Here is a 143,270-nt window from a genome sequence, read left to right as displayed (position 1 = left end):
GTTGTATTAAATTATCCTATTTATTCAACTTTAACATCAAAATAATTTGAAGACGTAATGTGGATGCATCCTATGTAATTCACTAAGGCCACTAACAATTTAAAAATTATCGCTTTTTGCACAAATTGAAGCTCTGGGGCCGGGAAAATAATTTAAAATGTATAATATTTGGAAATAAATAATAATGTAATTAGCCAGATGATGAAGTAGATAAGTTACAACTTACGAGGTCAGTCTAAAATCAAAATTATTGGGTAAAAAATTAGTAATTGCCCTTACACATTACACAGTATACACTACACACTCTAAAGTATTATAATTTATTTCCGTTACAACCTGTATACATAGATAAAACCAAAGATGACCTATATTATGACATACATTGGAATAAACTTATCAACGTTAGAAGTGATATAAGATGGATATAAGAGACAGTGTTACCACAAAGTCAAAGTCGAGCAGGAAACAAATAATTGACACCTATATAAAAATCTTATATTATAAAGCCGAAGAGTTTGTTTGTTTGTTTGTTTGAACGCGCTAATCTCAAGAACTACTCGTCCGATTTTTAGATACCCCATTTATCGAGGAAGGCTCTAGGCTATATTTTATCGTGCTAAAACTAATAGGAGCGAAGAAATAGAGGAAAATGTGGAAAAAGCGGGGAAAATTATTTGAAAGGGTTTATCTCACGAACTACTGGAGCAATTTTTCTGTTATTTGGCACAGATAAGAAATATACCACGTGATCGTAGGCTATTTTTTGTGGACTAATTTGTCTGTGAAATATCTAATTTACGCGGGCGAAGCCGCGCGGAACGTCTAGTGAAGATTGTAATATTATATTTCCTTAACCCAAAAATTATCGATTTTATAATTCATTTTTATAAAGTTCTATCATTGAGAAAATCGCCTAGCAGATTTTTTAAATGTTGTATATCACCTTCACTGCGGCAAGTTAAATCTTAAACCTTCGTCTGGTGCGGCGGCGGGCCAAAGTGTGCCCCCAATGATTTTTCCGCCAATGCGTGGTAGGCCTTTCTCGACCCACCAGCACAAAGTTAGATTAAATTACTATAACTTTGCGAAAACATAATGTAGGTGTACAGTTTTTGGACTGTTGGAATAACCTTGAACCCAACTTCCTTAGGTTTGATTCACCCCGGGATTTGCCAAACAGGAAAGGAGAAATAAACCAGGGAAAGTGATCGTTATCGACCTCAACCGCACTAGAAAGTATATTAAGTAGTGATGGGAAAGACAAAAATAAGAGGATATCGAAAATATATTTTTTATTTATATATTTAAATGCCTGTCTTTAAAACACAAAGTTTGTTTGCACATTCTAAAGTATGTTTTAATTTTTTTTTTCTTTTTTGTTTCGACACTCCTCATGGTTTCCCGCAGTTTTTCATAGCACAATTTCACCGTTTAACGCTCATCTCAAGGACATGATCTTTTGTTTCCTGCTATCGTCCGTTGTTAATTTTAAGAAATGATAATTGTATTTTAAAAAGATAAAACAGACTTCAAAATTATACGTGTTAGTCTTATTGGCTTAGACTGTGAGGTCGTAGATAGATTAAATAAAAGAAAATCACTTTTATATTGCGCCTTATTGAGGTTAAGCGCATTCGGTAAGGCACGTCTCTATTCCAAAGAAGAAAGGAGAGAAGTGTAAAATATTTAACAGTAAAATAAACTGTGAAAAAGGGTCAACAAAAAAACGTTCCCATGTCAAAATATGTGAACCTGACCATTTAAACATAATAAATTATAGGCTTTGATAACATTGTGTACCCTTGCTTTAAGAATTATTAGTCGTTTATTATACTTCACACAATTTCTTGACAGCAAGGTTAACATGTGGCATGTGCGACTCAAATGGTAAGTTAACTTTCTCAGAACCTAAATCTTTTCATACGATGTCAAAAGACAGGAATTTTTGTATTCGAATTTAAGTAAATTCGACAGTACGTAATTGAGAAACAAAATTCCCTATCTTAAACACTACAGAACCGATTTTGATGAAACTTGCAGTATTCCCTAAGTTAAACAATACTCAGTACAATAAAAATATTTACTTTAATCGGACTAGTAGTTCCGGAGAAAACATACATACACTTTAGAAACTTGACACATATTTTGTTCAGACGCTGATATAGACTAAAACATACTAAAACTGGACAGTTCTGGAAATAATACATACATACAGGTTGAATCGATAACCTAATTTTTTTAAGTCGGTTAAAAACGCGACGTAAGTCAGTTAAGATAGATTGCACAACACTAACTGGCGAGGCAGGCGCTCGGTGCGGTATCGGGTCGCCAACCGCCTGCTTGGGCGGCGGGACGCAATAGGCCCACTACCGCACCGAGTTGATTTTTGTCACCGTCAGTGCGTGGTAGGCCGATAAAGACCTGCCGTGATGTTTTATGGGGAAAACCTATAATTTTAAACACAATCTCAAATATACAATCTATTTGTCTCTGTCGTACCTTTACAAACACCTGAGATAATCGTTCCGCACCGAATGAAAGAACATAGTTTTCTTCGTTCGCACCAGGTGAAATTCCGCGGCAGGCCGATTTGGGCCTGATCCGCAGTGAACGTGATATTTATTGTGTTCATAAGAAAAAACTTGGCGATGATTCCGCGTCGTCCTTTTTCACCTGGCATATGATAGACGGGCGTGAGTATGTAGAGAAAAGGATGATATTTAATATTTTGGGTTAGTCACCCCCTTAATACGTGTAAATTCCTACATTAAATGCCAAAAAAATCCACAAGGCTACCTTTAATGTAATCGGTTAAACGCTCAAAATAAATTATTACGCTTAATTTTTTTCCTAAAGTATATAATATTACGAAGTCAGCATTGTCTCGAATGAGTTTGCATAACTTGAGGTTATTATTTGGTTATTTTTTCAACAACCGTTTGGCAAACTTATAAATAGGGTAAGGTCACCACATCTTCACTCGCAATTTAAGGTTCGTCTGTAACTCTGAATTCAGTCAAAATAACTTGAACTTGAAACAGAAGAGCACAAAAGGCCAATTATAACAGAACGTGAGTAAAATCTATAAATTAAGATTATATTATGTAATACCAAAACCACTCAATGGAAAAACGGCAAACATAGTCATGAGTCTTGAATTTAAAAAATCTGCAACAACGTGTATGATACAGGAGCATTTACTTACTTGCTTATTGCACTAGGGAACACGCTTACGTGTTTGATAAGGAACCTATGTTATGTTATAATATATAATGTATTAATATCTATAATAAACATAGTATTTGGTCGGTTTAAACATTAGGAAACACTTAAGACAAAATTTGTTTATTAAGAATGCACCTGACCCTAACTTGACTACATGTTAAGTAACTAGATCTCAAAATCTGTAAGGCCTAGAAAACTGATTTTTACACAAGTAACTTCAGTTCATGAAGATTAAATGCTCAAGACGAAAACACGGTTACTGAAAAAATGTTCGATAGTTTCATTTTACAAAAAAACCTTGTTTTGGACACATTGCTTGGATCCTCGAAGTTTGCTGTCTTTTCTTTAATATTTTTTAATATCTAAAAAGGCATTGATAAAACCTAAATTTGCTCAAAATACTTTTTTTCATAATCATTATAGTTCCTCTTTTATTCAAGTAAAAATAACTTGGCGATGAATCCGCGTCGTCCTTTTTCACCTGGCATATGAAAGACGGGCGTGAGTGTGTGGAAGAGAGAAGGACGATGTTTGATTTTTTTGGTCAGTAGCCCTCTTAAGTAAGAATGAAATCTAGGATACAGGGTGTAACAAAACATAGTGATAATACTTAATAGCGTGTGTACGAGTCCCTCGTATAGAGTTCACATAGGATTTCAACTAGCACACTGGGTTTCCGGAGTTGTTGTGAAAAAGTCGAAAGCAGTCAAAAGATTTGAACTACAATTCCAGTGTGCAGTGCCGGTATGGAGGCCGCCGGGGTGATAGCGCAGTTCCGCGGCGTGCAGGCCGCCTTCGCGACCGTCGCCGCTCTGCTGCTGACCTCACACCTGTTCCCGCCGCAGGCGCACGTCGAAGGTGACACAGACCACATCTAACAGTGTATGTCAGTGCCGGGATGGAGGCCGCCGAGGTGATAGCGCAGGGCTCCCATACAAAAAACACATTTTTTGGTCTATTTTTGCTCTATAACGGTACGGAACCCATCGTGCGGGAGTCCAACTCGCACTTGGCCGATTTTTTTTAAAGTTGTTATATTTATAGTTTTCGGATACGTAAGTTATCTGCACATATCAAGCTGAAATTTTGTACATCAATATACTCTTTTTTACCGATATATCTCTATATTTTTTTAATCAGCCAAATTCTGGACTAGACTATCCCTATTCTCATTTTGATGACCGCCCATGACTATTAACAATGTCGGATGTGAAAAACGACAACTTTACAGGAGAGCGATTCAAAGTCTAAATTGTGCATAACTTTTTACTTATTTCAAGTAGGATCATGAAATTTCAGGGTAATACTATAAAAGTTATTTACGTTTGATATGTTATTATGAGTATCTCGTATTTTATGCCTAAATATGAGAAAAGTCGCTTCTGACCTTTTTAACGGGGAACGAGTAATGCTGATTTGTCGGAAGTGCCAGAACCGACATTGTTGCTTGTAGAAAATCGACGATTGCTTGTCGGAAGTGGCATTTACGTCATTGTTAAGTGATAACTGTTAATTTAAAAATATGTCGCATGTAGAAATTACCAACGAAAACGACAACAATTTAAAGAAAAAAATATAGTTTTATGGACTTCTGTCAAATAAAACGTAAAAACAATGTACGTATGAAAATACAAAACATTTCTTATGATTTAAATAATTCGGAAAATCAAATTTTCATCCGAAATGAAAACTTACTTAAAATATTGAAATTAACAATTATTTCCAACACTATTTTGTTGACTTTTTGATAGCATAACATAAATTAACTAAGTAAAATAAAAAATTAAAAAATATATATTAATTATAAAGAGAAAAGGTTTGTTTTATTCGTATGTTTGTTTGTATTGAATGGGCTCAATAACTACTGAAGTAATTTTAAAAATTCTTTTACTTTTGGAAAGCTACATCATTTGCAAAGAACACAGGCTATGTATTATTCTGAAAAATATTAGGGATCCTACCGAAAATAGCAAAAATATAACCCAAAGTGGTAAAAGTTTGCCAAAAATTTGAGTAAATCTTTATGTTTGTTGCCTACCTGCTTAATAGCAAAATGCCAAGAAAGTCTGGCTTTATTGCGGCTACTAGTCACTAAATCGCAAAACCACGAAAAATACGATTAATAAATTAAAAAATATATTAATTCATTATGTATGACATGTGCCAACAAAAACCTAATTTTCGCACAAAAATTACCCATAAAAAGGCTTTAACCTTCTGAAATTTCTTAAAAGTCAGTAAGCAACGACAGATATGGTACAAACTACAAGCGCCATATAATCAATAAGAAAAGTAAATAAAATGATTATGATAAATCATAATCATTATTTCGGTAGTACTAAATGTACTACCGACATTTTACCAATTTATAAATCCACATAATAATGTCAGAAAAATAATAGTGCCACACTACCGACAATTCAACCATTTATAAACCGATTAAAAATGTCGTATGTGGTACCACCGATATTTTACACATATTTTGAAAAACCGGTTAAGAACGTTGGGTGTGGTACATCCTACAATTTTAAATTACCTACGATAAATTAATGTTGATGAAGTTAAGAATTCATCTCATAATCAAATCTAAAGCAATAAAACATAAACTATACTGTTAAAAATATTTAAAAAGATTATAAAGAATAGTAAATACCATTTTCCGCACTAGCGTTAGCTTTGGACATAACATTACCATCAGCATTTTTTGCCTTTTACTATATTTTTCTTAATTTCGTTGAGTACCAAGTTTTAATTCGCCGTGCTGATTTTTTTCTTTTCGACGCCATTTTCAATGTCTACAACATTGAAAATGGCGTCGAAAACAAAAAAAATATATAACTACGGTTGCAAAAAATCAAGTGACAGCGCGGCGTCCATTCCCTCCGTTAACATAGTCGGATGAGGCACATTATTTCGCTCTTACTCGCTTCCGCGTTCCGTTAATAACGTAAGTAGTGACTGTCCGACATTGTTAGCGGGCTATCTTAGTAATATACGACATTTTTAATGAGGCTATTTCAGAAACTACGCATAATATAGATTTTTTCTTTTCAGCTCACGATAGCCTTGGTTATAAGGACATATTTTATGAAATAAAACAAAAATGACGATTTTGCACATCCGATATTGTTAATAGTTATGGGCGACCTAATGGCACTTTAACAATTTCTAGTGAATTCCCATTTATATTAAAATATAAATGGGAATTCACTAGAAATTGTTAAAGTGCCATCAGGTCGCCCATGACTATTTTATTTCAATGATTCAGACAACGAGGAGTTTGACTTCATCGTGGTGGGGGCGGGCAGCGCGGGCGCCGTCGTGGCGGACCGGCTGTCGGAGCTGCCGCACTACAACGTCCTCGTGATAGAGGCCGGCGGGGACCCACCGTTAGAGTCCCTGGTGAGTCCTCCTCGCTATGTTGCGTCTTCACCTGTCCCTTTCTTAGCGACGACCATCTGCAACAATAAACTTATGTTTTCAGACCCCGTCGCTATACACGTACCTGGCGCGCACGGCCTACGACTGGAACCTGACGTCGGAGGAGGAGGGCAGCGCGCACTGCGCCGCCAGCGCGCGCTTCCCGCTCACCAGCGGGCGCGTGCTGGGCGGCGGCAGCAGCCTCAACTACCTGTTCTACGTGCGCGGCGCGCCCGCCGACTACGACGCCTGGGCCGCCGCCGCCGGCGACCGCGCTTGGGCCTGGCCCGCACTGCTGCCCTACTTCCTGCGCAGTGAGAGCCTCCGCAGCGAGGCGCTGCTGTGCTCCCCGGCGGCCCGCTACCATGGCACGGCCGGTTTCCATGGCGTCACGAGGGAGGCGCGGCCCGAGGCGGTCCGCTACCTGCGGGCGTTTGGCGAGCTGCACGACGTGCTGCCGGACATCAACGGCGACCGCAGCCTGGGCTACACGCTACAGCTGTACAGCATCGCCAACGGCGTCCGGCAGACCACCGCCTACACGAACCTGGCTAGGTGCAAGGGCAGGACGAACCTGCACGTCCTCAAGCACACCGTCGTCACCGAGATCCTGTTCGACGAGCTAAACAACGCCGTCGGAGTGAAGACCGTCGTGGGCGGCGACCGCGTCGTCACTCTCCGGGCGCGGCGGGAGGTCGTCGTGTCGGCCGGCGCCCTCAACACGCCCAAGCTCCTGATGCTCTCCGGCGTCGGGCCCAGGGACCACCTGGAGTCCCTCAACATTACGGTTCGGAGCGATCTGCCCGTCGGGCACAATTACAACGACCACATATTAACTTACGTAGGTATCACATTAGACGATTTCAACGCGACCGCGCATCCCATAGACCCCACCGCTCAACCCTTTCCGACTTTCGCCGGCTACGTGGCGCTAAACTCGAGCCAAAAATATCCCGATTACCAAACCTTCAACCACGTTATTCCGAGTAATTCGACGGGCGCCTACCACTCGTGCGCGGTCAGCTTGTCGCAGGATCCGGAAATCTGCGAAAACTTCCTGAGAGCCGGGAAAGAAAAAACTACTATTTTCACCGCCATAGCCCTCCTGCACCCGAAGTCCCGCGGCAGGGTGAGCCTGCGCAGCGCGGACCCCGCGGATCCACCGCGCGTATGCACGGGCACGTTCGCGCACGAAGACGACGCGGAGACGCTTGCACGCGCGGCGCAGGACCACCTGCGCGTGCTGGACACGGCGGAGTTCCGGCGGCTGAACGCGTCGCTGGTGGACCTGCGGCTGCGCGGCTGCGGCGCGGCGGACGCGCGCAGCCGCGAGTACTGGCGCTGCCATGTGCGGCGCGCGCGATCCACCATGTTCCACTACAGCGGCACGTGCGCGCTGGGCGCGGCGCAGGACCACCTGCGCGTGCTGGACACGGCGGAGTTCCGGCGGCTGAACGCGTCGCTGGTGGACCTGCGGCTGCGCGGCTGCGGCGCGGCGGACGCGCGCAGCCGCGAGTACTGGCGCTGCCATGTGCGGCGCGCGCGATCCACCATGTTCCACTACAGCGGCACGTGCGCGCGCGCGGCGCAGGACCACCTGCGCGTGCTGGACACGGCGGAGTTCCGGCGGCTGAACGCGTCGCTGGTGGACCTGCGGCTGCGCGGCTGCGGCGCGGCGGACGCGCGCAGCCGCGAGTACTGGCGCTGCCATGTGCGGCGCGCGCGATCCACCATGTTCCACTACAGCGGCACGTGCGCGCTGGGCGCGGTGCTGGACGCGCGACTGCGCGTGCGCGGCGTGGGGAGGCTGCGCGTGGCGGACGCCAGTGCCATGCCCGCGCTGGTAGGCGGCAACATCAACGCGCCCGTTATCGCGCTCGCTGAGAAGGCTGCCGACATCATCAAGGAGGATCATTGCGCCCTGCCGCGTTCCGCCCCGCCCTCCGGCCCGCTGGCCCCTCTGGAGTCCGCTTACAGTTACTCCTATATTAATAACATTATTTCTTGGGCAACGTGGCATGTATTATAAATGAATAACAACATTTATATTTTTATCAGAGTAATTTTTACGGGCAATCGATTCTTACGTAGAGCAGTGTTCCGCGAAACGCACACTGATGTACCGTAGCGGCCACGGCGCGGCCACGAGTTGGTACTTGATGTGCCTAAAAAAATGACATTCTACCTACATATTCCTAGATTATAATAACGAAAAAAGGCAACATCTCAGGACGATCGACAAAAAGAATGGAAATCGGGAGCAGAGCACCCCCGTACACGCTGATTAATTTGTGGTGTACCTCCAAAAACTGACATTTTTTAAAATGTACCTAAGTATATACCATGAACACAAAAAGTTTGCGGAACACTGCTGCAGCCTGCCTTACACCAATATTATATTAAAAGATGTATGATAAAGATAAATGATAATTAAGGGAGAACGATTGAGGATGATAAAATAAAACCGCTCCATTTGATCGATAAATGATTACTAACTTTATTTTACGTAAATCGTAATACAAATGAATATGATCCGCGACATTACTGAATCTTAAAGTGTAGGCATTATTATGTACGGTTGGTAACAACCCGTACATCCTGCACCCCCCGAAAGATGGCGAGGTCGATATGAATTAAAAACTTAATCCATAGGTCGCTGGTTCTTATCCGGCTCGATACGATAACGAACACGAACGAACAACGTCTGCAAATCTTAAAATGTTACTAAAGAAATTCGGAGTCGGTGGCCGCTACTTTAAGAGCGTTAACTCGGATTGTCGATCGTAATTCTCGCCCTAGCAGACAGACAAGTTGGCCATGATTATGGATTATTTTGGCCCGAATTAGAAGATATGGACTTGGACAGCGTGAGGTTCCAATAGGACGGTACCACAAGCCACACATCACAAATTACAATCGACTTATTGAAGAGCAAGTATGATGAGCGTATTAGCTCAAAATATGGACCAGTCGATTAACCGCCTCTTTCGTGCGATTTAACGCCTCTAGATTTTTTTCTTAGGGGCTGCGATAAGTCGTTGGATAAGCCGACGCCGTTGGAGGAGCTCAGAGCCAAAATTAAATGTGAAATAGCCGAAATATGTGGCAAAGTCATACAAAATTGGGTTGAAAGAATCATCGCTGCAAACAGGCCTGCGGTGACCATAATATGAGCGAAGTCGAGTTCCATTAAAAAAATGTTAAAATATATCTCAAATGGTTTTACCATTTGAGATATATTTTAACATTTCTTTAATGGTTTTAATTTCATTTTGAAAAAAAATTGTCAAGTCCTTATTGGAAACCCCCTTATTATTATTATCTCGTAGCATGGGTATGAATGTACTATATAATGCACCGTAGGTAGGTGTATAATAGTTTGTCTCAAGGACAATCTCAACTTGGAAAAAAATTAAGACTTGTGTTATGTAGACTAGTTACGTAAGTACTTATGAAACTTATAATTAGATACTCCTCTTAAAATTATTTAATAACGTTTGTTCTGTAAAAATGTATGAGTAATTTCATAAGTAGATAATAAATTATTTATGTATACCGTTCTTTATATTCGGAGTGATCATGTGTAATTAGCGTTAATTTTAATTACGTTCGTTTGGACTTCGGAGCAACTGGCCAGCGGACCGTAAAGGTTGCCGACGAGGACTCTAGAACACCAGCACCATTTAAAACACCAGCTTCCTCTTGACTCTAAAGTCGTGGAAACGGGAAAAAAGATAGGATAGTTTTTTAGGGTTCCATAGTCAACAAGGAACCCTTATAGTTTCGGTCTGTCCGTCCGTCTGTCCGTCTATCTGTCTGTCTGTCTATCTGTCTGTACGTGGTTTTGCTCAGAGACTACGGGACCTACAAAGCTGTAATTAATGATGCCGACAAAACGGTACATGCAATCTTAAAAAAAAATATTTTTATGGTACCTTACCTACACACTTACAACAAGTGACAATATACACATCAAGGGATGATTTTTTTTTCGCGTCCACCCCATCGTGTGGGGTGTCGTTGGATAGGTTTTTTTTTTAATATTATGAGTAGTCATAGATCATTTTCCGATTTAGGGATCCGTTTGTGAAATATTAAGTTTTAAAGTGGAAAAAATCGTTAGAGTCCATTTTACCAGCTAAACGGTTGCTTCTGGAAATTTGAAAAAATTCACGGAAATAGGAAATATGCAGAATTTAAAAGAAAAGTTATCACGGCTGAGAAGACTTCATAAGTTATTGAGTAATTGTCGATCAACTAATATAAATGTATTCGGCGAAGTATAAAGGAACTTTTCGTTCAAATTCATTTGAAAGTAACTGAGATGATGTTGTTAGTGCAAAACACGTTATAAAATATGTACATGTACTACGGAACCTTATATTGCGCGTGGCCCGACACGCACTTCTTTTATTATATACCAAATAATCGGCCAAGTGCGAGTCAAACTCGCGCACGAAGAGGTCCGTACCATTATAGAGCAAAATTAGGCCAAAAGTTGTGTTTTTTGTATAGGAGCCCCCTTAATTTTTTATTTTATTTTATTTTAGTATTAATATTAAAGACTAAAGTACACATAATTATAACTAAGGACTTTGAGAAAAAATCAAATACTACCTACCTGTTGCCATTTTTAATATAGACCAAAAAAGGCCAAAAAAATCACAAGCCCCCCTTAAATAATAATTTTATTTTGTTTTTAGTATTTGCTGTTATAGCGGCAATAGATATACACAATCTGTGAAAATTTCAACTCTCTAGCTATTACCGTTCTTGAGTTACAGCCTGGAGACAGACAGACAGACGGACAGACATCGAAGAATAGGGTCCCGTTTTCACCTTTTGGGTACAGAACCCTAAAAATGACCAGTTTTTAGTGCGACGAATTTTGGCATTATTTTCACTTTCATAAAGTTTGTGTGCTGCAAGAAAATTACGAGCACACATCGGTCCGAGTGTGTTACCACTTACTAGAGCTGAACAGTTTGTGGCGGTACCCACAATTAGCCTAACATTCCTGCATCGCGCTATCGAAGTTTTCTGAGCGCGTCGGTATATATACGACAGCTGATATGTATCACGTGGGCTGCGGCCTGACCGAGCATAACACCTCGCTCGGTAGGAAGATCTTCCTATGTGGCGGTCACGCATTATTCCTTAGTATTAGCTCCGTGCATTATTCCCACAAGTTTAATGCAGTCGGGTGCAGTCGCCGCTAGGACGTGCCGATGCATAATGACCGGTCCCCGAACACTGCCCAGCTCGCCGGGTGCCGGCTAAGGGAGTATCCACTTTAAGTCTTAAGGCACAAGCGCGGCTTTAGCCCGACGACGTCCAAAATATTAGTCGTCCAAGAGATTAGTCGGACTAGCGCCCGTCTCTATATTATATGCGATATAACACGAGTACGTATACTGTACGATAATGGCGGTGTTTCCAGCGACTGATGAACACTATAAGCAACTTACAACCGCCTACATTTGCATGACTTAAGTGTTATCGCCATGCTTCGAAATAAAACAACGAAATTAGTGATCTTAGATGAAGAGAATTGCGGTTGCCTCGTGGGCCGTGGCACTAGGATGGATGACAATGATCTGTATACAATATACAATATACATACTAATACTAATATTATAAATGCGAAGTGTATCTGTCTGTCTATGTGTCTGTCACCTCTTCACGCTTAAATCGCTGAACCGATTCTAGTGAAATTTGGTATGAAGATAGTCTCGACTCTCGGGATAAACGGATTTTGGCGCAACGAAGTTGCGGACGTGATAAATAGTAAGTCATAACAAGCCGGCGTTACATAAATATAAAAACAGATCTATCAGAGATTCTAATCAGAGATCAAACAGATAAACAGAAAACACCACCACTACACTCCAGATGTGTCAGTCGGTTTGGCGAGCGGCCAGCGACACAACTAATTGCAGCATTTATAATCGTGCTCCCATCTCATTAAGGTCCTAATTTTGAAATATACGACTAAACTAAGGGTCAATTCCGACGGCAACGCGACGAGGCGAGGCGAGGCGCATAAATTTGTATGGATTTGACAGATTTCAATTCAATGAATTCAAGATGTTTTTACTTACAATTTTAAAATAATACTAGCTATTTGACCGAGCTTTGCTCGGTATTCGATAAAACACGAATAAAATGATATAGATCGATTCATCGATTTATCGCCCCCGAAACCTCCTATATTATATAATTGGAATCTCGGAATCGGCTCCAACGATTTTCATGAAATTTAGTAAATAATAGGTTATATACTAAATTTCATGAAAATCGTTGGAGCCGATTCCGAGATTCCAATTATATAATATATACATGTAACATATTATACAAGAATTGCTCGTTTAAAGATTTAAGATATTGCATGCTCTGGCGGAATTTAGAGGAACTCAATTATTGAAAGTAATTCATTAACATCTTTGTAGTATGTAACCTAAATTCGCAATAGGTAAATAAATGATTATGAATTTATGATTATGATTAATTTTAGTTGGACATACAACACTGCTGGACATAGGCCTCTCTTAATGAACGCCAAGATGACCGATCTCCTGCTACTCGCATCCAACATGGGCCTGCAACTAAGCGGAGATCGTCGTCCCACCTAGTTGGAGGTCGACCTAATTTTAGTTATAATATGTAATTTAATATTTTAGGGTTCATTATTAATAGGGTAATTTTAGGGTAAAAACAGGCCCCTTCGTAGGTATAGTAGTATAAGACTTCGTTGTCTATCCGTCCGTATGTCTATCTCCAGACTTCTCAAGAACCGCTATAGATAGACCATAGACTTCTGAAATTTTCACATAAGTATTGTGTATTTTTGTCGTCTCGACAACACAAATACTAAGAACAAAATAAAATTATTAATATTTATGGGGGGAGGCTCTCATACAACAAACGTGAATTTTTTGGCCTTTTTTGCTCGATATCAAAAAATTGAAAATTGCAAGTGCCTGTTGTCAGCACTTGCAATTTTCAATTTTAAACAGCGCAAAGCGCGAGTTTATATGTATAATAGCTCCTAGCTCTTCTAATGTTATAAGTATAGTATGTCAAGAAAGTAAAGAAATTAAAAAGTGGCAGCATCGTAGCGCCCTTTCAAATCAATCTAAGAAAAAGGGATGATTTTTAATTTCTTTACTTTTTTGACGGACTATACATATGGGCGCCATGGGGCTACGCAAGGGCGGATCCAGGGGGGATCATGGGGGTCATGACCCCCATGTGGGCTGGGTCCAGGTCCTAGGTGAACCAGTTAAACATACTGATTTTATAGATTTTTTTTAGATTTTTTATTTAAGTACTTTCAATATTTAATTAATTTATCTTATATCTTTAAACGAGCAATTCTTGTATATATATAATTGGAATCTCGGAATCGGCTCCAACGATTTTCATGAAGTTTAGTATATAGGGGGTTTCGGGGGCGATAAATCGATCTAACTAGGCATCATTTCTAGAAAATATCATTTTCATCGGATACCGAGCAAAGCTCGGTCAAACAGCTAGTATATTATAAATACAGAATTGCCTACAGACACAAGAATTTAAATTATAAGTTCTTGTGTCTTGACCACGACCATATGACCACCCCCCCCCCCCCCCCTGGCGCCAAATGTGGATCCGCCCTTGGGGCTACTGTGGCTACCTATTAGGGTTGTTGAGGAAGTGATTATGAGGAAGAGGAGGAGGAAGAGGAATTTTCACGCGCAAATTTAGAGGATGCGGATGAGGAAGAGGATATTTTTTGAGGAAGAGGATGCGGATGAGGAAGCGGAAGAGGAAGCGGATGAGGAAGAGGATGATAGGAAATTATAAATACTAGCGGACTGCGGACCCAACCCAAAAGTCTTTGTCCTGTTTGTACATAACTAGGTACATACATTACACAAAAATTTATTAAAAGGGCATTTTCCAGTGGACCAAACTATGAATCTAAACCATTCTCAAAACACACAATAAAGAATCATCAAAATCGGTCCAGCAATTTAGCAGGAGTTCAGTAACACACAATGGCTTTATACAGCCGTAGTGAGACCGATTACCACATATGGCTGCGTAGTGTGGCAAAAAAGGCTGAACAAGTAAACTGTCGCAAAAATCTGAACAGCGTCCTGAGACTGGCATGCCTAATAATCACGGGTGCGCTTTCGTCAACACCCACCGCTTCCCTTGATGCCCTGATCAACCTAACTCCGCTTCCTCTGCTTGTTCAGATGGTGGCCAGAAAGGCGGCTCTCAGGGCCAGGACGGCGGGCAGGACGAATTGGGCCTCCACCCCATTTGGCAGCTGGAACAGTCTCTTCGTGAATCACCCATCATGGACATGTCATCAGATGCCATGATCAAGGTGCATAGCTTTTCGAAGCAATATCAGGTTCTTATACCTGCCAGGGAGGACTGGGAAGGAAAAATCTTAATTGATGTTCGCTCTAGCGATATAGTTTGGTTCACGGATGGATCAAGGAAAGAACCGTGCGGGAGCCGGATTCTACGGGGACAAGCCACCAAGAGGCAAACATGCCAGTTTGGGGGAGTTTGCGACCGTGTTTCAGGCTGAGGTCTTCGCAATCATCGGTTGCTTACTAGAAAGCCTACAGATGGCACTAGTTAACAAAAATATTTTTATCCTTTCTGATAGTCAAGCTGCGCTTAAAGCACTGACTGCTGCAGAAGTTTCGTCGAAATTGGTTCTGGAATGCATTGAGACGTTTAACATGCTAGGAATGGACAACAAAATACGCCTAGTATGGGTCCCGGGCCACAGTAACGTCCCCGGCAACGAAACCGCAGACGAACTGGCTAGGCTTGGGGCCGAGAGTCTCATATATGGCCCAGAACCGGTCTGCGGAATATCTCCCAGTACTACAAAGCAAGTGCTCGAGGAATGGGCTCGCGAACTAGGCAGAAAGCAATGGGGTGAGACCCCTGCGTTGCTTTGCCACTTGTCTACAGGCCCTGGCCTTGAACACTCCAAGGCACAAATTCCTGGCTTTAACAAGAAACTGTCAGAAATAGTGCTTACCATGGGTAGGAATCAATTAAGAATCCTTACCAGAAGCCTAATTGGGTACTGCAAGCTCAATAAGCACCTTAACATAGGTGTTAGTAGCTTAACGACTTGCAGATTCTGCGAGAAGGAGGATGAGACACCTATACACCTTCTCCTTGACTGTCCTGCTCTACTACAGAGCAGGAGCAGGTCAACCTTGGTCGCTACGAATACTCATCCGCAGAGAAAATTCGTGGCACCAACCCTAACCACATCGTTCAATTTATGAGCAGCATTGGGTTGGGGACGGTACTCTAATGCGAAGGAGTCACAATAGATGACCTGCCTTCAGCAATAAAAAAAAACATACACAACACACGCACACAAAAAAAGGATGAGTGAATGATACAATTATTCTCTGGCTCTGGCGTGTGCATTGCCATGATTGGATACGCGACGCGCATGCGCAGTGAAATTCCTCATAAATTCCTCTTAAATTTTGAGGAAGCGATAGCGGAAGAGGATTTTTTTATTTTTATTTATGAGGATGCGGTAACGGTTGAGGAACCCAAAATATTGCGGAACTTCCTCATTATGAGGAAGCGGAAGAGGAATCCTCAGCAACCCTGCTACCTATGCTGTGGCTGTGGGTGCGGACTACGGATGTACATAGAATAGCTTAGATGTCGATATTAAATCGACGACATACGTGTGTTATAGAACTTGTGGAATAAATATACCTAAGCTCCTATTAAATAAAGTATAAACCACGGACTTTGTTTTAGCTCCGTGGTATAAACCCAGAAACAAAAGTATTAAACAAAAGAGACCAACACAAAGTGGCAGTTAAAAGTTAGTACACATGGTGTTAGATGGCGAAGACGCAATCTAAGTTGGCCGGAGGAGACTGCAGTATCGCTCCATATTTGTGGAACATCACTGTCTACAGTTGCTCACTTGCTATACAGGGTGTTAGGTTTAACACCGTTATCCTTAAAACCATCAAATGAGCCCGTCAAAATGAACAACTTTTCTAAGAGAACAATTATGCTGGGAACTCAAAAAAATCGTCTTCATACCCATATAAATTGCCCGGATCGGCAATTTGTAACGGTGTTGAACCTAACAACCTGTATTTTCACTATTTATTGGCTGTCCTCAGTCCTGTGAACTTTACGTATTGAGAAGTTGAGCTGAGGACGCTATTAAATGTTGACGTAGTTTTATTGATTCCGACCTGAAGATTCCAAAACTCTCATATATATATATGAGAGTTTTATATATATACCTCTTCACGCCCAAACCGGACATAGGATAATATTTTATCCCGGAAAATGTACGATGTCCACGCGATAAAAGAATTTTGCCGCAACGGAGTTGCAGGCGTCATCTAGTTTGATTATACAAACGAAAATATTGCAGAGCGGTACCAAAAAGCAATTCCCACCTTAACGCCTGACGCCGTGACGCCTTCATAATTTGGCTGCAGCTATTTAGATTTTTCTCAACAATGACTAAAGCTAAAAAAAATTAAAGTTCATTGTCAGTATTCATCATGTCTTTATCTTTGAATTACCCATAGCATAACACGATTGATCAGCTTTTATAACACAGAATAATTAATCAAAAAGACCTGTATAAAAACAGGGATTCTAATTTTGCCAACAGAAGAAAGTGATTTAAGCTTCCAAAATTTGTACATAGATTAGTTCAAGCATACACTATAATTTACCCATAGCTTATATGAAATAGATTTATGATTTTTAAATTACGCGACAAAAACCATATTTTTCCTGCCTACCTGCGCTATTATCGCTTACGCCCTTTCCATTTCTTGTTTTCTATGAGAGGCCGGGCCGGCCTCTCATAGAAAACAAGCGATCTAAAACATATCCAAAACAATTTTTTACTTTAACGCGGCGACACCTTAGCCAAAATAGACTGAACTGAAATATTATGAACGTTCGAAACGCATCTGGCGTCCAACAGCCGGACACATCACAATGGTGACAAAAAGGTGACAAACGAGTGTGCCGCGATAAATACCGGACACGCCCGCTCGCGCCGCCCTACACAAAGAGGATATAAACTACGTAACAGCCCAACAAATAACTAGATCTTCATCAGCAGGCTTTCCCCCAATAGAAATGCGATAGAGAATTGACAGAATGCATGGTCGTGAGCTCATCTACCAAAGTGAGTACGAGTACGCGACGGTCTCAGATAGGCACCTAGGTACATTGAAAGCGCAGCAATCAGCATGGTTATTACTCATTAGTTATATCGCTAGCCGACGGGTTTTCCACCCTCATATTAACGACTGACGGTGCTCTTTATTATCAAAAACCGGCCAAGTGCGTGTCGAGCCACGCGCAATATAGGGTTCCGTAGTACCATAAATTTTTGTATGGATGATGAATATACATTTATAACGTGTTTTACACTTCTAACAACATCATCTCAGTTACTTTAAAAATTTAAAGGAATTTGAACGAAAAGTTATTTTATACTTCGCCGAATACATTTTTTTAGTTAATCTACTATAATTACTCAATAACTTATGAAGTCTTCTTAGCCGTGATAGTTTTCTTTTTAAATTCAGCATATTTCTTCCTCCGTGAATTTTTTCACATTTCCAGAAGTAACCGTTTAGCTGGTAGAAGGGGGGGACACTGGAATCTAACAATTTTTTCCACTTTAAAACTTAATATTTCACAAACGGATGCCTAAATCTGAAAATGATCTATGAATACTTATAATATTTTAAAAAACCTATCCAACGACACCTCACAAGATGGGGTGGACGCGAAAAAAAATTTCATCCCCGCTTGATGTGTAGGGGATGTACCATAAAAAATATTTTTTTAAGATTTCATGTAAGTACCATTTTGTCGGCATCATTAAAATGTGCATCCATGCCAAATAGGTCCTATAGTCTCTGAGCAAAACCGGGGACTGTCTGTCCCCGTCTGACAGACGGACAGACAGACGGACGGACAGATCGAAACTATAAAGGTTGCTTGTTGACTACGGAACCCTAAAAAGGTATAAACATTAACCTGTATAAATTTTGTACGGTATTTCTGGAATTCGTCTCGCCATATAAAAAGAGCCGCAGGCAGGCCCGGCAAGTCAGTTCAATCTGAGCGATCTTCAAGGCGATTTCGGAGTGAACACAAGTGATCAATAGTGAGTGAACCAGTGAAACCTGCGACTTGGCTACGACCTAGGACAGTGATAGTGCTTAGTGATTGGACCTAGTGATTAGTGTTTGGACTTAGTGCTAAGTGTTGTGACCTAGTGTTTAGTGCAGTGTTAATAAAGTCTTCAAGAGAGTCACCAGGTCTTTCTCTCCAAATCCCCGAACCCTAGCACGTAACAATATTAACGAATTGGAATATATTCCAAGTATTTATTTAAATTAGATAATAAGACAATGGAGGATGTCTCTTGCAGTAATGAATTAAGTTTAAATGTCCAAATTCCTACCAACAATTTAAAAAATCCAAAAAATTGTAATTTAATTAATCTGGTGCATCAGAATTTACAAGGTATGGTAGGTAAAGAACTTCAAATTGAGTTATTTTTAAAGGAATTTAACATTGACATTATGTGTTTATCAGAACATTGGTTCAGATCACACGAACTCATTTTCAATTTCCATGATCACCAGATAGCAAGTTCGTTCAGCAGAGAAAATGCCATTAGAGGCGGCTCTTTAATTTTAATTAGAAACGACCTTAAATTTAAGGAACGTAAAGATATTGTGAGTCTCTTTACTGAACGAATAATAGAGGTGGCCTGCATAGAGCTGAATCATCTTATAATTGTGGGCGTATATAGGCATCCATCAGGGTTATATGATTCTTTTGAGCAAACAATGGAACAAATTTTAACAAACATTTGTGCATCTAACAAAAAAGTTATTACATGTGGTGATTTTAACATTGATTTATTAGATTTAAACTCCACTACTGTTAGATTCACATCTTTATTCAAATCATATAACCTTTTTAGTTTGTTTCATGAACCTACAAGAGTCTGTGAGACTACTGCTACTTGTATTGACAATATATTTACAAATCTTGCTCCAGATAAAAAAGAAATAATTAATTATTTAAGTTCTGATCACTGTGGACAAATAGCTTCCTTTAATATCAAATGTGATAGTAATGCAAAGAAAAATCTTGTGTATAATCCTGTGACCACAAAACGTATTGAGCAATTTAGAAGTAAATTAAAATTAAATATTGAGTTATTGCATAGGTCACATAGCTCTGATGAAACTTTCAATAAATTGTTTAAGGTAATAAGAACTCAATTTAATACAATATTTACTTCTAAAACAGTTAGAAACGGCATTAAAAATAGTAAATTTATTGAATGGGCAACTAGAGGAATTAAGATAAGTAGGCAAAAATTATATGAATTGTATGATGAAAGGTCTTGCAACAGTAGTGAAGCATTTAAAATATATGTTATAAACTATTCTAAAACCTTCAGAAAAGTTTGTAAAGCAGCTAAGGCTCTATATATAAAAAATAAAATTAAAAATGCCAAAAATAAAATCAAAACTACATGGAAGGTTATATCTGATGAGACTGGAAACGTCACCTGTCATGACACAGATTTTGAACTATATTTTGATAATAAAAAGATTTCTAATAATCTAGAAGTTGCGACGGTCTTTGAAAAATTCTTTGCTGACATTCCGGTCTCAACTACCTAAATTCTAAATCTAAATTCCTCACCTGCAGTTGCTGAAAAGCTACTCAGAGACAATGTAAAGGAATGTGATGTCAATTTTAAGTTTCGGGAAATTAACCCCAGGGCCCAGAGACATTGTTGATACTTACATTTAAATTTCTGAATGTCAAAAATACTACTGATCTCTGGGGAATGTCTACAAAAATTATTAAATCTGTAATTGACATCATAGCTCCTCATCTTGCAATGATTTTCAATGACTGCTTAAAGAGTGGTGTTTTTCCTGACTTAATGAAGCACAGTAAGATTGTACCATTATTTAAAGCGGGAATTAAATCTGATCCAACAAATTATAGGCCTATATTGATTTTACCAACTCTTAGTAAAATTTTTGAAAAAATAATTTTTAAACAATTATTGGTACATTTTAATTCAAACAATTTATTACATGACAATCAATACGGATTTACTAAGGGTCGATCCACAACGGATGCTGGTATAGGTCTTCTTTGTAGTATATTTCAAGCTTGGGAGGAGTCGCAGGACGCTCTAGGTGTCTTTTGCGACCTCTCCAAAGCCTTCGATTGTGTGGATCATGCTACATTGCCCAATGTTAGGCAAGTCCAAACCAATGTACTATTGAATGACGAGAAGATGAATTTGGTGGACACCACTGTATTCTTAGGTATAACACTTGATAGTAAATTACAGTGGGGTCCTCATATTGTTAATCTTGCAGGTAGGCTCAGTTCTGCGGCATATGCAGTCAGAAAAATCAGAGAAATTTCTGATAAAGACACGGCACGATTAGTATATTTTAGTTATTTTCATAGTAGAATGGCATATGGAATCCTTTTATGGGGAAACGCTGCCGACATTAATACAATATTTGTGCTGCAGAAGCGAGCCATACGCTCTATTTATAAAATGTCTTCTTTTGAATCTATAACAGATAAATTTAAAGAAATTGGTATTCTAACTGTTGCTTCTCAATACATTTTGGATAATGTAATATATGTTAGAAAAAATATAAGTAAATTTAAAGCTAAAAGTGACATTCATTGTAGGAACACCAGAAATAAGCACAAGCTGGATTTGCCGATGATCAGACTTAGTAAAGTTAGTAAATTATTTAAAGGTCAACGCCTGTACAATAAAATTCCAGAAAACATTCAAAATTTTTCGATTAATAAATTTAAAAAAGTAGTCAAAGAACGTTTGTGTGCCAAAGCCTTTTTTACAAGGTCAATGATTTCATAAACGATGGCACATCTTGGGAGTAGGATGGCTCCTTACAAGGCTACTTCTACATTATTATATTATTATGACTTACAATTATGTATGGATGTTGACATTGTATAATTTTAAGTTACAATTGTAAATTTTATTTTAAAAAGATTTATTTTTTTAACTTTTTTGGTAAAAAGTGGGACCCCGTGCGAGTTTCTTACGCCGGTTCTTCTCGCCAGGATAGTTCCCGAACCGATGGTAGGCACCATTAGCATCAACGTTCTGAAAGTATTTGTTACAAATCTATTCGGAAATAAAACAATTTTTATTATTTATTTTATTTACTTAATGAAAAATTCGTGAAAATTAGCTGCATCTTTGTGATTTTTTCTATCGAGAAAATTTTAAGATATCGTGTTTTTGCTCAGATCTAATTCTCGGAAATATAATGTAGTAAGTATCTAATTTTAGAAAATTTAACAATTCGGGGCTTATTTTCAAGTATAAAAATGAATTATAAAATCGACACTTTAGGGTTAGTCGCCCCTTTAAGCATGACCTCATTTATAAACATCCATTAAATTTTCATTCGGTATAAAATTACTTCTCGCAATTTACAAATCTTGAGTATTTTGATATTATAGGTTCGTGTCTTTATGCTAAGTGTTATCCTGCACTTAGCCACAGAATAGAATTCATTATAGCCCATTATATCTAGAGTACGCTGTACGGTACTAAAAGCTCTATCTAGTGATCAGAAGATGAAACTTTTTCAAAATCCTGAATAAAGTCAAGTTTTGTTTACTATCTAGGTAGTTAATGAAAACATAAAATTATATTAATTTATGAATTCAATGCAACTTGAATAACAATTTTAAGTCATTGTTTAGTAATTGTAATAACTAATAATAATTTCTGTTGAAATTTATTCTAAGTCAGTGTCGATGTCAGTGACATCTCTTGCAAGTTTTATGCGAGACGAAATAAGTACCTAAGTTTATGGAATATCTAGTCAAGGGCCAAAGTTGAAATTTTATTGATTACTTTTTATGGTGATTTTGTTACCTACATTACATTATTAGGTAGGTAATTACTTAATTAGGTACCTAGGTATTAGGTATAGTCTGTCAAGAAAGTGAAGAAATTAAAAAGTGGCAACATCGTAGTGTCATCCCTTTGAAATCACTCAGCGTAGGTACTTGCTTTGAAATGAATCGAAAAAAGGGATGACACTACGATGTTGCCACTTTTTAACCCCCGACAAAAAAGAGGGGTGTTATAAGTTTGACGTGTCGGTCTGTCTGTCTGTCGGTCTGTTTGTCTGTGTGTGTATCTGCCGTGGCATCGTAGCATCCAAACGGGTGGACTGATTTTGATCTTGTTTTTTTCGTTTGAAAGCTGACATGATCAAGAGTGTTCTTAGTTATTACTAACCAAAATATTACTTTACACAAGTTAGGAATTATTTGAACTTAAAGGTAGTAAATATTATTTCTTTTGGCGGGGGTTTATTTAAATTTCTTAATTTTATATTATTAATTTCTTCACTTTCTTGACAGACAGTAATTACTTCGAAAACGCCGTAAAGCAAACCGAACGCCTCAATAAAAATGTATTTATTTTTTGAGGCAGCAACACTAGATTTCGTTCGAAAATGTTAGTTAAAATAACATTAGATAATATATTAACAACATTTCACAAAATATCATTATTTTTATTGTTTTTTTATTTTATTTAAAAAAAACCACAACTGTGCACAAAAATGTACACAAGATGTTTTTTTTCTTTCTACAGTGTACTGCATGTGTACTGATATCTGTCAGCTGTAGAGGGAGGGCTAGCGAACTGTCAGATGTCAGATGTTGAATAGCAAAGCGGAGCGGTAGTGAAAATAATTCTAACAAATATGTGTTTTTATTTCCTATTTCATACACATAGGTAATCGCCGCGCCTAGCATTTAGTTTTAAGTCACCTAGAGAGGGACACCGCGATCGCGGGACCGCGCAATGGGCTCCCGAGACAGGGACACAAAGTCCTTTCAAGACAAATTAAAAGTGTTTTTCAAGAAGGGTCCATCGGGTACGTATGATCGGCGGGAGGCGGTCGCAGCTAGGTGCGGTCCGGGGCATACTGTGCGCTAACGAGTGTATTTTGTTCGCCGGCGCAGCTCCGCTCTTGCAGAACGAGCTGGTGATCACCCCGGAGCTGCAGAAGGAGCTGGGCTGTGACACGCCGCTCGGCCGCCGCCTGCGGGTCATCCGCGAGGTCGCCGAGAAGGTGCTGCACGTCCGCGTCCACGAAGTGAGTGACACATATTATATTAGTGTACCCTCCACTAAGATTTCACACCCACTCCTATACTATACTGTAGGTGTACCTGCACTCATATTATAGTGTGTCTCTTTTTTTTTCTCTTCTGTTTATCTGTGACTTGTAATTGGCCTTTCTGTGTGTGTCACTTGTGTTTAGGCGTAAGTTTTCCAAATTTCATAAAATAAAAATAAAATAAAACTCTTATCTATTGACGTGTATTCTTTATCCACTTCAAAAGGTATGTTTTGTTTGTGTGGAGAAACAAAATTCTTGTTACTTTTTCATATTTAGTAGGTGCTAACTGCTAAGTAACAATAAGTACTCTATAGCACTCTTATGAGCGCTATAGAGTACTTACTGTTACTACTGTTGTTGACTCTTGAGGTTCAGATATTTTCACAATGTATTCACTGTTATAAGCTTAAATCTGCAATATCATTCTGCTATATCTTCTAAGTCTGTATATTTTGAAGTCTGATGCAAATGTCACATTCCAAGGTACGAGAATCTCAATATTCTAGTGCCAGTGACTTTTTTGGAACCAATAGAAAAGAAGAAGTCAATAATTAACTAAGTTTCCTTTCTCAATAACATGTAGCTCATATTGTCCTTGAATTGTTCAAGTGTGTTAAATATTCAGGAGTCCTGTAGCTGTAGGTATAATCTAGTATAACCTTGTAGTTTGTACACTTGATTCTCTCCCAATTGTAATGCAATATATTTTGTTGATTGCTAGTGAATCCTTTAAATGATTTGGTGTTCAACTCTAGTATGTGGTATACCTATGTCCTAAGTTTTATATTATATATTCGTTATTGTTCTAAACTTTATAGTTTAATCCGTCCATCATGGGTATCGCAGACACAATATATTTTCAATTGTTATGCTGGCAGCCGACTGCCGCTTGGGGCTTGATAGGTTAATAATATCCTTTGATACCTCAATTGTGGAAAAGACACAATAGCTTATTTATTGTTATTGCGGCTGCATGTGGCCACTTGGGAGTTGAAGCATTAATTAAATGATGAAAGAATTTACAATTGTTGGTATTGATCAAATGTATGAGCTCCACATATTAAGTTTTATGACATGACATCTAAATTGCATGAATTATTTTGCAATTTTCATAATAACACTGTACTAAACTTTTAAAAATAAAAAACATATGTTTTATGACAGCTAAGCATTTTACTTACAATTAGTTAAGTATATTGTGTGGATTAGTTAATATGTCTTATAGATAATCTATTTCCTGACCTGTCATAATTATTAGGGTTACTAATAATAATATTATATGTAAATTTTTACTGTATCATGGCTTGATACACATAATTATTGTATTTGCAAGATGTCTTTTATAACAGGAGCCAAAAACTTTTGTAAAATTACAAGTTTTATTAAAGTACTCTCCATTTAGTAATGTCCACCCAAGTCCCAAGCCCAACTCAACATGATACCTCAACAATTTTACTCTTATATCCTTATATATTTATTTATTTCCATACTTATTTCTACCACCTTTTGTACTAATATGTATTAAAATGTATAAATTTATTTTGATAATATTTTATAATGGTGCTGATAGGAATAAGACCATTGAACATCACTGACCAATTAATTTTTATGACCTAAATATAATAATTACATAGTTTTATTCTGGTGCCATATTCTTTTCTTTCTTTTCAATTCACAATATACAACTTTACAATCTGGTAAGTACAAGTTTTATTTTATTTATTACTATTTTTTTTTATATGGTAACCTTAGAGCTACTTAAAAATAACTATGTATAACAAAGATTACTATAAAGCTAAGAGCCAATTACAAGTTTCCACTAATAGAACTAACGAACACTATATTAATTGTATAATGTAGATGGGTGCCAGTCGCCAGAGAGTAGATCCCAGTTTAATAATAATAAAACATTAATTCAACACGTTTGAGGTTGTCATAGTGTGTGTATGACTGTGGTATTTTATATCTGGGTGTGTTACTGGACACTCTCTAGCTCCTCAACTTATGTAGAGAACTCAATCACTTGCTCATCAACTTAAAACAGTGTTCATAAAAACAATTTCATTAATAAAAATAATATTAAAGTGTGAATAGCAAATAAATAACCATTAAAAGGTATAATTTTTACAGAGGTGCTAGTAAAGTATTATGGGACATTCAACATTGGGGTGCTGGAATGTGGACAACAATCAACCTTGACCGTGCCACAATATGTCACAGCTCACAGCTCACACACTATATGTTATTTTGCTCTCACAATTTCCATTTCAATAGCTTTGTTCACCATCAAACTATTTTTGGATTTAATAACATGTTGAATGGAGTTACTAAGATTTGCTACAACAAGATGATTATAAAATAGTTCATTCAGTTGGGAAATAATAAATTTAAACCTAAAATATAATATTTTTTAATCTTTTAAGACTTAAAATTTAAGTTGATGCTTTGCTAATAATTTATAACATGTTTTTAACATTTTAAATCAAATATAACTGTTGCATATCTTAATCATTTACTTACATTAGATATGTTACGCCCAAAGACCGAAAACTGAATGAGAATATGGCTTGTTTTTTGTTATTTCAGCAAGATTATCCAAGTATATAATTAGAAAAATAATAACATTACATTATTTGAAACATATTAATGAACAAGAAATTAAAAACTCTTTTTTATATTAAATAACTGGCAACACCTATTTCTATGACCGTATTGGATCCAATCTCTCAGCAAATGTCAAAAATCTATGATCAAGGAAAAAATGAATCATATGTCTATATTACATTATCCAATATCATTGACTCAATGATCTCGGATCCAATATATATGATATAATCTAATATCAGAGTAGACAGAATTAATATTCCCCTTAGAGCCACAACGCGAATTTCGTGTCATGGATGTTTCACTGTGACCACAACGCGTTGTGAGCTATTTTTTCGCTCACTGAGCGTTTTCGGTCTTTAAGCGTAACAGATCTAATGTAAGTTTTACATTAATACAAGTTTTTTTCATTACACTAAATGAAAAAAAAAAGTATTATGGGATACTTAATGAAAAAGCCTAAAATAAAATATCTTAATCATTATTATTTATGTGTGATTACATAATGTTTTGTTGAGCTTAATATTCTTAAAACAGGTTTACTTTTTAGAATGAGGAAAATGAAAAGAAAATAGTTTTAAAGTTAGGTTGGTGATATAACGACATTACAAAACATTATTATAATAAGCATAGCAATAAGAATTTATTATATTAGATCTTTTATTGTATTTCCCCTGGGGGGAACCCGATTTATTCAAAGCGGGGTCTGGTGGCTTCGTATTTTTGTCTCCACATCGCGTTTGTGTTTCAACATGGAAGGGGTCAAAATTCTTAAACAGTTTTCGTCACTTTCCACGTGCCACCGGATAGAGATCAATGTTAACTTCATCTTCGGCCGTCGTCAGGCGTGTCAAACATAAAATCAAACTTAAAAACCTTTAAATAATAATATAACATATTAAATCAGGGTGGGGTAGACAAGATATGGGCGAACACGAAGGACTTGCTGGAGGACGGCAACGCGGAGGCGCGGCACGCAGTGCTGGCGCTGCTGCGGAGCATCGCGGACGGCCAGCAGGACCTGCTAATCATGCGCACCATCCTGTTCCGCTACCTACACGACACGCCCCCCGCGCGCCTGCCCGACGACTACCCGCTGCGCTTCAAGCTGCTCTACAGCCTCACCAACTCCGGCAAGGACATCAAGTGCTTAGAGGATCAGGTGCGACTCCTTTTCTTATTGATATCACATGATGTTTTGCAGAGATGAAAGAATCTTTTTGTACGTGGGAAAGCCATGCTTCGGCACTCTCAGAAAACCGGCGTGAAACAGCGCTTGCGCTGTGTTTCGCCGAGTGAGTGAGTTTACCGGAGGCCCAATCCCCTACCCTTTTCTCTTCCCTACCCTCCCCTATTTCCTTCCTCACCCTCCCCTGTAATTCCCTTCCCTACCCTCCCCTGTTACCCCTTAAAAGGCCGGCAACGCACCTGCAGCTCTTCTGATGCTGCGAGTGTCCTTGGGCGATGGAAGTTGCTTTCCATCAGGTGACCCGTTTGCTTGTATGTCCCCTTATATCATAAAAAAAAATCATCATCGTCTAGTGCCCTCTCTATACAGAAGTTCGGCGGTACCTCTATGATCAACTACATAATAATATATAAATTCGTATTGGGATCCTCATTGTAGGTGACCGAAAAAAGCAACCTTTTTTTGGATGATGATAGTCATTAGTTGGCGTTCACAATCCGCGATTTTCGTAGAGTCCACATTTTCCATCCATTTTCACCTTACAGGCATCAGAAGGACGGATTTCTTTGATGAGACTTTGTTTAGGCAATCAAAAAGTTAAAGGCATCACTGGTCATTCTACGAAAATGTTCGGTCGCCGCTATATGCGCGGAATATTTTCGACTTGATCTACATTGAATTTCACTTTCCAAACGCAATTTATTAGAAAAGGTTTTACAGAATTTCAAAAGTTATAGTTTAATAAAGTCAGTACAGAAAGTTGTGTAACTTCAGATCGGCTCGTTCCTGCTGGAGTGGTTCCCCGAGATCCAGGCGGGCACGCACATGGTGGACTTCGTGCGCCTCGTCACCAACGTCGTCAAGTTCAACGCCGTCTACCTCGACGAAGAGATCGTGCACGGCATCGTTAAGTGAGTTCCCGTCGTGTCGTCTTTCGGCCCCGCGACCCGAGTCACGACGATTATATGTAACGACCCGTTTGTGTGTGCCAGCCACGCGTGCCACCAGTGCGTGTACAGCGGCGAGGCGGCGGTGGTGCTCGCGAGCCTCGCGCTGCTGGAGGCCGTCGTGTCGTACTCGCTGCTGCCGCTGGGCGCGCTGCCCGCCTTCGTCGCCGCGCTGTGCCGCACCGTCAACGTGGAGCACTACTGCCAGCCCAGCTGGAAGCTCATGCGACTCGTGCTGGCCGCCGACCTCGGCCACGCTGCGCTGCGCCGCCTCGTGCACGCCCTGCGCGCGCCGCCCGCCGCCGACGCCGACGCCGGCCTCGCGCGCGGCGCCGTCTTCCACGTCAACATGGCGCTGTGGGGGCCCAACCGCGTGCCCTCGCTGCACGCCTCGCACCTGGCCGTGCTGCCCGCCTTCCGGCGCGCGCTCGACCTGCGCCGCCCCGTCGTCACGTACGAGGTGGTGATGGCGCTGCAGTCGCTGGTGGCGCGCGCGCCGCTCGAGCTGCACGAGCCGGCGTGGGACACGCTGCTGGACATCGCGGACGCGGCACTGGAGCAGGCGCGTGCGGGTGCCGGGTGGGAGCTGACGGCGGCGCGCGCGCACGCGCTGCTGTCGCACGTGGAGCAGCTGCAGGAGGCGGGGCAGTACCTGGGCGACGGCGCGCGGCTGCTGGCGCTGCTGGACGCGCACGCGGCGGGCCGGCCGGAGGCGTCGGCGGCGCGCGTGGTGGGAGAGCGGGCGGCGGCGCTGCGCGGGCCAGACGTGGCGGGTGCACTGGCGCTCGTCGACCGTTACGTGCGCCGCGAGACGCGCCTGCCCGTGCGCCTGCACGCGCTCGCCGCGCTGCTCGACTTCATCAAACGCAACAGGTGAACAAACTTACTTATAATCATTGTTAATTTATTAGTTCGAACATCGTAGGCCCATAAAAAAGCTTTTTTTAGACGAGTACCTACATATTGCAGTAAAAACTTACACCGAAAATGCTACAAAATAAAAAATTTACTCCAAACAAAATATTACTTACTAGTTTCTGATCCCGCGACTTTGTCGTAGGGCTAATTTCACGCGTAAATCTAACAGTTTCATAATGCGAGCATCGGCTTCGCGACACGGATCAATTTTGTGTCATGCGCATATTTTTGTAAAACGAACGTAACGCAACTACCTTCGTGATGAAAACGTGACACCATACTAGTGTCGCGACTCGCGAAAGCATCCGCAAATGGCAGATATCTTGGAGTTATAAACACGCCAAAGTGGTTAACCAACGTTGGTCGAAACGAGTAAAACGAGTGTTCAAAACTCCCCCCAATATAAAAAAAGATGCTAGGGAGGCAGCCTACAACGCGACGTTATTATGGAACCATGGAAATGGACACTGAAATAACTTGTTAGCAAAATACGGATACTCGAATTTCGACGTCATGTCACACGTGACGCTGGCTCAATAAACCCGGGTTCGAAACTCGGGCCAGATGATATTTTCCGCTTTTTTAAAATCCCGTTTTCAACTCTTAGTTTTCCGGTCAGATCGGTCATCCAGATATTTATTTATAACCTGGTAAATATATAAATCTCATACTATTTCAACAAATTCCATCTTTAAAGTATACAGATGCTTAAAACGTCAAAGTAATGACCGAGTTCGATAATTTTAAATACAGTGGAGTGGTTTAATAAATGTTCGACGTGATGCATATCAGGATCGGTCACGGGTCGGAGCTGGCCGAGCGCGTGGGCGGGGCGCTGGCGGCGGCGTGCGCGACCGCGCCCGAGGCGGCGCTGCGGGCGGCCGCGGCGCGCGCGCTGCCGCAGCTGGCGCGGCTGGCCACCACAGACGCCTGCATCGACCTCATCGACCACCTGGAGCGGATCCTCAACCGGCCGTTCGAGGTGTCGGAGGGCGGCGCGGGGGCGGGGTCGGGGGAGGGGGACGGCGCCGAGCTGCGCGCCGCCGCCGCCGGCCTCGTCGACCTGTTCCAGTACAAGGTGCTGCGGGCGCCGGCCGCGCACGCCGCGCGCGTGTTCGTCGTGCTGCTCGACCACCTCGACCTACACTACCGCCGCCCCGCCGTCTTCAGCCGCTACCCCGACATTCGCCTGCAGGTACGCCGCTAGTTAAACATTACATTACATTTTGTATCACTTACGCTGGACAAAGTAGCAATGCTGATAGTGTTAACTTCTTTTTAAACTGTTGTGTAAATAAATTTATGACGTCGGGAAACAAAGAAGTCAAACGTAATGCTTTCAATGCTACTACTTTTTTTACACCACGTCAATCTAGCCCCGTTGTGGTGGATTCTAAGGAGTTTTATTATGTTTTTGAATTATTGTTTTTTCTCTATTACATTTTTAGACATTTTACTTTTGCTGTAGAATTTTTCCTATGTATTCCGTACAACTGCAATAAAATATTTAATTACAAAACCGTGGATATTTTAATACATTAATAATTTGAAGAATATCCATAACACCCGTGCTAAGTACCTGAAGGACTCGTGTTACCAGACAACGGAAATATATTTAATACTTTTATACGATATGTATATCGGTCGAGGTCGGACAGAGGTCGTTATCAATGAAGTTTAGAATAAGAGATGCAAACAAAACTCAACATTTTTCGACCTCGCAAACGCACTCGACCATGGCACTAGACATCGGTGCTACCGAATGTAATAAAATTGTATAAAAATATAAATAGATCCTGGACATGATCTTCGGGCTGCGCGCCAACGCGTCGAACTGCGTGGGGTTCGTGTACGACGCGGCGGGCGCGGCGGTGCTGGGCGCGGGCGGCGGCGGCGGAGGCGGGGCTGCAGGGCGGGCGCCGCTGTGCTCGGCGCTGCTGCTGGCCGAGCCGCCCGCCCCGCGCGCCGCCCGCCCGGCCGCAGCGCGCGAGCCGCCGCCCGGCGCATGCGTGCTGCCGGTGGGGCGCGCGGCGCGCACGCTGGTGGCGGCGCTGACGCGCGAGGCCGACTGGGCGGTGCTGGCGCACGTGCTGCGCGCGCTGCCGCCGCTGCTGACGGCGCGCGCGCTGGCGCCCGGTCGCCGCGCCATGGACCTGGACCTGCTGGCGGCGACGCTGTGCTCGATGGTGGCGGACCGCTCCATGTGCGTGCCCGAGCGGCTGGCGGGCGTGCGGCTGCCGGTGTCGCAGTTCCACGCGGCCGTCCTGCCGGCGCTGGCGGCGCTGGCCGGCCACCACGCCTACCTGGAGCCGCAGACGCAGCAGCGCGTCGTGCGCTGCCTGCTCAAGTACGGCATGGTGCTGCGTACGCCGCAGCCGTACATCGTGGCGCTGACGCTGTTCACGCTAGAGGCGCGCGACACGATGGTGAAGCTGCTGCCGGAGGTGCTGCTGGACCTGTCCAAGATCTCCGACACGACGGCCATCGCCGGGCCCATGCTGGAGTTCCTGTCGAGTGAGTACCGTCGGGCGTGTGGCGCTGTGTGTGTACTGTGTGTGTACCGGGGCGGGCGCTGACGAGGCGTGTTGTTGCAGCGCTGACGCGGCTGCCGCGCGCGTTCGCGTCGTTCGTGGAGGACCAGTACATGTCGGTGTTCGCGATCGTGCTGCCGTACACGAACCACGCGCGCTACAACCACTACGTGGTGTCGCTGGCGCACCACGTGATCGCCGCCTGGTTCCTCAAGTGCCGCCTCTCCTACCGCCGCAACTTCGTCAAGTTCATCATACATGTGAGTTTATCCGAGTTGGGTAGTTGGGTTGATGATCTGGACCTCGATCTTCAATTTCTTTTAATTTTTAGGGTTCCGTACCCAAAGGGTAAAACGGGACCCTATTACTAAGACTTCGTTGTCTGTCCGTCTGTCTGTCTGTCTCCAGGCTGTAACTCGAGAACGGTAACAGCTAGAGAGTTGAAATTTGCACAGATTATGTATATCTGTTGGCGCTATAACAACAAATAGAAAAACAAAATTAAATTATTATTTAAGAGGGGCTCCCACACAACAAACGTCTTTTCTTTTATCTTTTTTGCTCTATATCAATAACGACAACAGGTAGGTACTTAAATTTTTCACAAATTCCTTACTAATATGTGTACTTTAATATTTAATAATAAAATAAAAAATGAAGGGGGGCTCCCATACAAAAACACAATTTTTGGCCTAATTTTGCTTTATAATGGTACGGAACCCTTCGTGCGCGACTCCGACTCGAACTTGGCTGTTTTTTTTTTTTAGGAAACAAACGGTTTACTTTTCAATAAAATTAACATAAAACTTATAGTTTTTCATTAGGTACTCACATTAATACATATTAAATATGAAACAAATATAATTAGACAAGATAATATAGATAGGTCGTCGGTCGTGTAACTTTGACTTATGAATGAGCAAGCAATGAGTAGCATAAACTGATTTACTGTATTTTACAATCTAATATGTTTGAGGCGCCAATGTTGTTATTTACTACGAAGACTGAGTGAGAATGTCGGGGCAGGGCCTGCACAACTACATCATCATGCCATTCGAGGAGCAGCTGCAGGTGCGCGCGCGGCCGCCGCCCCCAGTCAACGAGGACTCCTCCAACCGCCAGCGCAGCTCCAGCCTCGTGAGTATCGACGCGCCCGGACCTGCACCCCTATAATTATTTTATTTTATTTTATTTTATTTTATTTTATTTTATTTTAAAGGAAAACTTACAGCTAGTACAAAGGTAGAATTCAAGTGTAACAATACAAATGCCAATTAAAAGTTTTCGCGACTAGGTATTTATGTACATTTAACGAACGTGGACTTCGTCGCTTATGACCACAATTTTGACGTTTGAACTTTTTAAAACACAATTTAAAAAGTTATAATGTATATTTTGACGTTTATACTTTTTAAATTGACTACTGACATGAGCGAACGTGCCGCAGGGCTCTCGGGCGGTGTCGCGGCCGCTGGGCGCGCGCGGCGCGGGGCGGGGCGAGGGCGGCGCGGCGGGAGGGGCGGGGGCGGGGGGCGCGCCGGCCGCCTTCCACGTGGAGCTGACGGAGACGTGCGTGGACCTGCTCGCCCGGTACACCTTCACGCCGTGCAGCGCCAAGCCACAGAGGTGAGACATTTCTTCTAACGTTACGTCAAAAAAGAGTGACTTGTAACCTTAACGATGCCCACAGAACTTTACTAATGTTTGTTGCACCATGATTTTTGTTATCGGTTAATCCTAATAATATACATAATTTCAATTACATTGTCATAAAATATCACCTACTACAGACATTTTTTTAACTTAATTAAGATAAAATATTGGGAGTGCCTCCGCTGCCGGCGGCATTATATATATACAGGGTGTCAAAAGACCGCTTCCGATAACTTCGTGGGGTTATTATAGGGCATGAGATATATCCATTGGTGCAAGAAATTTTCATGTAATCGCCAGTTTTTAAAATAGTCAAAATTTTCAACACGCAATGTATAATGCGTACAGTTAATGCGCGATAATATCGCCCGCCGCCGATGAATAAAACCCCGGGCCGAGCCGGCCCCCCCGCGCCGCCCGCGCCGAATACCGCGCGCGCGGCTCTGCGCTAGTCATGAGTTAAGACAAAACAGCTGATCGTGGTGTGCCCTATACCCTAGCCCGTAGGTAGTGAATAAACCACCAATATTGTAATGATAAATTACAATAGTTTACACGATTTAACAAAATGTTACAATTTATTAATTACCGTTTCTCAGGTTTTTACTCAAAAATACTCAGTTTTTACTTCCGGCCAAAAAGGAAAAGAAATCATAATTCACATCCGATCATCATCCGATTTACACATCTGTAAAAATACATACACAGTTACCTACTACACCTATCAATACCTATCAATGGAAAACATACGTGATAACATGTTCACTGACCTGTGATCAGCTGTCTGCTTTTATGAAATGCAGTTCGAACTGTGCTCCATGATCCATCTAACTCGATGTAGATTGCAGAGTTATTCAACACTTAACAAAAGTAATTACAGGAGACATTCCAATTCTTTAAACACTTTTTATTCCACTGTTTAAACCGCACTATCGTCTATCGACGACGATGTTCACCTGTTCCTTAAAGCATCGCACATTCATCGGACGTATCTTGTCACGGCCCGTTATTAATTACAAACATAAAAAAAATAGTTAACAATACACAAAACAAGCAATAATATGACATCATCTAAACGTAAAATTACAAAACTTTAACAAAAACGTCACAGTACCTACACCAGCACGGCGCGTGTTAGACAGCCGACTGAACAAAATTGAAGAAAAAACTTTGTAAAATAATAGGGATGTATCCCTGTGCAATGTGAATATTTTGAGTAATCGATAATTTTTTTATCGATAAATCGTATTAATTGTTTTACATACGAGTACGTATTGATTACTGTCAAACTAAAAATAAACAAATACCTACTCAATATTAAGAAAAGCGACAATAATTAAAAGTTATTTAATTAATTAGGTATTAAAGTATTTTAGACGCGCATAACGCGTACCACGGTATAACAATCACTTTATCACGGTAATGTAGGTATCGAATTTAAAAAAATGAGATGAGATCTACTAAATAATAGTTATAATTTTTATTATTTAATGGTAATTTAAATATCGACTAAATAGTATTGAATTTATAGGGTACAACACTTAGATTGTCCTTGAAATGGATTAGCGACACGTGCGTCGGGCACCTGCACAGCGGCGCGCTTTGTCGGCGCCGCGATCAAAGCAAGCCGCCGCGTTCGGTGTCCTTTGACTACTTCCGAAAGTCGATACACGACGAACATTATTTCAAAAATTAAAATAGATTTTTTAATTTAGTAGCCATTTGAGCATTGAGGTAATAGGTTGTTAGAGTTGTTAGGAGATAAGTTTGATTCTTGGTGGTGACTGGTCTTATTGCTTGGTGTTAAGGACTATTTTCAAAATGCATAAAGAAGTAAGAACACTTGAACTCAACATTTTTCACGTAAGTTAATTGCCAGTTTTATGTATGAGGTTTTTTCGTGTATCATCTGTTATTTCGATTGATAAGTGACGATTGCGGATAAACAGTTCATCCGCATAGGTTTCGTTACTTACGATGAACTTTTTAACTAGTCTAATAATCTTAGAAGTTTGCCATACTGTCGTAAGTTGTTACACATGCACAGACAGTTACTTACAGTTTTCTACATGAGCTACCATTAAACTCTTAACACTGCAAGTAGCTTAGATGAGAGGTCAGAGGTCAGAGTTCTAAGTTCCACGTCATGGTGACCTTCATGGGTTTGAAATTGAAAAGACATACATTAGGGTTTCTGTGTGTTCTGTCGTAAGTCGTAACTCGTAGTGTATCGTCATTCGTCGCATACGACCTTTCGACTTAGCGTGCGTAGGGCGGAGCTAACAGCTGATTAACGCGGTCAACGTTCTCTTGTATGTACTCGGAACACGAGAACGTTGACCGCGCGCTTGCAAATGCTTATGGGGGTAAAAATAATAAAATTTAAAAAAATATTTTAAAATATTTTTCTATGTGGTTTATTATCATGTTTAAAGGGTTTTAATTATAAAAAAATAAAGAATAAAAAATTAAAAAAAAAAAAAAAAAAAATACATATTCGTAATCAGAAAATGTAGTATAATCATACCCCAAAGTTATCGGAAGTGGTCTTATTACACCCTGTATATACAGGGTGTAACAAAAATAAGTGATAATACTTTAGGGTGTGTACATGTTCCTTGTAAAGAGTTCACTGTGAAAGTAGCAGCGCTGAAAGACAAATTTTTTTTTTCACTTTTGTATGGGGAAACTCGTGACGCTCGGGCCCTTGCCCATACAAAATTGATAAAAAAATTTCGTCTTTCAGCGCTGCTACTTTCACAGTAAATTTTCTGTAAGGAACACGTTCTCACCCTAAAGTATTATCACTTATTTTTGTTACACACTGTATATATATATATATATATATATATATATATATATATATATATATATATATCTCGAATCTCGGAATCGGCTTCAACGATTTTCATGAAATTTAGTATATAGGGGGTTTCGGGGGCGATAAATCGATCCACAGGAATCATTTCTAGAAAATGTCATTTTCATCGGATACCAAGCAAAGCTCGGTCAAAGTCATAATGTGAGGATGCATTTTTTGATAGTGATGATGATAACCTTTGTGTCTTTAAACAACGCTGAAACTCTCAAACATGTTGTTGAGGAGTCCGAAGTTCTGTTCAGCACTTTCGGAACCGTGGTATATTGTGTTGCAAAATCTTACTTTTTGGTAGCATTTGATCAAAATGCATCACAAAAAACTAAAATATCCACAGCCGAACATAATATAACCTCCACCTTGGAAGTCGGTTAAAAAGTCGAATATTTGAGGTTATATGTATTTCTTTTTAAAATTTCTTTACCGGCACTGGAACCTAGCGTTTTACGCATTTTCACCGGTTCCCATTTTGAGTGCCAGCGCCGGCAGCCGTTGTTTTATATCTCGGCTGCCGGCAGTCCGCAGTATACTTACCGCCGCTTCCCATTACTGATATTTTTGGGAGCCGGCGCCGGCAGCGGAGGCATTACTTTGACATTAATTATTAACGATAATTGGACAAAGTTGACTTGTCGTTAAATATGACGTCATTTTAACATTGGTTGAAATGTTGTAATTCATTATTGACTAAAACCAGAGATTTTACTTTTTTAGCTAACTTTAAGTATTGTTTTTACAAAAAAAAAAACTTTTTTTTCATGACTGTTGGCACTACTTTAACACTTTACACATGTGTGTGTGCCAGGAGCGACACGGCGGAGTTCCTGTTCAGCGGCGGTCAGTCGACGACGTGGCTGGTGGGCCACAAGCTCGTCACCGTCACCACCTCCGGCTGCCTGCAGAACTCCATGAAGCAGGGCCTGTGCGAGAGGTACACCCGAGGACATTGATTTCTAGGCAGTTGACCTATATTGTTTGATCGGCTTATGGCAATTCAATGTAAGCTGTGATCGGTCGGATGAGTTTGACATAACGCGACCAAATTACTTAGGTCTGCTATCTGCCTAGGAATCAACTTCTCTGATAGTACATACATGACCAATCACTTTAACATCATCCAAGTAATGGGAAAAGTAACTTTTGACCGGACATAAAAAGAGGTTCAAGCATACTCGGTAGCACTATTTGTTTAATGTGAACATGTCAAATAAAAACTCACGATTATAATGCTTACATAAAGACGTTTAGTTAACAAAATATCAATACGATATTTTTGCGTACATGCAAAGTAATAATATTATTAATATTATTGTATATAAAACTGTCAACACTACGTTACCAGATGCGCGACGCTGTGCCGACAGCACGCGGAGAGCGTGGCAAGCCCGCTGCCGTCCGCCACGCCCCCCGCCGCGCCCGCCCCGCCCGCCGCCGCGCCGCCGCAGCTGCACGTCGACGGCCCGGACGCTGAACCCGCGCCGGAGATCAAACGGTACGGGCGGTCACTCGGCTATGTCGGTAATTGATGGGGATTCACTGCTGCACTCAGAAAGGAAGGTTGATTACTTAAATTGTAATTAAATGAAAACAGACAAGAGCCCCATACATGATCTCAAAACTCTTCTTTAAATTAAAGTTTAATCATCACTTAGTGTCTCCGAGTGCGGGAGTAAGACCTGATAAGTGATAACTAGGCATTAAAGGATACGACCGAAATTTAGTAAAAACACCAATCAGTATTAACATGTCGTCATATGTCTGCGATCCCCATCTGTATGTAGTATGGCGTGTGCGGCTGCCGCCCCCCTGTACTGGGGCGGACCAAATTGTTGCGTGTGAATTGGCGTACCGGGCCGCATGTCGCTTGCCGCTACCTTCTCGATGGAGACCGAGGTGTTGCAACGTCGCAATGATAACGAAGTTACATACAAACTGTACGTTCGTGTAATAACAGTAAATGTCATGTGTAAATTAAAGCCCTATTTGACTTGTAATAATCATACTCGGCACGGCGAACCTTGATCCCTATGACACTGACAGTTAATCTCACCACATAACATTGTAGTGTCGTCACCATTAAATTAGGATCATATTGGAGGCGTCTAAAAATGCCCTTTATAAATTTTACGTATCTTTATGCAACCTGAATTTACGTTAACGTCCTACAAAACTTACTTCGTCGTTAAAATATGTCACACGACGTACAGTGCTCCCAAAGTGATAATGCGCATAGAAATTTTCATCATCGTTCGGCACGTTCGGATTTTCCCGAGCGTCGGAAGACGATGCCACAAAACCTTTAATTGCGCATGTCCAAATCATGTTATGCCATGGCAACGCTAACTGTTTACGACTTGACCGTAACCAAATATAAGCCACTTGTTGGTGGCGTTGCCATGGCATGACATGATTTGGGCATGCGCAATAAAAAGTTTTGTGGCATCGTCAAAAATAGAGACAATAGGGGTGTAGACAGTAATCGAAATTTAATACAAATTATTGTTTTTTTTTGTGACTTTGTATTATAGAATTACCGAAAATGACATATTTTTACTCATTAACTTTATAAGATTTTTTATTTCATTTAACCCTCTATTGCATGAATTATGATAGAATGAAGAAAAAAAATGTTTTGCTGATTAATATTGCTTCATTAGGGGTAATTAAGAAAATTATTACGAAAAAAAAATTTTAGTACCTTATTTTAGAAAATAATTTTAGGAGCCATTAATGGCTTCGTATACATAACAAGTACAGAATTTAGCTTTGTAAAAGTCTTTGAAGCAGTTTTTTTTTTCTCGTTTAGGCATAAGAAAACGTAACAATTTTCACATTTTATATGTGATCGAAACATAATTATTAATTTAAAGAAGTAGGAGTATTTTTGTCGAGGGTTACTAATGTGGTCATATGGCGGAAGCCACAAAGGAAGACCTTCCGACAGGTCAAGGGTGTTTTTTCGGTCAGGGCGAAGTGGTGCATTTATGAATTATGTAAGAATATATTATCCGCCACGTTTAGAAAACTTCGATAGTGCGATGCAGAATTGTAGTACTAGTTGGACCTCAGACCACATATCGCCACAATAACCATGCTTTTATTGTATTTGAATAAAGTTAGAAAACGGTAATTTATCCTCATTCGAGTCAGATCCTAACTTATCACTAATGAAATCATCACTAGGTATAGTTCTTGTGAACTTATTGGTACCATAAAAGCGTGCAAGTAAGATCGGTGAATGTATACGAAGCCAGAAGTGGCTCTCGCGGAAAATTCAGAAAATATAGCAGAAAAACCAAATCTATAGTAAAATAAATATTACGGAAAGTAAAAAGAACCTTTGAACATTATAATCAGATTTTTTAACACACGAATATCGTACTTTTTTTCAATATTATACATCGTCAAAGTCGCATAAAATTTTACTTCGTCTGTTTTATGCGCCTGCGTCGCTAAAAAGTGAAATTGCATTCGCAGATGACATTTTAACATCAGCAAAAAATACGTTTCGATCCACGGAGAAGTAGTTGATATAGGAGTGAAAATATATAATCCATGCTCATTATAATAAAGGCAGAAAAAAATGTTTAATCTGAAGAGCCAGAAATGGCTTCATATGCAATAAAGGGTTAATAGAAAGTAAATATTTAATCCGTAAGATCACGTGATCACAACAGCCATCACAGAGTGTGACGTCACGATCTCCAAAACATTAAGTGTGACAGTGACATTTCGATGTCAAACCCATACAAAGATTTTTGTTGTTTGGTGGACCAAGGTTCGAACAAGGTGCAAAATGCAAAAGCATTGAATGGGGCTTACGTTTCATAGATTCGGGTGTTTCCATGATTACGCCAATTAGCGAAGAATTTCATGCGCATTTAATAATTTGGGAGTACTGTTAGTTTTGCAGGACGTAAACGTAAATTCAGATTGAGATAATTTCTTGTAAATGTTAAAAATTGTTAAAATTGGTGATGACACTACAATGTTATGTGGTGAGATTAACTGTCAGTGTCATACGGATCAAGATTCGCCGCGCCGAGTATAATTTGTGTGTGACGTTATTTTTTATTATTATTAATAGTAATAGGTATGGTGTCGAGAGAAGCACGTGATTACTAGAAACCTAATATCTAACTTCGTTATCTCTTATATTGTAGACTGTAGTACAACAGCTGCGCTTGTTCCTTCTGTACAAGTCGGTTCACTGTTGAGTAAGCTTAAGTGTTGTGGACGTGCTATACTTGCAATCTTCTCGTTACTAGCTCTAGCTCAAATCTCTCCTAAATACTGATTCGTCAAAATACACTGCTACAATACCTGGATATAGTAGATATGACGATGCCGAGTATCACTTCGATATTTTTTGTATTTATTAAAGTCATCTACACGACTACACAAGCTTACAAATATTTAGAGTCATATCGACAAATATCGCTTGGAAAAAAGTAGGACTTTATATGAAATAAATATTATAGTAAATGTATGAGCTGTATATTATTAGCGGTATGCGGTATATATAATATGGCTAGCAATTTTCACATATTGGGATCTATGCCGAGCCTTATTTTATTGTTTCCTCATAGTCGTCTATATACAATGTGGCCACGGTGTAATGTGTGTGTGTGTGTGTGTGCGGGGGCGTGTGCAGCTACAGCCGCGTGTCGCTGCAGCACAGCCGCTCCACCGACACGTCGTGCTCGTCGCTGTCGGAACCCGACGCGCGCCGCGACGTATCCAGGTCCGCCGAACTCCACCTCCAACATCCAACACAATTACATACATCCGCAACGCTTCCAACCTCCAATAATACCTCAAACGACGCGTCCATCCTCCAACAACGCTTCCAACTTCTAACAACACTTCCAACAACGCTTCCAACTTCCAACAACGCTCCCACAGATATAGATCAAGATAGATACCGCATGTCGCTTCATTTGTATGAAAACGAGCATGCCAATTTCACCTACTGTGACGTACCGATGAAGAAATGTGGCCATTATCTAGGACAACGTTTCTATTTGAATTTCAACAGATCAATTCGGCACTTTTGGGCATTTATGCATTTTTAAAATTCCGATTCCGATAGCAGACTAAAGAACAGACTTTCGAAAGACGAGCATTACTCGTCGTTTGGGAACGCGATATGGCACGCGAAGTACATACACAAGCGGTATCTATCTTGATCTATATCTGTGAACGCTCCCAACTTCCAACAACGCTTCCAACTTCCAACAACGCTCCCAACTTCCAACAACAATTCCAACAACGCTTCAAACTTATAACAACCTTCCTGTATACCCAGTTCTCTTCTCCGCACGTCCCTATAGTAGTCGAAATCAGTCACCGTTGTGAAAGTCGCCTCCCCTTCTAGTTCCTCTTCCTTCACTTCCCGCCGCTCGTCTACCTCACTCATATTCACCACATAGTTGCCTAGGTTCTTTCCACCCCTCTGCTGTTCCTCCCACCGTGCCAACTCCGCCATGCCGGCCGACGGCCGCGCAGCTGTAGCTTGTCTGTATGTCGCAACGCTTCGTTGTATAATAATTATTGTACAGTGTACTCGTGCTTCTCGATGTCGGCAGCTTACATTTATATTATTATGTTGTTTGTTTTAATCACTTGCTACTTAAATATTAACATTTATAGTCCGTGCAATCCACGAAGATGCGCCCCACTATTCCTCCTAATCGTTTATAGTACGATATGTACAATATATGTGTGCAAGCTTTCGCCAATGTTTGAGTGTTATCGGTACACACTAATTACCTATGAGTGCACGCGCACACTACAATAAATGGACCAATTAAGAAAAAGCGTCACGTTCAAAGGGAAAGATGCTCACCCAAAGAGTGGGGCGTGTCTTCGTGGATTGCACGGACTATACCTCGTAATGAAAAAACTAATTGTTAACATGATATTATACTTATTGATGTTTCAACATTTTATGCATTTGTTGTTTATTTTGCATCGCGAAATTACGAATATATTTTGATATGTAATAGCATGTATGTTGTAAGTATTTAGAAACATTATTAATTTCAATTACGTTGCTGAGATTTTTTTAACACTATTAAACGCTTTTTATTAATGTCGTGTTACGTGTACGAGCAACTGCAGAATAATGCAGTCATAATAAATGTATCGTTGTCTTAACGCCAGTTAAGAAGGTAACTATACTATCATAATGTTACGCAACTTAATGAACGCAATCACTAAAAAAACTTCTACAAAAATATATTGAAAAGTTTTATGTGACATACACAATATCACAAAATATAAGGTGTTACATTAAGAAATGTAATAATTAATTTCAGGCAAAACTCATCAGAAAACAAGAGCCAAGACCCCATCATCGACGCCATCAACCAGTTCTCGCAGCGCTTCGAGATGCTCTCCAGAGAAGTCGTAAGTGCTGTCAACATTCCTGAGGAACAAATAAATAAACTAAAATAAAAGAAACTGTTGTTGAAATTTAAGTTGTATATGATATTTATATTATGTTAGGACTGCGACGAGACGGGGTGGTCGCGAGTGGGCGCGCTGGCGGGCGGCGGCGCGTGCCCGTGCTGGTGCGCGCGCTGGGCCGAGCTGCACGTGCGCTCCCCCACTGGCGACGTGTCCTGGCTGCTGCGCCTGCAGAACCACATCTCCTCCGCGCAACTGCAGGAGTGGCCGCTGCAGGACGTCCTCGCCCTGCTGTCGCCACCGCCGCTCTCCCCCGCCCCGACCCCCGCGCCGCCCGCTCCCGCCCCCGCCGCCCCGCCCGCCGCCGCGCCCGTGCCGCCCCGCGACCTGCACAAGTCCAGCTCCGACAGCGTGGTGGAGGGTGCGCGCGCGGGCGGGGCAGGAGCGGGGCCGCCGCGCACCGGCACGCGGCCCATCAACATCCCCGGCTCGCCGCAGCGGCAGAGCTCGTCGAGCACCACGGATGACGACGACCTGCTGCTGATGGTTCCGGAGGGCAAGTCGCGCCACCCGGTGCGCCGTTCCAACTCCTCGCCCGAGATGTCGTCGTGGAAGGCGCGCGCGATGTCGCCGCCGCCCGCGCCGGAGCCGGACGCCGCGCCGCCGCCGCACGTCAAGAAGCCCGGCAAGAAGGGCGGCGTGTCGTGCGAGGCCATCCCCGAGGAGATGTGCGGCACGTCCCCGCAGCCCCCCGCCCCCGCCCCCGCCGCCTCCTCGCCGCACGCGCCGCTCATGACGTACAATTCGGACCCCGGCACCGCCCCGCCCGAGACCGACGACGGTGACGCGTCCGGCGCCGCGGACACATCGCACCTGCACCTGCAGAAGGTGAGCCCCCACTAAATTCTCGCTAATTAACGCCATGAAGTGTGAAAAAGATATATTTTGTGGAATTTGAAAAGTTTTGCGTCATCAGCGTTTAAAATGCATGAAATAATACCCAATCCACGGGATACGATAATATTAACACTAATATAATTAAATTATCGGCAAAATATATATGTTACCCAATCTGCCACATAATAAATCTGTCTTTCGAACAAGGGCATCACAATTAAAAATATCCATAGTAAAACCGCTCTTCAAAAAGGGTAATGAAAAGGATATGTCTAACTATAGACCTATAACACTAATACCCATATTTTCGAAGATCTTTGAGAAAGCAATGCAGACTAAGTTGGTAAATTACTTTAACTCAAATAAGATTTGTGAACAACAATTTGGTGTTACTAAAGGCAGCTCGACAACACTACCCGGTTTCTCTTTGGTCAAAAAAATAACGCGAGCAATTGATGATGGCTTGGCTGTAGCGGCAATCTTCCTCGATCTCAGTAAGGCATTTGATTTTGTTGACCATAATAAACTATTAAACAAACTAGAAAAATATGGTATTAGGGGAAAAGCGTACAACTGGATTAAATCGTATCTTACAAATAGAAAACAACGAGTAGAAATATCTAATATTTAACAAAGCAAAGAAGTCGTCTATGCATCAGAAGATGATAGTAACGACTGCGGGGTACCCCAAGGCAGTATGTTAGGTCCCGGTTTGTTTCTTATTTACATAAATTAATTCCCAAAAGCTACAAAATATGAAAATTTTATGTTCGCAGACGACACTACATTACTAATAAAATGCCAAAAAAAATTAAATTAACGATGAAATACAAAATGAAATAAATAACGCGATTTCATGGTTTAATCATAATAACTTAGCTGTCAATTTAGAAAAAACAAAGATTATAAAATTTTATAAAACAACTTCGGATGATGATATAAAATTAGAGGAAAAGATCAGTCCTATCAAGTGTGTATCGTCTACAAAATTTTTAGGATTTGATTAGCCTAAATTGGAAAAGGCATATTGATAACGTTTGCAACAAATTGAATAGATTCGTGTTTGCGTTACGAAGGATAAAAAATATTGTATCTACTGAAGCGGCGCTAACTTCTTACCATGGCTACGTCTCATCAACATTAAGATACGGCTTGATTCTGTGGGGGAATTCGGTAGACGTAAACAGAGCTTTTATTATACAAAATAAATGCATTCGAGCTTTAGGGGTAGGCTATTTAAGTCACTGTAAGCCAATCTTTAAAAAATTTTAAGTTCTGCCCCTGGCCTGCCTGTATATATATGAAGTATGTCTATTCGTAAAGAAATATGACTTTTTGTTTGAAAAAAAGGTACAACAAAAACTAGAAATAATAGAAATAGAAATAAAATTAACATCCTTACACAGAGATTAGCAATCAACAGCAAAAACGCATATTGCATGACAATAAAAATATACAACAGTCTCCCAGACAAGATAAAAAACGATAGTGATACATATAACAAATTTAAAAAATAATTATTTAATTGGTTATTAGAAAAATGTTACTATACAATTCAAGATTACTTTTACGACATATTGATTGCAAATAAGTTTAAAATGAAATAAAACACTTGACACTTTACCCATTTGATATCTCTTCTTTTTTCTATAATATTGTATAAATAATTTGATTATTGTATAACAATAATTTAGACGACATTAATTAAGTTATTATAAGATGTAAAACATTGTAGTCCGGCTATATTGGCTTGTGCTAATAATAATTTATTATGTTTCGTTTTCATATTGTATTGTATGACATTTGGTCATTTGCCAGACATAACAAAATTATGTTCTAGATTATGAACTGTTTATTATGTATTGTGATTTGTGGTCTAAACATTTATTTTCTTATCATCTTGACGTTAATATTATAATAATTGTTTTGTATGTATGATTGACATTATAAATTTGCATCAAAAATAATAATTATGACTGCTGAATATCGCTAAATTTTTTAAGCATTGTTTTGAGATTCCAAATGTTTGTTTAAATAATTGGATTAATCTATTATATATTTATGATTACGATTTTAAATTTGTAAAGCTGACAATATTTCCACGCCTGAGAGGCAGAAATTTTGTACCACATAAACAATTTATACCACCTTGTAACAAATTTCTCGGAAAATAAATAAATTCTAAATTCTAAACAATAAATACTGACTTTATTTGTTTTTAACAATAAATTTGATTGAAGGATAACACTGACAGCCGTACCAGTATGAACTGTGTCCCAGCTGCCTCAGTTTACAGCTCGAGAAAATTATAGTAGCTGCACAAAAAGTACAGCATAACCCCTGACGAGCAAAATATTAAATTATAAGACTAAAATAATTTTTAATGCATTAACATGATTTTTTTAAATAATATAAAATTGAAAAGTTTTGTATAAATTAGATTGTAGAGACGTTGACATGTAGTATAAAGTAGTGTTTGTGTGTGTGTGTGAAGAAAGTTCTCTGTAAGTCACAGATAATTTCTTATATCTGTGACTTACAGAGTTAATGGTATGCCTGAGCTTCTCGTCGAAACGAGTTAACATGTCAAATAATCATGTAAAAATACTAAAACGACGTTCGTCCTCACAGACGAGCAGCGACAGCCGCGTGGCGAGCGGCGGCGGCGGCGCGGACGAGCTGCCCCCGCTGGCGCGCTCCAAACGCTCCAACACCATCTCCGTGATGAGCCCCACGCGGCGGACGCGCGAGTCGCTGCGCGGCGCCGGGCCGGGCGCGGCGGGGGGCGGGGGCGGCGCGGGCGGTGGCCTGGCGCCCTCCTTCGTGTTCCTCCAGCTGTACCACAACATGAGCACGGCGCCGTGCGCGCCGCACGTGGCGGGCGCGGCGCGGGGGGCGGAGCACGAGCGCCCGCTCAAGATCTCCGGCGTGCAGCACGAGCGCACCATCAAGAACCTCGACCTCGTGCCGCCAGTAGAGACGTACAAGGTGGGACGATACATCCGTGAAGTCGCAAAATAATGAGATATTATAAATCGAATGCGCACGAATGAATAATTATGAAGAGTGTACACTTTAAACACTTGTATATCCAGGTGGGCGTGCTGTACGTGGGGCCGGGGCAGCAGGACGACGAGGTGTGCATCCTGCGGAACGAGCACGGCAGCGTGCGCTACTGCGACTTCCTGCGCCGGCTCGGCTCGCTCGTGCCGCTCGACGCCGACGAGCCCAACCTCTTCCTCAACCTGGAGCGCGGCGGCGAGGACGGCACCTACACCTACGTGTGGACCGACGACGTCATGCAGGTAACACGGGGGAAATTATCATTTGGAATTATAATATGTATAAATTAATCATTATTATTATTATCAGTAAAGCTCCGCGCACATTGTTATGGGGCGGACCGCATTTTTCATACAGTTTTCATGACCGAGTGCGCGCTGGGACCGAAATGGCACTCTACATAATATAATATTGTAAATATTAGTAGCTATCAGGTATTATTCCCTTTGCCTATGAAACCACATTTCCCAATAAAAACTATGATAATGATTACTGAGTATTGTCATCCTACGAGCGTTGTTATAGGTACATACTTTGCTATATTATATAGTGTGTAATGTGTATATTCTCCCCCAGGTGCAGTTCCACGTGGCGACGGCGATGCCAACGCTGGCGCGCGACCCGTCCTGCAACGAGAAGCGCAAGTACATCGGCAACGACTACGTCTCCATCGTCTACAACGACTCCGGCCACGACTTCTCCATACACACCATCAAAGTACGCGCATACCACCCCTGCGGTGGCCTATGATATCTATACTAATATTATAAATGCGAAAGTATCTCTGTCTGTCAGTCTGTCTGTCTCGCTTTCACGCCAAAACTACTGAACCGATTGTAATGAAATTTTGTACACAGATAGTCTAAAGCCTGAGAAAGGCCATAGGCACCTTTTTTACTGGAAAAAGGGGTTGTAAGGGGGTGTTTATGCGTAAATTTGTTCAAATTAAGTTAGTTCCAAAACTCATAACAGATGGCGCCAAGAGTCGCCTAGATCGCGCTATCGCTTGCTCATATGTATTTCTATAAGACGTGGTATCATGTTCAATTGGATTTTTCGATTCTTTCGATTGTTATACGAGGGCTGCTATTTATGTATCCGGAACTGGCCACTTACAAGAACAATATTTAAAAAGTAATTACAACATTTGAAAATAGAACTCTTTGGTTGAAGAATACATTTTGTTTCATGTGACTGTCAATTATTTTTCCATTGTTGCGTCATTTTGAAAATTGCGTGTCTTCATTTGCCATGGATTTAACGCGTGAACATTTTCGTGCAATGATTTACTACGATTTTCGGCGTGGGCTAAATCAACAACAGTGCTTTATTCAACTCACCGCAACTTTTGGAGATGAAGCACCATCAAAAACCACTGTTTATCACTGGTACAGTGAGTTTAATCGTGGGCGGTCTATGCTCATGGATGAAAATAAAGAAGGTCGCCCAAAAACAGCTGTTGTCCCACAAAATATAGATGCTGTGCGGGAACTAATAATGCGTGATCGTCATGTTACATATCGCGAGATAGAGGCGTCCTTAGGCATAAGTATGACGAGCATACATAAGATATTACACGAACATTTGGCTGTAAAAAAAATATGTTCGCGTTGGATTCCGCACAACTTGACAATCGATCAAAAACGGGCTCGTGTCGATTGGTGCAAAAAAATGATAAAAAAATACAACCGTGGTACGTCAAAAGCCGTTTATAATATCTACACAGGTGATGAATCTTGGATCTATGCATATGACCCCGAAACTAAACAACAGTCAACGGTGTGGGTGTTCCAAGATGAGCCGAAACCAACAAAAGTTACTCGTGCAAAAAGTACTTTGAAGCAAATGGTCGCCTGTTTTTTTGGAATTAATGGACATGTGGCTACAGTGCCATTAGAGAATCGTAAAACGGTTAATTCTGAATGGTATACGACCATTTGTTCACCAGAAGTCTTTGAAGAAATAAGAAAGGACAACCGACAACGCAGAACCATATTACATCACGACAATGTTAGCTGTCACACCTCAGCTGAAACAACTCAGTTTTTGGAGGGTCAAAAGATCGAATTGACTGGTCATCCGCCGTACAGCCCTGATTTGGCACCTAACGATTTCTTTTTATTTCCATACGCGAAGAACAAATTACGTGGTCAACGTTTTTCGACCCGCGAAGAGGCTGTTGATGCGTTCAAAATGCACGTTTTGGAGATACCTCAATCAGAATGGAAAAAGTGCTATGAAAATTGGTTCCAGCGTATGCAAAAGTGTGTCGATCATCGCGGCGAATATTTTGAAAAGCAATAAAACCATATTAAATGATATATGTTTGTTTCTTTTTTTATTTCCGGATACATAAATAGCAGCCCTCGTACACGTTATTAATTAATAACTTACCTACCAACATACATATGAGAAACAACAGCATACCAATAATAAATACTAAATAGTTTATGGGTAAAGCTAAAGTTGTGTAATGCAGCTAAGTTGTGTAAAGCTAGCAAGCTTTAAAATTTGGTATAAAAAAGTTTAATTTAAAAAAAATTAAGTATGTGCACACTACACGGCTTTTTAGGGTATTTTGATTTAAGGGGTACCAGGGTTTTAAAAAGCTTTTGACACCAATTTTGTTGACACCGCGCGCTATAAACTGAAGTCCACGCGGACGAAGTCGCGGGCAACAGCTAGTATACTATATAGATCTATATTTAGTACACGAACCCAAATAAATTGAGAAATCTTTAGGGCGTGTGAGAACTCCATACATATAACAGTAAACGCAAAACAGGAACACATGCACACCCTTAAGTTTCACCTGGAATATGAATTTCACAACATGGGTAAGTATATATCATGCGAATATAGTTTTTTAACCCGCGCTTTCATTATAACTTGATTTCGCTTAAGTTTATATTTAACATCGTTATACAGGGTCAGTTCAACTCGTGCATCGTGGTGGTGGAGCCGCTGGCGGGCGGCACGAACCGCGTGCGCGTGTGCACCAAGGACGAGCGCATCCGCACCGAGTTCCTGCCGCACCTCGAGCCCAACACCGTCTCCGACAGCAACGTCGCGCTGCTCGCCCGACAGCAGGCGCTGCACTGCTCCGTTAGTAACTTTATTCGCCTCGTTACACCTTGTATTACTTTGTGGCGGTACCCACTACCCACGTCCCACAATCCTGCATCGCGCTGTCGAAGTTTCGGAGAGCGGCAACATATATACAACGTCTGAAATGACGCCAGTGGGCTTCGGCCTGAACGAGCTTGCTATCTCGCTAGACTGAAAGATCTTCCTTTTCGGCCGCCAGTCGCCAGTCGCCACTCGCATCGCAGCTTTTTATTGGTAACGGGGATAATTAGGGTCAACCCCACTGCGACGTGACGCCTACACGCCGGGAAATGCATTTCTCGATAATGTGTTGAATTGACAGACTTCAATGTGTGAGATGTCACACAAGTTACATCGAAGTCTGTCAAAACGCATCCAGCAATTGCAGTGGGAGCCGACACTTGTTTTAAAAATCTATAATGATATCAACATTGAAAATTGTGTCCAATAATAATTTGCATGCAACAATGCGTCATCGTACCAGCATTTGGTTCATCTGATTACTTTTTAAAACAAATAAGCTGTTTACTCCGACTTGGTTTTTGAAAGAAAATGTGTACTATAGTTTCATTTTCTGCTCGTGTGACAAACAGATATAATATATACGACGTGTGGTGTTGCAGTTGGCGGCGATGATCTCTCAGTCGCTGGTGGTGGGCGGCGAGCCGTACGCGTCCAACTGGCTGGCGCGGCTGCGGCTGCTGAAGCGGCTGCGGGCGCGCGCCACCGCCGACCGCCGCGCCGCCGCCCGCCCCGCCCCCTACCACCCCGCGCCGCCGCCCGCCCATCCCGCCTACCACATCGACGACTTCAACGACTACGCCTAACCGCGTACTCGCTCCTGTCCGCGACCGGACCTCCCCCGCCGGCGCTCCTCACCTTCACATTCATCTATTGCGTTTGATTCGACTTTGTAACACGTTTTGTAATCACAAGAACGAGGTAGATTCTAGAACTTCTAAGATTCGTCGTTTTTATACTGCAACGTCTGGAGTTGAGCGACGGCATGTCTCGTCGATAACTTGTAATCTCTGAGACGCGAGTCGACCCAGTCGCTTAAAAAATGGGTCGAAGAGCAGCTGCACGGCAACTCCTGTGCCGTCGAGTGCGGTACACCGGGCGGGCGTGGTGTGCGCCGGGCGCGCGTGCGGTACGTCGGGCGCGTGTGCGGTATGCCGGGTGCGCGTGCGGTACGCCGGGTGCGCGAGCGGTACGCCGGACGCGCGTGCGGTACGCCGGGTGCGCGTGCGGTATGCCGGCATATTTGCCGGCGAGTGCCACACTCGACACTATGTACCTTAACATCGAAAGTAATCTTAATCGAGTCGTAAGGTGTAATAATATAAATACATTAAAAGCTTTGTAAATAGACTCTCATACGCTTAAGTGTTATATAATAAATCGTCGTGTTAGAATTATTTTCATCGGCCGCGGGTTGTCGGGTCGGGCTGGAGCTCGTCGACCTTCGTCGGACGTGTACGGCCGACTCGTTAACCCCAAACTCTCAGTAGCCGCAATTTCGGCCGCCGAGCCCGGAACGAGCCATCACCCGAAATATCTCGATGGATTTTTGATTGAAGCACCGATTTTGCAAGGAAGTCGATCCTGATTCCCGACAGTATTGACTGAACACAAAGGTTTCAATGATTTTTTACATTTTTGTGATAGTAGCGTAGCGACTGTTTGTATGTACTCGAGTGATTTTGTACTCGGCCCAGCTTCGCTTCACCGTCCCGGCTCGACGCGCGCGGCGACTGGCGCCGATCTCACGCCTGCTCGCGGTCGTCGGCTCTAGTCGCCCTGTAAATAATTTACATGCTGAAGGAAATGATTTGGTCGCACCGGAGATCGCCGCGCCGCTCGTGCGCGCCGCCGCGGACCGCCCTAGAGTTAAACCAAAGAGCCGCCGGTCCGCGCGGCGCCGCGAGCAGGCACCCCGGCCTCTCCACTTATCGCACCGGAGGTATTTTAATTGTTATAAATGTTGAAAATATAATTTGAAATTCTGCGAACGGTATGTAGTGGTCCTGGCCTCGTGCGTCGCACGCAGCACGCCCGGGACGGACGTCACGCGTCTCGCCGCGTGCGCAGGACGCAGTGCGCTTATTATGTTGTTAAGCAGTTGAGGCATTTCTTGTTAAAATATTTTATGTAGCGATTTATTTCCTGACGAAAGATTTTGTAATCAAATAAATGATGGCTATTTTCTCATCTGTTTCATTATTTCGAAATATCGACCAAATAATTGAAGACGTAAGTGGATGGAGTGGATAACTAATATTTTATAAATTATAACATATTTTGGATAATTGTTGTAAAATATTAGTTGATACTTTAACTATAACTACCAAAAGTAACAAAACTAAAGTCAAAAACGGACGCCATATTTAACCATAACCTTGAGCTCGACAAGGCTTTAATGCACGTGGCAAAAAAAGGAACTAACGCTGTCATCATTCAAAAACGCCATTTTTGACAGTTCTCCTTTACCAGCAGCGCCCACGCCCACGTTCTTATCACGTATTGTACAACAAAGGGACAAAGGTCAAAAGAGTGTTGCCATTGCTAAAAAAAAAGTTTTGCCTCCTAGACATTCTTGACAGACTATACATGAATAACTTGTCAAAAAAAAATATCCTTGATATAACACTTTCTGTCAAATAAAATATACAACAGAATAGATACAGCTTCAGGGATGGTTATTAGGGTTCCATACCCAAAGGGTAAAAACGGGACCCTATTACTAAGACTTTGTTGTCTCTTCGTCTGTCTTCAGGCTGTATCTCAAGAACCGCTATAGGTAGACTTCTGAAATTTTCAGAGATTGTGTGTTTCTGACAATGAGTTTCTAAAATACTTAGTAACATAGAATATCATTGGTTTCTGATATCTTCTCTATAACAACAAATACTAAAATCAAAATGAAATTATTAATATTTAAGGCTCCCATACAACAAACCTAATAAAAATATTAAAATAATAGGGGGGCTCCCATACAAAAAACACAATTTTTGGCCTATTTTTGCTCTATAATGGTGTGGATCCCTTTGTGCGCGAGTCCAACTTGCACTTGGCCGATTACTTTATTACTTACCCTGCATTCCATTTAATATTAAAAAAGCTCAAAATACTTTGAGTATTGTGATCGTTTTTAACATTAAACGCAACACGGGGTTAGCTGTTAGAATTTAGATTAGATGGATGTTTTAGTAAATAAAATATCTTTTTTGTTGCAGGTAAAAATTGTTCCTTTAGATTTTCACTAATTTATTTACAGAACCTAAATCAAATCTATTACAATAAATAACTACTTCATATAATTTAAATTGTTATGATCAATCCTGCTTGTCCTTGTTGAAATATCTCTTCCACACTTTAACTTTACCGCGAAGCTCTCGGAGCCTCTTCATTTCTTCCTTGAAGTCTTGGTGCTCGTCTCGGAACAGGCCGTACTCTCTCAGCTTCAGCATCAGCGCGTGCGTCTCGATGTGTCGCGGGTAGTAGTGTATGATCTCCTCGTTGGTGTGCAGGGGTCGCGCAGAAAATATTTTCACCACTTTCATAGACTTGGAGTTTGTAGGGATAGCGACTTCGCCGAAGATTCGGTTCGAGAGCCGCTTCATCCGCTGGGCGTACGGAGTTGGTAGGTCAATGAGTTGGGCATATTTAACATACTTTGTAGCCATTCTTGTATTTGGTAAGTTATCTTGATTTTATTGGAATATCAGAAGGTAGAATGCAATTCCAAGAGCTTCTTACAGTGGTCCAAATCATAGAATGGACGTTTTTACAGCAAAAAAATTATATTTACTTTAAAATATAGACAAAATTGGAAAATTTCATTCCAAAACATAACCTCAACCCCTTTCTTCTTCTTCTTCTTCTTTGTATTTTTTTTTTTTATATATAATGGCACTTCGACTATAACCATGGCCAGTGTCGAGTATAATATTATGGCGGGAAAACAATATTCTTTATTACAATTTTTTATACATGTATATTATCGTCAGGTCAGTCAGGTCTAAAGTCTAGTCAAAGTCTAAGTATAAAGTCAATACAGTCAAGAAGTCAAGTCAGTCGATTCAGTAAAGTGGTAGGACGCTTTACTGAAACTTTTGATGGCGTTTTGGAGGGAACACAAAAGAGCACGTTTCTGGTTACTACATCACTTTCCCACACTTGTGCACGATAACGAATATTTAATGGTTAATATCCTACCAATATTACACATTAAAAACCCAGATAACACAATTTTAGGAAAATAAAAAACACAACATCACTCTTTCACATTCTCCCAAAAACTCCTTCTTCTTCTTTGACACAAAATATGTTCTGTCACTTCTGGCAACATTATTATAGACTTGCCGGCCGAGTCCGACTTTTCCTTATTCATTGTGCCGGACCCATTGAGGTACTATAGACTGGAGACTGGAGAGAGCCTTATATCGGTGTATAAGCGTCAAAAGCGTGTAATGTCATGTCCTACTTACTAGGACATAACAAAGGAATCGGTCGGCATATTTCATGTAATAAAAGTGTTAATAAAGGTTTTTAGTGAACATTTAATGCTAGATATTGTTGAGTTTTGTGGTTCCGCTAAATAATAAACCATAAGAATAGTCAAAGAATGCCTCAAACACGTGGATTTAACAATACGTAAGTTTTGAATAACGTTTTTTGGGCTTTTCAATCGGTATTTTTATAAGCTAAAAAGATAATTTATAAGTTTATTAATCCCTTATTCGTGCTATATAAGGCATTAGTGCTAAAAATGTCACATCAATTAATAATTTGGCTATAAAAATTGCATAGCTTTTTACGTGTGTTTACGGATTCTCATCACTTGAACTATAGTTAATCAATATCGTGAACTAATTGACTTTCTATCCTGTATCATAATGTGCTTCGAAATAATCGACAAATAAAAATATTCAAGAAAATAAACGCACACTACTTGTATGAGAATAAGTACAAAATGGCCACGCGATGACGGGCTAAAAAGTCCCATTCACGGCAGGACTGTACGGCAGTCCTGCTGTGAATGGGCCTCACTGATTGGTTCACACTCGGTGTTTCCGGCCGGCAACACCGAGTGGGAACCAATCAGTGGGGCCCATTCAATGCAGGACTGCCGTGCAGTCCTGCCGTGAATGGGCCCTTTAAGCAGCGTTGCCAGAATGTTACTTTTGTAACATTTTACGTTACTTCTGGCCCTTGCATGTTACATTCATGTGGCATGACTACAGATGTTACTTTTACGTTACTTTTGGTACTTAATTGAAAAAAAAAGACGTTTGAAACCAAAAATGCGAAAACGAAACGCACTAAGTTTTATTGAGTTTTGTCGTTACAGTTGACAAGGCTTTAAATGAACGTGGCGAAAAAAGCAATTAACGCTGCTATCATACAAAAACGCCATTATTGACAGTTCTCCTTTATCAGCAGCGCCCCCGCCCACGTTTATTTAATTAAAGCCTTGTCGCACCTTAGTTTAAAGTTTTGTTTAATGACCGTCATGTTGGTAGACTTGGAGCTAAACAAAGTAAAATGCCTTCGTAAAAATAAAATATAATCGGCCAAGTGTGAGTCTGACTCGCACATAAAGGGTTCCGTCCCATGATAGTGCAAAAATAGGCCAAAAATTGTGTTTTTTTTTTATAAGAGCTTATTTTATTATATTTTCACTTTAATATAATCATACAGCTCTGGCAACACTGCCTTTAAGACTACATCTATGGAGTTTTGCCGGGAATGTGAAATGGTGATGATGTGTTTTTATATTATTTTCCTAAAATTGTGTTATCTGGGTTTTTAATGTGTAATATTGGTAGGATATTAACCATTAGATATTCGTTATCGTGCACAAGTGTGGGAAAGTGATGTAATAACCAGAAACGTGCTCTTTTGTGTTCCCTCCAAAACTCCATCGAAAGTTTCAGTAAAGCGTCTACCACTTTACTGAATCGACCGACTTGACTTCTTGACTTTATACTTAGACTTTGACTAGACTTTAGACCTGACTGACCTGACGATAATATAGAAAAAATTGTATTAAATAATATTGTTTTCCCGCCATAATATTATACTCGACACTGGCCATGGTTATAGCCGAAGTGCCATTATAAGAATAAAAAAAAAAAAGACTACATCTATAATATCTGTGATTCTGTGTCTGTACCATGGATAAGCATGGAATTGAAGAAAGCGCGGGAACTCGCAAAGGGCGGACGCGGTATTTTTTCGGAAAATTTTAAAATTATTTTTATATCTATAATTAGTTAATTAAATAGTGTAGTTTTAGTTTTAATTTTCTTAGTTTTTGTATATATTAATTTTATTTGGTAAGTTTTCATTTATATATCGTAGTTCATAAGAATATTATGGAGGAGCCCGACCCGGGGGGACCTGGTCCCCCCGTTGGTCCTTATGTTACTATATCGAACGATTCGAGCATGGACACCGACACCTCATGCTCTGTAAATACCAGAAAACGTCCAGCGATTCCTAGGAAGCGTTGCAAAAAGTGCCAGAAAAAAATAAAAAAAGACCCGAAAAAGGCCAAGCCTGATATCAATTGCATGTGTCTTAGCGATACCGAAAACCACAATATTCCTAAACAAGACATTATCCTTGAAACTCAACCAAATGTGAATACAACTCAAAAATCCCAGGGCTTAGATTCACGGGTCGGTAGGATGCTGTTTAAAGATACAGACTCCTCTCCGTATATTGTCCATATACAAAAGGTACCAAAGTCACTTGAAAACATAAACTTTCACCCTATAGTGTTTGGCCATTACTTGAAAACAAATAACATTAAAAATATTGTAGATGGTAGTATTAAGAAAATAGCCAGAAACCGATTATCTGTAGCCTTTTCTTCATATAATGAAGCCAATAGTTTTATAAATAACCCTCAATTCAATTCAGAACAATTTAAATTTTTTATTCCATCATTTCAGGTGAGTAGAATAGGATTAGTTAGAGGCATACCTGCTGATTGGTCCGATGATGATGTTATAAATAATATTACTTTACCAATTGGATGTGGTGAAATACTAAAAATTAGGAGGTTAAAGAAAAAAACAATAGTGAATGGAACCGCTCAATTTAATAACACCGAATCTGTGGTAATAACATTTGACGGACAGACGCTACCAAAGAGAGTCTTCATGTGCTATAATGCACTTCCTGTAGACTTATATATATTCCCTACAATACAGTGCTTCAATTGCTGTAGATACGGACATGTCAAAAACCAATGTCGGTCAACACCTAGATGCTTTAGGTGTGGCCAAGGGCATGCTGGTGATAGTTGCTCAGTTGAAGAGGAGTCTATTTACTGTTGTATTTGCCACGGTTCGCACATTGCAACTGATAAAAAATGCCCAGAATTCCAACGCCAAAAATCAATTAAGGAGTCAATGGCTCACAATTGTCTATCCTACTCAGAAGCTTCTAAGTTACATCCTCCCATTTCAAAATTATATTCTGACGTGTTAATATCATCTACTTCTTCATCATCATCACCTGTAAATACACAAAATCATTTTTCAACAACAATAATAATAAACAGAATTTGAATTTAATGCAACGGTCATATAAAAAAACTGTTTTCAAACAACCAAAATTGCCACAGAAACAACAAAATGGGTATGACAGACAAACACATAATAGCTTAATAAAAGATTATAATCCTCCATTAGGAGATAATGGATCTGCATATCCAGCTCCCGGTATTAACATGGATTCGATACAAGAAACAATTTTAGCATTAAACAAACTGATTACATCATTATCATCTTTATCACCGTCCAACGCTGCCATATTCACCACCGAATCACAAATTAATACCACTTCCAACAATGGACAACGTAGTCCAGTGGAATTGCCGCAGTGTGGTTAGTAAAAAACACGAAATTATTTTTTTAATTAATAAATACAAACCGATTGTTCTTTCCTTACAAGAGACATGGCTCAAGCCGGAATCACTTTTCAGGATTTCTGGCTACACTTGTCTCAGGGAAGACAGATCAGATGGGTATGGTGGTACAGCCATGCTCATCAAACACCATCAATCATTTCATCACATTCCTCTTCCATCACATCACTCTGATTTTTCAATCATTGCTGCATCTGTAAATAACATATGTTTTGTTTCACTGTATATACCTCATCCTTCATATTACATCTTCTCTGAAATAAAAAGTATTATTAGCCAATTACCACAACCAGTAGTAATTCTAGGAGACTTCAATGCACAGCATCAGTCATGGGGGAGTCACAAAGACAATCAATGGGGTTACGAAGTTTTGGATTTAATAGATTATAATAAACTGTGTATTCTCAATTCCGGCCAACCTACTCGGCGCACTGCTCCTCATGAAGGATGTAGTGCACCAGATTTGTCAATATGTTCACCAAATCTATCATCTGTTTTTTATTGGAATGTGTTACAGTCAAGTCATGGAAGTGATCACTTTCCTATAATTCTATCATTTCCAGGTAAAGATAAAAGTAAATTGAATCAGTCTGAATCAATAAAGTATCATATTAACAATAATTCTAACTGGGATAAATTTCAAACTTCACTCAGGAATCAGTTATCTTTTCTTCCTGAAATATCATCAGAAAATGAGTCACTATGTGCTGAGGCTTTGACTGCAGCATTTATAAAAGCTGCTGATGAATCATTTCCAAAAAAAAATACTTCACGTCATCATACACCATCTCCACCTTGGTGGGATCAAGAATGCACAGTTGCCATTAAGAATAGGAAAGAGATTGAAAAACAATATAATACAAATCCAAACATAGCCAACTATCAGCTATATCTTGATTGCGTTAAGGATACTAAGAAATTATTCAGGAAAAAGAAGTTACTTAGTTGGAGAAATTTTTGCTTAGCATTAAATCCAGGTATTCATCCTACTATAGTATGGAAAAACATAAGACGGTATAGATCTGCATTCACTATCCCATCTCATCCTATATCTGACTCTTTAGCTTCTGAGTTTCTAGATAATTTAGCTCCTCCCACTATTTCTATTGAACCTCCTCCTCCTTTACAAAATGTAAATTTTGAAGACCTAAATTCGCTTTTTACAATAGAAGAGTTAAAAGGGGTAGTACAAAACTTAAAAGATTCTTCTCCCGGTTTAGATGGCATTCCATATTCTTTCTTTCAACATGCTGATGAGGAAATTTTACAATACTACCTCAAGTTAATAAACCAAATTTTAATAACTGGTAATTTACCCACTTCATGGAGAAAACAAAAAGTTATTCCAGTACCAAAACCCAACAAACCCCCATCTTTGGCTACATCATATCGACCCATTGTTCTATCCTCTGTTTTATTAAAGATTGCGGAACATTTAGCGAAAAACAGACTAGAATGGTTTGTAGAAAAACATAACCTCCTTTCGAATACACAGTTTGGATTCCGCAAAGGTAGAGGTACCATAGATAATATTGCCATATTAACCACAGATATACGCACAGCATTCACAGAAAATAAATCTGTTGTTGCATCTTTTTTGGATATAAATTCTGCTTAAGATAATATTATTATAAGTATCCTAAAGGAAAAGCTAATTCAATTTGGTTTGCCTTTAATTTTAGTAAATTTCATTATTAATATTTTAATAGAAAGAATAATAATTTTAAATAACTCTTTGGAAACTAGAACTGTTCGAAAAGGCATTCCTCAGGGGTCAGTCTTAAGTCCACTACTTTACGATATATACACATCTGACTTAGAAAATTGTCTAGATTTAAGTATCATAAAATTACTTCAATATGCAGATGACAAGGCTATTTATGTAATCAATAGTTCGATAAATATTGCATGTAGAGATCTTATTAGCGCTTTGAAACAGTTAAAATCTTGGATGGACAAGCATGGCTTAGACTTGTCCATCAATAAAAGTTCCGTCGTCTTATTTACCCGTATGCGTATGCCTCCTCCTATTACTATTATTTATGATGGAGTGCCAATTCCCGTTAAAGACAAAGTCAAATTTTTAGGGCTATATTTAGATGGAAAATTAAATGGCAACGCACACATCGATTACATCTGTTCCAAATGTGAGCGGCTTCTAAATATGTTAAGGTGTTTATCTGGTGTCTGGTGGGGATCACATCCATTTACTATGAAATTAATTTATAATGCAATAATTAGGAGTGTCCTAGATTATGGCACTTTTCTTTTGGAGCCGTGTAGCGTAACTGGTCTACAAAAAATGGACAAAATACAAGCGAAAGCCTTGCGTATAATCTGCGGAGCTATGAGATCATCTCCAATAAACGCACTTCAGTTGGAATGTTGCGAACCTCCTCTTCAACTCCGTCGACAATATCTGGCGGATAAATATTTTGTTCGTTGTTATCAATTTAAAAATCATCCCTTAATTCCAAAACTTAGAACTTTATTTCAACTGTGTCATAGTAATAATAAATACTGGCATCATAAATCTCATCCCTTACTTCTTACTAGTTATCGTAAATTCTTAGTAATTGACGCCCCCACTTTTCGTTCTCAAACTTTTGCATTATTTGATTCAGTATATGAAGCTCTAACGCTTGTGCCAGATATTAGACTTGACATTGGCATTCAAAAAACAGATACATATTTTGCTAACTAAATATATTTAAGTACATCACGAATAACAATTGGCAGGGTTACCACCACATGTATACAGATGCATCTAAGGATACTACAGATAGTTGTGTTGGAGTTGGTGTCTACCATTTACAATATAATATTGTACAAAAAGTAAAGTTTCCGCCTGAAACATCTGTTTTTACAGGAGAGTGTTACGGCCTTTTTAAGGCTGTTGAGTATATTTTACTTGGCAGGCTTAAAGAGACACTAATATTTACAGATTCTTTAAGCTCTCTACAATCCCTGATTAAATTTCCTTTTAAATCAAAAAATTGTTATCCAATTATTGTCCAAGTTAGAAACCTTCTATATCAATGTAAACTTCAAGGCTTTTCAATAACATTTATATGGATACCTAGCCATTGCGGAATTGTTGGCAATGAAATTGCCGACAAATTGGCAAAAGAGGCTGTTTTCAGTGGTGATTTGTTCCCTTTTAATAATTATGCGCATGATTTGGCTGCTCTGGCACGGAGTTCCCTATTGAAATCTTGGAATAAGTCGTGGGCCTTGAGTAGTCAAACAAAAGCTATACAGTATCGTAAAATTCAACCAGAGATCCCTACTAAGCCCTGGTTTTCTAAAATATTCCTCTCTAAAAATATAACAACATCAATTATTCGGATGAGACTGGGTCATATGTGCATTCCAACGCATCTTAGGAGAATTGGCGTTAAAGATGATGATTTGGAGATCATTGAAATGATAGGCAGATATTTCTATAAATGAAACTACCAGATCTTCAAAGCTCACTGATATATAATATTTAAAAAATGCGTGTTCACAAAATCAACATCTAGCTTGTCGCTAGCCATAATAAATTTTTTAACAATTTGTCAACCAACTGTCTTCTGTACATTTTTTCCCTCTCCAGCCTTAAAATATAATATAAGCAATAGTGTCATAGACTACAAACTAAAATTATCAGATTTAAATAACGATCATTAATATTAATTAAAATTAAGCTCGCAGGTGCGACAGAGACGCCACACCACCCCCCCACGGAGAAAGCAAACCCCGGGGGCAAACTAATCAAACAATCTGAACCTCACTCGTCTGCCAGACCTTGTTGTGTAAGGTTCTTTGGGCAGATCAGTAGAAGGTGAAGGCTGAGGAGATGAAGTAACTGTGGACGAAGGAATGACAGGGTCAGGAAAAGGTAGATTTGGAGCTACAGAGGAGGGAGCATCATCCTGAACTATGTACGCTGGTTTTATTCGGTCGACACTAACATTGACTGATTTTCCCTTGATAGAGACCGTAAAGGTCTTACCGTCGGCAGATCTATCCAGAATTTTAAATGGTCCGCTATACGGTGGCTGAAGGGGTCGACGAACAGCATCATCTCTTAAGTAGATATGCGAGGCTGAAGCTAGATCCTTGAAAATAAAATTGGATTTATTCCCATGACGAGAAGCAGGTGTCGGTCGAATTGAAGACATATGCTGGCAAAGGCGCGTCACGAAATCAGCAGGATCTCTAGAGGCAACAGCATGAAGAGGGGGAACTACTAATTCGCCCGGAAGCCGCAAAGTTTCGCCATAAAGCATCTCCGCAGCAGATGATCCAATGTCCTCCTTAAAAGCAGAACGGATGCCCAACAGTGCCAGGGGCAGGGCAGTAACCCAGTCGCCACCGTGACACATGATGGAAGCCTTTAACTGTCAATGAAATCTCTCGATCATTCCATTCGCTTGTGGATGATAAGCGGTGGTTCTGATGCGCTTAGTGGCAAAACTCTGCATCAACCTACGAAACAAGTCCGACTCAAATTGAGTACCTTGGTCAGTCGTAATGGTCGATGGTACACCAAAACGCGAGACCCACTCACGAACAAAAGTTTCCGCTACTTCCTCAGCTGTTATACCTTGCATTGGCCAGACTTCGGGCCATCTAGATACCCGATCAATGGCGGTTAGGCAATAATGAAAGCCTTTGCAAGGAGGAAGTGGACCGACAATGTCGATATTCACATGCATAAATCGACCAGTCGGAGTGTCGAATTGACCAAGTGGAGACGAATTGTGTCTCGACACTTTACTGCGTTGACACGCATCGCATGTACGAGCCCACTGCCGGCAATCTTTGTTAAGAGACGGCCAGACATAGCGATCAGCTATGAGGCGAGCCGAACACTTTATGCCAGGGTGGCTCAAATTGTGCATTTTATTAAATACTAAGCGACGTAGATCCAAGGGAACATAAGGACGAGGCTTGCCAGTCGAGAAATCACAGAATAAAGAGAAATCAGTACCTGGTACGCTTACTTTTGTAAGCTTTAAACTGGAATTTTTCAGAAGTTGGGACAACTCTTTGTCTGTCTCCTGTGACTTGGCAAGTGCCTCATATTCCTGTTCCAGGGATATTGCGTCGATACGTGACATAGCGTCTGCAACGATGTTGTCCTCCCCACGAATGTATCTAATATCAGTCGTGAATTGACTGATAAATGACAACTGGTTCAACTGTGGTGGAGGGAGCTTTTCGCGACGTTGTACGAAAGCGTACAGCAATGGCTTGTGGTCCGTGAAAACAGTCACGTGTTGAACCTCAACGATGTGCCGAAAGTGCTGTACACTTTCGTACACAGCCAAAAGTTCGCGATAGTACGCTGGCCACTCACACTGACGAGGGGTCAGTTTTTTACTAAAAAATGCCAGCGGTAACCATTGCCCATCGATATGTTGCTGTAAGCAAGCGCCGATATGCACACTGGACGCGTCGGTAAATAAACCGAGAGGTGCATTGGCGACGGGATGATGGAGCATTGTTGCAGCCGAGAGGGTCTTCTTACACTCCTCGAAATTTTTAAGAAGTTCTGGTGACCAAGGAAATGGCTTCGAGCCTTTACTTTTGGTAGCAACCAGGGCGTTAATGAGAGGCGCCTGAAACTTAGCAGCTTGGGGAATAAAACGCCTATAAAAGTTAAGCATGCCTAGGAAACGGCGCATCCCCTGGACATTCTCAGGGGGCTTAAAATCCAAAAGTGCTTGGACACGTTCCTGTGGAGGACGAGTGCCATCGGCACTGATGTGATATCCTAGGAACTTTACCTCGCTGACACCCAGGATGCACTTGGAGGGGTTTAACACGACACCATACTCCTGGAGACGCAAAAATAGAGTGCGCAAGTGCTCTTTGTGAGTACCCTCGTCTGGTGAAAAGATCAGAATGTCATCCACATAAGGGAAGCAGAAATCAAGACCCCGAGTGACCTCATCGATAAAACGCTGGAAAGTTTGACCAGCGTTGCGCAAACCGAAGGTCATAAAAGGAAATTCGAAGAGGCCAAACGGAGTCGTGATGGCTGTCTTCGAAATATGGTCCTTGAAGACCGGGATCTGATGGTATGCTTTCACCAGGTCGAGGGTACTGAACACCTTGGCTCCAGCGAGGTTGTGAGTAAAGTCATTAATGTGCCTCACGGGGTACTTATCGGGAATGGTCCTAGCGTTCAGGGCGCGGTAATCGCCACAAGGACGCCAGGAATTGTCCTTTTTAACGGTCATATGCAAGGGAGACGACCAGGCGCTCTTAGAAGGTCTGGCAATGCCACTACGTACCATGTCCTCGAATTCTCTTTTAGCAGAAATCAATTTCTGAGGCGCTAAACGACGAGGGCGGCAAGAGACTGGGGGACCATCAGTAGTCTGTATGTGATGCACAGTATTGTGCTTAATGACTCTGGGCAAACCAGGCGGTCGGGTGATATCCGGAAATTCGGCGAGTACAGACACAAAGTTGGAATTACCGGCGACGATGGCTTTGACACTGGGCTGCTCGACGGATGCGCAGGATGCAGGGCAAGATAAGCCGGTGATACCATCTATCAATGTCTTACTGCGACAATCAGGTAACAGGCGGTAATGTGCTAGAAAATCCGCACCTATTATCGCCCGCTGTACGTCAGCAACGACAAATAGCCACTCAAAGTCCCGACGTAAACCTAAATTAAGCCGGAGGTTGACTGTACCAAAAGTTTTGACATTACTTCCGTTTGCAGCTGTTAATACGTAGTCAGGTGATTCTGCCCGTCTAGGAAGCCAGCTATGGGGGAAGCAGCATAAATCCGATCCGGTGTCAATTAAAAATTGGCGTTTAGTTACCTGGTCAGTAACGAAGAGACGGCGGCTAACTGATGAACAATCAGTCTCCGCCATTACTGATTGCCTCTGGAGTTTTCCGGGGGCTCGGTCCAGGTGCACGGCTTTATGCATTTGGCACCTTTAACCCCGAAATGTCGGTGGTACCAGCAAAGTGTACTTGAAGCTGGTGAGTTCGCGCGGGAGTTCCTAGACCTTGACCTGTTCCGGTTGCGGACACGGGATTGAGGTCGGTCACGTAAGGAGAGAGCATTGATCCGTTTGCTAAGTTTCTCGATTTTACCCATCAAACTGACCAAAAGATCCTGGGAAGGAGGAAAGGAGGGTGAAACGCTGGCTGACGGCGCAGCTGTAAAGAACACTGCCGAAGGTACCAGATTAGCTAACTGTTGTGACAAATCCGGCTGAAATGTGTCACCTTCACCCTCACTGTCTGCCATATTGAGCAAAAGGAATAACCAAAACCGCGAGAAAATAAAAAAAAAATTGTGCACCAAATATGTCCCAAGTTAATGTACAAATGGTAACTTAAACTAATATCTTATTAATAAAAATGAAAATTAAGTTTTTCACAAACAAATATTTACAAAGGAAAGGTTATTATCCAAAAACAGTATTCCAACACACAAAGAAATGCTAAAATGAAAAGAAATGTTTAACTAAAGGCAATAATGTTGTAAAAATAGAAGTTAGTTTGTTAAAATAAACATTCAGACTTTACAGGCAAAAACACGTGAAATTAGTGCAAAAAAACCTTATTTGCGTAAAAATAATATAGCGCCTGGCGTGAATTGACAATATTATTGTTAGTTATTACCTATTAGCATATAATTATGCATCAAATTCAGTTAAAACTGGTAAGAAATAAAATTAGACTATGTTAATGCAAAGTCCCAAAAATGTTAGTTAATTGCAAGCAAAACGAGCCAAACATTTACCAATATACGTTTATACACATTATAACTACATACTAATTAAATTGTCCTTTGAAGAAAACCTAACTAACTAACTGTTAAAAGTTCGAAGTAAACGACATAAAAAACGCTTTTCCCGTTATCACCAAAGTTTGTTTACGTTTTTCTTACTTGACAGATATTGATGTACCACAAACGACAAAAGACCGTTCCGAGCATAGATAATAATACCATATGTTCCGAGGTGTAAAAGTCACAGTCAAAAATTCGGAAACGAATGACAAAATATTATGTCACTAGTAAGTACGGCCAACACTATAAACGAATGAAGTGAAAGCGGAAGTAGACAACTGTAGGGCCACACCACCGAATTGATCGCCAGCGAAAAGTCCCGATTCTCGACAATATAATATGGCGAATGGCTTGATCGAAGCTTCTCAAGGGAGATTTTCTCTTGATGGAGTCTTCTTTCAATGCCGGAAAACGGAATGGTTGAATTACAGCTAGGAGTATGCCGATATAAGTTGATTTCCACCCGAAATCCAGCGAAAATCTAGTCGCAGAACGGCGGCCGGGTCGTTAAAAGGAAAACAGATTTGTACTTGGTAGCGGCGAAGATGACGGCCGAGATAAAAAACCTCAAGGCAGCCAGCGCAGGAACCAGGAACGTGACGGTGGGGACTGTAGTCCTCGCCTCCGACGTCCTAAGGCATGAGTCGTACACGGCCGCAGCACACAATGTTCACCCCCGACAATGGAAATCCAACTAGAACGTACGGCGTCACCACTTTGGAGATCATTGAAATGATAGGCAGATATTTCTATAAATGAAACTACCAGATCTTCAAAGCTCACTGATATATAATATTTAAAAAATGCGTGTTCACAAAATCAACATCTAGCTTGTCGCTAGCCATAATAAATTTTTTAACAATTTGTCAACCAACTGTCTTCTGTACATTTTTTCCCTCTCCAGCCTTAAAATATAATATAAGCAATAGTGTCATAGACTACAAACTAAAATTATCAGATTTAAATAACGATCATTAATATTAATTAAAATTAAGCTCGCAGGTGCGACAGAGACGCCACAATGATTTATGTGACTGTGGAGAAGTAGGTGACTTAAACCACATTATCCTATCGTGTTCCCTCCATGATCATTCCCAACTGTATAATAAACTGTCTTTAATCCCTATTCCATTTCCTACTTCTGTAAATATACTACTTGCTTCCAATGATAAATATGTATATAATTGTATATCTAATTACTTAACATTAAATAATATTAATATTTAGAATAAGTTATATGTCATTTAGTTTATTGTAGAATTTAACTATTTTAATTACACTGTTTTAATTAACTTTCTTCCAAATTCCGTTTCCTTTTATTCCTTCCGCCGTTCCTTACCTTTTTACTTCCTTTGTCCATCCTTTGTGTCAAGTTGCCAAAATAGAAGAAAAAAAAAAAAAAAAAGCATGGAATTAATATGTACTACGTACAGCAGTACATATTAATTCCATGGTCTCTGTGTCTGTATCTGTGATTCTGACGTTTTCCAACTTTGTTTACATTCTGTTTTTTCCAAATTTTTATAATTACGATTAATACACAACTCAAATATATACTAGTAATCTGTGACACAACTCATTTATGTACTAGTTACTACTTTAGTGTCAAGAACCGAGAAAATAATTAAATAATAAATAAAATGTTTTCGCCGGTTGTACAGAAAAAAATTTTTATGATCCAAGTAAATTTTATTATTGTATGAGTATCACAATATTACTAATTAAGTACCTATACATTTTTTTACCTTACTTAATTTAATTTACAGGAAAAAATTGGTGCATTATCAAGCAAAATAAAAATTGCCGCTATACTGATCCTGGCGTTTGCGTTATACACTTACGTGCTTATTATGATGAAGACTATTTATTATAAAATGAAAAGACTTGAGACACTAGATGAGCTGGTATGTCAAAAAATACCTTATAAGTTTTAAGTAATTAAGAATCATTATTTTAATAACTTACTTTCCTATTTCAGACAATGAAAACTCATACAATGATTCACGAGCTGCATCTTCTTGACCAAGAAGTCGGGATACAAACTGAAGAGTATGATGACTTCTATCCAGATTACTGAACTCTCGTCTCTTGATGTTAAATCCCACGGCAATGTTATAAAACAGTAGTCAGCTGCAGAAATTTTTGTTTTAAGCTGTGCTGTAGTTATGTAAGTGCATATCAGTATTATATGGTATTATTAATGCTAATCTTTACAGTTAAGCTGTAGGCTCAACTCTCACTGCGGCAGAGTCGAAATGTTGCGACACAAGATTTTTGCCTGCAGCATATTAATTTGTATTGTTCTTTAAATAATAATAATAATAAAGCCTTTTATTCTGAACTTCAAAGTTTTTCTAACTGGGTACACATTAGTTTAAACACTGATTATAAAATGTCCCTACGTTCGGTGTGCCTTATGGCATAGGCCTCCTCCAACACTTTCCACTGTTTTCTATCAGTTGCAATTCTTGGCCACAGGGGGCCCAAAGTCCATTTCAATTTGTCCTCCCATCTTCTCACTTTGCGACCACGGCTCCTTGAATCATCTCTTGGATACCAGACTGTTACTTGCTTGCTCCATTTATCAAGTTTGCAATGGAGCATATGCCCTGTCCATCTCCATTTTAGTCTGTCTATATGTGCAAGTATGTCAGTTAGTTTAGTTTTCTGCCTGATATCCACATTCCTGACTTTATCTTATAATTTTAATCCGAGCATGCTCCTTTCCATGGCTCGCTGACATTTTGCAAGTTTTTCTCTTTGGTTTCTTGTTCTTTTCTTTTATTAAAGTAATATTATATCAATTATTGTAATACGTAAATAAATGTATTAACCGATTCCGTGCGGATGGCGCCGCAGAGACGCTATCTTCTCTGTATGGTGAAGCCACGAAATATTTATTCACCGCCAGGTGCAAAAAATTGCAAAAACTTACACTGCACTGAATCGGTTAAGTTATTAAAAATGTAATGGATATTTCCTAGTGTCTTTGTGTCGTAGCTACATAGCTCGATAGGGATTAAAGGGAAACAACATAAATAATATTGTAATTAATTTATTATGAGTATTAGAATCCCTGTATTGGATACAATAGAAGAGAGGACAATTTTATAATATTTTAGAAGTAACTAGATTGCCTACCTACTATCAAGATCACACTTTGTACTTAGAACATAAAATCACATTTATTATATTTCTATTCGAGATTCTAAAATATTAAATCATTTTATAATTTATATTTTAAATCATCGTATTAGGATTCATCTAATTTATTGAATAATATTTTTGTCACGATTGAATGAGATATGATCGGTAAATAGCCATTGATTATATTATTTAATTATTATTTACTAAATATGGGACAGACAAAGAGTTGTGCGAATACCAGGAATATTATAGAGACCGACATCATATTATAATGAGTGAGTAAACATTGACAGATCTACAGTAGATATTTTAATTGTTAGGAGTGTGCAGAGTGCACGCTATAACATCCTTTGTAAACAATAATGTAGTCTGTTATATTATTGTATACTGGTAAGACAGACGCTATGCCACTCGAGTAGGACCCGCATACGGTTAAAATTGCCGCGGATCTGAACCTCTACAACTAGTTTTGATGTATTCCAAACGCCGGGCAAGCGTCGGCATTACATGAGCTTGTAGAGGGCGCCGTCGTCGGTGTGTCGGGCGGGCGGGGCCGGGGCGGCGGCGGCGGCGGCGGCAGCGGCGGCCAGCTACCGCGGCACGAAGTGGGACATGTGGGTGTCGAGCGCGCGGCACACGTCGGCGGTCTGCACGGCGCCCGGCGCGCACAGCCAGGGGTCGCGCGTGCTGCGCTGCCAGCGGTGCAGCCGCTCGCGCAGACCCGACTCCAGCTTCTCCAGCCCCGGCTTGCCTGCGCCGACAGGACGGTACTTAATGAACACGAATCATTAAATAATGCGTGCACGTCGGTATGGGCCGCTTACAACTTTAAGTTCGCTCGACTAAACTGCGTGCTACATTATTAGATCTTTGGTGGGGTGAAAAATGAATAAGGGCAGAAGCGACGCCAATAGTCGGTGACACGTCTCGGTAACTAGTCGTTTGACATATTCGATGAGTGATCATGTTGTAAGCGAGCTACACGTCGTGCGCACGCGGGGGATCGGGGGCGGGGCTCACCGTGCAGGTTGTCGGTCTCGGCGGGGTCGGCGCGCAGGTCGTAGAGCTCCCACTGCGGGCGGTAGTAGTACTCCTTGAGCGTCTTGTACCAGGGGAGGGGCTGCTTGGCGCGCGTGCGGTTTAGGATGTCCTGGAAGGTGGGCGACACGTACAGGTCCTGGTCGATGGGGAAGGGCATGCCGTAGTTGAGGTTGTGCAGCAGCTTGTGGGTGCGCGTGCGGATCGCGCGCATCGGGTAGTACATTGTCACCTCGTGGTGCGTCTGCGAGAAGAACACCGCGTCCAGCGGCGACGCCGGCGGCTCTGCAAACACAATCATATGTTACATCAACTAAACTACTTGCTATTAAATACTTTAAAAAAAGCAAAAAAATGCAATACTATTTAAGTATTTCATTTTTTTTATGAAATAAGGGGGCAAACGAGCAAATGAGTCATCTGATGGAATACAACTACCGTCGCCCATGGACACTCGCAACATCAGAAGAGCTGCAGGTGCGTTGCCGGCCTTTTAAGAGGGAATACGCTCTCTTCTTGAAGGTTTGCAGGTCGCATAGGTCCGGAAATACAGCTGGTGACAGTTCGTTCCAGAGTTTTACAGTGCGCGGCAGAAAGTTACGCGAGAAACGCACGGTGGAAGACTGTCACACATCAAGGTGACGAGGATGGTATATTTTTCGCGTGGGAGTCCCACGGCCGTAGCTAGGGGGGGGCATAGTGGGGCAATGCCCTACCTTAAAATCACAATGCCCTACCTTAAAAATACCAATAATCGGCCAAGTGCGAGTCGGACCCGCGCACGAAGGGTTATACCGCGCATACCGTTATAGAGCAAAAATAGTTTGGAACCTACCTACCTACCTAACCCTTAATTTTTTTTTTACTTTTAATATTAGGTATTTATTAAATTACATATATTATTAAGGCCTTTGTGAAAATTTCAAGTGCCTACCTGTTGTCATCATTGATAGTTAAGTAAAAAATGTTAGAAAAATCACGTTTGTTGTATAGGAGCCCTCCTTAAATATTTAATTTATTTTGTTTTTAGTATTTGTTGTTATAGCGGCAACAGAAATACATAATCTGTGAAAATTTCATTTCTCTAGCTATTACCGTTCTTGAGTTACAGCCTGGAAACAGACGGACAGACGGACAGACATCGAAGTCTCAGTAATAGGGTCCCGTTTTTACCCTTTTGGTACGGAACCCTAAAAAGGAAGACCTAAAGGACTTGCATTACAGGTATTAGACAACAGAAATCTACTTTATTCTTATATAAACTATACATTATATAGTTAAGATTTTTATTATACCTTTAAAAACTTTTTGTTCCGTTGGCCCTCTTCTGTGGCCCAACCATTGGGCCACAGAAGTCGTCTGAATAATTCTTTGTTCTGTGTATAGATGGCATTTGAATCACGATTACATGAAGTGATGCGTCCATTTAATTATATAATAGTATCTGTGAATACCATAGATTGCAATATCGGCAATCTTTCGTACGGGGAATCCCAGTTAATAAACATTTTACATTACCGAAAGGTTGTATATGATTGTTGGTTGTTTGGTTCAAGTGAAGTAAAGTAAAGAGTGTTTTCTTGAAAAATAAATACAGTTCTTTTTTGTATTGACATAATATTAAATTGAATATTCTTTGATTTCGCGATGGATATACGGGCTTTCTTTGGAAAAAAACGGAAGGTTGGAGAGCAAATTGACGACGAAAAACCTCACTGCTCAAAACAGGTGAAAGCGCAAAATACAATCGCTACTCGTGGATCACTACATCCAGAAGTTTAACCATATTGTTCGCTTGTTCTTCGTAATTGAGGATTTAATAAGTAGTTCTTAGATATAGTGCTCATGCTTTGTCACTGAATTTTTTTAAGTATCTAAGAATAACTATTGAATGAATTGAATACATCATTGACCTAGAGATAAATCAAAACAACAAATACTAAAAACAAAATAAAATCAATAGGTATTTAAGGATTCGTGTTTTTTGGCCTTTTTTGCTGCATAGTGATATTAATGGCAACAGTAGGCACTGGACTTTTTGCGAAATCACTTAATTAATGAATAATACAATTAAAATAACATTTATATTTAAAGGGGGCTCAATTACAAAAAACACAATTTTGGCCTATTTTTTATCTATAACGGTACGAAACCCTTCGTGCACGAATCCGACTCGCACTTGACCGATTTTTTTTGCTTCCGCCCTACCTGTAACCTCAAATTTGACTCTAGCTACAGCCCTGCGTGGGACGATGGCGAAAAGTTGCAGCCTGCAGGTGGTATGATTCCGAACAATTCCTCAGAGCACTCCCCGTGATACAACCGATAGAGAATGCAGATGATTTAATATCACAGTTTAGTTTGGTTGACAAGCAGATGTAGCAACAAACAGTGTATTGCGGAATCGACATTTTGTAAAATCGACGCCACAAATAAACGCACAATGTTTTGAAATACTCAGTGACTCCATTGAGCGTCGGAAGTCGGAACCGAGCTTACCGTCTCGCTTTTGAGGCTTTCCCACTCATTTACCCCAAGAACATAGTTAAAACCAGTACCTTTATCGAGCACGTGCAGGAAGCTCTTGGGTCGATCGTCGGGGTCGACCTCGTTGCTCTCTGGCTGGTCGTGCGGCAGGCCGAACCAGTCCAGCACGGTGGGCGTGACGTCGAGCAGGCTGACGAGCGCGCCGGTGCTGCCGCGGCGGCGGCCGGGCGCGCGCACCAGCAGCGGCTCGCGCACGCCGGCGTCGTACATGTTGGTGCGGCCGGCGGGGAACGGAATGCCGTTGTCCGACGTCAGCAGCACCAGCGTGTCGTCCGCGTGCCCCGCCGCAGACAGCTCCTTCAGCACTAGACCCACGCCTAAGTGACACAGACATTTATGTATAAATCGTAAAGGCAAATATCTTATACCTATGTTATATGTCGGTACATATTAGTCTGAGCGGTATAACTATGCAACGTCATACGAGCTGTTCGAGACATTGGCGGCTAACATGGGTTGCCTGAAAGACTATCAAACAAAAAATTCTATAAATAATCTAATGGCTATATTTGTTCCTGTTAAAATGAATAAAGCATAAGTGAGTGTTGTACCTTGATCGAGTCGCGACATGGTGGTGTACATGGCGGCGAGGTCCCGGCGCGCGGCCTCGGTGTCCTGCACGTGGTAGGGCACCGCCACCTCGTCCCACTGGTAGTACCACGGCGTCCAGTCCGGGATGACGCCGGCGCCCGGCTGCCCGGAGCCGAACCGCTCGCAGAACGTGCCGTACTGCGGCTCGCGCCCGCACCGGTGCGGGTCGTGGAACGACACGTAAAGGAAGAACGGCCTGAGACAATTTATACTCGACATGAGATGAGACAATATATACATCAGTTCGAGCGATTAAGACTTTATTACCCCGACATAGTTAGGTACTTTCAGAGCGAAGTAACCACTTCTCAAATACCTGGGACAGGATTTTAAATGTCCGTATGGTTTCCCAAGCCAGGCCTGTCTCACTCCGCTTATAGGCATCGAAAACATACCTACGCGCGGCTGCCCCTGCGCAGGGTATAATTCAGTAGGGCCGCCGCCACCCGCGCCAAAGAAAATATTATAATCGGCCCGCGCGAGCGACGACGGACATAATTTTGCGTGTTGATCTGTTTTTAAAATGGAAAATAAAAAGAAACACTCGAAAAAGTATTGTGCTGTATTTAATTGTTGTTTAAATACTGATTGTGATTTAAATTTATCTGTTTTATAATTTATTTATTTAGAATTTTGAATAAATAAGCTATTAGATTCAGACGCAAATATACATAATAACATAGTTATGTAGTTTTATATTTGAAACAAAATACTAAATCGGTGGTCAAAGTAGGAATAGTTAATTTTGCCTCAATTTATTGTATTCAAAGGTAATTATTATAAATGGTTTTATTTATATTTATTTGGTATTTTACTAACCCTTTTTCAAAACACACTCAGAAAATAACACTCCTTCATACATTTTTACGCAGTAGATTAGAAATGCGCGCCAAGTGGATCACTCTTGAAATCATCACAAAAAAAGTGGTTTAGGTTTACACGTTTTGAACTATCGGTTCACAGTTCAGTGTTCACACTAATGTGTCGGCGGCATTAATTAATTGCATCTCTGTTTTATTGTTTACGTTGTAAGAAGTGTAAAAAGGAAAGAAACAATATAAGCTGGCTAAGGCCGCCATAGCAAAAAGAAGCTAAGAGAAGATAAGCTGGCTGGCATATTGTTACGGTACATGGTATACGGACACGTGGTACCATCTAGCGACACACCAGCGAAACTTACCGAGGGAGCACAGGCAACATAAATCCCCTACTCAATACTAGATGGCATGAGGTGCGCAAGTACATACTCGAACCTTCTAGATAAGTCCAACATTTTGTTTACGTGTTTACCGTTTATTTGTTTACGTGTTTTAATTCAGACCTTATGACTGAGTCCATAAGGTCTAAATTAAATTCAACTTACTGCACTTATCGTAAGGACGGCAGTTTTATTGTGGTACATGCTCGAGCCTCCTAGAAAGTTCCCACGGTTGTTTACTTGTTTACGTGAATCGGGAACTTTCTGGAATTCGTCTCGCCATATAAAAAGCCGCAGGTAAGCCCGGCGAAGTCAGTTCAATCTGAGCGATCTTCGAGGCGTCAACAAGTGATCAATAGTGAGTGAACCAGTGAAACCTGCGACTTGGCTACGACCTAGGACAGTGATAGTGCTTAGTGATTGGACCTAGTGCTAAGTGTTGTGACCTAGTGTTTAGTGCAGTGTTAATAAAGTCTTCAAGAGAGTCACCAGGTCTTTCTCTCCAAATCCTCGAACCCTAGCACGTAACAATATTATTGTTTATTGACTATTGTATATTAGGATTTAGGTCGTATTACGGCGCACACATTTTGGGCGTCTTGACACACGAAAAGATACTATTAACTCGGCACGTTGTCCGCGATGAATAAATACATTAAACAATACAATAATAACAATAAACAAATCTTTATTTTCACTTAAATAAATAGCGTCCCGCACGCAGGTATTTTTTGGGTATAGTCAGCCCTAGCGGCACAGTGTCACATGCTAGCTCGATGTATAGGTTCAGTGTAACATGGATCGTTTTCCATAGTCATTATAATGAAATTAGCTTGTAATAGATTTTGGTAGGCATTTAAACGAACAGCCGCTGAACTCTGAGCCGTGCTAAATTGTACCTTAATTTAAAGATTTAAAGTAGACATTTCGATGAATACGTTTTCTAAGATACACTTCTGTACAGAGTACTATTATATATTCTGTGCCCAAGCATACACTCGTACGGCATTCTCGCAACATAGTCGGCCTAGTCCAGAGGATATTCCTCTGGACTAAGCCGACTACAGTAACAGGTCAATATATCTGGGACCAACTGTGTGGGTTTATACTTTAGGTAATAGGTATTGCGACTATTATTATTCGTGATCACTGATCACCAACCAAAATCTCGTGTGCGGTGTGACCCATACAAACAAGCTGGAACCGAACACTCAATAGACAGAAAGTTAAAACATGCAGTAGTAAAATCTGTAAAAAAAATGTATAATCGGTAATCCATTAAGATTTAAGGAATGTTAAGTAACTAGAATAAACTGACTCAATGTTAAATACTAAGGAGTATCCAGTTTCAACAAAAACTATAATAAAGTCCCTTTAGACACTTATCAGGAAGTGGTGAACTTCGCTGTCCCGAGTCCCAGGCTACTCACTTGTCCAGGCTGCCGGCTTCAGCCAGGAAGTCGCGGGCGAGCAGCTTGACGCGCGTGATGTTGCGGCCGACCTGGTCGATGTGGTTGTTCTCCTCCGTCTGCTCGTAGTCAAACTTGTACACGCTGGCCGGACCCACATGCTTCTTGCCGATTATACCTGCATACCACTCAATGCATTACTTTCCCTCCCAGGTAGCACAAATGGTATATAAGCACTCTGAGTATCCTTTTTACATAACCATTGGCTATGATCATATATTGGGTATGTACTATGTAATACAGTGTATATAGGACCAAATCATAAATATTATATTTCTATCTAATAAATTAAAAAATTTCGAATGTGAAATAGGGTAGTAATAATCATTGTACCTGTGTGTACTCCATGTTTACGCAGTATATTGGGCAAGCTAGTGATGTTGTCAAAGGAGTTGAAGTGGTGAATGGAGTGGTGAAGCCCATACATGCCATTCTGGTGGCTCGGAGTCCCCGTCAGCAGCGCAGCTCGACTGTGTTGTTTATTTTCATTACATTATATAAACTAATCTATATTCTTTTCTGTTTTAAAATAAATAAAATAAAAAAATTATAAAGATAACAAATAACCAATTAAGTCTACTACTAATCTACTAGCTATTTGAAATGACATTTTCTAAAAATGATTCCTAGCAAGATTGATAAGATATAAGATAAGTACTTAAACTTATTAAAATATAAAAAATTTAATAAAGTAAACAATATGTCGTTTGTGACTTGTGAGATAAAAATTCATTGACTTATATAGGATATAAATGAGAAAGCGTGTTCCACTGTGCCAAATAGATAAAAGTTATCATATTATAGCCCTTTAATGGGTACTACATACAAAAAAATAGCAACAAGTACCTTGGAGAGCAACTGCTGACAGATGTAAAAGCATTGTTGAAGATCAGACTGTCCCGAGCCAGAGCATCAATGTTGGGGGTCTGACAAATCTTGTTCCCATATGCGCCCATCTCGAACCCGGCATCGTCGGCTAAGATAAGAATCCATTTTGACTTAAATAAAATTTGAACTGGCAAAAATGTGGAGCATACATATTATCGAGAAAGGAATTGTTAATATATTTATATGAAATAATTCCTTAATAAATATATTGGATTGGAAATAAAATATTAAGGTCCATTTTTATATTACGCGCAGGTGTCTTCAAATACAACAAAAAGCTATACAACAAAAGCATTTAGTACTTATAATATAGGTTTTTTTACTATTTTTTTCTTCCAAGTATTATCTGCAATCAATCCACGGATTATAAGCAGATGTGGTGAGCTGATGTTGGCGGTGAGCTAATGTTGGCGGTTCAGGGATTCCTACCCAGTGACAGGAACTCTACATTATTTTATTTTCCTTTATTCTCTGAATCTCTTATAGGTCTAGAATGTTATGACGTTTCAGTCTTTTGTGACATCTTTTATTCAGAAGATTCTGAGCAAGATCATTGGGGTGGATATCCAGGCGAAACTTGTATTTCGTGCAAGACTTAGCTATTTCCTCTTTGATGGATGGAATTTTTAAAACTTTGTGAATTTCGCTGTTACGTATAAACCAGTGTGCGTTGGAGATTGTTCTCAAAATAATGTTTTGGTATCTTTGTAATATTTGTATGTTGGAGTCGGAAGCACTACCCGATAGTTGAATTCCATAAGTTCAAACGGGTTTGAGGATTGATTTGTATACTAATAATTTGTTGTTTATATTTAGTTTAGATTTTTGTTCAAGAAGCCAATTGAGATCTTTGTATTTGATGTTTAATCAAATACAAAGATCTCAAGCGGCTTCTTGGACAAATATCTAAACTAAATAGTAATATAGGTAAAATTATTTTATTTATCTGAATAATATTATTTTTGCAGTTTTTTCAGAACTTCTTCAACAAAATCATTAAGGAAAGATACAATTATTAATTTGCAAAATACTTACCTATGATGATGAGAACGTTTTTTCTCCCATTAGAACACTCATTTCCAGTCACAAATAAACACAAAATTAGCGCAAAAATTTTGCTACGAGCACCCGCCCGCGCCATTGTTGTCGAGTGATTGCCAACGAATACTATCACAGAACACATTTACTCCTAATACTATACTATACTAGTAATCTGTGTACTATACTCTAGGAGATTGCGATTTGCGAATGATAAGAATGACAGAACGTATCGGTGAATGACCGACCGCTGTCAAAATCATATTGTGTTGTCACTTGTCAACTTTAGAACTGTCGTTTGACGTGGTTTACGTGTTGTTCGAAAAACAAATCCTTATCAACTTTTGGCTAATGGCTCGTTAGCCGGCGTTCGCAAAAGAAACCATCGGCCACTACTGCTAGAACAAAATGGCAAGTAAAAAAAGTATTTTACTACTGTTCGACGTCGACGGGACTCTCACGAAACCCCGGCAGGTGATTTCTGCGGAGCTTTTAAACTTCCTTTTGAACACAGTGAAGCCGGCGGCCAGCATAGGCCTCGTCAGCGGCTCCGATTACCCCAAGCTAGTGGAGCAATTAAACGGGGAGGAGAATACGAACCAATTCGACTACGTGTTCTGCGAGAACGGTGTCGTGTTCTACAAGAACAGCGAGCTGATGAAATCGGAGAGCATCTTGAGTTTCGCCGGCGAGAGCACGCTCCAGAGCGTGATTAACTTCGCCCTCGGGTACATGTCCAAGATCCAGCTGCCCGCCAAGAGAGGCAACTTCGTGGAGTTTCGGTCCAGCATGATCAACATCTGCCCCATAGGCCGGTCGTGCTGCCAGGCCGAGCGAGACGAGTTCGTCAAATTCGACGCACAAAACGGCACCCGAAAAAAATTCGTCGAAGCCCTGCAGAAGGAATTCAGCGACACAAAATTATGCTTTGCTCTCGGCGGTCAGATAAGCATTGATGTTTACCCAGAGGGGTGGGACAAAACATACTGCCTGCAGTATGTCGACAATGATTTCAGTGAGATACATTTCTTCGGAGATAAGACTATGCAGGGTGGCAACGATTATGAGATATATAATGACAGTCGGACTATTGGACACAAAGTGACATCCCCAGAAGATACCAAAAGACAAGTCCAGGAATTGTTGAATATAGAATAAGCATTGACAATAACAAATACTAATTATACTTTATAGGAATGATTGTGAATTATGGGCACTTTATAATACTATAATTATTATACTTTAATACAGTTTTGGTTTTGTTTAATATTTTTTATTATTACTTGTTAGTTGTTTACTATTAAATATGTTTAAAACATTCTTGATAGCAAAAGTTGTTTATCACAGTGTGCTATCTGTTTGCAAACTACTGATTAAAAATATCTCTATTTACAGTTAACCTTATGCAATATTTTTTATACCACACTAAGAAAACTTCGAGAGATAAAAAAGGAATGTTCGAAATTAACAAAAGTATATTTCCTATTTATCAACAATAATATTCTTATAAAAAATATTTAACTAGAGTATAATAATATTATAACATTGTATCATAAAATATTATGCAAGCTACACTGGAATGGCTCACAATTCACAATATCTATGGAATATATTGCAGTACAAAAATACATTTAAATAACATCACACCAATCACCATCCACACCCACTCTCACCGCAAAGAAAACATGTAAACAAATATAATATTGTTTGTGTAAAGCTTATAAACCTTGTGTAAAAGTAACTTAATCTTATTGGTCCATATTGTAAATGCTATACATGAGTACATCTTATCTTAAAATATGTATGTAGTATTCCACATTTTGGTTCAGTGTCCCTTGAAGTTGGGTTTTCTTTTCTCCATAAATGATAGCATTCCCTCCTTCCTGTCTTTAGTTGGTATGTTTATTTCGTAGCACTTCTGCTCAACTTCATAACCATCCTTGATAGTGAGCTGCACACCCTCGTTTATGGCTCGCTTGGCACATCTCAGAGCAATCGGTGCATTGCCAATTATTTCCCGGGCTATACCTAATGCCTTCTCAAAGGCTGCATTTTTCTTCTCAGTCTGTGGTACCACATGGTTAACAACACCTGAAAAATAGAGTTAAAATTGACTGTAATATTTAAAATAAAATAAAAATTTGAAGTTATTTCCTAAAACAATGATTTTATGACTCATTTTCTGTCTACTTACCAAGTTCCTTGGCTTCTAAGCCGCTGACAATTCTCGATGTGAAGATCAGCTCTTTAGCAATATTCAAGTTGACAACTCTAGGCAGTCTCTGTGTGCCTCCAGCCCCGGGGATCAGGCCTCGGTTGGTCTCAATCAGACCGAGTTTGGCTGAGTCAGCCGCAATTCTTATGTCACAGGCCAGGGCCAGCTCCAGGCCACCCCCCACTGCCACTCCCTCTACTGCTGCTATCGTCGGCATGGGCAGGTCCTCTACTTCTATAAAGGTCTCTCTCAGACCTCTCACAAATACTGCCACCTCGTCATCAGACATTTTGAATCTTTCTTTCAGGTTTGCACCTAAAAATTTAATAAAGTTATTTTTAGTTTCAGCCGTATATAATATTATGTATGTGTAGCAATAATTATCTGCATTAGCCTACATACCTGCACAAAATACGTTGGGAACTAAACTATGAAGGATGACTACGGATATTTTGGTGTCTTCCCTCAGGATTTGGTTAACCTCCTTCATCGCCTTGAGGAGATCGAATCCGAGGGCATTTTTGTTGGCCGGGCTGTTGAGCCCGTACAGCGCTATGCCCTTGTCGTCGCCCGTCAGTTTTTGGAACGTAATGGGACCGACATTATCCGCTTCATGGATTTTAGTAGACAGGAGCCGAATGTTCTGGACTCTACAAACATTCCTTAACATATTTACTCTCGAGGTTAACATGTTTTACTAGTGTATTATGTAATATCTCCTAAAATTATTTTGCTCTGGAATCCAGATAACAATGTTTGTTATGACGCAGGCCCCTCGCGAATGAATAAAACGAGCTATTACTTATGAATACCTACACAAAGTTTAGGTTGTTGTTTACTTTATCAGAAAATGTCAAATTGTCATCGCGAGCTGATAACAAGCTGTCATGTATTTTTTTAAATAAGTACAGAACTTATTTGTTCTGTGGTTATTAGTCACGAGTCACAACCACAAGGTCACGACTCTTGACTTCAGGCTACAACAGTTACAGGCTGTAACTGCTGTAACCTGAAGTCGAGAGTCGTGACCTTACAGCCTCACAACTAAAAAAGTACTCTGTGCTCACAACTTGTGAGGCTTGTGAGCCAGCGGCCAGCGCCTTTTGAGTCACAAGGCGCTGGCATAAGGCATTGCTGAATGCTGAGGCAGCTGAGGGTGCTTTCCTACGAGACACGAGTCACGCTCACGACACGACACGATTTAAGAACTGCACGACAGACGACATACATGCTGTCGGACATTTAAGCGCTTATTCCACACGTCCTATTTAAGAAGTCCTAGCTAGGATCCTAAAAAATTTAGTCAAGTGGAATAACATTTAGAAAGCTAGGATCCTAAATCGGAAAAAAATGTGGCTCCTGAATGACTAAATCAGTGTTGCCAGATGGTTTCAACCTTTTATCTGTAGTGGGAACTGCTAAATCTGTATTAAAGTCAATTTATATTATGTTATAAGATCTGGAATCCATTTCTTAAGTCTGCTGGTTCCAAGTAGTTTAGAAAGTTCATAATTCATAATTTTACCTGGAGCAAAAATTCTTTCAACCATCTTTTTCGCCTTTTATTTATTTTTATTTTCATTGAGCCAACAGCTAAGCCTATGAGAAGACCAATTTTTTGTTGCTTTGATAAAACTGGAGCCATTAAGAAGACCTTTGACCAAAATAACAACTGATTTAGTCACTAAATTAGGACAAGTGGAATAAGAAGCGAACTAATTAATCTCCTATGTAGGATCCTAGCTAGGACTTCTAAATAGGACAAGTGGAATAAGCGCTTTAGCGGATTTTTAGGGGAAATTCAAAATACACGTCAAATACAGTTTTTTTTTCAAATATCACGTTCCCAATATTTTTTTACCATCTTTAAATTACTTGAGCGCCACAACAACTAATCAAGGTTGAGATTCGAAAAGTTGAAAAGATGAATACAATTCGACAAGGCTTTAAATGAATAAGTCTAAGATGTCAATGGGCGCTGCTCATTGACTTTTATAAGTGGACGCGGCATAATGGTCTCTACCAAATCAAAATACTGTGGCCGGTCCGCCATTTTATGTTCCGGTTCTCCGAGGTACATAAACTGTCAAAGTGTCGTATTATAGGGATGTCGAAATTGAAAGAAAATATCGATATATCGATACATCAATATTTGAAAAAATATATCAATATCGGTCTCGATATATCGCGAAAGAAATATCGATATATCGGTCAAATTTTTCGACCAATTTGCTTTTTTTTAAATTAATTTATAGTCCGTCAAAAAAGTGAAGAAATTTAAAAAGGTTGTCCTTGGATAGGTGCGTTTATATTTTTACTAAAATGTTTGTTAATTTACCGATGGCTTGACTTCGTATGTGCTAATTTAGTTAATAATTAGACAATAAATGAGATTTGTGATAGAATAGTAATATAACATGGCTTGATTTTCGATATTATTTAATCAACATAGAAATTAGTAGATTTGACGTTTAGTGATGTACTTTTTTATCGAATTTAAAAAATATAAGGTGAAGAATCTGATCATTTATTTAAAAGATTTTAACCTTAATAGCTCACTTAAAACATCTTACTTATCGATATCCTCGACAAATATGAACCGAGTGTCCTATCACTATAGACCGCCGTTTAGTTCTTGGCAATATGGCGCCGGCCACACTTTTTTGTAAGAAAAAGTAATCTAGGAGATTTCTAGGGGGAAATCAAATTAGTTCAGGGGTCTGGTCTGTCAGTCTGGGCACTGGGCAGCACTGGTCTCAACTCTCAACGTGGTCTCAACAGTCAACTCTCAAGTCTCAACTCTCAGTCCTCATTCAATGAACATTTGCGAACGTTAAGCGCTTATTCCACTTGTCCTATTTAGAAGTCCTAGCTAGGATCCTTCATGGGAGACTAATTAATTCGCTTCTTATTCCACTTGTCCTAATTTAGTGACTAAATCAGTTGTCATTTTGGTCAGACGTCTTCTTAATGGCTCCAGTTCTATCAAAGCAACAAAAAATTGGTATTTTCATAGGCTTAGCTGTTGGCTCAATGAAAATAAAAATAAATAAAAGGCGAAAAAGATGGTTGAAAGAATTTTTGTTCCACGTAAAATTATGAATTATGAACTTTCTGAACTACTTGGAACTAGCAGACTTAAGAAATTACCTACGAATGGATTCCAGATCTTATAACATAATATAAATTGACTTTAATACAGATTTAGCAGTTCCCACTACAGATAAAAGGTTGAAACCATCTGGCAAAACTGATTTAGTCATTCAGGAGCCACATTTTTTTCCGATTTAGGATCCTAGCTAGGATCCTAGCTTTCTTTTTTATCATACATTACCATTTATATATGATCATTTCTATAATAATAATAATCTTTATTTCTCCTCACAATACAAGTTCAAGTAGTATCTAATATTAACAGAATTTTTGACAGTCAGGTGAAGTTGTAAGGAGCTGGTGTCCATTATAGGTCATGCCTGTATTGCAGATCACCAGGTCCTCACCCCAAGGAACATTTTAGTTATTTAGGTTAGATTCTAGTTTACAATCATGTTACAGCATTATGAGAAGATAAAATATTTTAAAAGTATATGTTTTTAACAAAAGTGAATTAAATCAGTACAATCATAAATGCCCTTTAAAACATAAGTGTGTGTGTGTGTGCTTGCGTGCATGTGAATGTATGTATGTGAATTTGTGTGTGTGTGTCTGTCTGTCTGTGCGTGCGTGTGTGTGTGTGCGTGCGTGTGTGTGTGTGTGTGTATGTGTGTTTGTGTGTGTGTTTGTGTGTGTGTGTGTGTGCGTGTATGTGCCTGTGTATGTCAGTGTGTGCGATGTGCATACATCAATGCGAGGGTCTGAACATGCATGGATGCAATGGAAGTTAGTGAATGAATGAAAACTATGATCATAATATATAGGATCCAATATATATGATCATTTGATCATATCTGTATATTACATTATCATATTTCATTGATCCTATTTTACGTCATATGTGGTTTCAATAGCCAATGGAGAGCGCTAACGCTGACAGGTATTGACGTCAGGGTTCATCATATCAGCCTATAGTCGTCCACTGCTGGACATAGGCCTCTCTCAATGAACGCCAAGATGACCAATCTCCTGCTACTCGCATTCAACATGGGCCTGCAACTAAGCGGAGATCGTCATCCCACCTAGTTGGAGGTCGACCTACACCCCGGTTTCCCAGCCTTGGTCTCCATTCCAGAGTAAGTTTACTCCAGCGATCGTCTGTTCTTCGAGCTACGTGACCAGCCCAGTTCCACTTCAGCGTACTGATTCTCTGCACTATGTCGGTGACTTTAGTTCTTTGACGAATTGTTTCATTTCGAAGCTTATCCGCCAAAGAAACTCCGAGCATAGCGCGTTCCATAGCACGCTGAGCGACGGAAAACTTACGAGCTAGCCCTGCTGTAAAAGGCCAGGTTTCCGCCCCGTAGGTCATAACGGGAAGCACGCATTAATCGAAGACTTTCGTCTTCAAGCTCTGAGGAATATGCGACGTGAGAATGTGGCTTAGCTTTCTGAATGCTGCCCAACCCAACTGTATCCTCCTATCGGTTTCTCTCTCGAAGTTATGTCTACCTACCTGCAGTATGTGCCCCAAATAGACATATTCCGTTACGACTTCGAGAAAGACACCGTTAACTGCAACCGGTCTCAGAAGAACATGTTCGTTGATGACTTTCGTCTTGTCCAAGTTCATCCCGAGACCGATCCGCCGGGAAGATTCATTAAGGTCGTTCAACATTTCCTGCAAGTCGATATCGTCAGCGAAACGAAGGTGTGAGAGGTACTTGCCATTAACGTTTATGTCACGTCCTTTCCAGTTTAGGGTCTTGAAGGCGTCCTCCAACGCATTTGTGAACAGTTTCGGTGAAATAATATCCCCTTGTCTCACTCCTCGATGCAAATAGATTGGCCTTGTTGTGGCCCCCTGTACTCGAACGGACATAGACGCGGCATTATATAGACCTTTCAAAACTTCGACGTAACGCCAATCGAATTGACATCGTTGAAGGGCTTCCAGAACAGCCCAGATCTCAACAGAGTCAAAAGCCTTCTCATAGTCCACAAAGGCAAGGCACAATGGCTGCCTGTACTCATGTGACTTTTGTACAACTTGCCTTAAGGTGTGAATATGGTCTATGGTGCTAAAGCCTCTGCGAAACCCAGCCCGCTCCGGTGGCTGGCATTCGTCAAGTTTATTGGATAGGCGATTCGTAATGATCCTAGAAAACAACTTATATATGTGACTCAAAAGCGAGATGGGTCTATAATTTTTAAGAAGGGTGTTATCGCCCTTCTTAAAAAAGAGAACCACCTCGCTTTTAAGCCACTCTTCGGGGGAAACTCCCCGTTGAAGGACAAAATTAAAGACTTTACGAAGCTCTCTCAAGACGGGTTCGCCTCCCGCTCTGAGAAGTTCGATCGTAATTCCGTCCCTCCCCGGGGCCTTTCCCCCTTTAAGTTGTTTCAGAGCCAATCCGATTTCGCCTATACTGACGTCAGGAAGCTCGCCAGAAAGATGCCGGGTGAGTTTGGCACGCGGGTCGTCATCACGAGGATCAGGTTGCGAAGCATGTGAAGCATACAAGCGGCTATAGAAATCCTCGATCTCGGACAGAACCCCCCCTCGTGAGGAAACGATTCGGCCACAGCTATTCTTCACCTTCGTCAGATGACTCCTCCCGAGGCGCCTTACGAAAACTTTAGACCCTCTATTCTGCTCAATCGCTTCCGTGATTTCCAGCGTATTCGAGCGGCGAAGATCTCTACGTATAAGTTTCCGTAGTCGCCTCGAGAGAAGTTTTACATCTGACGAACCCGAGTCCGTGTTTTCCCTCCGTTCCCTCATAAGTTTGAGTGTCTCATCCGAAAGTTTGGATTTCCTGCCCGCATGCTTGGGCCTACAAAACCTTTCTCTCAGTTGTAACTGAAATTTCTGGGCGTCAGCGACGGATTGTTGGGAGTTGGGTCGGAGAGTAGGTAGACCTCAGCATATGGACTCTTTCGAGTTTGAAGCATACACTCAAGGATCCTCGCAGTAGTCGGTGATCGCTACCGGTATTGAAATTGATCACAGAGACATCCCTAAATATATACTTCCGATCCGTAATGATGAAATCTATCTCGTTCCTTACCACAGAGTCAGGGCTTCGCCATGTCCACTTTGTTTGGGGCTTCTTTTTGAAGAAGGAATTCATCAAGAAGAGCCCCTCTTTTTCGAGAAAGTTGACCAGCATTTGCCCCCTGCGGTTTCGAATCCCAACACCGTGGTGTCCCAAGCAAGATTCGCCGCTAGCTCGTACTCCTACTTTGGAGTTAAAATCTCCCATGACAACATTGAAGTGGGTCTTAGGGGTGGTATTTAAGACCATGGAGATGTCTTCGTACATGGTCTCCACTTCGTCATCGGAATGTGTCGAGGTTGGTGCGTCAGGGATACTAGATCTCAATGAATTCGATTTGTCAAAAGACATCGTCATTTTTAATATGGCTTGTTTTTTGTTATTTCAGCAAGATTATCCAAGTATATAATTAGAAAAATAATTACATTACATTATTTGAAACATATTAAGGAACAAGAAATTAAAAACTCTTTTTTATATTAAATAACTGGCAACACCTATTTCTATGACCGTATTGGATCCAATCTCTCAGCAAATGTCAAAAATCTATGATCAAGGAAGAAATGAATCATATGTCTATATTACATTATTCAATATCATTGACTCAATGATCTCGGATCCAATATATATGATAATCTAATATCCTCCTAAATGTTTTTCCACTTGACTAAATTTTTTAGGATCCTAGCTAGGACGTCCTAGCTAGGATAAGTGGAAAAAGCGCTTAGCAAAAATTATTGTTTATTATTTATGACGAAGTCGAAGAAGAAGCATCTTTTTGTAAACAAAGGTTTCTTCATGTTTCATTTGGGCAAAGATTTGGATTTCATGATTCATCAGAAGTTTCTCCAAATTAAACTGATTTTTGAAGAAATATGAAGCATTTTCAGTGTACTCTCGATTCGGATACAAATACAAGTCTTGAATTATATCTTTTCAAAAATGTTCAAAACGTTGAAGACATAAGAAGCAATATAATACAAGGAATTTGGAAATGTGCTGTTATCAAACCCACACTAATTTTAAACCCATTTCAAGTAGCCGTTGCTGCAAATCGAGCTGTGCTCTCCGAAAAATCGAATTCTTTGGTTACAAAAACTGTATACTCCGAAATTTTATATAACCTATCAATTTCCAAAAATATATCTCAAAGTCTGAGTAAGTTCGGTATTGAAAAAGAAGATTCTATACTGGTATGTTTCTTGAGCGAAGAAAACAGAGAAGATGTTTTAAAACAAATAGAAGGTGAGCAGTGTGATATATGTGAACTATCCCAGTTCACAAATGAGAAGGATTTGAAGTCAACATACAAACTGAATAATATTAAAGGTGATTGTGACCTATTGGACGTTATTGTAAGCAGAATAGTGACAAAGAATTTTGTTTCGTTTTAATGAACAGTGCAGAGTACTAATTAATGTTATTCCTGTAAGGTGTTGTAAGAATTATACTTACTTTTTTAATGTACTTATTGTTTCTATTTTACTCTTAGATTATTACTAGGGTTTATTAAAATTGAGAGACCAATTTTTTGCTTGGAACCCAACAACCAGAGGCAGTAGATGGACCAAATTATGAGGTCCACCATATACCTATGAATCAATTTCTAAGTTCTATGATAGTACTTGCCTAGCATTTGGCTAAATACTTCTTCAGCTTGGTAACCAAAATCTGTTGTTCATCAGTCATCACTTAAGCTCACTCTGTATGTGATGGCACAAAGTTCTTACAGAAACAGCTTTTAGTTTTCAGGCAACAAAACTACTGTTGACCAGTGTTATAAAGCTGGGGCATAGAATTAAAATAACTGGCATAATATATTATGTTTTATTGTAACAATAACAAAGTTATGTAAAATGTACAATTAATTACAGTATGTAGAAGCAATAACCCGAGGCTCTCTGCCACAGTCGCTCTACAGTTTATACATAGCCAGTAGCCACTGTGACAGACACCCAACATATTATACTCCCAATTTATTTTGATCAAAACATAAAAGCTCGACCAAATTAATCAATGAATAAGCGACATTTATGTCGGTCTAGCGTTGTTTACATTTGAATCAAAATAAATCAGAATAGAGTATAGCCCATCATGATCGCAAACTTTGTTCATTTCAGGCAGTGACTCAACGCGGGCACGATGTACGCGTGCCGCTCAACTTATCCATTACCAACACATGTCTATCACCAATACCTGGCAGTTCTCGGTTCCAATATACTACCCGACTCCCTACCCACTTGTTCCCAGCCCATCATAAATTTCCTAGGCACATCCATAAATCATTCTGAGGTTTTTTAGCCAGATAAAAAAAATATAATATTAGTTATTACATTAAAGCCGAGTACTATGCTAAGTCAGCGAAAATATAACAGTTGCTACCGAAGCGGTTTAGCGTTTAAGTTTGAATTCTGTAGAAATAATTTTTACAATCAATAGGCTTTTTGATATATCTTCATTATTATTTGATATTTCATTTCATATGCCGTATTTTGGAGTAAACACCAAGAACGAATATACAAAAGGATTAAAATATTTTTAAACAATGAAAAGTAAGTTCCAATAGAGACATAATGGTCCGGGTTCCCTAGAACATTTTTTTTTATTACTATCAATCTAATTTTTTGTGAGTAGTTTCATTTTGATTAAACAAACAACAATTTTATTTGCGAAAAATCTCGTAAGTGGTAGCTAACAGAGATAGAAAGGGTTCCATAGTCAACCAAGTTTTGTTGATTACAGAACACTAAAACGAAACCCTGACCAGTAGATGTTTTGTATATTGATAGGTTAATGGTTATATAATTTAAGAGTAACATTGTCCTACAAGTAGAACAATCTATATGGACCATTAAATCAAAGTATGACATCCTTTGTATCTCTGTTAGCTACCACTTTCGGGATTTTTCGCAAATAAAATTGTTGTTTGTCTTATCAAAATGAAGTTACTCACAAAAAAATTAAGATTGATAGTAATAAAAAAAATTGTTCTAGGGAACCCGGACTATAGTCACACCAGTCAGATGTACAAACATTATGACAAATCTTGATTGATGACTTGACTGTATAATTTTAGTATACATTATTAGCATAGGATCTGTGATTGATAATTTTAGGAGCTTGACCCATAGGTCTGTACATAATATCCCTCAATTATAAAATATCAGCACATTGATAGCTTACAAAGATTAGTCCTTTTTTAATACATCAAAAAGACTAAAAATAGACCAGGATAAAACATTATTTAAGCTATTCAGCATGTAAATATTTTTTAAGAATAGCAAAATGGAGAATCTTTTGATTCGAAGTCCACAAGTTCCCTATGCCGTATGCGATAGCCAATAACGCTCGCCGCACTTAGCAGTGACCAATAACCGCGCAGTAAGATTTTAAAAAATCTGAACAATTTCAGTCAAAGGAAAATTATTTTTGTCTGTACCAAGCCGAAATTTCTTTTTTTCGCTATTTTACACTACATAGTACATACTCTACATATTATATACAACGCAACATCACGTTACGTCATAAACTAAAAAACCGGTTATAGAGACTTAACTATTGCAAAACTATAGAACATAATATAAGCTGCTAGGTACTGTTGCAAGCATCAACATGTATATGTATCAGATTTTATGTCCAAAATATACTACCCCCTTAGTAACAAAAACATATACAGCAAGATAACTATGCAATATATATACATTACTCCCAAATTAATAATGATTAATGCGCATGGAAATCTTCGCTAATTGTCGTAATCACGAAAACACCCTATGAAACTTGCATTTTGCACCTTGTTCAAAGGAAATAGAAGTAATTAACATATTTATTATAGCCGGTGGCTGTCCGCTGTCGCTGTCTCACCGGGAAGCCATAGCGGCGTTACCATGGTAACGTTCAAGCAACGTCAGGCGCCTCTACGTCGCTACAAAGCGCTGTTTTTCTTAAAGAATTTCGCCGGACCGCCACCCCGCACACTATCCGAAATATCCTTCCGGCGAGTTCGAGCTCACTCGGCTCAGTACAAAATGTAAGAGACAGCGCGGACGTTCAACTGTTTCTGATCAGAAATTTCGGACAATGTGCGGCCGGGCTAAAACAGCGCTTACAGCGATGTCTTCCGACGCTCGAGAAATACGATCGTTGCCGAAAAATTACGAAATTTTCTATGCGCATTATCACTTTGGGAGCACTGTAATACAATATGTACTAACTTAGTCTCCCATGCGACTTGGCAATGTACTAGACTAGATAAAGACAGCAGATTTTTGCATACTTATTTGCTATATTTATGTTTGTTTTAATGGAAATGTATAATATTATAAATGCTATTATTAACTGTTAGCATAATGTTAATATAATGGTGGTCGAGCGATGTAAACAATTCTGTGCAAATTTGACACGTATACATATAGGTGGCTACGACGATAACAGTAACACTATTACACTACACATGGCATCTAGAAACTATAGTCGTAGGAACTTTGTCATCACTAACTGAGCGTTAAAGTAAACTGAACGAACACAACCGTTAAGCTGGACTTCTGCCGTCTGCACAACACAAAAAGACTGATTTACATTAATAATAATAATAATAATTTAAATAATAAATATTTCAATTAGGGGGCCCTAAAGTATGGTTAACTTTTTTAACTTTAAGAAATGGTGAGTAAATAGTTATTAATAATTTTTGTTCCCGTTGGGGGTCGCCGTGGCCCGGGGGCCTCGTGTAATTGATACGCCATATACGGCGGCAGCTACGCCCCTGGTTCCAGCTTTGAATCAGAACTGGATCTATGTAGCTGTGTTCAATATAGTCTTAGATCTACTATTTATTGTTTACAATGATAAAGGACTGACCAGCACTAGAATCCCGTGATGCTGGCGGCAGGCGGCGCAAGCTTCTATAATTTATGAGATTATTTTACATATTTATTCAAATAGACCATAATATCAAGCTTGGAGCAAAGTTTTTAGAGTATCGACTGATCAAAGAGACACTCAACTCCGGTTTTGGCCTCAGTAAGGTCAGGACCCTGAAACAGTGGATGCCTGAAGTATTACTAGTGGTAGCACCTAGTGAATACTGAACACTGATGTACTACTGGACCTGCCTCGCCTCCTTACCCAACTCTTTTCTAGGTTACAATATTTTCTGTACAGGGCAAATATATCAGTAATGCCCTCGAACATAAACATATACAGTCAGTAAATAAATTGCAACACACTGTTACACAGTAAGAGTTGCCATTGTTAAAAACATATATTTGGCTAAAACTTGTATTGCCAGCTACAAAAAATATTGAACATAATATTATAGTATTAAACTTACATATTCTTATACATTTACTTTATTTCAGTTTAGTTTTCATCTTATAGGAATCTGGCGATAATGGTTCAGTTTTGTCGTCGTATATATAGAGGAGTGAGCATGATATATCGATATTGAAAATGTTGACAGCTCCCATACGATTACGTAGCTGTCAAAATTTCCAGCTTACCCCTCAGACTAGAACATTACTTTTTGAACCGAGTTCCAAAAAGGTTGTGGATATATATTTTTATGATTCAGCACTTACTTGTCATTTTTATATTATGTATTACCAGATATATACCGATGCACACATCTTGCCCAGTAAATAAAAACCGCTAAGCAGCATAAACAAAGTTCACTTAACAAATTATACCTAAATTGTATACGATCACCAAAAACTTCTAACAACAAAACGCTTTGTCTCCAATGACATCAAATAATTTGTACCTAAGTTGCCGTCAGTGCTATAATATGTTTTATGTAATATACAACTACATGTATGTACGGTATACGTCAATTTCTATTGCTAAATGCTATATATCGGTACTGAAATCTGATATCTAATTTCAGTTAGTAAAATCCTAGTGATCATTTCATCTCTATCAACTTATAATGAAAGAAGGAGACATAAAATGAATCAATGTTACATTTTACTGACTAAGATCAGAGTGTAGTATACTACCACTGGTGTTTATACATGTTGTGTGAGCTACATTCGCGTATATTATGATAAACTGGAGGTGATCTAGCGTATATATTACTTCACTTGACGTACGTTTCACTGGAACACTTTACAACCTGCAAATAGAACAAACTTTTATAGAAACAAAACGTATAACGTAATCATCTACAAACGTAAAACGTTTTGTAGATAATTTATACAGTACTAGCTTTTGCCCGCGACTTCGTCCGCGTGGACTTCAGTTTATAGCGCGCGATGTCAACAAAATTGGTGTCAAAAGCTTTTATAAAAAAGAACCCTGGTACCCCTTAAATCAAAACAGCTGTGCAGTGTGCACATAATATTTAATTTTTTAAAATTAAACTTTATATTTCATGCCAAATTTTAAAGCTTATTTAGCCCCCAATTACACAACTTTACCCATAAACTATAATTATCATTGATAGGTTTAAGCTTACGTCACTGCATATAAAGTACTGAGTTATTGAATAACGTCGAATAAAAATAACAATCGAAAAAAATCGAAACTTATAAGTAAGTTGATACCACGTCTTATAGAAAGATTTTTGAAAAAGCGTCAGCGCGATGTAAGAGACGCACGGCGCCATCTATTATTAACTTTTGGAACTAACTTAATTTGAACAAATTTACGCATTTTCACCCCCTTACAACCCATTTTTTCCAGTAAAAAAGTAGCCTATGTCCTTTCTCAGGCTTTAGACTATCTGTATACAAAATTTCATTACAATCGGTTCGGTAGTTTTGGCGTGAAAGCGAGACAGACAGACAGACAGAGATACTTTCGCATTTATAATATTAGTATAGATTTTCAGAGCGAAGTAACCACTCATCAAATATTTTTTAAAGTTGAGTTGAATGATGTCGGTGTTTATCAGCGAATGTTACTTATGGCCGGTCATAGACGGACCGCATCTCGCAGTCGACACCGACCGCAAGATGCGGCGAGCTGCAGTTTCCATACTAAATTAATATCCGCAAAATACGGACCGCCCGAACAGTCCTCGAGCTGTCGGAGTAGTCGCTCTGTGGTCGAGTTTCGCCGTGCGGTTAAACAACAATAATATGGTCGACTGCATGATGTGGTCGTGTTGCAGTCGTGTACGACTTCAACGCGATCGCTCTATAGCAGCCGGTCGGGAGTGCTACTCGCGGTCCGTCTATGGTCAGTCTCAGTACCTGCACGTGTGTGGCGTCGGGCGCAGGTCCTACTGGAAGGGCAGCGGCAGCGGCAGGCCATACAGCGACGGTCACCGGCGGGCCTCGGCGACGTACACCGACACCGTGGCGTCCTTGGCGCCGACGCCGAGCGCGCACCGCAGCGGGTGGAATGCCAGGCACGAGACAGGCCCGATGCGCGCGCCCATGAACCCCTCGTGGAACTTGATCGTGTTGAGGTGCGACCCGCGCAGGTCGTAGATGCTGATGCACTGGTTCACCGACCCGCTGAGGACACGATTATTAGTTTGTTAATATAGTATAATTTATAGTTATCCCTATACTAATAAAATCTATTGTGTCTGCGATACTTACGATGGAGGTGCTACTGTTGAGACAAAGTGTATTTAAATTTTAAACCACGTGTTTGTGTGTTACAAATAAATAAAATAAATAGATATCGAGACGTTACCAGGCGAGCAGGTCGGCGCGCGGGTGCACGTCGAGCGCGGCGAGCGGCGCGGGCGCGCGCACCGTGTGCACCGGGCTCGACAACTTGCGCGTGTCGTAGATGCGCACCTCGCCGTCCACACTGTCACGAATAATTCGAATGTCATTTATGTCGTATATTTGTAGATTGTAGTATATTTTGTTCACTTTTCAAGAATATTTGTCTATTTTTATTTGTAACTGAAATTTTACGCTTTATTTTTTTGCATTTGTAGCCGTAAGTTAAGTTGCAACTTACCCGCCGGCGACGAGGGCGTGCAGGTCGGGGCGGGGCGCGGCGCACAGCACGCGCGCGGCGAGCGGCGGCAACGCGAACAGGGGACGGGGCGCGCGCGCGTCCCATGCGCGGACGGCGCCGTCGCCGAAGCCGGCGAGCGCCGTGTCGCCGCCCAGCCACAGCGCGGTGACGGGCGCATCGCTGCCGGTAGGCACGTCACGCAGCAGCAGCTCGGCGCGCGCGTCCCACAGCCGCAGCGCCGGCGCCGCCCCGCCCAGCGCCAGCACGCCGGCTCGCGCCCCCCACCGCACCAGCGTCGCCGGCGGCGGCGGACTGTACGCACTCATCGCCCCACCTGATGTCAAAGTTGCTACATTAATATAAAGTTTTTGATTGTAATAAATTCAACTTTAACCCGCAAAATGTAGTAAAATCATTAAAAATTCAACAAAAAAGCAGAACGAAACTGTTACTCACTTTTACTATCAGCTGACTTGTTTTTGTTGACTTGCTTCTCGTCCCCCGTGCTCCACTGCTCAGTCACCAGTTGCGCTAAACCTTTTAACAATAATTATATGGTTATTTTATATATCTGCTAAAGAGGGGTTTAGGAAATTACAGATTACTTTAAATTAAAGTTTAAGTCGTTTGGAGTTCTTCTTTATGACTAGGCTATCGTAAATACTGAATTTTGATAAAAAAAATAAAAAAAAATTACTTACATACAATTAATTTCATAGAGGGACAATTTATGTCCCACTATGAAATTTCACAAAAAAACTCCTGAAATTCGAAAAACCGGTTCCGAAACTAGCTCGGCCTGGAGAACCGGCGTGAGAAACTAGCACGGTCTCACTTTTTAACAAAAAGTGGAAAAAATATACTATAGTTATGACGTACTGTATATGGGCTGCGCAGGCGGCGGGCGGTACTCCGGGGCGGGCCGCACGTCGAGCGCGCGCCACGCCCCCACCAGCGCCGGCTCCGTGCCGCTGCTGCCCGGCCTGACGGAGCACACTCGTTAGCACGGGACGTTTGGACGCAATGCACAGACATTGGAACAGAACAGCAATGCAACAGACATTCGATAGGAGATATTGCAATTTTCACCCGTTGCAATACTGTCCTAAGATTATTAGTAAGATTAATGTCGTAAGAATTGCCCGGTCCAATAAGAAAAGAAATGGAATAATATGCAAAGTATTTTTAGATAAGTTCGCTATGACGGCGATAGCTTTTTAACATATTTTGCCACATATGAAATGGAATCTAGTTACGCTCCTTACTTTTTAATCCTGCGGAGCAGTCGCTCACACTTTGCGTACTCAGGCGTGTCCGGGACACTAGCGCCTCCAGTGGCAAATTCGCACGCGATATTTACCTGTATACGGCGACGTTGCCGGCGTGCGAGGCGACGGCGAGCAGCGCGCGCGCGTGCGCGTTGAGGTACGCCAGCGACGTGATCCGCCCCCAGGCGCGCTCCCACCGCCCCACGCACAGCTTCGCCGCCGTGCCCCAGTCCCACACGCTGGAAAACAGTAACAAGTTGAAGGGATAATTACATCATTAAGCTGAGCGAAGACTATGTCGAGTTAATAATAAACAAAATTAATTTGTATAAGGATGTAGGATGAGATTATTCAGTGTGCATCCGTTGCGTTTTTACGTGCAATCATCAATCTATATATATAAAACTCAAAGGTTTTCTGACTGACTGATTGACATAGTGATCTGTCAACGCACAGCCCAAACCACTGGACGGATCGGGCTGAAATTTGGCATGCAGGTAGATGTTATGACGTAGGCATCCGCTAAGAAAGGATTTTGATAAATTCCAACCCCAAGGGGTTCAAATAGGGGATGAAAGTTTGTATATAATAATACTAATTCTTAACGCGAGCGAAGCCGCGGGCAAAAGCTCGTAGGTAAACATAAATTGTATCAAACATGTTAGCGTCGTAGTATATTTATATTATGGCTTTAGTGCGCTGAGGCTTAGAATTGGCACAATAGAATTTTGGAAGAATAGAAATACAGATGCTATGGATAAAACTACAAAATTGTCAATCTGTGACTTTGTTTCCCGATGAAACACAATATGCTTTCTCTGTAGTCTATAATCTGTATGCTAACTGGTAAGGCCTAAGCTAGTACTAACCCGAAGTTGTCCTTAGATGCGACGGCGGCATGCTGCTCGTAGGGGTGGAACAGCACGACGGCGGGCGGCAGCGGGCACCGCGAGTGGAACGCCTGCGTCTCCAGCCGCGGCGCGCGACACCCGCGCAGCGCTGTGCACACCCACGAGTTAGTACGTCACATCAAAACATAAAAAGATGTCTAAAGATAGATGAGAGAGAGAAAGAGATTGTGCATACAAAGTTTCATTTTTAGTAACAAATGATCAATTATTCTTCGATTTATGTAAAGCTCTTTCATTTAAAATACCTCTGGCCTCCTTCCGTATGCTCGCGTTCCTCGCCTTCCGCCACAGTCGCTCGTGGTAGGCGGCACTCTCGCAGTCATCGAGCGGCGAGGAGGGGGCGGGGCCGGAGGCGGGCGGGGCGGCGGAGGGCGGGGCCTGTGCGGGCGCGGCGCGAGAGCACGTGCAGCCCGCCACGCCGCTCTCGCCGCCCTCGCCGCGCGCAAACTGCGCCGTCGCCCACTCCACGAACTGCGTGCTCACTATTGGCTTCTTCAACGATTGACCTAAACACATTCATGATCATAATACTACATAGGAACAATACTTCATTCATTAAATCAAACTCCTTACATACAAAATAATTTGTTTACAGAATTTTTAAACAAATTTAAAAATATAACTAAGCTATTTAATAAATTTTAGCTAAAATCGTGACAGTGAGGAACATAACAATTTTATGTGACAATATTATTATGAAGTTTTCTATTTCACACAGTTTTAACTCTCTAAATAAAACAAGCCGATACTCACTAGATGTGGACGAGAAGGAGTCGCGGTCGCGCGCGTGCACGGAGTCCTCGGAGATGGTGTGGGGCAGACCCGACTTGCCGCGCCGCCCGCCTGCACACATACAACACATTATACTACCTATTTATTTATAAATCACAAGTCACAACTAGATTTATCATTTAACCACCCTGCGACAGTGTCATTTAAAATATTTATATATTTTTTTTAATGTCAAGTTGCGTTGCCATGACATGATTTTGATATGTGCAATAAAAGATTTGCGCGACAAAGAAATGGGTGCAACGGGACTATAATGCTGAATGCTTGTTGTAACATGCGTGTATGTACCGGGCAGCGTGTGCATGCGCGCGTCGTGCGTTGCGGCGCGCGTGTTGGGCGACGACGGCTGCGACATGAACCCCGACCGCTCCGCGTCCACCGTGTCCGCCTTATAAACAAACGTAAATAATAATATTGTATTTAATTCTTTGAAATTCTATCTCCTTATTTTTTAAACACAAATAAGTAATCATAGTGTAAAATGGAAAGCACAACAAGCCCTGATAATATCAATCTAATATCAAAAAATTCTATGCTTTATTTTACTTATTCCTCATAAAATATTTAGCTTTTGATGGTCAAAGATTCTATGTATTTGTCGGTCACGTAACTTTTCCAATACACTAGCGGCTAGACAAAAACAAGACCTTTTATAAGTTTTGACTGTATTTTTGCAGCAAGGCATGTTATGCGTGACTAGACTAATCACTAAAGAAGAGAGGAGAATGTGTATGGAGGAGTGGACCCACCTGGGTGGCGACGTACTCTATGATCTCCTTAGCCATGCGGCCGAGGTCGGGATGCGGCTCGCGTGCCATGTCGCACAGCGTGCTCCACAGCTTGGTGTACACAGACCCGAAACCTGTACACACGATGTACTAGTAAGTAGTATAGTATATAACCACACTCTTGATAAACAACAATGTTGATCTCTTTGCCGTAGTAAGAAAACTTTTGAATGTATCGACGAAGACAGCAATTTTGTATATTCCATACACAACACAAACGAAGGCTAAATTCTCCAGATGATTTGAGAATTATTTTCATTTTGAAAAGTGTTAACGTAAGCCACAAAATATGTTTTGTCGTGATTTTATAAAAGCTAAAAGTTTGTCTATAGACAATATATATGACCTTTACAGAGGTAAGAACGACCAGCAACTATGGAGTTTCGGTCGCGGTAACTTTAGGAGTTCCGGTTCTGAAGGTCTACCAAACCTCCGATAAAGAGTAAAGGTTAGTTATTTTCTTCATGATAAGTCAGGAATCTCGTGTTTGTTTGCTCTTGGGTCGTATGTAAGGTGTATACAACTATACAGTATATGCGCTCACCGATGGCGGGCAGGGCGATGGGCGCGGCGCGTGTGAAGGGTATGGCGCGCGCGCCCGCCGCCAGCGCGTCCTGCCCGGGGTCCACGCGCGTGCTCTTGCCGCGCTCCTTGATCACGCCGTACCTACAACACGATAATATAGCGAATCAAGTTTACATTACACACATTATGTAACAAGTTTATAATTTCACTAGTCTTTACTTTTTAAGCTGCTCTGAATGCAACATGTCTTTGAACTTGTTAGATGTTTTAAATAATATTGCAACATGTTATGCTGCGTTTAAATAAAATTAATCTAATGAATAATATCTTACTTGTCGCCGCGGCGCACGCGATCCTGCAGGTACACCGCGATGAAGTGCTGCTCGAATATCAGCACGATCCACTGCAGCGCTGCAACATTATATCGACACATTACTATAACTTTCCTTACAACACCAATAATTAATCACTAGTCAGAAGTGTCGGTCTCACCAGCGAGTATCTCGGCACGGACTAGAGGCGACGTGTCGACGGGGAGTCGGGCCGCCAGCCGCACCGCCACCTGATGGTCGAGCGCGTTGGCGTGGTCGGTGCGCACGCGCGCGGCCGGCGCGAACGTGCCGAGCGCGAAGGCGACGGCGGCGCGCACGGGGGCGCGCGGGTGGGACAGCAGCGCGAACAGCTTTTCGTGCGCCAGGTCGCGCACGCCGGCCCAGCGCGCGGCGTCGTGCGCGCGCCACAGGCGGCCGAGCGCGACGCACGCCCACACGGCGAGCGCGCCGCAGCCGCACCGGGCCTCGCCCAGCTGCTCGAGGCAGGCGGAGATGAGCGAGCCCTGCAGCGCCGCCTCCTGCCCCGCCGGGTACTCGTCCACGATGCCCGCCAGCACGAACGCCGCCAGCGTGCGGTGCTCGCTCTGTAACATAATATTATAGCCCTTTAACTATTAAAAGTAACTAAACTTACTTTTATTTGTTTTGTTATTAACTTATTTTATAATAAAGATTTTAATTAATTTTAATGATTTTAAATTGTTACCTGTAGTATTATAATGTTATTAGCTGTTTGACCAAGCTTTGCTCGGTATCCGATGAAAATTACATTTTCTAGAAATGATTCCTAGCTAGATCGATTTATCGCCCCCGAAACTCTATACTAAATACTAAATTTCATGAAAATCGTTGGAGCCGATTCCGAGATTCCAATTATATATATATATATATATATATATACAAGAATTGCTCGTTTAAAGATATAAGATTAATTTAAATGTAAGTAAATTCTACATTATCACGACATTTATCAATTTTAATTTTTAATAGCAATATGTAATAGCCTGTTATTAATAATAAATATAATCAATACGCACGTAAGTATGTCCTATTATAACTTATCTATTAATAACAATAAATCAATGCCACATACTCATCACACCCACACACACACACACACACACACACACACAGCTCGCACACACTCGACATACTCACGTCCACGCTCGGGTCCTGCAGCATCGCCAGAAAGTACTTGTGCCCTTTGGCGTTCACCAGATCCACCTGACAGCTCTGAAAACGAACACGACTCACTTCAATTTACCGCATCCTTATGAATAATATTTATATACTCATATTGCGTTAATCTACAATGTAGATTAACGCAATATGAGTATATCTACAATGAAGATTCTACATTACATAAGTTTAAATTTATGTTAAAAATCAATAGCCATCGTACCGGGTCGACGGCGATGATCTGGGCCCAGATGTAGACCATGGAGTTGCGCAGGTCGGGCGCGGAGGCCTGCAGCAGCTTGAGCATGTAGGGGAAGATGCCAACCGCGAGCACCGCACGCACGGCGGCCGGGCCCAGCGCCAGGAAGCGGCACAGGATCTGCAGCGCGCGCACCCGGTGCAGCGTGCTCAGCAGCACCTGCAGCACCATCGGCAGCTGCAGCGGCGGCGGCCGCGCGCCCGCGCCCGGCCCCAGCCACAGCCGGAACGCCGTCAGCTGGTCGCGGAAGAAGGGCGAGTGCGCGTACGCGCCGCCCGCCACCAGCGCCGGCAGCTGCGCCAGCGCCAGGTCGAGCGTGTGCTCCCACGCGCCCCACAGCGGGTGCCGCGCCAGCGACGGCAGCGCGGGCGCCGACACCGGCGTGCAGTTGTACGAGCGCATGATGCGGTCCGCCAGCAGGAAGTTGCGGCACAGACTGGCCGTCAGCAGGTCCGCGCGGAACAGCCGCTGGAACAGCTCGGCGGGCAGCGAACTCCACGCGATGGTGTCCGTGATGGCGGTGAAGATCCAGTTGAGCTCGCCGAGCATCGTGCGGCGGTCCGTCACCTGGCCGGGGATCTTGTCCACGAGGTCGAGCAGGTCGGCGCGCGCGACACGCAGCCGCGTGCGGAGCGCGAACCACTTGACGGCCATCTTGACGGGCGTGGTGAGGCAGGCGGTGAACAGGTCGGCGGGCAGGTCGGGCGACATGGGCAGCGTCTGGCCCGCCGCGCACGCGCCAAGCTGGATGCAGTTGTGGTACGACACGTGCGCCTCCGCGCTGCCCGACCCCGAGCCTCCCGACCGGGACATCTTCTGCAGACGACGAGTGCAAAGTGAGAACGAACAATAACTTCACTCAATCAGATTATGAAAAAACTCAAGTAGAGTTAAGCTCGTATCGCACCTCGTAGTCCCGCTCGTGCTGCACGGCGAACACCTTGAAGTTGTCGACGATGACGCCGGCGTTGGAGCAGTCGTACACGTACAGCGACGGCGCGCCCATCCACGTCTGCAGGTCGTACAGCGACAGCGGGATGTACTGCGTGTACGCCTGGTGACAATACAATACATTAGGAAAAACTGCTTATTAGAAACGACTTAGATATATCTAGCTCGAAGGAAGATTTCCATACTTAATATTTAATTTGAACAGTAAAGTATTCACTCGACACGAATACTTAACATTTTAAACATTCAAAATTAGTCTATCGCGCGGGAACTATATTTTTTTAGGAATATAAATTTCTCCATGTCCTTTCAGGTAACTCTTTCAATACAAAGCTATATCCGAATGTGTTCAGAAGTTTTTCTACGAGAGCGTAAATATGACGCTAGATTACCACATAAATGAAGTGAGGATAGTGAAAATACTGACCCTGTTGAAGACCCATATCTCGCCCTGCGCCGTGGGCTTGGGCACGCCGTGGCCGTTGTAGTGGAACAGCACGCGTTCCTCCTTAGCGTTGCGCCGCAGCGAACAACATAGCTTTTTTATCTACAAGAAAACGAGAGTTTAGAACTGTAATAATCTACCTATGCATAATGTATATAGCTTGTTTTATTCGATCAATAATTGCAAATCTATGTCAATTTGATCACAATAATCAGGTGGTATAAATACAGACTAAATCATTTGCTAACCTGCACCTTTAAGCAATAAGTGATCCTGTAAATTATGTTATTAAGTTGACCCTGTTCGTTTGATATTGTTTATCTATTAAGATAATATAACAAATATATTTGATTAGGGCTATACTTATAATAGGCGAGATACTGACACAAAATTCTTGGTCATTTGTGCCAGTATGGCGGTTCTACAGGGGTATAATTACGTAAAGGCAAAAAGGAAAATGATGGTCATAGCACTCGCACCGACGTGCCATACTAGTACAAATCGTTCGAATTACGAATAAAATCTTAGGCACTTATGGTACAAATGACCAAGAATTTTGTGTCAGTAACTCCAGGCCTATAATATCAGTCATTCTCAATGACTAAAAATGTTAATGGCGTACGTAAATCTCTAGTGAAAAATGTGAATGACCTAACAGGCTAAAGTTTGTAACACAAACACTGGTGTGTGTGTCCTACAAAGTGTAAGTGGGGCGGAGTGCGTGAGTCCCGCCCGTGACCTCGATTACGTCAGATCCACAATTCGCCACTACACTGTTAGCTTTATAGACGGAGTTTAAATATACATAGGTAGTTGATCTAGATTTTTTATCAAATAATTACTCCGCCGTTTGTGAACCGATTTTCAAAATTTTTGTTTTGTTGTATTAGGTTTCAGTCCAATTTGGTCCCATTTTCACAAAAGTGGTGAACTCCTCAAAATTCAAATGGAAACATATGTTTTTTTTTGGTTTCATATGAAGTATTTCAGGCATATGTTACCAAAAAGTAATATTTTGCACCAGGATACACCATGGTTCGAAGGTGGTGAACAGAACTCCTTACTCCTTATAGATACATATTTGAGGGTTTCGGCGTTGTCTTAAGAACTGAACGCATATACTACTATGAAAATTTAATTAATCATCATCATCATCACCACTATTCCACCATACATCCATGAGTAATCGAGGGAACTCCTCAAAATTTATATGGAAACATATAGTGATTTTGATTATAATATGAGAAGTATCCTAAGCATAATATGCTACCAAAAAGCAAGATTTTGCAATTAGATAATATACCATGGTTCCGAATGTTTTTTTTTTTACTGAAATAAGGGGGCAAACGAGCAAACGGGTCACCTGATGGAAAGCAACTTCCGTCGCCCATGGACACTCGCAGCATCAGAAGAGCTGCAAGTGCGTTGCCGGCCTTGGGGAGGGTAGGGTAGGGAAGGGAAGGGAAGGGAATAGGGGAGGGTAGGGAAGGGAATAGGGTAGGGGATTGGGCCTCCGGTAAACTCACTCACTCGGCGAAACACAGCGCAAGCGCTGTTTCACGCCGGTTGCTAAGAGAACTCCGGATTCCTTATAAATACAAGTTTGCGGCTTTCGAAGTTGGTTTAAGAACTGAAAGCATATGCTACTATGCAAGTTACATTCATCGTCATCACTAACACCAGTCACCAGACCATGAATTATCTAATTATAACCTTACTAGCTGTTGCCCGCGACTTCGTCCGCGTGGACTTCAGTTTATAGCGCACGATGTCAACAAAATTGGTGTCAAAAGCTTTTATAAAAAAACCCTGGTACCCCTTAAATCAATACAGCTGTGCAGTGTGCACACAATAAGTATTTCATTTTTTTATATTAAACTTTATACTTTATGCCAAATTTTAAAGCTTATTTAGCCCTCCAATTACACAACTTTACCCATAAACTATTTATCATTGATAGATTTAAGGTTACGTCACTGCAGATAAAGTACTGAGTTATTTAATACCGTAGAATAGATATAACAATCGAAAAAAATCGAAACTTAAAAAGATGATACCACGTCTTATAGAAAGACTTTTGAGCAAGCGTCAGCGCGATGTAGAAGACGCACGGCGCCATCTATTATGAATTGTTGGAACTAACTTAATTTGAACAAATTTACGCATTTTCACCCCCTTACAACCCTTTTTTCCAGTAAAAAAGTAGCCTATGTCCTTTCTCAGGCTTTAGACTATCTGTATACAAAATTTCATTACAATCGGTTCGGAAGTTTTGGTGTTTGGCATGAAAGCGAGACTGACAGACAGACAGATAGACAGAGATACTTTTGGCGTTTGGCGTGAAAGCGAGACTGACAGACAGACAGACAGACAGAGATACTTTCGCATTTATAATATTAGTATAGATTATGTGCACACTGCATAGCTGTTTTTGGGTATTTTGATTAATTAAGGGCCGCGCTACACCGGAAGCACTTACCAGGGTATTAAAAAGTTTTTAAATTTGACACAAATTTTGTTGACACCGCGCGCTATAAACTAAAGTCCACACGGACGAAGTCGCGGGCAACAGCTAGTATTATACATAAAATATGTTTAAGATTTTTGAAATTTTATTTTAATACACATCCAAGACCCAGGAACATTGAAAACTTTTTGTTCCGCCTGCGGGACTCGAACCCAGGACCCCCGGGATGAGCGCTGGCCACGCGCAATGCGAATTCATTTTCATCGATATTTTCATGGAAATAAGATATTTTCCCACATCAAAATGTAGCCTATGTCCTTTCTCAGACTCTAGAATAACTGTATACAAAATTTCATTGCAATCGGTTCAGTAGTTTTGGCGTGAAAGCAAGACAGACAGACAGACAGACAGAGATACTTTCGCATTTATAATATTAGTATGGATAGTATGGATTAGAAATGCAGTAGGAGTTCTACATAAGATAAGATAGATTGATTATTATTATACCAAGTGATAATATTATTAAACATAATATTGTAACGTATTAAAAACTATAAACAAAAACATACTAACTAATAAGTATGATTAGTTCTATGTTACAATAAAGTAAAAAATAAAACGCCATCTGTTGAATCGTATTAGAACTAAAATGTTCATTCCATCGATATATTTCTGGATTTTTTATAATATTATACATAAAATATGTTTAAGATTTTTGAAATTTTATTTTAATACACATCCAAGACCCAGGAACATTGAAAACTTTTTGTTTCGCCTGCGGGACTCGAACCCAGGACCCCCGGGATGAGCGCTGGCCACGCGCAATGCGAATTCATTTTCATCGAAATTTTCATGGAAATAAGATATTTTCCCACATCAAAATGTAGCCTATGTCCTTTCTCAGACTCTAGAATAACTGTATACAAAATTTCATATCAATCGGGTCAGTAGTTTTGGCGTGAAAGCAAGACAGACAGACAGACAGACAGACAGAGATACTTTCGCATTTATAATATTAGTATGGATAAGCAAGAAGGAATATTTTGGTAGATTTTTCACACAATTATTAACACTTAATACGGTTCCCTTTTTTCTCCCATTAAATATAGCCTATATTCAGCAGAAATAGTGTGGATTAAAAAATATGCATTAATACTTCCATCGTGCATCGGCATCGTGGGTATCGCAGACACAATAGATCTTCAATTGTTATGCTGGCAGCCGGCTGCCGCTATTGGAGATTTATAGTTAAAGAAATTAATTAATTATAATAGCAATAAAAAATAATAGTCATTCAAAACTTATTTTAAAAAGTTCTAAAAATATTACTTTCGTAGTCATAACTTTTAAAGCTTTTTTGAAATTAGGATTATAATAATGAAGCACGATAGTCTATATCAAATCAATAAAGCACGGGTGCTGCTTTATTGATTTGATATAGACTGTCGCATAACTATTGAAAATCTATTGTGTCTGCGATTCCCACGATCGAGGTAATATTTACGTGGACTCTCCGGGCGAGTCTGTGGCACTGATAATTAAATCTCTCCCCTACCGCACGCACACCCGCGCATGGAGCCTTGACGCCCAATTCGCAACGTGCAGCAGAAATCGTAATATTTTAATTTCGCCATAACATTAAAACCAAACGTCCAATTTTAATCATTCAAAGACCGAATATTATCTACATTAACTGTACTTAGTGATGAAATAATTTATTTTGATAAGGGTCAATAGCATGATTTAAATAAACGCATTTAAATATAGTCCAAAAAAAATTCTAGATTTTTTAATAAAAAAATGGTTATTGTGCCTCACTCAACATAGATAGGTGTAGTGTGTCGCGGACTTTTTTGTAGATATTTAAAAGATCTATAATTACTTAGAACATTTTATGCCTCTATCTTTTATAGTTTAGGCAGCGTACGCAAAATAAGTAACTTTTCTGGTTGATTTTTTAAACCTTGCGTCCGAAAATCCCAAATATCTTACGGAACCTTATATTTTTCCAAAATAAAAATTAGCCTATGTTCAGCAGAAATAATGCAGGATTCCAATGGTAAAAGAATTTTTCAAATCGGTCCAGTAGTTTCGGAGCCTATTCGACTCAAACAAACAAACAAACAAACAAACAAAAAATCAAATCTTTCCTCTTTATAATAGTAGTGTAGATTATTGGTACTTTTAATCGTCTTTAAGATCGAAACCCGAATTTGTCGAACGATTTAAAAAATTATAATGTTATTTCAATGTAAATGATTCGACCTTGGTGTTTAGGTTACCAAGTTAACTGAAAGCATATGCTACTATGTAAGTTACATTCATCATCATCATCATCACTAACACCAGTCACCAGCCCATGAATTATCTAATTATAACCTAATTATAACTCTATTATTGGTAATTTTAATCGTCTTTAAGATCGAAACCCGAATTTGTCGAGCGATTTAAAAAATTATAATGTTACTTCAATGTAAATGATTCGACCTTGGTGTTTATGTTACCAAGTTAGCAATTTGATCATGAGATCTTTGAGGTATGCTAATCTCCTTAAAATTTATACGGACGATTATAGTTACATTTGAGCATAATATTATATTATTATGTTGAGCTGATGAGTTTTCATTAGTGTAATGATAGAAAGAAAGTCGCTGAACAGAACTTTAGAGCCTTTAAAGACAGGCGTATGAACATTAATTTTATCATTGCTTGATTAACGCCAATCATATTATACAGTGGTATATGCTTGGAGTTGCTTAAGCAATTCTGAAGTGGTAATGCTCTCAGACAAAGAGTTCTCACATCATGAAAGTGTATCCTGGATCCAAAGTCACTAAGCATAACACATTAGTCAGTACAGGAAACCTTATAAATGACTAAAAAGAGTGAAATTATTATTTTTAACAAAAAATGAAAACCGACTTCCAGGTTAAAAACAATAATTTATAATGAACAAAAAAGTATTAAATAATACCTTTTACTCTTTGAAGTGCCTTAGGCATAATTCTCCTAAACCTGAACTATTTCTGTACACAATATCTTCATTATTTTGAAGTCGGTACCAGTTTTAAATATTAAAAATATTTTGTCATAGAACTCAATATTATTAGCTGGTACCGTCTTCAAAATAATGAAGATATTGTGTACAGAAACAGTTGAGGTTTAGGAGAAATATGCCTAAGGCACTTCAAAGAGTAAAAATTATTATTATAATACTTTTTTGTTCATTATAAATTATTGTTTTTACCCTGGACGTCGGTTTTAAATTTTTGTTAAAAATAATAATTAAATTCTTCACTTTTTTGACAGACTATAAGGTACTGAAACAATATAATATTGGCCTTTGGTTTTTATTTGACTAACAAAATAAGCACTGGAAAAACATATTTTGTATTGGATTAGAACTGTCACTGAATAAATAAATAATAAAGCACTTTCTAACTATTTTTTTTTAATGAAATAAGGGGGCAAACGAGCAAACGGGTCACCTGATGGAAAGCAACTTCCGTCGCCAATGGACACCAGCAGCATCAGAAGAACTGCAGATGCGTTGCCGGCCTTTTAAGAGGGAATAGGGTAATAGGGGAGGGTAGGGAAGGGAATAGAGGAGGGTAGGGAAGGAAATAGGAGAGGGTAGGGAATGGAAAAGGGTAGGGGATTGGGCCTCCGGTAAACTCACTCACTCGGCAAAACACAGCGCAAACGCTGTTTCACGCCGGTTTTCTGTGAGCTCGTGGTATTTCTCCGGTTGAGCCGGCCCATTCGTGCCGAAGCATGGCTCTTCCACGTTAAAACGTTCTTACTAAATCTTTACTAACAGCTTCAATTATCACATCTCTTAGTAAAAATACAACATAATTATAAGCGGTAAAAGAGGATAAAATATGTAGATAGCGGTAACCTAAAGAAGGACTCATGACCTTATAATAATAGATGGTAGGTTAAATATTAAAATGCGAGAGCAATAAAAAAAAAACTTTTATTTACATAAATGCTAATTACATATATTATGTATAGGTTATATAAAAGATAGTTACCTCGTCACTGGTGGGATCAAGGGACTGCTTGTAGCGAGCACGGGGCTGCCACCGCTCATATTGGGACTGAAGAGCGTGTCCTATTGACTCCAACGCCTTGCTCGGCGATAGTGAATTGGGATCTACAAATATATAAAATACTTGTTATTTAATGATTGTGTCTCTTAAAAAAAATAAGTGATTGACTAAAATTTGCACTATTTTATAAAATATTTCATATTTCAAACAGTCTCAAACTGGAAGGACATAGGATACTTTTAATTCCGGAAAAATGTACGGTTCCCGCCCGCTAAACGAGTTTTGGCACAACGGAGTTGCGGGCGTCATCTAGTTTTAAATAATTAGCTACTTAAAAGTACCCTAAAAAGCAAAGGCCAAAAATGTTATATTATAATTCAGGGGTCACCCAAAGGCGGACCAAGCGGACCACGGTCCGCATGCGGACCGCCGACCCATTATATTGGGACCAAGCATTTTCGAACTTCGTTAAAAATGAATTTCGGTCTCGACGTAATGATGACCATCTCCAGGATTTAATATCAATAGCTTGCACCCACTTCACTCAAAACAAGCAATAAAAATTGTCTCTTTTCTCATCGGTAAATAAATATCCCACCAAAAACATGAAATATAAAAGACCGCCAAGCTATCTATGCAATTTTTCTATCGTAAAAAGTTTTCAGATCACATTCAAGCCAAGCCTTGAACTTATTTTGTAATTTTAAATCAACATTTAGTGACTGTATCAATAATTTTCGCCATTTCCTAATTATTATAGTGGCTCGGCAATGAGCACAAGCGAAATAAATATTAAATTGCATAAGTATTTGGAGGAGTTGATAGTTACACAGACGGCAAACGTAAAGTGGCGCATGTGGTCGATGATACCCATTAAGTCCAATTAGTCTTGTGCTCATTGCCAAGCCACTATAATAATTATGAAATGGCGAAAATTATTGATACAGTCACTAAATGTTGATTTAAAATTACAAAATAAGTTGAAGGCTTGGCTTGAATGTGATCTGAAAACTTTTTACGATATAAAAATTGTATAGATAGCTTGGCTGTCTTTTATATTTCATGTTTTTGGTGGGATTTCATTTATTTTTTTAAAGTTAGAGGGAGTGCAACACTGACTATCGAGCGAGTAAGAGGGATATTAGATTATCATATATATTGGATCCGAGATCATTGAGTCAATGATATTGGATAATGTAATATGTAATATAGACATATGATTCATTTCTTCCTTGATCATAGATTTTTGACATTTGCTGAGAGATTGGATCCAATACGGTCATAGAAATAGGTAGTCGAGTAAGCAGCTCCTACATCCCTTTTTTTGCTATGATAGAATATGATTGTTGAATTAAAAGTCCTTGATATAAAATGATAATATATTGATTGAATGCTAATACTAGTAAATGAGTGCGCGATTGATGACGGCTAGTAGCGAACTGCCCGAGAGTATGCACTTGCCGGGACTACGGGAAAATTATGTAGGATCAGCAATGTACGTGCTAGCTCGTACAAGATGTTTTAATCACTCTGTCCTCTAAATGTTTGCATCTACCTCACTATCTCTGCAACACCCTAAGGTTTGGCTGGAAGAAAATGCCACAAGGCATTAAGCCCGCCTTTGTACTACAACGTGCAAAAAGTTTTTAAATAAATAAATAAAATAAATAAAAATAATGTAATATGATCAAATGATCATATATATTGGATCCTATATATGATCATATAAATGATCCAATATAAATGATAATGTAATACCCCCCCAAGGAGTGTTTATCGCAGTACTGATTACATTTACATTTTAATCGAATTTTATTATTGTTTCATTGTTGACGTTATTAATTCTATTTTTTGTTTAATAAATAAGATATTTCATTAAGTACATATCCAATTTGAAGCCGTACGTAAAACAAATATGCAGTCGAAACTAATACGTCTTAATGTTTTTGCAAAGCCACAAACATAAAAATTAAACATGTTTTCTTGTATAATATAATAAAGTATTAATATTATTATATTCTTTATTATTTAGGTTTCCGTGTCCAAAGGCTGAAAATAGGACCCTATTATTAAGATTTCGCTGTCTGTCCGTCGTCCGTCCGTCTGTCACCAGACTTGTATCTCGAGAACCGCAATAGTTAGATAATTGAAATTTACACAATTTATGTATTTCCGTTGTCGCTATAAACGAAAATAGTTAAATTTAAATAAAATGAATTATAAATAGGGGGTCTCATAAAACAAAAATTTTTGCTGTTTCTTGCTCTATGTTCATAATGGTAACAGTAAGATTCTTGAAATTTTCAGAAAGTACTTAATTTTATTTAGACTTTAATAGTAAATAATAAAAAGTAAATAAACTAATTATTTAAGGGGGTTCCCATACAACTTGCTCTTTGTCACCGAAAATCTAAATCCCAAGCTTTGATAAAATCGTAGCAAAAGGGGGAGTGAAATAGCCTCGAACCGCTTTGAGTAAAGTATGGTACGGCCGTGCCTTTGCTAAAAAGCTTGGCTGGGGCACTGCCGTGCCCCCAAATTTACCTCTGTCTAACATTTTTTTGAATGTGTGGACTGCGAAGGTCATTTTGTTCCTTAATATGGACTTCGCGGGATTCTTATTGGTGACCCCTGTTATAAATTATAATCTACTAGACGTTCCGCGCGGCTTCGCCCGCGTAAATTAGGTATTTCACAGACAAATTAGTACACAAAAAAGCATAGGTTCCTTCACGTGGTCTACTTCTTATCTCACCCAAATAACAGAAAAAATGCTCTAGTAGTTTGTGAGATAAGCCCTTTCAAATATTTTCCCCCATTTTCTTCCACATTTTCCTCTATTTCTTCGCTCCTATTAGTCTTAGCGTGATAAAATAAAGCTTTCCTCAATAACTGGGCTATCTAACATTCAAAGAATTTTTCAAATCGGACTAGTAGTTCCTGAGATTAGCGCGTTCAAACAAACAAACTCTTCCGCTTTATAATATGAAGTATAGATTTCGTGTGTATTATTTCAGTATACCTATCCAGCATTCCAGACGAGCGCAGGGCTGAGTTTTGACCACATCTGGCGGATCCACTCCCACATTCAGACATAGCACCAGGGCCACACAGTGTGTCTTGTACTGAAACAATATAATATTGATGTTACCTAGTGTTCAGTGTCACATAAAAATAAATCATACACTAATCAAACCAACACTTACAAAGATTTTTACATGTCTTAAGTAATGTTCATTTATGAAATGAAATAGTTTATTAAATCAAGTTACATAGACTTTTTTTATTCTTATATTCTTATCTTATTTATTCTTATATTCTTATCTTAAATTAATTTTTTTCATTAGAGTACATAATATTTAAGCATTGAACAAATATATGTTGAGTAGTGTAGTAATATTTAAATATGAATTTTTAAGTGAAAATTACTTAAACATAAAACAGTTATTACATAACTTCAACACATATTATCTTAAATGATAAGCCAGTTCACTTGGCTGACCTTTCAACTAGGAAAATACCTGACTCAGTATGTTGCTAGTCAGCTAACCCTAGTTACACATGGCAACAATATAATACAGTAAATAATTCACAGTTTGTACACAGTAGAATTGTGGACAATACTACACCTATATTTCAATTGCTACAGATATATGTACACACATTAATAATAATTAGAAAAATACTGCATACAAATTGTCGAAAATGTGTTTGAGAATAGTATTTAACAGCATAACACTTGAATGTCTTTGCCCTAATAGTGAATCACTGGTGTCTACACAGCATCTAAGTACACTCTCCAACATGTCAGCTTTGAAAACAAAACAACTATAATTATGTCTACCAGAATCTGATGGCAAAGAATGAAAAAAAAAAGAAATTGACGTTACCAATACTGAAGAAATTGGGGCAAAACATTTGATACTTTTTTTCCTTCTCTCTGGAACTCAAAATCTGTGTGTGATATATGCAAATGTAAAAAAATATACAATGATTAAGGATATTTTTTGAAAATCTCCCATCCAAAGGACTATGCCCAAGAAAAACTCATAGTCGATTAAAATAATTTATGTACAGCAAAGTAAACTGTAAATAGTGGATTGTAAATATACAATTCATTTTTTCAATTCATTGTTCATTCTTCGAATCAACTAGCTTAACTTCCTCTGTTTTTGTGTTCTTTTTCGTGAAAGCAATGTTGATAGATAGAAGTTTTGGGGTTGGCATTTGAATCACGCATTATAGGGAGAGGAGGGAGAATAGTGGCATTTTATAGGGGTTAGTTATAATAAATAAGTGCCTATAATTTGTTACGCAAGGGTGATAGGGCATTGCATTCCCGCAGATGCCCGCAGCGTTGGAGCTGTATATTTACAATATAAGACATAGAACCGAGTTTGCCCACACCCAGAAAAGACTAATTTTGTCGTAAGTCCACTAATTTGGTTGTTCTATTGAACATAACCTCAAAAAATTAAAATTAAAATTCGTGCTGTGCAAAAAAAAACTACTGATTTCCTAACTTTACGGAGGGGGGTCCCCCCTCTCCCCCTCCTCTTCCGCCCCCTCCCTATAATGCGTAATTCAAATGCAATCCCTAATTTTGATGTAGGGTCATAGGCACACACTGATACAATAAACTTATCTATTTGACCGAGCCTAAATAAGCTATTTGACCGAGCTTTGCTCGGTATTCCATAAAACACGAATTAAATGACATTTTCTAAAAATGTCATTTAATTGTAATTTAACCAATTTCTTTTGGTTATAGATACTGTTATCATTCTTATATTATATTACCAGTGCTATCTATTCCATAATAGTAATAACCTTATGTACCTACTGTTAAACCATAATATAGAACATCTGTTATTGAAGGTAAACAATTAAAAGATTTAATAATCAATTCAATTTATCGATTAATATGAGAGGTTCCCGACTCCCGTATACTATGGCAAATCAAAATCAACCAATATTTCTTTTCTGTTTAGATCAAAGTTTATGAAAATACTAGAGACAATTATTATACATCATTTCATTATAGTAAACTATTTTCAGAGTGCGCCGTAAAGTTATGAATGGGCATAGTAGATACTACAATACGTGTGTTTGTTTTTAATATTGGACGTCGAGCCTGTTATCTGCTACGCAGTTGCTTCGTCCGAATTGTGGTAAATATATATATAGTGTTACCTTTTCCTTAACTCGCCACGTATGTTCCTCGCGTTCTTCGCCCTTTATAGGCTCCAAATGCCTCGGTTTATCGTAAGCTAGGGGTAAATCGTCCTCCAAGTCCGAGGAATCACTGTCAACTTGTACACTACTCTCCTCATCTTTACCCGCAAGATAAGGAGGCATTTCTGTCATTTTTACACAACACTATGTTAAGAGTTCTCGAATTCGAAAGTTTAACTCACAGAAATGGTAAATAAAAACATTTTATATCTTCACAAAATCATGTGTGCGTCCATTTTCAACACCACATGGGAATAAACAATAAAATCGTATTCCATTTTACGTAAGCGTAGCCATAGTTTGACAGTGGTGGTATTGTAAAATGATTAAAAATATGAGCTATTCTTTGAATAGATTTATAACTTTGATGATTGATCGGCTATTTCATTACTTTTATGCCTTAAATTTTTCTGTTTAGTATAAATTTATTTCCTTAAAAATATACATTATTGTCTTAGGAAAATATAAACATATTCGTGAAACGGATTATACATTCCACCATGTCACAGAATAGATACCTACCGTAGGTATATAATATATTATCCCACCAAAAACATTTTCATGTAAAAATGTTGCCAAGATGAGAACATAATAATTTAATAGTTCGTCGTGTCAAAAAGTAGTGAAATCTCATGTAGAGCCAAGTTTCTAACTTTACATACTCAGCCCTAAATCTAAAAACCTTAATTTTACACTAAAGCGCGGCAAAATATTTGATAATAATATTATATTGTGTCACCCGCACGAGGAGAATCTAAAATTTCTACACATTAGTTAAAATCGGTGGCCTGGCCATTTATCTTTAGTTACGGTATAATATCATTAGGTTCAAAGACCTGACGAATAACAAAATGGCCAAGCCACCGATTTTGACTAATGTGTAGAGTTTTTAGATTCTTCTCGTGCGGCTGACACATTATAAGTAATATTATTATATACTAAAAACAAAATTAATTTAATATTTCGGGGGGGCTCTCATACAACAAAAATGATTTTTCGCTATTTTTTCCTCTTGATAATAATAGATGTAGCTGCTGGTCGTCTACATCGCGATAAAGCTTGCACAAACAGTTTCATATAGTTGTTAATGCACTCTAATCGACAAGAGATGTCACTGTTGGGCACCTACATCGCACTATCGATGACGCGAAGATGTTTGGTATAGCCGTTTAACTTTCGAAGCCACTTTTTTTTGTTTTTAACTGACCGTAAACCAATGTTGTTTGCATTAAAAATATATTTTAAGACCTACTATACTAATGGAGAATGTTACTAGGTATGCCAAATTGCTTGAAATTTTGCCACAGTAAAGCCTGTGTGTATACAAATACACTGGTTTTTGTTGCAGTCAAAAATACTTAGTAGTTTTGATTTTATAGGGATTTAAAGTTTCGAAAAATATCGATTCCCGCTAACAGTCCCGCGACCGCTTGTGACGTCATAGCACAATTCTGCTGCGCGGGCCCCATACAATAAACGTGATTTTTTGCTCTATCTCAACAACGGCAAGAGGTAGGCACTTGAAATTTTCACCAAAGTCTTAATTATATGTGTACTTTAATAATTAATAATAATGTTATAATAAAATAAAAAATTAAGGGGGGCTCCCATACAAAAATCACAATTTTTGGAATATTTTGCTCTATAAACTATATTCTCTATTTTAGACGTCGTCTATTTTAGACGTGGGAGAGCCATGCTTAGGCACGAATGAGCCGGCTCGACCGGAGAAATACCACGTTCTCACAGAAAACCGGCGTGAAACAGCGCTTGCGCTGTGTTTCGCCGAGTGAGTGAGTTTACCGGAGGCCAAATCCCCTACCCTGTTTCCTTCCCTACCCTCCCTATTCCCTTCCCGTCCCATCCTCACGGGGGCGCTGATTCCGCTTCAAATAGGCACAAAAAACAGTTTGGTATCATAAGTCCAGCGTACCTAGAACGACTACGTCAAGAACCGCTATAGCTAGAGTTCTGAAATTTTTACAGATTATGTATATCTGTTGCCGCTACAACAACAAATACTAAAAACAAAATAAAATTAATATTTGAAGGGGGCTCCCTGGATACAACAAACGGCCTTTTTTGCTCGATATCAATAATCGCAACAGGTAGGCTCTTGATATTTTCACAAGGGCCTTAATTATATGTCTACTTCAATATTTAAGAACAATAATAAAATAAAATTAAAAAATAAGGGGGGCTCCCATACAAAAACACAATTTTTGTTCTATGTTGGCTTTATAACAGTACGGAACCCTTCGCGCGCGAGTCCGACTCGCACTTGGCCGATTTTTTAATGGCTGTTGGCTATAATAAAGTAGTAACGGTATGTTCCTTTATATTTATAAATAAAATACATAATACATAAACTGTAATATGAATTATTATTATAGTATTGAATATTAATATATTATACATACTAGAAATGAACAAAAGCTCATACATTGGTGATTTTATATAAATTATGTTAATGTTTTAATTTTTTAATATATTATTAATTATTATGTTGTCCTGATATTATGGTTAATGTAATTGTATTTTAAATCTAAATTGTAATTATCTTTGACGTCAAAAAGTGTTTTTGTAAACCTATTTTGAATAAATTATTTTGAAGTTTGAAGTTTGCTAGTGGATTAAATCTGTTTCATTGTTTAATTTACTTTATTAGGCTATTAAATGCTATGTACAATAATTTTTAATGAAATAAAACATTTATTTGAGCTCTTTTCTTTTTTTTTTAACTTTTGGTAAGTATGTTTTGAGTGAAAGGTTTTGCACTTAAAAGGTGAATGCCCAAAAATGTATGGACCAAAAACCCGCGGGGCTAAAATGGTCGCTTAGTTGAATCATACAATGAATCATTTACGATTCATTTTTAAACTTCTCTTAACGTGCAATTCATTTAATGATTCTTACTAAGCAATTCATTTGTTTCACATGTTTCTATGAAAAGTCATAAAAATGGTCCAATAAATCCGAATTGCTTTTCTGTCAAATAGCAGAATCATCAAATGTTACTTACTATAAACTTCATCTTTGATCTTAGAACTATTCTTATGTCGTAATACATTATAGAAATAGTTTAACTAAAGAAATTTAAAATTACAAAGTCGGTTTCAAAACTTTGAAGTTTGTATACAAACATGACTAAAGTAAAAAATGTTGCCAGCATATAGCATGGCTTCATAACGTTATCGAGTACTAGAAAAATTACCGTTACGAACCGTTATTTTTATAAGGGTAACTTAACGATATTTTTAGCGATATCTAGTAGGTAACATAACATTTAAATATAGTTTAAAAAATGCCGTTATTATTACCGTTAAAAATATCGTTATTTTCTGGTATGCGACGTTGCATACAAGTCTGTGGGTAACATTTTTAGATACCTATAGGTATAAAAATAACGTTATTAATACTGATATTTTAACGGTAATTTTTGGTATGCAACGATGCCAGTTCGACGCGACATCTTCCGTTCATGTTAGTAGACGCACGAAAACTTCGAGCACCAAAGTTTTTTTGCAAGATTTGTGCTTACCTACTTTTTAGGGTTCCGTAGTCAACAAGGAACCCTTATAGTTTCGGTCTGTCAGGCCGTCTGTCTGTCTGTATTAAATTTTACTGTGCCAGATGCGGACATCTATACTTACCGTCTTGTACCGCGTTTGAAATTACGCGCCATTCCACACGAACACGGACATGTCATACTTGTTCTTATTTACAGCGAACACTGCACAGTGCACGCGGGTGTGCTCGTACTATTTATTTACGCGCAAGATTGTTGATAAATTTAATTATTCAGTGAACCGTGAGCCGTGACCCGTTTGCTCGTTTGCCCCCTTATTTCATAAAAAAATCGACATGATGCATATTTTAGGGTTCCGTAGTCAACAAGGAACCCTTAGGGTGAGGCCAAACGAGCGTAATTTTGTGAGTCGTGAGTCACCTGATGGAAAGCAACTACCGTCGCCCATGGACATTCGCTACATCAGAAGAGCTGCAGGTGCGTTGCCGGCCTTTTAAGAGGGAATACGCTCTCTTCTTGAAGGTTTGCAGGTCGTATAGGTCCGGAAATACTGCTGGTGACAGTTCGTTCCAGAGTTTTACAGTGCGCGGCAGAAAGTTACGCGAAAAATGCACGGTGGAAAACTGCCACTCATCAAGGTGATGAGGATGGTAAGTATATTTTTCGCGTGGGGCGATGGCGAAAAGTTGTAGGAGGTATGATTCCGAACAATTCCTCAGAGCACTCCCCGTGATACAACCGATAGAGGATGTAGAGTGAAGCCACTTGTGATTTAGTTTATTCTTAAAATATATTATATTTGACATACTTTTTTAGGGTTCCGTACCCAAAGGGTAAAAACGGGACACTATTACTGAGACTTCGATGTCTGTCCGTCTGTCTGTCTTCAGGCTCTTACTCAAGAACCACTATAGCTAGACTTCTGAAATCTTCACAGATTGTGTATATCTGATGCCACTATAACAACAGATACTAAAAACTAAATAAAATTAAGATTCAAGGGAGGCTCCCATACAAAAAACGTGATTTTTTGCCCTTTTGGCTCCTAATCTATAATAGCTATATTATGTAGACACATGATTTTTTTACGAAATCCTCAATTATGTGTGTACTTTAATATTTAATCGCAAAATTAAAATAAAATAAATACTTAAGGGGGGCTCCCATACAAAAAACAATTTTTCCCTACTTTCGCTCTATAGCGGAACCCTTCGTGCGCGAGTCCGACTCGCACTTGGCCGATTTCTTTTCTATTTAATTGTACATTATTGTCTATCAACATCGCTTTCACGAGAAAGATCACAAAAACAAAGGAAATAACTAGTTGATTCGAAGTAGATACCATACTTTGTATCTCAGATTTATTTTTTCAAATTATCGGTTTCGGTTATGGTTTAGAAAAAAATTAATTGCACATTTTCAATCTACTATTTATGCTCTACTTTGCTGTACATAAATTATTTTAATCGACTATGGGTTTTTTTTGGGCATTGTCCTTTTTAACTAAAACTTCAAATTAAAAAAATACAACGGATGTTTCTTTTTTTTTCTTCTAAGTCCGACCTCTTGTTACGTAGTTTATATTCTCTTTGTCTCAAACTGTCGAAAAACCAAACGTCATATCGCAGAACGGGACGCGCGATAAATCGCGCGATATATCGCGCGTCGCGCGATTTACTTAAATCGCGGCGTTATTATCGCAGCAGTGTGTAACTGCATGAGCGTCCTCATACAAAATGTACTGAAAACATATATCGCGCGATCGATCGCGCGTTAAATCGCGCGATATATCGCGTCTGTCTGCGGGAGCCTTTAAGATTTTGATACAAACATGGAAAAATTATAAAAAATTTTAGGGGTCCCCATAGGTACAACTGAAGCAAAAAAAAATTATAAAAGTAGTTTGAACGAGATCTAGCAAGTACTTTTTTTATACGTCATAAATGGTAAACCTTAAACCAACAAAAAAAAAACCATCTAACCTATGCGTGTGGGGTATCTATGGATAGGTCTTTAAAAATCATATTGAAGTTTCTTATTAAATGTTTTTGTAACCTGAATAGTTTGCGAGAGAGTCTCTTCCAAAGTGGAAAAATGTGTGTCCCCCCCCTTCTAACTTCTAAAGTAGGGGCATGATAAGTCTAAAAATAATATATGATGTACATTACTATAAAAACTACCAACGAAAATTGGTTTGAATGAGATCTAGCAAGTAGTTTATTTTTTTATACGTCATAAATGGTAAACCTTAAATTAACTTTCATTAAATCAATTGAAATATTAAAAAAAATCAAAAACCTTTTAATTTTATAAAAATAAAACTTATTGCTACTGCGGAACCCTTCATGGGCGAGCCCAACTCGCACTTGGCCGGTTTTTTTTGTACTTCCAACTTGAACGTACCTTTCTTGCAGTTGCATGAAAAAGTAATAATGTCACTAGCAATTTGGCACAGCTGCCATCTGTCAATGTCAATAGAAGAATAACAAAGTGTACTGAGGAACCAAAATCTTATATTATTTTGTACAAAATTACGCATTATTCATTGATTATGTGAATTTTATAAAAGTAAAAAAAGTGTGTCGGTGAATATGACCCTTAATTTGGAGAGTTGCGACAGCCTGCCCCCGGATGAGGAGCCCAAACTAAAGTACGATCGAATGGGAAACGACCTCCAGAACATACTATTAAAGGATGCCGTGAGCTGTATCTGCGTTCATACGAAGTTTATTTGCCTAGGAACCCAATGGGGAGTCATTCATTTACTAGACCACGAGGGGAACACCGTTCCTATATCGCAGGACAATAATCAGAAGGATTTGCAAGCTCACGCGATCGCCGTCAACAAGATATCTGTAGATCTGAACGGGGAGTACATAGCGAGCTGCTCCGACGATGGCAAGGTGCTGGTGTACGGGCTTTACACCTCGGAGAACACCCACAATCTTACTTTAGGAAGAACTATGAAATCTGTGGCCTTAGACCCATATTACTTTCGGTCTGGTTCTGGAAGGAGGTTTCTGACAGGTAATTTGCATTAAATTCGGCCATAAAGTGCTAAAAATCTAATTGGTATTTAATAATGTGTATTTCATTTTCATGTTGTTCTCATTATAATAAATAATAATTATTGTTTTATCACATATTAGCAGTTTAAGTAATGAGATCATTAAAACAATAATTATTTTTATCTCAAATAAATAATGACTGCCATGAAGCACAGCTGAATGATAGCATAACCCACACACAAATGATTTTTCTGCAGAAAGACAAAGAAAATAAGTATCTAAATTTATAACAAACTGGAGTAAATGAATAACATTTTTTGGTAACAGTTTGGAACCACAGCTATGAACATTATTTCATTAAATCTCAATGTGCCTGATATTCTTAAACTGCTAAGGAAAAATTTCTTGGTTTTCTCAATGTGGTTTTCATTCTTGTTTTTATATTATTTATATTTAAGTTTAAGTAAACTTTACAGTCTTTTTATTCCTATATTTACTCCATGTTTGATTGTCCTTTCTTACTTCATATTTATTTCATTAACTACCTCTTACTCAATTGTCCTAGAGCCGGCTTTGGAACTACCCCTAGGTTTTTTATTTTAATGAGGTAGAGCTCCTTTACTATCCTCTCCTATTCTCTATGGGCCTATTAATAAAAGTATTTTTGTCTATATAATTTGTCTGTTTTGTGTACACTGTACACAAAATACATGTAAAAACTAAAAACTAAAGTCAAGATCATAGGGAAAAATAAACATACATTGGGTAGCCAAGACTCAGAAAACACTTACAAGAAAAGACACAGGTGTCTCGATTATGACGTCAGTATATTAATTATTGAGTTCATGAAAGTGGTTTCATAACAAAAGTTGCTTTAAATTACATAAGTTATTGAATGGTATACAAATATTAAGAAATTTAATAAAAAAAAATTCAACTTGAATATTCGTGGATAATGGAAATATTGGTGGATTAAAATTGGTATTCTAACTGTTGCTTATCAATACATTTTGGTCTTTGGATAATGTATTATAATATGTTAGAAAGAATCTTAGTAAATTTACAACCAAAAGGGACAATCACGGAAGAAACACTAGAAATAAGTACAAACTAGAAATACCGGTGATCAGACTTAGTAAAGTTAGTTAATCTTTTATAGGTCAACATATACGCCTTTACAATAAAATCCCAGAAAACGTTCAAAATCTTTCCATTAATAAATTTAATAAAGTAGTCAAAGAGTGTTTGTGTGCCAAAGCCTATTATAAGGTCAATGATTTCATAAACGATGGCACATCTTGGGAGTAGGATGGCTGCTTGCAAGGCTACTTCTACATTATTTTATGACTTACAATCATGTATGTATGTTGACATTGTATAATTTTAACTTACAACATTATAAACCTTATTTTAAAAAAAATAATTTTTTTCTCACTTTTTTTGGTAAAAAAGTGGGCCCCGTGCGAGTTTCTTACGCCGGTTCTTCTCGCCGGGTTAGTTCCTGAACCGGTGGTAGGCAGCATGTAGACTTTCAGAGAACATTTGCAAATTCTGAATAAAAAAAATTGAGTTTGAGTTGAACTTTGAAGGCGCATAATAAAAAAAATACAAAAATTATCAAGCTGAAATTTTGGAAACACTTATTTTTTACCGTTATTTCTATATTTTATTAACAAAATTCGCTAATCTTTGACCTTGTCATCATCCCTATTCCACACAACAGTAATTAACTGTCTGCACTTTGTTTATCCTTACTCAAGATAATCCTTTTTCAAATTGACAATTAATAGAAACATAAGAATCACTGATTCATCATTCAAATGCAACATTGTATACTAGGTATATCATATAGATATAGGGTGGATATAGGATGAGCAAGTGAAAAAAATATACAACTGTATTGTCCTCTCATATTATCTGTAATCTATATTATTATGTGTATGAAATTAAAATCCGCACACAGATTCAGCAAGCAGTATTGAGTGATTTTAAGGGTGTAATTAATATGCACATAGCCCTGAGTTTATATTTTATTAAATTCGATTAACAGCTAACATAATTGCTGGACATTTATTATTAACTTTACTTAGAAGAAGAAGAACTAATTTACCTAATTATTTATTATTTTTTTTAATTTTTATTCAAATTTTATTATTAATTTTAGAGTCAATAATATTCAATTACTCCTTTTCCCCAGGTGACAATAAGCTGACTTTATACGAGAAGACTTTCTTAAACCGCCTTCGGAGTACAGTATTATGCGAGTGCGAGGGCTACGTGCAGGCCATAGCCTGGCACGACCGCTTCGTGGCGTGGGCGAGCGAGGTGGGCGTGCGCGTCTACGATCTCGTCGCGCGCTGCTCCCTCGGCCTCATCCAGTGGGAGAAAAGCCCCAACCGATCCATCGAGGACTACCGCTGCAATCTCCTCTGGTCGGCGCCCAAGACTCTCATGATCGGGTGGGTGGACACGATCAGGATATGCATCATTCGAAAACGCAGCCATATAGAACTGCAGACTAGGGATGTCACCGAGTATCTAGTCGATCCCGTTTACACGTTTCAAACTGACTACTTTATCAGCGGTCTCGGTCCCCTAGACGACCAACTAGTCCTACTGGGAGTTCCGAAGGAAACCGACGCCGAGACCGGTAAAGCCCAGAGGCCGGTGCTGTCCGTCGCCGACTACAAGGACTGCGAGTTCTGCGAGGTGTCGACCGACAGCCTCAACATACGAGGCTACGAGGAGTACAACTGCAACGACTACTTTTTAGAAATACTCATCGAGGAGAATCGATTCTTCATCGTGTCGCCGAAGGACATCGTCGTAGCGAACCCCTACGACATCGACGATAAAGTGAACTGGCTCACGGAGCACGGGAGATTCGAGCGAGCTTTATCCGTTTTGGAGGAAAACGGAGGAAAGACGTCGAAGCACTCGGTGACGACCGTGGGCGTGCAGTACCTGGACCACCTGCTCGCCGAGAAATTATTCGAGGAGGCGGCCATACTCTGCGCGAGAATATGCCGAAACGACAAGGTGCTGTGGGAGAATCAAATTTTGAAATTCGCAGCTATCAATCAACTGCGGGCCGTGAGCGCGTACGTTCCCCGCAACGCCGAGCAGCCGCTCAGCGCGCACTTATACGAGATGATCTTCATCGAGTACTTAAAAGAGGATCCGCAGGGTTTCCTAAAAATTGTGAAGGAGTGGGATCCTAAGCTGTACAAAACGGGCGTGATAGTGAAAACGGTACTAGAATATTTGCTGTCCATATCGAAGGACCCCTCGAAAGATTCGAGCGACATAATGAGTCTGAACCTGAGCAAAGTCGATCAAAATATTTACTTAGAGGCGCTGGCGCTACTCTACTGCTACCAGAAGAAGTACGACAAAGCTCTGACGACGTACCTGAAGCTCCAGCACGAGGACGTGTTCAAGCTGATCAAGCTGAACGACATGTCTGCCGTCATCCACGACAAAATTAACGATCTGATGACCCTGGACTGCGACAAGGCGATATCGGTTCTCCTGGAGTACAAGATCCCGGTCGAGATCATAGAGAAGCAGCTGTCGAACGACGAGGACCTGTACAAGTACCTGGACGCGTACAGCAAGGTCGAGCCCAACGGCCGATACCACGGCAGGCTCGTGCAGCTGTACGCCAAGTACGCCCGGGAGAAGCTGCTGCCGTTCCTCAAGTGCAGCAACAACTACCCCATCCAGGAGGCGTTGGACGTCTGCGAGCACAACGAATTCTACCCCGAGATGGTGTTCCTGCTCGGCCGCATCGGCAACACCCGGGAGGCCCTGCAGATCATCGTGGACAAGCTGAACAACATCAACCAGGCCATCACCTTCTGCCAGGAGCACAACGACCGGGAGCTGTGGACGGACCTCATCGAGCGAACGGTAGACAAGCCCGAGTGCGTCACGCTCCTGCTCAAGCGGATCGGCAACTACGTCGACCCGCGGATGCTCATCCAGAACATCCAGTCCGGTTGTGAGATAAAGGACTTGAAGGACTCGCTGGCGAAGATGATGTGCGACTACCACCTGCAGATGTCAGTGCAGGAGGCGTGCAAAGTCATCACTTTGCGGAACTACTTCGACCTCCACGAGAAGCTGATCCTCAGCCAGCAGCGCGGGATCTCCGTCACCGACGACTTCCACTGCTCCGTGTGCACCGGCAAAATCATCATCAGGGATTTGGCGAACGCCTCCGACCTAGTGGTTTATAATTGTAGACACTCGTTTCATATAGAATGTTTGCCCGGCAAAACCAAAAGTGATGTATGTAGTGTGTGCACTGCTGTGAAAATGTGACCTCAAGATGCTCAAACTGAATTCTAAATGACTTTAATGAAATAAAGCGCTACTAGTTCTTAAAATGAAGTTCTGTTTTTCCAAATAATTTCTAAGTTTCCATGTTAACAAATTTTTTGTTCAGTTCAGTTGTGTGATGTGTCCTCTGACTGTGTGAAATACAGACAAAGACAATATTTAAGTACGGCCATATTATTGGGTTTTTTGTTACACGAAAATGTGATACTTATATTTAAAGTAGTTTGATTTGGTTATAATTATAAGACATTATATTATTTAGTTTAGGGTTAATTTAATAACCTATACAATATTATGTATAAATTTTCGTACTAAACTATCACAACTAAAAACCTATTTTAAATACATACCTACTATGAGCTAACTACATAATTATACACATTTTGGCTGTAAATTTTAGGGCGTTTTCACATTATCCGATCCGATATCGGTGTCGGACGCCGATACAAGTAAGTAAAATGTATGAAATAATATGTACCTGTCTTTCATATTGTCTGGCCCGATATCGGATATCGGTTCATACGTTTTACCTACCCCGATATTGGATCGGATAATGTGAAAACGCTCTTAGGCTTTATAAGATTATCGCGACTGGTGCTTGTATATTGATGGAGCGTTTGTGTACTCGACATTGTCGTACGTTAAGTATTCATATAAAACTGCAATATTCATACATAATAAAAGTTTAATACAAAATATTATATTTAAACCAGTTACTCGTTTTATTTAACTAATGTTACTTGGTATGACAATTTTGTTGCCTACATGAGTAACTATCAATAAAAAAATATTAATGGGGACAGTTTCAATGGCGGGCTTTTTTGCACAATTTTAGAACGTTTTTGAATTTTAAAACCTTTAATTTTACACTGTAAATTCTTAGATGGAGAAAAAAAACTAAAAATTAACTGGATTCCAATTAATGTATTTAATTCGTAATTCCATCGCAAGTGTTTTCCTATAGGTAGAAAATATATTTACTTACAAAGCAATATGGAAACATAATTTTATGTAAGGAAATGGATGTCGATAAAGTTCGATTAGAAAAATTTAAACAAAAGTTATCGCCATTTGCACAGAAAGTTCTCGAGAAGTTGCTGGCCTTTAAGCGAGGTAAGTACTGTGTGAGCAAGTAAGTGAAGTTATAAATTTTAAATGAGTAGATATGTTGCATAAGTACTTAGTAGGTACTGCATGCAGAATTTAACACGGTAAGTATTTGATTTAAGATCGTTTTCTGAGAACGAGGTATCTAGATATTATAGCTTCTACGTGTAGATAGTACCGTAACTATGTGTAGTACTATATTTCTGTTCTCCTTGCAGAGGCTGCAAGTGAAATTAATGGCGTCGATACCAACATCACATATGAATCAAGACCCCAGACGAGCAGAAAAGTTATAGTGCAAGTAGTATAGAAAATCACTTAGCAAAATTCGAAATAGATACTTTTTTTAGTCTGCGTAACTACACCACATAGTCATAATATAAATGTCGCTTTTAGGTTTAACGATTTTCCTAGTAGTATATCTGCATGCGAAATTAACAGGAAGAAAGCTACTTATTTCTCAAACGCGTCTTTCAATAAAATACCGGACACGAGTCGCGTTTCAACTACCGAAGAATTATTGTCACCTGTTGTTGTTAGTAGTAGCTGGGACTTGGCTCCCGCAACTAATATTTCACGATACGACGTGCTAGAATCACCTAAACCAACGAACCGAGTATTTAATAATAATTTAGAAAGAAAACTTTCTGTAGGCTGGAACGAATTTCTGGATGAGGACTTTTTCGGCAATTTTGATAATAGCCCTAGGGACATCGCAGTTAACGAAAAGGACAAAAATGAGGTAAGGGCTGACAAAGACGACATTACAATAATCGAAAATTATAAAGATCATACTGCAATCGAAGTTGTAACCTCAAGTCATGTTACATGTGAACCGATTCCTCCTCCGAAGAGTAGGAAGTCTACAACGAAAAACAACAAAACAGACAAAGTAAAGAAAGTTAAAAATGTAAGAAAATGTTTCCGAAAAGATAAATATAACAAAGCGGTAAAGAATTGGCTAAACGACGTAGAGAGCAATGTTGATAAAGCCATTACATCATCAGATGTTAACTACGCGAGAGAGGGTATTAACGATAAAAAGAATACGAAAATAGACAAACATATAAATAAAAAAGTGAAGAAAATAGTACAAGCTAGACTTGCTAATAAGGGAGGAATAATGAAATATTCAAAACCAAAGATGACCGACGGAACAGAAGATCAAAACTCTAACAAAAAATCATCTTCCCCAATCAATAACTTTAAACTTCCAGCATCCGAAGAAACTTGTGAGAATTTCCAGGAAAAACCACTGCAAAAAGAACAACAAACAATGGATAAACCTAAACCAAAAGAAGATGTAAAAATAAAGGAAAAGAAGGCAAGATCAAAGTTCGTAGCACCGGTGCTGACTCCACTACCGGTCAAGGATGTTACATACGAGATAGAAATTTTAGACCAGCAACAGCAAGGAAATACCTTGTTTAATTCCGAGAACACTGAAATTCTAATGGTGTTAATTTATGGGTTAGTTTGAGATGATGATGTTAATAATAATTTAAATAGACTGATTATAAATTATTTAGATGATATTCTCTTCGCTACATAAATATATAAACTAATAATTAGTTATAGTGTATATATTAACACATTATAGTTTGTTTTCCCAGTAACGGCTTCAACCAGTTAAACTGCCAGTACGCAACCACGGACGCGCCGCCCGAGGGTATCGTGTTCGGTGTCGGAGACCAATATTATTATATCAAGAATTTTACCGTTTTCTCTGAGTAAGTGCTAGTGTATTTCTTTAAATAATTACTATGCAATGGCGCAACTGAACAATATATGCTTAGTCCACTTAGTACTTCCTCGAAATTATTCCATGGAAGACAGTGACGGATTAAGACTACTTGATGCCCTAAGCAATCCATGCATGTGGGCCCCCCTATCCGTATCTCAACTAGAATCGGTCTTTGAACCTTTAGGGCCAACCCACACGTACCACACGACGTGGTCGGGCGTATATTTCGTATTGTAAATGAACTGCACCATTCACATGTACCACATTTTGCAGTCATTGTCGACCACTTGTAAAATACCGACCACATCGCAACCACGTCGCAACCACATCGCAACCACGTCGCAACCACATCGCAACGTCATTTTGTCGGTACCACAACGCAACCACAAAACGCGACACCATTCACACGTAACCACAGCTCGACGACATTTTGTCGTTGCGATGTCGTGTGGTTGTGGTACGTGTGGTTTGGCCCTTACTCTTCTGGTGCCCCCTCAGACGTGATGCCCTAGGCAATTGCTTAATTTGATTAAGGGCTAATCCGTCACTGATGGAAGAAACAAATTAACATTTGTGTTAAAGAACGATCCTACGTCAGGGTATGAATCATGATGGTAACCATATGCCAACACGATTGCGAAGCATGCGAGGTCCAAAAAATCTACATCGTCCGTAATGGTCGTAATCGTTTGAACTGGTCCATCGTGGGCTGTTGGCTTACGTGGAGATGCTGCATCATTTTATTCAATTTTAGGGAAGCATTTTGCCGCGTAATAAGCAGCAACATTCTCATCTGCTTCCACGCCAAGGATGTGTTGATATTCCTCATGAAGCACTATGACCTCGCATCGTGCTCCTACAATATAATAGATTTGAAGGTATGTGCGATATAAAGACCCTCGATTTCCTATGTTTATGTAAATATTCGTATGTTATTCTCTTTAGTAAAAAAATGTACTTAGCTCAAACCATGAGATGCGCCACTTGAATTTTCTTAATCAAACTTTCGTGTCTCGTCTCAAAGTAGCTTTGTATCGCTAAACAGGTTGGCGGAAGCCTTCTCAGTCCCGACGAGCCTCCAGATTCGTTCTCCAAGCTGCAGAAGCTCGTGGGCAGCAGCTCCCAATTCTCCATAGCGTCAGAGTGTCCTTTGCAGAAGTGCGCGCGTTACATGGCGCTGCTGAGAGAGTGCGGTGGGATTGTGCGAGGGATGCTCAAAGACGCCGGCATGTGGACGCTCTTCAGTGATATTGAGATGCAGGCGCTGCCTATTATTGCAGGTCCTTTAAATTAACTTAATTCTTTGGGAATGGATGCTGAAAAGAGATCATCAAAGTTTGTGAACTTGTTATCTTTACATACTTTAAAATGTGGTAGTTTCCGGTATTTCCCACAAATCCATTAAAATCCTTCATCATAGAAATGGAACACCACGGCATCTGCGTCAACGAGGACCACCTGAAGAAGTTGGACGCCATCTTGTTTGCCCACATGAAGGAGGTGGAGGAGAAGTGTTACTGTGCGGCGGGCAGGAGCTTCCAGATCACGTCGGCGCTGCAGGTGCGCAACATCGTGTACGGCGAGCTGCGGCTGGACGAGAAGTGCAACGTCGCCGTGCGAGAGACCGTCACTAAAGCCAAGTCCACTTCCGAGGCCATGGTATGTTCTGCTATATATATGCCACGTGACATGTCCAGTGCCCACCTTGTAGCTCCTTGTGTCAGACTATCAATATGACGTTTTCTATCTCGTTCTTTGAGTAATAGGTATGTAAGAAAGATAGCTTGATGCTGAGAAACCCAATTAATATTAATTTAGCTGAAACGGGCCTTTGATTTTAGCGTACCTATATTTTTACGCCTCGTAAAGAAATATGTAAAACATTTCAACCTTTGGGTGACACTGAATTAAAGCTCCCTGGGAAGTTTTTTACTAAAAGTAGTCATTAATACCCGTTCTAAAAGTCTTGCTTGGGCTAGAAGTCTGGTACAGTCGTCCTTTGTGGTATTGTTCTTACTGTGGTCAACCTCTTGGTCCTTAGCTTCGTCTGCTGGCCGGCGTGCACCCACTGCCGGCGCTGGTGCTGCAGTACCGGCAGCTGCACAAGGCGCGCACCACCTTCGTCGCCGGCATCCTGCACCACGTCCGCGGCGGCGTCGTCAGACCCAAATGGTGAGTGACAATATGTTAGAGCCTGTTCACGTACAAACGACCCTGTTCTGACCAACTTCGCCATAATTGTGCTTGGGAATATGTGATTGGGAGCCTCACAGGAAGATTTTCCCCATCTGTAGTGATTTCAGACTTTACTCGTTATTCTTCAGATAGCCATTTTCTGTACGGCGCGGTACTGTTAGGATAGCAGCAGAAGGAATATCAATCTAACAAATGATTGACTTATAATATGGTTATTTGCAGGGAGCAGAACGCCGCAGTGACGGGCCGCATCGCGTGCAACAACCCCAACCTGCAGGCCATACCCAAGACCTTCAGCCTGACGCTAGATCCCGAACAGGAAGGCGATGGTAAGTTCACGCGATAAGGATAAAGCATTTTTAGCATAGCAGCATTAAAACTAATTTAAACTTAATATGCTGATGTAGTCGTTCCACTATAATTATTATAAGGGCACATTTGCGCGAGTTAGAGGCAGTTAGTGTAATAATTTTGTTAGTGCTAGGACAACTAGTTTTTCTTCGTGTCTTCAGGTGTCGTGGGCGGAGCGTCCGCAGACGCGGGCACGTTGTCGTTCCGCGGCGCGTACGTAGCGCACGCGGGTCGCGTGCTGCTGGCGGCGGACTTCCGCCACGCGGAGTGCCGCGTGCTGGCGCTGGCCGCCGCCGACGCCGCGCTCGCCGCCGCCCTCGCCAGCCCGGACCTGTTCGCCGAGCTCGCCGCACAGTGGTATGTAACAATATCATTTACTATTCCGCAGACCTGCATACTAATCTCATTCGAAATATTCTCGCACAGGCTCACGCACCTCCCCTATGTAACTATACGTAAACACGTATGTCTTTTATAGGGACGAGCCCACGCACGTACGTAATTCACACGTTCACCTTACATATTTTACACGCACGCTCACACGTACAAACATTATATAAGACGGTTGCTAGATGCATGCGAATTCTATTCGAATATCGGTAGTAAAAAAGAAATTGACGTAAATTAATTACTAAAAATTTTAATTTATACACATTATAATGCGTATTATATGTGCATTTGGTCATATTTTTCATAATTATGTTTCCAGGCTGGGCAAGTCAGTGGAGGCGGTGTGTAGTGCGGAGCGCGAGCGCACTAAGCGGCTGGTGTACGCGTGCCTGTACGGCGCCGGCGCGCGCAAGATGGCCGACATACTGCGCATGACCGAGGACCGCGCGAGAGACGTCATAGACAGTTTCCACAGTTGGTTTTATATGTTTATTTATTTATTTGGTCTACAAACAAATCAAATAAATATTACACTAATTTTATAAAAAGCAGTCGACTCAGTAACAGGCAGACTCAGCATGTAATGTTATCTTGTCTACATGGAACCTTTTAAATAGTATTACTTGAGGAACTTACAGAAAAAACATTTCTACTGCCTCTTTTTTTAAAATAAAATAAAATAAAATAAATAAAAAATGTTTTATTTCTGAGTAGATTTTAAGAAAATACTTTCAGAATGTTAATATTAGCTACGGTGCCTACCACCGGTTCGGGAACTATCCCGGCGAGAAGAACCGGCGTAAGAAACTCGCACGGGGCCCACTTTTTTTACCAAAAAAAAGTGAGGTAAAAAAATTAATCTTTTAAAATAAAATTTACAATGCTGTAACTTAAAATTATACAATGTCAACATACATACATAGTAAGTCATGTACAATAATGTAGAAGTAGCCTTGTAAGCAGCCATCCTACTCCCAAGATGTGCCATCATTTATGAAATCATTGACCTTATAATAGGCTTTGGCACACAAACGCTCTTTGACTACTTTCTTAAATTTATTAATGGAAAGATTTTTAACGTTTTCTGGGATTTTATTGAAAAGGCGTATACATTGACCTTTAAAAGATTTACTGACTTTACTAAGTCTGATCACTGGCAAATCTAGCTTGTACTTATTTCTGGTGTTTCTACAATGAATGTCACCTTTGGCTTTAAATTTACATATATTTTTTCTAACATGTATTACATTATCTAAAATGTATTGAGAAGCTACTGTCAGAATACCAATTTCTTTAAACTTTTCTCTCAAAGATTCAAATGTAGACATTTTGTAAATCGAACGTATAGCTCGCTTCTGCAGCACAAATATAGTATTAATATCGGCAGCGTTTCCCCATAAAAGGATACCATATGACATTCTACTGTGAAAATAGCTAAAGTATACTAATCGTGCAGTGTCTTCGTCAGAAATTTCCCTAATCTTTCTGACTGCATATGCTGCAGAACTGAGTCTATCTGCGAGTTTAGCAATATGAGGACCCCACTGTAATTTACTATCTAGTGTAATACCTAAAAATACAGTAGTGTCCACCAAATTCATTTTCTCATCATTCAATAGTACATTGGTTTGAACTTGCCGTACATTGGGCAAAGTCAACTTTAAACATTTAGTTTTCGTAGAATTCAAAAGTAAATTATTAACATTAAACCAATGTACTATTTTTGAAAGAGTACAGTTTACCTCGTCGTAATTTATTTATTTATTTATTTATTTATTTATTTAATATTGGAAAACCAACAGCTTACAATTTTACTTAAATAGTTAAATTATAGATAAAACAAGAAGCCAATGACAGGTTTTCACCATTAACAAAGATAATCTAGCAAACAAACATGATTTTTTAACACAACAAACAAAATTTTGTGTAACTATAATTATATACTAAGGTTACAAAGTACAATGATGTTTAAGAGAATAGAATATAGAATAGAACAGTAATTATAAATCAATAGAAAATATTAATCGAAGAAGTTAAGGTTCAGTTTGTCTCTTGCATTCTTGGTCCGCAATGTATAAGGATCGAAAGAGAATTTTTTACAGACATTATTAAATTCAATGCTAGCTCGCACTAGACAGGAGTTACGTCTATAGTTAGAATTATAACATGGGATAGCTAGTGGTGGATTAAATACTATAATAGATGGGATGGGATAGATAGTAATGAGACTGTTGTCTCTTCACTTTAAAAATAAGTGAAGTGTCATCAGCAAAAAGTACTATTTCATTATCATTATCCTTAACTAGATAAGGTAGGTCATTTATGTAGACGAGAAAAAGAAACGGGCCTAAAATAGATCCCTGTGGGACACCTAATTCTATTTTGGTTCCATTTGATCTCTTATTATTGATTTCAACCCTTTGAGTCCTATTTTTGAGGTAAGATGTCAAAAGGTTGAGTGCTGAGTCCCTTATGCCATAGTGGTGTAATTTCCTTATCAATGTAGCATGCTCGACACAGTCGAAGGCCTTAGAGAGGTCACAGAAGACACCTAAGGCATCCTGCGATCCCTCCCAAGCTTCAAATATACTACATAGAAGACCTATACCAGCATCCGTTGTGGAACGACCCTTAGTAAAACCGTATTGATTTTCGTGTAATAAATTATTTGAATTAAAGTGTACCAATAGCTGTTTTAAAATTATTTTTTCAAATATTTTGCTAAGAGTCGGTAAAATCGATATAGGTCTGTAATTTGTCGGATCAGACTTAATTCCCGCTTTAAATAAAGGTATAACCTTGCTGTGCTTCATTAAGTCAGGAAAAACACCATTCTCTATACAGTTATTAAAAATCATTGCTAGATGAGGAGCTATGATGTCAATTACTGATTTAATAATTTTTGTAGACAATCCCCAAAGATCGGTGGTATTCTTAATGTTTAATAATTTAAAAGTATCAATAATGTCTTTGGGGTCAATCTCTCTAAACTTAAAATTGACATTACATTCCTTTACTTACTGAATACAAACGCCACCAATCTTTCTAGGTACCTACTGTACTTTATATTTATTATCATGATACCATACTGATACGTAATAATTATGTATTACAATCCCGCTTACAGAGTCGTTTTCGGCGCTGCGTTCTTTTGGAGAGGGTGTGGTCGCTGCGGCGCGCGGGGGGCGGCTCCGCACGCCGGGCGGGCGCGTGCGTCGCCTGCCGCATCTCACTAGCGACGACCGAGCGGAACGCGCGCACGCTGAGCGACAGGCTGTCAATTTTATTGTGCAAGGTGATTACTTGATTTGTTATGTTCTCTATAAATTATTGTGACGATCCTGCCCAAAATCATTACCTGTTGTGCAGAATTTACGAAAGCTGTACAGGTGTCTACGAAAACTGTGTAGATGTCTACGATAACTGTAGATGTCTACGAAAACAGCTGTAGATGTCTATGAAAACTGTAGATGTCTACGAAAACTGTAGATGTCTACGAAAACTGTAGATGTCTACGAAAACTGTAGATGTCTACGAAAGCTGTAGATGTCTACGAAAACAGCTGTAGTCTATGTCTACGGAAACTGTAGATGTCTACGAAAACTGTAAATGTCTACGAAAACGGTAGTCTATGTCTACGGAAACTGTAGATGTCTACGAAAACTGTAGATGTCTACGAAAACAGCTGTAGATGTCTATGAAAACTGTAGATGTCTACGAAAACTGTAGATGTCTACGAAAACTGTAGATGTCTACGAAAACTGTAGATGTCTACGAAAGCTGTAGATGTCTACGAAAACAGCTGTAGTCTATGTCTACGGAAACTGTAGATGTCTACGAAAACTGTAAATGTCTACGAAAACGGTAGTCTATGTCTACGGAAACTGTAGATGTCTACGAAAACTGTAGATGTCTACGAAAACTGTAGATGTCTACGAAAGCTGTAGATGTCTACGAAAACAGCTGTAGATGTCTATGAAAACTGTAGATGTCTACGAAAACTGTAGATGTCTACGAAAGCTGTAGATGTCTACGAAAACAGCTGTAGATGTCTATGAAAACTGTAGATGTCTACGAAAACTGTAGATGTCTACGAAAACTGTAGATGTCTACGAAAACTGTAGATGTCTACGAAAGCTGTAGATGTCTACGAAAACAGCTGTAGTCTATGTCTACGGAAACTGTAGATGTCTACGAAAACTGTAAATGTCTACGAAAACGGTAGTCTATGTCTACGGAAACTGTAGATGTCTACGAAAACTGTAGATGTCTACGAAAACTGTAGATGTCTACGAAAGCTGTAGATGTCTACGAAAACAGCTGTAGATGTCTATGAAAACTGTAGATGTCTACGAAAACTGTAGATGTCTACGAAAACTGTAGATGTCTACGAAAACTGTAGATGTCTACGAAAGCTGTAGATGTCTACGAAAACAGCTGTAGTCTATGTCTACGGAAACTGTAGATGTCTACGAAAACTGTAAATGTCTACGAAAACGGTAGTCTATGTCTACGGAAACTGTAGATGTCTACGAAAACTGTAGATGTCTACGAAAACTGTAGATGTCTACGAAAGCTGTAGATGTCTACGAAAACAGCTGTAGATGTCTATGAAAACTGTAGATGTCTACGAAAACTGTAGATGTCTACGAAAACTGTAGATGTCTACGAAAGCTGTAGATGTCTACGAAAACAGCTGTAGTCGATGTCTACGGAAACTGTAGATGTCTACGAAAACTGTAAATGTCTACGAAAACGGTAGTCTATGTCTACGGAAACTGTAGATGTCTACGAAAACTGTAGATGTCTACGAAAACTGTAGATGTCTACGAAAACTGTAGATGTCTACGAAAGCTGTAGATGTCTACGAAAACAGCTGTAGTCTATGTCTACGGAAACTGTAGATGTCTACGAAAACTGTAAATGTCTACGAAAACGGTAGTCTATGTCTACGGAAACTGTAGATGTCTACGAAAACTGTAAATGTCTACGAAAACTGTAGTCTATGTCTACGGAAACTGTAGATGTCTACGAAAACTGTAGTGTAGATGTCTACGAAATCTGTACACGTGTCTACGAAAAACGTACAGGTATTTAGGAAAACTAACTAGGGGTCTAAGTATGAGTGAGTAGTGAGACGGGTTGCAGGGTCAGCGGCGGACCTGTGCAAGTCGGCGATGGTGTCTTGCGGCGCGGCGCTGCGGGGGGCGGGGCTGGCGGCGCGCCCGCTGCTGCAGATACACGACGAGCTCGTGTGGGAGCTCGAGCCGCAGGACTTGCCGGCTGCGGCGAGTACGTATACCATCATGACGATACCAGCTATAGATACCAGAGCCTTCACAGCGAATACAACACATTGTAGTACACTCCAAACATTTTGAAGCGTCGACTTGCGTCTCGAACGCAGGCCGTCACACTCGCGCGTGAGACAGATGTGCGCACGCGAGCTTGATAGCCTGCGATCGAAACTACATTCGACGCTTGAGAATCGGGCCTAATCATAAACAGTATGTAGTAAATTATTACAACGTTTAAATTTATGTTGTCAGAAGTAATAAAGTCGGCAATGGAGGGTTGCGGCGCGCGCGTCGGTCTGCCGGCCGCCTTCCCCGTGCAGCTCAGCGCCGGACCCAGCTGGGGGGACCTCCGGCCATACACCGTGTGACTCCACAACACACCACAACATCCACAACAAGCCACTGTCCCACAGCAGTGGCAAACACTCGCCATAACACTTGCAATACGCCACAGTGCCTACAGCACGCCACAACCACAATGCGCCTCAAAATCAACCATAGCATGACAAAACGCCTGCTACAATACTTATAAATTATAATAATACCCCACGGTACATACGACATACGATATTATAAGTCTATGGTACATACCTACAATACTCTACATTATGTCACGCGCCAGACATGACTCCATGATATGCCAGGGGTTTCTTTTAACTAAGGTAGTTAAGAAAATAAAAGATCTGAAAAATTCAAAAATATTTATTGCACTAAAATTACTTTGTTCGTTATAAAGACAAATCTTAAGAATAGAAAAGAGGAAAAAATACAGGATTGGTGTTCGATAAGAACTTAGAAATAACTGTATTTATACAAAATACAGCATAATCAAAAGCCTTTTTAGCCGCCACTGTTATGTATTGTTGTCTGTCTGTCAAAAAAGTCATGAAATTAAAAAGTGGCAACATCGTAGTGTCATCCCTTTCAAATCAATCTAAGAAAAAAGGGATGACACTACGATGTTGCCATTTTTTAATTTCATGACTTTTTTGACAGACTATACATATGTGGTCATACTTTAGTTTGTTTGTCTTAATCGACAAAAAAAAATAATACATGCCAATATTGAGTCCATAGGTTTTACTATAGTCCGTTAAGAAAGAGAAGAAATTAAAAAGTCTTTTTTTTAGATTGATTTGAAAGGGATGACACTACGATGTTGCCACTTTTTAATTTCTTCACTTTCTTGACAGACTGTGTAGTCCTGTATTATCTTTAAGCAGACCTTATATTATATCTTTTTACATCCAAGTCCATAAATAATAATAATTAGCAGATCATAATATTATTACATGTCATGTCCAAACTTTATTTTACTAAAACTTATGGAATCACGTGACAAAGTAACACAGCGACAATCAACACAATGTCTCGTCTATTTTATATATTAATTCCAAAAAAAAAATAATTTCATTTCTAAGACACAAGATTTACAATGTTAAAAGTATCGTGAGCAGTGAGAATGATGAAAGAGATCAAATAAAGTGAAATATTTTAAAACTATTCAACAATGTGTGCCTTATGAATACATCAACATTCAACTCACTATCATTTACAACCATTATTCGAAACAATGTTTATTTTTACTGTAGGCCAATTGACTAGCAAAATGCAACAATATTATAAAGGCGAAAGTGTGAGTGTATTTATTACTTTGGTTTTGATTAAAAAAATAGCAAGGCGGTAGTTAAGGGTCTGGATGTTAATTCAGACCCTAAACTAAGGCTGCTTTTAGGAGTAGGATTTTCACACTAAATGCAGTACCAGCATAGATAGTTTTTTAAAATGAAATAAGGGGGCAAACGAGCAAACGGGTCGCCTGATGGAAAGCAACTACCGTCGCCCATGGCCACTCGCAACATCACAAGAGCTGCAGGTGCGTTTCCGGCCTTTTAAGAGGAAATACGCTCTCTTCTTGAAGGTTTGCAGGTCCGGATAGGTCCGGAAATACAGCTGGTGACAGTTCGTTCCAGAGTTTTACAGTGCGCGGCAGAAAGTTACGCGAGAAACGCACGGTGGAAGACTGTCACACATCAAGGTGACGAGGATGGTATATTTTTCGCGTGGGACGATGGCATAGTAAACAAAAAGTTTTGTTCGATGTTTGACAATGTCGGATTTTGATCGGACTATTTACTGTATATGCTAGTAGCGCCCTCTGCATAATATTACCTAATAACTGTACTGTATGGATAGAGTGTACCCGGAGTATGACAAGGTTTTGTTTGCGACGGATTGTTACCTTGGGCAATAACTATATTATTATGACTAGATTTTTTTTAATGAAATAAGGTGGCAAACGAGCAAACGGGTCACCTGATGGAAAGCAACTTCCGTCTCCCATGGACACTCGCAGCATCAGAAGAGCTGCAGGTGCGTTGCCGGCCTAAGAAGGAATAGGGTAATAGGGGAGGGTAGGGAAGGAAATAGGGGAGGGGAGGGTAGGGAAGGAAATAGGGGAGGGGAGGGTAGAGAAGGGAAAAGGGTAGGGGATTGGGCCTCCGGTAAACTCACTCACTCGGCGAAACACAGCGCAAGCGCTGTTTCACGCTGGTTTTATGTGAGCCCGTGGCATTTCTCCGGTCGAGCCGGCCCATTCGTGCCGAAGCATGGCTCTCCCACGGCAAAAAGATGATAAAGATGGCTGATACATGATACTCATAACTCAATATTATGACACTATAATAGTATTGTTTACATTATCTAACATTCTGGATGTTTTCATCTTAGACTACACTACATTTTGGTCCACGTAATATACCTTACTTTATATTGAGAATTTTCATGACTGAAAAATAAATATTGTGGAGTTTAGGTATTAATGTAAATGTTAGTCTACAATTTTGCTGCCATTATCTGTTTTTCCTCATAACCAAATTATTATGCATATTAATATTATATTTTGTCAAATGAGAAAAAACATGGCAGTAATCATGCAGATCTTGTATTATATTATGCTCATTCATAAATTAATGTCGACACGAATGTATTGCAATAAACAGTCTAACATTCTCTTGTAACATACAAAAAGCCTTAAAAATAATAAGCGCAAATTTAAGCTAGCTTTATAAAGCTACCTTAACATAATAATTATCTATTACTAATTAAGTACAAGAAAAACAAAATTAGATTTTGTTTTTCTAAAAACTTAAGCTTAGAAAATTTTATTGAATACAAAATTATTAATGTAAGCAACTAGCCTTTAGTGGGTAGAGAGTAAGAATATAAAAGATTAAATATCCATATTCCATATCCAATATATTATTTTTGTAGTAGTGTACAAAATTCTTACTAAGAGGATACACCAGGGGCGAGAGAAATTGAAAATAGGTATTTGAAAATGTATTGCTGTCTCACCAATCTCAAGTCTCCCACCGCAGAGCGCGATAGAGACAACACGACAAAAGTTATATGCGCTGATTCCTTCTCCAAAACTTAACCAATTTAAATACTTTTTTCCTTAAGAATTAAAGCAAGGCTTGAGCTGTGTTCCTATGTTTTATTTTTTTTGTATATTCTAGCCAGTTTTGTTTTCTGGGTGTTTGAACACAGAGGAAAATCTGGTTTTTTTTTTGGGTTTTTGGACGTTCTTATCTTTTTTAATATAAAATTATGAAAAGAAGAAAACATAGGGACATATATAGTATAATAGTAGCCATAGATATTCAGGAAAAAAATCATAACTCTACCGGCATTATCCAGGGAGGAAACAGGGGACAGCGTTTTTATGGAAAAACGGCGGTGTGGACTCCTCTTAATGCTTCAACTCCCAAGCGGTCGAATTCGACCGCGATAACAATAGATTTCCACAAATCCACTATTGAGGGATTTAAGCTACCTTTTTATTTGCTCCACAGCCTCTAGTCTTATATAAACAGATCTATTCTCGCAATATCATCATGGTTATACATTGTCTGTCAAGCAACTTATATGTTTGGCTGTATATTTTCTTCTAACATAGATACCTTTGTATATCGGATAAATGTCTGATATCAGATAAATGTCTGTGATACACATAACACACTTTGTATCTTTTATTAGTAAGGGGCTAAATTAATTTAAAGTCTCACTCATAGGTGTGCTAGACTAACACATCTGTACATAGTATTCTTTTGTGTATCATAATATAAATGTAAGTGAAAAAATGATAGCATATATTGGAGAAACTAATACTATCCTAGCTGACTATTCTGTATTATAACTTAACTCCGATAAGTGTGTACAACCTTTGGTCTTTGACATTGACGGACTCATACCGCACGGTGTCCATGCCGTCTCTTGCACTACTCTCCAAGTTCTCTTGCATTATCTTGTGTCTGTCGGCATTAATAGCTTCCTGCTTGTGAGGCAGCATGCTGTACCTGGACATGTGTGGTGGTAACCTGTAAGTGAAAATGTAATGTTACGTTAGGTTTGATCTCATGTAGGATTTTTCCTCTAACAAAAATTTTCTTAACCTCCAATATTATAAAAGGTAAGCAGTAAAACACATATTATACACAAAGGGTCTTGAACAAAGATTACTGAGCAGAGTATATAATAATGCATATATGTACCACATAAACTTACCTCCAAATTAGAAGGTTATGTTTGAGAATTCTGGCAGCTAAATCATCATCTTCTCCACCCCAGCCATTAAATCGGTTAGAGAAGCCGTTGATCTGCACATATTGATCTGAGCTTATGGCCAGCACTCCACCCACTAGGGTGTCGTAAGGCAGGACAAATCTGAACTTGTCGATGCTGGCACTCATGTGTCGAGGTTGACCGAGGCAGGCATACAGGTTACTCTCATCCAGTGGCAGCAGGTCAACATCGTGGAGGATGAGGCAGGGGAACTTGTCTGCGATGGCATACTTGGCTCCGATATTGTACAGCTTGCCCTTGTTCCAGGGTTTGTCATCCTCCTGCTCTATTACGTAAATTCTGAAAAATATTTTGCTCTTAGTAGACAATTGGTAATATTTTTAAGGAATGGTTACTTAATCCTTAATAAACAAAATAGCTGTTATCACTCTACATAATTTAAATAATATAGAGCGAGCTGATGTATTTTTAAATAAAGAGATTAAACACATATTTTAATATACAAATACTGGAAATTAAATTCAAGAAAATATTTTAGAGACTTACGTTACAAATATACTTAAAGACTTACTTGTAATGTATGTTTTGTTTTCTTAAGAAGTTGTGCATGTACGGCACAAACACATCCAGCTGGTTCTGTCTGTTCCTATAAGTGACAAGGAGGGCCACACTGATCAAGGGTCTGCAGTTTTCTGGCATGTAGCTTCCGCTGACAATTCCATTCGGCATAAACTCATTAAATTTTTTAGGCAGATCCGTGCTGTCAACAGTCTTTGTTTTATTAATAACGCTGCCATATACACAAGGGGGCTTGTTCTCTTTTCCAATCTTTGGATTAACGGCAAAAAGTAGGGCTCGCTCTACATCTTCCAGAGGAATATAGTTGTATCCATGTGCTGCGAATAATTGCACCAATGCTATGAGGCCCAGTACGACGCAGCCGACGGTCGTGGGACGTCTTCTCAAAACTTTGGGTATCCACTTAGACATTGAGATAGGAATAATTTTGAAACTACAACTTCTATCAATACGTCGACAGTGGTACCTACTGTTGACCTTCAAATAGTCGCTTACATTTATATGTCTGGACTAAGTCACTAGGGAATTGTTTGAATAAAATATTTGATAAGCAGCTGTTGCGAAGTGGAAAAATATACATCACAATTCACAACAAACCACTCCGACTTTTTATGGGCACTTTTAAGTGTAAAGGTTATATTTACTGAAAAATTACAAACATGAATGAGTTCTCTCCACACAAAAAACTTAGTTTTACTTTGCTTTTGAAAAAAAATTGATTCGCAAAGCACAATATGCAAAAATCTGAAAAACAATCGAAAACATACGTTGACAGTGACAAGTTATAACATGACACATTTTTTTTTCTTCTTATAATGGCACTTCGGCTATAACCATGGGCCATGGCCAGTGTCGAGTATAATATTATGGCGGGAAACCAATATTCTTTAATACAATTTTTTCTATATTATCGTCAGGTCCATAAACCTATAATGCTATATATTATGTCTATGGTCAGGTCAGTCAGGTCTAAAGTCTAGTCAAAGTCTAAGGGTATGCGCGCACGGGCAACTAAGTTGCTCGGCGATTTATTTGTCTCTTGATCAAGTCTAGGAGCTAGTATGAAAGTGCGCGCACGTAGCGACGCAACTCTGGGCAACTTTTTCGTTGCCCCGCCCGCGACGCAACTGTCTCCTTCCATATTGGTTTCTATGCAAGTGCACGCACGGGCAACAAAAAAGTTGCCGACTGGCCAGTTGCCACTCGACCGCCGCTGCGTGAGTTTGTGTGTACTTGCAGCAATGAGTTTCTAAAATACTAGAGTATTTTCGACACTTATTCTAAAGTAACAAAAAAATTTTTTTGGGTATGCTCTCAATTTCACAAAACTAGTATAAAATTTCCCGAGAGTCAGCCGATCGCTCCATAGTGGATGCACCCAATATTCTATTTTTCGACGCTTTCTTCGGTTTTTTATAGCGAGTGTAACGACCACAGCCGTCTCGACCAAATCCATGTTGATGACTGTCAAGAAAAAAACTGAAGAAAGTCGGGTTGCTGTCGCTCTCGTGCGCGCACCCCGGCTACATGGCAATTATTTTTTCGAAAGAGACAAATAAATCGCCGAGCAACTAAGTTGCCCGTGCGCGCATGGTCTAAGTATAAAGTCAATACAGTCAAGAAGTCAAGTCGGTCGATTCAGTAAAGTGGACGCTTTACTGAAACTTTCGATGGAGTTTTGGAGGGAATACAAAAGAGCACGTTTCTGGTTATTACATCACTTTCCCACACTTGTGCACGATAACGAATATCTAATGATTAATATCCTACCAATATTACACATTAAAAACCCAGATAACACAATTTTAGGAAAATAATATTTAAAAAACGCAACATCACTTTTTCACATTCTCCACAAAACTCCAAAACATGACAAATATTTTTTGGCACATTTTTTTTTAAATTGGAAGTATCAGGCATAAAACCATATAGAGTGAAACATTGACTTTTTTTTCTTTTTATGAAATAAAGGGGGCTAACGAGCAAATGGGTCACCTGATGGAAAGCAACTTCCGTCGCCCATGGACACTCGCAGCATCAGAAGAGCTGCAGGTGCGTTGCCGGCCTTTTAAGAGGGAATAGGGTAATAGGGGAGGGACGAGGGTAGGGAAGGGAATATGGGAGGGTAGGGAAGGGAAAAGGGTAGGAGATTGGGCCTCCGGTAAACTCACTCACTCGGCAAAACACAGCGCAAGCGCTGTTTCACGCCGGTTATCTGTGAGCCCGTGGTATTTCTCCAGTCGAGCTGGCCCATTCATGCCGAAGCATGGCTCTCCCACGTCAAACTGATACTGTCCAATCACTAGATATTTACTCATAGTGCAGTCATAAATAAAATATGACTTGCAGAGTCATTTATGGAAGTTACTTTTCTATATCCTACTTATACTTTTTTCTGGAAAACAAACTACTATTACCATAGACTTATTTATATATGTGCATTCTAAGTTTATGACTATTACTATGATTTGAAGATGTGAGTGGAAGAACATGTTATGTAACATTTTGTAACATAAGGATGTTTACTCATTTTCCCCTTAAATTTCAACAAAACTTGTAACTTATGTTAAAATATAGACTTGGAGGAGTTCAGATTAAATTGTAAATATTATATTCAGAAACATAGCATTTCTTAGCGGGGGCCTGGGCCCCATATAAAATATAGGAAAGGTTAATACTTCTATCTAGGTATATCCCCTTGAAAGGTTGCCTTTTGTACTTTTCTCATATTTATTGAATTTATTAATAAAATTCATAAAATATGAGAGGTCTGGATTTTGTTTACTGACGACATTGCACATTTATAGTGTACCACAAGGTTGCCTATAAATAACTATAAACTAG

The 143,270-nt window shown here is 39.9% G+C and overlaps 12 protein-coding genes and 3 long non-coding RNA genes across 20 annotated transcripts in view; 9 read left to right on the top strand and 6 right to left on the bottom strand.

The window, feature by feature from the left end:
• Positions 1-11, top strand: part of LOC121732363 (glucose dehydrogenase [FAD, quinone]-like) — a 1,963-nt gene extending 1,952 nt beyond the window's left edge. Inside the window, exon 3 of the mRNA XM_042122225.1 lies at positions 1-11. This exon is cut by the window's left edge and continues 1,538 nt beyond it. Within this exon, the coding sequence (XP_041978159.1) occupies positions 1-10 (10 nt within the window). The 3' untranslated portion in view covers position 11.
• A 3,960-nt stretch (positions 12-3,971) lies between these two features.
• LOC121732749 (glucose dehydrogenase [FAD, quinone]-like) lies at positions 3,972-8,933 on the top strand. The gene is made up of 4 exons (XM_042122703.1): positions 3,972-4,083; positions 6,494-6,627; positions 6,710-8,621; positions 8,845-8,933. The coding sequence occupies exons 1-4, from the start codon at positions 3,972-3,974 to the stop codon at positions 8,931-8,933; spliced, it is 2,247 nt and encodes a 748-aa protein (XP_041978637.1).
• Positions 8,934-23,420: 14,487 nt separating this feature from the next.
• LOC121732331 (tuberin) lies at positions 23,421-52,336 on the top strand. Of its 4 annotated transcripts, XR_006036353.1 has the most exons (21): positions 23,421-23,681; positions 23,770-23,903; positions 27,442-27,696; positions 28,498-28,634; positions 28,716-29,543; positions 30,381-30,783; positions 31,382-32,102; positions 32,183-32,379; positions 33,146-33,256; positions 33,567-33,745; positions 37,456-37,581; positions 37,993-38,142; positions 41,305-41,394; positions 42,971-43,061; positions 43,161-43,949; positions 46,590-46,946; positions 47,054-47,263; positions 47,598-47,738; positions 49,950-50,126; positions 50,753-51,257; positions 51,338-52,336. XR_006036353.1 is itself a non-coding variant. In XM_042122183.1 (20 exons), the coding sequence occupies exons 1-20, from the start codon at positions 23,609-23,611 to the stop codon at positions 50,954-50,956; spliced, it is 5,373 nt and encodes a 1,790-aa protein (XP_041978117.1). In that variant the 5' UTR covers positions 23,421-23,608; the 3' UTR covers positions 50,957-52,336. The 4 variants fall into 4 exon arrangements, 3 of the variants coding, with proteins under 3 accessions (XP_041978117.1, XP_041978118.1, XP_041978120.1); XM_042122183.1 differs by having other exon boundaries at positions 50,753-52,336; XM_042122184.1 differs by lacking the exon at positions 41,305-41,394 and having other exon boundaries at positions 50,753-52,336.
• A 1,046-nt stretch (positions 52,337-53,382) lies between these two features.
• Positions 53,383-53,993, bottom strand: LOC121732356 (28S ribosomal protein S33, mitochondrial). The gene has a single exon (XM_042122211.1). It carries the CDS (start codon positions 53,813-53,815, stop codon positions 53,465-53,467), a length of 351 nt encoding a protein of 116 aa, XP_041978145.1. The 5' UTR covers positions 53,816-53,993; the 3' UTR covers positions 53,383-53,464.
• A 3,228-nt stretch (positions 53,994-57,221) lies between these two features.
• On the bottom strand, positions 57,222-59,027 carry LOC121732714. The gene is made up of 2 exons (XR_006036425.1): positions 58,077-59,027; positions 57,222-57,659 (listed from the first exon to the last, which is right to left on the bottom strand). It is a non-coding gene; the product is annotated as an uncharacterized LOC121732714 (long non-coding RNA).
• An 8,398-nt stretch (positions 59,028-67,425) lies between these two features.
• Positions 67,426-68,221, top strand: LOC121732715. The gene is made up of 3 exons (XR_006036426.1): positions 67,426-67,566; positions 67,651-67,788; positions 67,863-68,221. It is a non-coding gene; the product is annotated as an uncharacterized LOC121732715 (long non-coding RNA).
• A 906-nt stretch (positions 68,222-69,127) lies between these two features.
• LOC121732709 (N-sulphoglucosamine sulphohydrolase) lies at positions 69,128-77,931 on the bottom strand. The gene is made up of 8 exons (XM_042122664.1): positions 77,798-77,931; positions 76,721-76,850; positions 76,208-76,344; positions 75,836-75,992; positions 73,168-73,403; positions 72,628-72,933; positions 70,052-70,354; positions 69,128-69,782 (listed from the first exon to the last, which is right to left on the bottom strand). The coding sequence occupies exons 1-8, from the start codon at positions 77,901-77,903 to the stop codon at positions 69,622-69,624; spliced, it is 1,536 nt and encodes a 511-aa protein (XP_041978598.1). The 5' UTR covers positions 77,904-77,931; the 3' UTR covers positions 69,128-69,621.
• LOC121732716 lies at positions 74,947-90,570 on the top strand. The gene is made up of 3 exons (XR_006036427.1): positions 74,947-74,957; positions 84,703-84,711; positions 90,513-90,570. It is a non-coding gene; the product is annotated as an uncharacterized LOC121732716 (long non-coding RNA).
• LOC121732711 (phosphomannomutase) lies at positions 78,083-79,052 on the top strand. Its single transcript, XM_042122666.1, has one exon. It carries the CDS (start codon positions 78,209-78,211, stop codon positions 78,956-78,958), a length of 750 nt encoding a protein of 249 aa, XP_041978600.1. The 5' UTR covers positions 78,083-78,208; the 3' UTR covers positions 78,959-79,052.
• LOC121732710 (enoyl-CoA hydratase domain-containing protein 2, mitochondrial) lies at positions 79,533-80,853 on the bottom strand. The gene is made up of 3 exons (XM_042122665.1): positions 80,418-80,853; positions 79,995-80,330; positions 79,533-79,891 (listed from the first exon to the last, which is right to left on the bottom strand). Exons 1-3 carry the CDS (start codon positions 80,704-80,706, stop codon positions 79,626-79,628), a joined length of 891 nt encoding a protein of 296 aa, XP_041978599.1. The 5' UTR covers positions 80,707-80,853; the 3' UTR covers positions 79,533-79,625.
• Positions 86,898-87,634, top strand: LOC121732713 (EKC/KEOPS complex subunit TPRKB-like). The gene has a single exon (XM_042122667.1). The coding sequence runs from the start codon at positions 87,043-87,045 to the stop codon at positions 87,559-87,561; it is 519 nt and encodes a 172-aa protein (XP_041978601.1). The 5' UTR covers positions 86,898-87,042; the 3' UTR covers positions 87,562-87,634.
• LOC121732708 (regulatory-associated protein of mTOR) lies at positions 90,220-113,534 on the bottom strand. 2 transcript variants are annotated; one of them, XM_042122662.1, is made up of 22 exons: positions 113,253-113,534; positions 111,082-111,184; positions 108,042-108,163; positions 101,520-101,639; positions 101,049-101,195; positions 100,106-100,957; positions 99,862-99,936; positions 98,864-99,287; positions 98,704-98,782; positions 98,391-98,512; positions 97,808-97,920; positions 97,347-97,446; positions 97,020-97,109; positions 96,512-96,772; positions 96,225-96,354; positions 95,448-95,594; positions 94,967-95,070; positions 94,544-94,624; positions 94,088-94,421; positions 93,812-93,931; positions 93,361-93,627; positions 90,220-92,279 (listed from the first exon to the last, which is right to left on the bottom strand). In XM_042122662.1, exons 1-21 carry the CDS (start codon positions 113,424-113,426, stop codon positions 93,432-93,434), a joined length of 3,894 nt encoding a protein of 1,297 aa, XP_041978596.1. In that variant the 5' UTR covers positions 113,427-113,534; the 3' UTR covers positions 90,220-92,279; positions 93,361-93,431. The 2 variants fall into 2 exon arrangements, with proteins under 2 accessions (XP_041978596.1, XP_041978597.1); XM_042122663.1 differs by lacking the exons at positions 97,808-97,920; positions 98,391-98,512; positions 108,042-108,163; positions 111,082-111,184; positions 113,253-113,534 and having other exon boundaries at positions 101,520-101,627.
• Positions 113,535-119,307: 5,773 nt separating this feature from the next.
• On the top strand, positions 119,308-124,887 carry LOC121732436 (vacuolar protein sorting-associated protein 41 homolog). Its single transcript, XM_042122313.1, has 2 exons — positions 119,308-119,850; positions 122,029-124,887. The coding sequence occupies exons 1-2, from the start codon at positions 119,415-119,417 to the stop codon at positions 124,155-124,157; spliced, it is 2,565 nt and encodes an 854-aa protein (XP_041978247.1). The 5' UTR covers positions 119,308-119,414; the 3' UTR covers positions 124,158-124,887.
• Positions 124,888-125,369: 482 nt separating this feature from the next.
• Positions 125,370-135,891, top strand: LOC121732748 (DNA polymerase nu-like). Its single transcript, XM_042122702.1, has 13 exons — positions 125,370-125,386; positions 125,679-126,752; positions 126,896-127,012; positions 127,781-127,904; positions 128,072-128,306; positions 128,447-128,685; positions 129,068-129,198; positions 129,445-129,551; positions 129,735-129,930; positions 130,283-130,437; positions 133,091-133,258; positions 135,112-135,255; positions 135,513-135,891. Exons 1-13 carry the CDS (start codon positions 125,370-125,372, stop codon positions 135,626-135,628), a joined length of 2,823 nt encoding a protein of 940 aa, XP_041978636.1. The 3' UTR covers positions 135,629-135,891.
• A 3,238-nt stretch (positions 135,892-139,129) lies between these two features.
• Positions 139,130-141,134, bottom strand: LOC121732326 (beta-1,4-N-acetylgalactosaminyltransferase bre-4-like). Of its 2 annotated transcripts, XM_042122179.1 has the most exons (4): positions 141,086-141,108; positions 140,419-140,944; positions 139,830-140,186; positions 139,130-139,642 (listed from the first exon to the last, which is right to left on the bottom strand). In XM_042122179.1, exons 2-4 carry the CDS (start codon positions 140,835-140,837, stop codon positions 139,456-139,458), a joined length of 963 nt encoding a protein of 320 aa, XP_041978113.1. In that variant the 5' UTR covers positions 140,838-140,944; positions 141,086-141,108; the 3' UTR covers positions 139,130-139,455. The 2 variants fall into 2 exon arrangements, with proteins under 2 accessions (XP_041978113.1, XP_041978112.1); XM_042122178.1 differs by having other exon boundaries at positions 140,419-141,134.
• Positions 141,135-143,270: the final 2,136 nt, after the last annotated feature.

The sequence above is a fragment of the Aricia agestis genome, chromosome 12 (assembly GCF_905147365.1).
Source record: "Aricia agestis chromosome 12, ilAriAges1.1, whole genome shotgun sequence".
NCBI classification, from domain to species: domain Eukaryota; kingdom Metazoa; phylum Arthropoda; class Insecta; order Lepidoptera; family Lycaenidae; genus Aricia; species Aricia agestis.
This window is presented reverse-complemented; position numbering and strand designations above follow the sequence as displayed.

Bases quoted from the DNA above. Each gene is read 5' to 3' on its own strand.
- LOC121732708 (XM_042122662.1), bottom strand. From the start codon at position 113,426: ATGACAGAAATGCCTCCTTATCTTGCGGGTAAAGATGAGGAGAGTAGT. The intron at 100,958-101,048 runs GTGCGATACGAG...CGTCGTCTGCAG, and splicing joins AGCACGAGCGGGACTACGAG to AAGATGTCCCGGTCGGGAGG. The intron at 97,447-97,807 runs GTGGGTCCACTC...TTTGTTTATAAG, and splicing joins TAGAGTACGTCGCCACCCAG to GCGGACACGGTGGACGCGGA.
- LOC121732749 (XM_042122703.1), top strand. From the start codon at position 3,972: ATGGAGGCCGCCGGGGTGATAGCGCAGTTCCGCGGCGTGCAGGCCGCC. The intron at 4,084-6,493 runs GTGACACAGACC...TCAATGATTCAG, and splicing joins GCCGCAGGCGCACGTCGAAG to ACAACGAGGAGTTTGACTTC. The intron at 6,628-6,709 runs GTGAGTCCTCCT...TTATGTTTTCAG, and splicing joins ACCCACCGTTAGAGTCCCTG to ACCCCGTCGCTATACACGTA.
- LOC121732748 (XM_042122702.1), top strand. The intron at 128,307-128,446 runs GTCCTTTAAATT...CCTTCATCATAG, and splicing joins GGCGCTGCCTATTATTGCAG to AAATGGAACACCACGGCATC. The intron at 130,438-133,090 runs GTTGGTTTTATA...TCCCGCTTACAG, and splicing joins CGTCATAGACAGTTTCCACA to AGTCGTTTTCGGCGCTGCGT.
- LOC121732356 (XM_042122211.1), bottom strand. From the start codon at position 53,815: ATGGCTACAAAGTATGTTAAATATGCCCAACTCATTGACCTACCAACT.
- LOC121732711 (XM_042122666.1), top strand. From the start codon at position 78,209: ATGGCAAGTAAAAAAAGTATTTTACTACTGTTCGACGTCGACGGGACT.
- LOC121732331 (XM_042122183.1), top strand. From the start codon at position 23,609: ATGGGCTCCCGAGACAGGGACACAAAGTCCTTTCAAGACAAATTAAAA. The intron at 27,697-28,497 runs GTGCGACTCCTT...GTGTAACTTCAG, and splicing joins TCAAGTGCTTAGAGGATCAG to ATCGGCTCGTTCCTGCTGGA. The intron at 41,395-42,970 runs GTCCGCCGAACT...AATTAATTTCAG, and splicing joins GCGCGCCGCGACGTATCCAG to GCAAAACTCATCAGAAAACA.
- LOC121732709 (XM_042122664.1), bottom strand. From the start codon at position 77,903: ATGGCGCGGGCGGGTGCTCGTAGCAAAATTTTTGCGCTAATTTTGTGT. The intron at 76,345-76,720 runs GTACTTGTTGCT...TAAACAACACAG, and splicing joins GTCAGCAGTTGCTCTCCAAG to TCGAGCTGCGCTGCTGACGG. The intron at 72,934-73,167 runs GTACAACACTCA...TGTGTCACTTAG, and splicing joins CATGTCGCGACTCGATCAAG to GCGTGGGTCTAGTGCTGAAG.
- LOC121732713 (XM_042122667.1), top strand. From the start codon at position 87,043: ATGAAGCATTTTCAGTGTACTCTCGATTCGGATACAAATACAAGTCTT.
- LOC121732326 (XM_042122178.1), bottom strand. From the start codon at position 140,837: ATGTCTAAGTGGATACCCAAAGTTTTGAGAAGACGTCCCACGACCGTC. The intron at 140,187-140,418 runs GTAAGTCTTTAA...AATATTTTTCAG, and splicing joins AAACAAAACATACATTACAA to AATTTACGTAATAGAGCAGG. The intron at 139,643-139,829 runs GTAAGTTTATGT...TTTCACTTACAG, and splicing joins CATAACCTTCTAATTTGGAG to GTTACCACCACACATGTCCA.
- LOC121732710 (XM_042122665.1), bottom strand. From the start codon at position 80,706: ATGTTAACCTCGAGAGTAAATATGTTAAGGAATGTTTGTAGAGTCCAG. The intron at 80,331-80,417 runs GTATGTAGGCTA...TTAAATTTTTAG, and splicing joins TCCCAACGTATTTTGTGCAG to GTGCAAACCTGAAAGAAAGA. The intron at 79,892-79,994 runs GTAAGTAGACAG...TCTATTTTTCAG, and splicing joins CTTAGAAGCCAAGGAACTTG to GTGTTGTTAACCATGTGGTA.
- LOC121732436 (XM_042122313.1), top strand. From the start codon at position 119,415: ATGACCCTTAATTTGGAGAGTTGCGACAGCCTGCCCCCGGATGAGGAG. The intron at 119,851-122,028 runs GTAATTTGCATT...CCTTTTCCCCAG, and splicing joins TGGAAGGAGGTTTCTGACAG to GTGACAATAAGCTGACTTTA.